Below are 137,072 nucleotides of genomic sequence, written 5' to 3'. Positions count from 1 at the left end.
GCGAATTCTCCCCATTCTTTGAATGAGGAAACTTATTCTTGGCGGTAGCATGATTTATGTTCCGCTCTCTGTCACGGAGCGGTCTCCAGATGTACATATAAACAGACATATAAGCACGTGGGTGTGTGTGTGCATACATGTATGCACACCCAAACAGGCGCTAGGGCACTGGGGCTCGTAGCACCGGCTGGGCCTCCCTCGATGTCAAATTTCTTTCGCTCTCTGTAACTTCTCCGCGCGGTTTCTCGCCTGCCCTCTGTGTTTGTTTTTCTGTCTGCCTACTTCTGCTCGCGTTTGTTTTGTTAGTGGTTGTCGTGTCTGTTCTTCACGGCTAGGCGCTCTCTCCTCGTCGTTGAAGCTACCTTCACCGGTGCCTGGACGCCCACACGCAAATACGTGTATGAGGCGGCTGTTGCCTACGCACGGCGTCTTGCGTGCTGTGCACCGGCTGCCAGTGTCCGTATTCCTGTATGCTTACGTGCCCTTGTGTACGTGTGTGCAAGTACAAGTGTAGATCTACGAGTGTAGCGTAGTATGTAGTCTGCCCCGGCAGCTGTACAGGTGCGTGCGGCGCCTGGAGTTTGTCACTGAGTGTCTGTTTGTCACTCTCGCAAAACCCCGGATCGCGGTATTTGAAGGCGGTTGGACACTCACATCCATGGGCGTGTAGAGGGCACCTGGCATAGTGCGGTCGCGGAATCAACGCCGACTACAAAACTGCACCAGCACCGTATCAGGGATCTGCGTCCTGTCTCTCCTAGACTAACGAGCAGTCTGCGCGCCAAACTAGGAGTGAAACTCAGTGATTAGATCTCTTGTTACACATCAACGAAAAACAAATGGACGTGACATCAAAACAAAACTAATGTTCCCCCGACTATAGCACATATGGAACCACGCTCGCGCATTTGGTCCCCGTCTAGTCCGGTGCTCTGCAAGCAACGCCGAATGCTTGAGGAGCAAGCGGCCGAACTAAAAAACCACTACGACGCCCTAGAGGCCGAGCCACATCTACACACACAAGGCGCTGGACCTCCATTTACACAAATGTGTAGCAGAGCGCGTCTGAAACGCCTTGCTTTTTAAGGCGCGGCGTACGCGCCTGAAAGGCTACCATCATAGAACGGACGTCAACGACTGTCAAGCCTCTGCGTGCGTCAGTCTCAACGCCCAGGCGGCAGCAGGGATGTCATCGGCAAGCCTTGGACAGCGAACACCACTGGCAACTGGGCGGCGGAACTTGACAAGATGATGTAACTGAGCTTCGTTCGGCAGTCTGAGGCATTCACTCGAGGTGCCCCTTTCGAAAAAACGAAAAAACTGCGGGGGTTCGGCACGGCAGCGTCAAAAGCATTTGCGCGCCACGTGCGAACGGTACGCCACTCGCTTGAGGCGATGCGAAAATGAAGAGGGAAAAGAGGCAGGTAGCAACAGAGAGCTAGGCGGGAAGCAACGGTGCGTGTGACTAGGTCGCCCCGCGCACCACGATGCGGATGAACGGGAAATGAGGGGACGAAGCCTGCCGTCGTCCCTCTATGCCCCATAAACGCAAAGAGGAAACTGTCCGAGCCCAGCTTGCATGAGGCCGAGAAACTCACCATGGTGAGGCCGCAGCAAACGCCGTAGAACGGCGAATGGAACGCATCCTGCTTGTGTCCCCTCGGCAGTGCTGCACAATAACCACGCTCTCTGGTCGGTGTTCCGGTGCCTCACCTCCGGCCGAACTCCCCGAGACTCTGCGGACCCGTGGGTCGGCGGAGGAGCGCCGCTTCTTCGCGCTGCTGCTGGGTCTCGGCCGCGCGCCGCAGCTGCTTCATGCCTCGTCTGACAGTCTGGAAAAACGGACAACAAGCGCGCAGCACGCACACTAACTGCAGGACCGCCATCCGTCGTACTCATCCTCAGCACGTGGCATCCATAGAGTGTACAACGCTGCCTGAATATGCACCTAGGTCACAGGGCGGAGTAGACTAGCTGGAGGCTCCTAACGTGCCAGTGTTATTTAGCAGAGTTCCCAGCCGACACTTCAGGGCGCCGTGTCGCACTGCGTCAAACAGTCAGAGTCGCTCCAGAATCGCTCACCCCCCGCATAAGATCGTCGAAGTTCTCGCGAGCTGTGAACAAGTTCATCTCGAGTGTTGCAGGCTGCTGTATGTCGAGCTGGGCCTGCATCTGCTCCTGTGCCGGCAAATCTGACGTCCGCGAGGCTGCCAACGTCGCCGCTTCCGCACTCGGGAACTCAAACTCTGGGTCACACAAGTGCTGTTCTTCTAGTCCACCTTTTCGCTTGTAGTTGCCGTCTTCAGGATGCAGGGCTGCGGACGGCACAGGGACTCTAAAGCGTAAATAAGTCCTGCCATTACTCAAGAGCCCCCGTAGAGCTCGTACGCGTTCTTTGAACACTTGCTGTGCATCCGCGTAACTTTCATAGTCAGCCGTCATGCGACGGAAAGAAAAACTGCGGAACACAGAGCACCCGATGTACTCGACATCAAAGGGTGCAAGATATGCCTGGGACTCGACGAAGGGTAATACTCCGGTCCTACGAAACGGAACATCTGTCACGGTCCCACAAGGCCTATGGAGTTCTGCAGCGGCGCGCGAAAGCGTCCAGTCGGGCGTCGAGAACCAGCGTCTGGCGACCGACACAGATGGTGCCAGTTCTGCGACTCGTGTGGGTCTGCTGCAACACTGATGCTCTGTGTGTGTGTGAAGTTCACTGGCTACCAAATCTCCATCATCGATCGCCTGGCGACTCACCTCGTTGCTCGTCCAAGAAACTGATGATGCGAAACGCAGTCTCTGTGTCAGTCTCGCGCAAGTCCACACGGCCGCTGGAAATATACGGAACCTGCGAAAGCGCGAGACGTCAAAAGCAGCGTGTAAACAGGCATTCAGCGTTCGCCAAAAAAAATGCGGGTACATAACGCGACAGCCCAAGGGATCGATGTCGAGGTCCGCTCGCGTGCAGGTATGGACCCTTTCGTTGCCTGTCAACGAGTACACTTCTCGGGCAGCTATCACTTTGATTCACAGCAACCACCCAGTACATCCGTATAGACACAGATATATATGAATGAAAACCTAAGCCAGTGTCTGTTTCCTAGACACGTCTCGGGCGCAGACGCCAAATGTATACATCGCCGTGAGACGCGTCGACTGCTGACGCACGCCGACGCACAGGCAGACCCCGCTCCTGCTACGCTACGTCAGCCAGGGGAAGCCCCTGACCCAATGCATGTCTAATATCAGATCAATGTGCAAAGCTTCTCATAATAGGGCGCCTCTTGATCGCACATGTCGCGGGGCACATACACACAACTGCCGCCAGGGGGCCTAGAGAGTAGATATCAACGAACCCCTTGAAAATTTACACATCTGGGCGGAAAGGGCGTGTCACCACACAGCCATCGAACGAAAATGTCAGACAGCGCACGGTGGCCTCACCAGGATGCGACTGAGCTTCTTCACCCATTCGTTAGGGTCGGTCTCGGCTTCCTTTAAAATTTCGCCTAAGATGTCTTTGCTTGACTCGCGCTGCAGATGCGGCAACGCACACAGGCAGAGAGGGACGCTCGAGGCAAGGGGTCGCAGTCCCGCGGGCGCACACAAAAAACCAGCAACGCATGTGCATGGCCACTGCCAACACCGAGAGGCGGATACACCGTGAGCTACAGGATCGAAGCAGAGGCAAAGGGACATGCACGTGCAAGTGGAGGCGGTCTTCCGCCTACATGTCAAAGCTCTACACCTTGTCGTCTGAGAGGCTGAACCGCGGGCACGAGCAGGAAACTGCCGCCTACCGCGCGGCGAAACAGGGGGCAGTAAGAGCATACCGTTAAATTCGATTATCTTATGTGTTCACTCAAATCGAATAAACAAAGACATTATAGTTCCTAGAATACCCTGACACAGAGGCCGAGACGAACCCCGCAGAGGCTGATGGTCACGAAACCCGAAATATGCGCGCGACATGCCAGATATCACGGCTCCGATCGTGATACACGCGGAGAAGCTCACACGGATGGCATTGGCGACCACAGTCTAGCACGAGCGTGGGGTGGGCTGCTTAGAAGCCGCCGAGCTAAGCACCGATACAGATGCTAGACCCTGATGGACGGTTCAGTGCTAATGAACGGGGCAGTCTGACAATGCGGGTGCAACGCGCCACACTGGGAAGCAGTCCCCCGGAATGGTCAGCCAGGTTGCCGGCACAGGGAGACAGAAAGGAGTAAAAAAACCGAACAAACAGACACTTTGGCGCCAGCCCAGCGTTGATCACGCAACGTCAACCGGCGCAAGTGCGAGGGAACGAGGAGTTGCCCAGCCGGGAGCGAGGCGAAGGAAACGCAGAAGCGACGAGACAGTGCAGTTGTTCACGGCGGACAGGAGTCCATCGCGGGCAAACAGCGCAGCCACGGGAAACAGCCAAGGTGTTGTAGTTGAGTATTCGCGAAAGTAGAGAGGAAACGCGATGCGTGTGTATGCAAAAAGCGAACCGTGGACTTCTCTGGTGTAGACGCTTACGAGTCTTGGTCGAAGGTAGAGAAACGAAGTCAGCACGCGGACTTTCAGCGGCGTCGACAACATAATAAACCTCTGGTGTATGTATACCAAAAGCTCTGGAGTTAGCAGTCGAGCTGCGTGGCAGGACGACCAATTGTCTTTGATGCTTCGGAGATAGGCGATATACCTGCTACTAAGGGCTTCATCGCGAACCAAACGCTTGGTTCCTGAATCATCCGTCCTGTGTCCTTCCTTCGCCTCCGACACAGACACCCCACCTCCGCTCAGTTTTCGCTCTTCTGCCTCCATTTGCAGGGAACGGGACGCACAAGGAGGAAGGTCGGACGGTCAGGCAGCGCACGCGCTCACTCAGGGCGTGCTGCGCAGCAGCGACGGTGAGGACAATGGCCAAGCGCGGGCTGACGCAGAAATGGGCACAATCCGTAAAGACACAAGAACGAAGGAAAACGGGCAGACACTGTGAATGACTGCCGCTCCCGCTATATGTATGCTGTGCAGAGACCTGTGGTATGAGCACGAGTTCGTTGCGCTCACGCTACGATGCTTCTGCCAGGTCCTGTTGCGTACCTTCGACGAAGCAGCAAACCCGCAACGACACCGTGAGGAAAGAAGACCAACGAAGAAAAGACAGGAAGCCAGATAATGTACCTTTTGTTCGCAGTGTCGTTGCGCTCAGCTCCCTACCTGGAGTGTGCCCTGGGCACACTGAACATCAGCTTGGTGCAAGCTATTCTCGCCTGGCGCACGGAATAGCAGCATGCCTCACAAGCTCCCCACATATTCTCAAGGAAAAACAGCAGCTTCTCAAGATGTGGCCAGAAGGCTCTTGCGTACCCTCATTCGCAATAAGACTGCTGCATGTTCAGTAATCGTATCGAGACACCGTGCTGACCTTGAGAGCCGAAGCGGCGCGCGCGTCCCTGTCTCGCTCTCGCAGGGCGGTCATCGCGGTGTAAGTGCCTGTCTCGATGTCTATATCACCCTGAATGTCAGTGCCAGGCATTTCCCTTCAAGTAAAAACAAGTTTGTTTCCCCTCGTAAGATTATTTTAAAGGAAAGCGCGAAAAGGCCGAGTCTGCTGCGGTGCTATCAACTCCATCTAGCGAGCGCTCGCTCCGGGAGGGCGCGCGCCCAGACTGTGGGTCTTGACGAGTTCTCCTGAGAAAGAGATGAGCTTGAGGGGTTCGGCTTATATGAGGAGGCTCCCGTATTGTTAAACGTGGGGCAAGCAACGGGCGACAGATAAAGGGGGTGTTTTCTTCGAGGGCATGCAGCAAAATTCAGACTGCTAGAGCCCATGCTGAGCCTTTTTCCGGGTGCGGGGCAGCTTGGAGCGAGTCTCCTCGCTTTCGCTTTCTCTCTTCCTCCCGGACGACCGTCTTTCGCTGCAGCAGACACTTCTCGAACAGTTTTCGCGGGGACCTCGGCCGGTTTTTACTCCCGTTTTCTGTCTTTTTGGCAGTATTCATCCTTTCTCGGCGGTCGATTCTTCCTCTCTCCCTCTCTCGTCCCGCCCCGTCGCCAAGATGAAGTCTGTGTATGCCTCTGAGACGATCTCTATCCCTGAGGGAGGTAAGTGTTCAGAACAAAGCGGATGAAATTTTTCCCGTGTCTCAATTTCTCTTGAAGAACTATACTGCTCGTGCGCTTCTGATTTGCCGTCGACATTGTGGCCCCCCGAATGTCGGGCACATCGTGAAAAAAGGGGTCGGTTTGGCCACGGGTCCCGAAGATTGATTTGTCTTACTTGCCTCTCTTGAGCAACTCAAAGCTGGGTTAACGAAGGTTTTTTCTGTCATGGCCGGACATAACGGTCAGGATCCCTGGTTTTTTTCAGTTTACTGTGATATTTGCCGTCGCCTTCCTCTGCGGGGTCGAAACGACTGCATGTGTTTTTTTTGGGGATCACACCTGAGCGACCGCTCGCCCCGTCCGCCTCGACTCTGTGTGTGTTTCCCATACGTTCTTCTGAGAGGGACTCGAAGGAAATTTTTTCTCGCGGGTTCGAAATTGTGTGTGTACACCAGCGTCGAGTGACCGGAAGCACGGAGGGGGAGGGGGGGGGCCGGAGCGGGGAGGCGGGTTTGCTCGACGAGGTCTTGGCTGGTCTCAGGGGGCTGCTCCCGCGCCGCCGTGGACGCGTCGCTGCAGTGTGTGTTTCTCTGCAACTGGTTGAAACAGTGTCCAGAGTCGCAGAGGGGGCAACTGAAAGACTAAACGGCCCTCTGGTTCTGACTTGCCTCGCTCCGGCTAAACCCCCGGCAACGAGGCAAGCGTTGCAAAGACCTTGGCAAGGCAGCGCTTCAACGGTGAAACGCGGAGGCGATTGTGCATGCCGTTTGGTGATCCGCGTTTCAAGTGCTGGGCGACGCGTCTGACATGAGTCGGGTTCTCGAGAAGGGACGGATATGATCTGTTTTCTGCCGGAGTACCGGGGAACGGGCGGGAACGATCAACTAACGCTGTCAGCTGTTCGCGCGCGTGCTCATCTTAGCTATCTGAAGAAACAGGTCTGGTTTCAATCGTGTGTCTTCGAGTTCGCGTTTCCGACTCATTCCCGTGGGCTTGCGAGTTTTCCTTCACTGAGCCGTGCGCGTCTGGTGTGTGTCTGCAGTGACGGTTGACGTCAAGTCGCGGATGGTCACTGTCAAGGGCAAGTATGGCGAAATCAGCCGCGCGTTCCGCCACCTGCCGGTGGACATCCAGAAGACCAAGTCTGGCAACCGCCTGAAGGTCGAGATGTGGTACGGAACTCGCACAGACCTCAGCTGCATCCGCACGCTGTGCTCGCACATCAAGAACATGTTCACTGGCGTGACGAAGAAGTTCCAGTACAAGATGCGCTTCGTGTATGCTCACTTTCCCATCAACGTGAACATCCAGAACAACGGAACTGTCGTCGAAATCCGTAACTTCTTGGGCGAGAAGCGCGTCCGCGTTGTCAAGATGCTCCCCGGCGTGAAGTGCGAAAAGGCCACCAATGTCAAGGACGAAATCGCGCTCACAGGCACTGACCTTGAACGCGTCTCCCGATCAGGTACGCGACGTACAGAGGAAATGTGAACCAGCCAGACGTGGGCTTTTCAAGTGACCAGGGGAGGCAAGGAAGCTCGAAATGGTGTGATGTGCGCATGTCGCCAGACGCGCGCGGGGTATTCTAGCACGTCTCTGCGGGCGTCCCGGGGGATAGCACAATGATCGCAGCGGCTGTGATTGTTTTTTCTTTGTGTGTTCAGCGGCCTTGATCCACCAGTCCACCTTGGTGCGAAGAAAGGATATTCGTAAATTCTTGGACGGTATCTACGTGTCCGAGACTAGCATCGTTGAGCAGGACGCTTAAATGCAAGAAAGCGAATTTTTCTTTCTTTTTCCCACCGACGGCTCTTCTTTTGTGTATCGTCTGGAGATGTAAACAACAAGAAGTGCTGGCGGTTGGTTCAGGAGAAAGCAAAAGGCCAGTCTGTTCGTTGAGAAGGGGAGAGAAGAAAGCGAAGCTGCTGCTTGCGCGTTTTTCACGTGCTTTATCCAGGGGTGCTTTTGTGTGGCAGATTTTCCGACCTCGGAAAGCCGCCGTTGCATGCTGGTATCTACATGTCTGTCGTTACAACGACCTCTATGCAACTGCCTGCTGGAATCAAACATCGCCTCAGTTGCGAAGCTAGCAGCACACGCCACACGGTGTGTGTTACTGTCAAACAAACGATATGTGCAGGGGCGTGAGAAGCAACCCAAGCCACTTCGGAAATTTTCTAGGTCGATGTCTAGAATACCGCTTCACCTATATCTATTAGCGCCCCGCACACCTTGCTTTACCTTTCACGCATCTCGGAAGCTGGGCATGAAGGGTCGCCAGAGCAGACATCATCCTTTGTCTCGCGGGAGCAGAAGTGCGTCGGCACGCAAGCTAGATGGCTACGATCCGCGAGTGCCTCAGCAGCAGTTTGGATTCTGTGCGGATTCGCCTTGACACCGCACCGCGTGGAGATGTAGCTGCAGTAGGTGCTGTCGTAGGTCAGACTGCGCCGTTCTAACCAACGGCTACCTGGACCGTTCTGCGACCAACCACGCATTTGACTGTAGGCTGTCGCGAGATCCAAGCCTTCTGCGGCGCGTATCAGAGAAAGGTCCGTTGAAACTGCCCTTAGTGGTATGCGGAAGTTATGTACGGGCGCACGTAGCCACTTTCCCAGTCGGCTGGCGGCGACAATTCGCTGAAGAAACTGGCTTCGGAAGTATGAGCAACCACGAAATGCGGCGGATGCTGGATGCCGCTGTTTTTTTCATCTGTCGCGAAGTCGTCAGTAGCACAGTCCATGGCCGTATTTGAACACTCCCGCATGGGCTATTTCAGTGGCACGGGAGAATACTATTTTATGGCCCTCGTTTAGCGCTTCCCATAGATGTTCTATCAGGCACACTGCAATGTAGATTACAGTAAAACGAGCAAGAATCTTGCAGAGAAGTCGGGTCGGAGCGATGACGCATCAACATCTATGCATGCGCCTACCAGAATTCCACACAGGCGAGCGTGCTCTGTGGCATTTACTCCAGCACAGGCTGGATCCAGTAAACAAAGACCTTCAAGATCCATACCAGTACCTCAACTTGTAGCATATTGTCCCCAGAGAAAGCCGATAAATAATCCTGTCTCAAAGATGGTCACTCCGAGTACGATGCTGATCATACTGACATCGGGGGGCGCTCTCGAATGCATCGGTCAAGCCCCGCTGTCACTTCCGGCGTCGATCATCTAGACCCCGTTCCGCTTAAAACGTTATGCCATACATCAGGCAGCCGACGTACGTTTGCCAACCCTTGTTCTGGCTTGCTCAGCTGTGGCGTCACCGATAACTATGCTACATCCGCGGATAACATTTTGCTTCGGGATGGCAGGAGGTGTCTGCCTGCACGGCCATGCATGCTTTGCGGTCGGCAAGTGAGCATTGCTGCGTCATGAGCTCACATTTGAGCCACGAAACTTGTCTGAAGTCTCTCGGTATGCATCAGACACAGCTGAGAACTGGTCCAGTCTCTGGGCATTTGCGGCGCGGCAGGTCTGATGAGACAGTTTGACAGAACAGAAACCCTAGGCTCAAAACACCGTCAAACTGAGCAACGTAATTCTTTGTTACCTTGTCAACCGGAAGCGTCGAAATAATCGATGTATGATCGGAGAAGGATAGAGCCTCGACAGTTTGCAGAACCGAACTGCACAGATCCGCCTTATTATTGACTGTTGGTGTATCCTGTTCCGTGTCGCCCTGTCCGTCAGCATCACATATCTACTGTGCTAATACGCGACATCGAGAGGCGACTCTGTTATGCTCTGTTTGGTGTGCGGCGATTGTCCGTTTAAAGGCATTTCTTTGGTGTCTCCCTGAAGCCTGTTGTCAATATGGGGGCATCCGCTGTCACACGGGACTCTTGCTTCCGGTTCTTGCATCATCTGGCGGGCCAGGAGGCAAAGGTATGGCGAGATGCACGTGCAGTGGATGTTGGCTAACCTACGTTCGTCTTCGTTGCGCGCAAGCACCAACAATTTTCGAGGGTGCACACCCATACCTTCGCAACTATCGCCTGCATCCCGAAAAGTCTCCGCACTAGCTTCTTTTGATCGGCTCCCCTTGCGCCTGCACCTGACAAACAGAATTTCGACATGCGGAAAGATTTCGGTACCACCCACCTACGCATACAATATTGCGCATCCAATCGCTGAAGTGTTGCCACAACCATGTGCCCACGGTGGCTGTCTTTCTTTCCGGTTTGAGAGTGTGCACATTGCGCACACCCAGCATCTGCATGGGATGCTAGAGGACGCCCAGTGCAGTGACGGCCAACCGGAGTGAAGAAGCTTGTGGATCCAAACGCATCCTGTGCTGTGCAAATGCAGCAAGAAAGCCTCCGTCGAGCGCTGGCCGGCGCCCCAGGGTTTGACCCCCACTTGGCGTATAACACTCTCAACTGCTTGCAAAAAGGATTTTTGTTTCGTGAGTGGCTTCAAATCATGGAAGGAATTTAAACTCTAGCGCCGGTCAGATGCACACGGCGACCGGTCTCATGAATTGAGTGGCAACTGCTTGTATGTGGTGCTGAGCCTGCTCGCAAGGCGTGCTTTTGGAACTGCCGAGGTACCGTTTCAACAGTGGACGCCGATGCCGGGAATCAGTTTTTCATGCATCACATACCACAAGCACATGGACAGTGAAAAGTACGACAATGCGGAACGAAAAATGTCCTCTACTGGCAACGCCGCAGTGTTATCATTTGTGCTCCACCACAGGGGAAGACCTCAGTGGTTTTCTCAAGGCGAACGGGCAGCACTACGGGCCCTCCGATCTCGGCAGCCTTCTGGAACGCTTAGATATGGATGGCGACGGACGCGTCAGCATTCACGAGTGCGTCGTCAGTATTCCGCAAAAGAAGCGAAGACTTCGAAGGCGGAGGGGAGAATGGAGGTCTCAGGAGCCGTCGTACTCCACCGTAGCAACGCTGGAGCGTCTGCCCAATATGCTGAGGAACTTTCCAACCGCAAGCGTCGGGTTATGGTCTGTTTTCCTGGTTCAGTCAGAGCCTCAGCATGCACTGCCCATAGTCTAGGGAAAACCTGACTGGAGGCTTTTCTCCTGCCTTGGATGCTTGCAGTTTCGTTGCTGCCATCATGCCGGTGGATAAGCGTCCCCGGCCGGCAGCGGAAAATCGAGGTGACGAGCGAAGTGGGCATCTTAAGACGGACGCTGCAGAGTGCCTCGCCCTCTTTTTAACGGGCGAAATCGAGCTCGAAGCAGATCGACATCGCCGGATTAACCTCCTCTTTGCACAACGAGACTTCAATATCCGTGAAGCCTTCGACGCATTTGATTTAGAATTCACTGGCTTCATTGTTCCCGGTGCGCGTGACGCGCGCTTGAATTAGTAGGCGCATCGTCTGCTTAGAATCCACTGAAGCGTAAAAGATCCCGTTCTGTATACATCATCGTGACGACAATATTCGAACGGCAACGCCGAAGATTTCGTGTATACACCTGTAGAGAAGACTCAATCTAGCGTTGCGGGGGCACCGTCAGCAACAGAGAAGGACTGTCAGTGGTCGGCACACTCGGTGGCCAGCCTTCACTTCAGGCCGGTGCCCCAGGAAAGTGCTGCACCACTAGACGAATGTACCAACCTGCGAAGGACTCTTGGCATTGCACAACAGCAGCACAAACCCAGCGATACAAAAATTGTCGACCCAACGAGAACGTCAGAGCGGTTCTAGACCGGACCGGCAGCCGTGGATAGCCCCTTGTAGCGGGCCACTTTCAACGGTATCAGCCGTTTTTCCTGTGAGCAGGCAACCTCGTGGAATCTTTCCAAGCCTATGGCTTGCCATGGACAGAAGAGGAAGCCAAAGCCTTTTTCTCGCGATACGACAGGTTAGAACTGACGCGTCTTTGCCGCGCAGTTGGTTGTGAGGGTCAGCGGCGCAGGATACAACTATCCATCTGCGTCGGCACTTAGAGGCTTCCACAGGGTTACGCAAACGATTCAGCACGTAAGGCACATTTTGCGTGTGCGATTCGCAACGCCTTACCTCCATCAGACTCTTCTTCATGCACACACTTGCCCGTCTCAGAAGTAAACCTCGGCCGCGGTTCTCGGTGATGTCTGCGCCGACCTAACACTGAGAGCTGTATAACGCAGAAGGCCATTATCTAACTGATGCTTTTTTGGCATATTTCTCCAGCCGTGCCGGATGGTAGACGTACGCTGGCGTTGTGATCATTTACGTCGCCACACAGGGATCGCGATGGTTTTCTCTCCTTTCCCGACTTCACCGGAATCTTCTTCACACAACGTCAGACGCGCGCGTTGAGGCTCTCGGACTTCCTCAAAATGACGCCGCCGCGACTGCCCTTTTCATCCGTCAACTTGGAAAAGGTTATCGGGCGAGGAGTTTTACATATTTCCGTCTGTCGGCTCTCTGAGGGGCAAGCTAACCGAGAGACTCCAAGGAGTTCGAGGGGACGCCTCGTCACGGAGGACCGGACATCGACAAATTCTTGTCCTGCGGGCGCATTCGTAAGTAAGCTATCACAATACACGGTGTTCGAATTGCTGTCAGGCGAAGCTCTGTCAAGCGATCTGTCGCTGCGGCCACTTCTGTTGCTGGTTCACACGTAGCCCCTCTATGTTCATCTTCGGTGTTTTTGTGCTTCAGCTTTTCATGGCAACATGGCGTTCCAGAACGCGTCGGAACTACGAACCAATAGACCTCTTGCACCGCCCTCTTGCCGCTCACCCTGTAAACCTGCGAGGCGCATATACTCGTCTCCTCGAGCTTCATGCACCTCGCCGAAGAAGACTACTATTCATTGGTGCAGCAACTCCGCAACCTCCTCTAAAGCGTTGGCTGTTGCATTCGAACAGGAGATTGCCATGGCCAGAGCCGTGGAGAAGTGTCGGAAAGAGCTTGCACTGCGGTATGTCACCTGCGAGGGGGTTGCAGGCAGCATCGAAAAAAGAACTGAACTTCCCATCCTTGACGTGGGATCGCTAGGCGGTACCAGGTGTGACATGGGTGTACGTGCAGGCGCGATTTTTCGTTGCCACAGCTCTGGAAGCTTTTCGACCCCAAAAACAAAGGAGTAACGACAAGCGCCGAACTCGGGAGGGCGTTTAGGTCCCTTGGAATTCAAGTCCCTATGCATGTCGTAGATCTGTTCCTGCGACGCTACGACTGTACCACCTTGGCGCCTGGCAAAAGGTACACGCGCGAGTGAATTTGTACTGCATGGCCTTCTTATTGCAGCCCTTGTGCACCTCACACTGTCTGCAGACGGATGAGATACAGACGGTCTAATGCGTTTTTCTGAAAGTGGTACACCTCGTACCAGAAAGGGTGCGAGGGGTACAGACGCAGCACCCCATCCTCTCCACCAGTACGCCTACTCCTAGATTCCTGAGGTAACGCATTCACCTTTGGGGTGCTTCAACATGATGCAACTCTGTAGCGGGGTTCCAAATGATTTGGGTCATTCTCTGTGTTCGATGTCCTCAGATTGACTTACGCTGCGATGTGTGCCGCTGTGGTACCTCAAGTAGCGCGCCGCGCGCCTCTGCGCAACGGAAGGCCTAAGACCAACACATCTGATTTTTCACGAGTTACGGTGCTCCTCATCGTGGAACTATTCAGAATGCTCTTGCAGGTAATCGCACTTGTCAATATCGTATCTGTTTTGACCACCGGCTTCGGGGACTTTTCGCTGAGCTGTCCCAGCTGATTGACCGGAGAAATATATTTGCCCAGCACGGGCGCTCTTGGTGGGTCACCTATCCTTTTTTTGCGTGTTGTGCTTGCGATTCGTAGGCTGAGGTTCAGACAGAGTTGATCCGCCGCCACTTCGCGTCTTCAACTATGTTCGGGTTATTCCGGGACGTTGACAAGTACGGGGTCTCCTTGCATCACCGCTATCTGTGGCCTTGAATTTCACAGTTGTCGTGGATTAGTCATTTGCACTTCATACCCCCACGCGGCGCCCCGATGGTCTGCCTCTGAACGGCACTCCCGATGCGTCAATAGGTTGGAATTCCTGAAGCGGGGAGACGCTACAGCGTTGCCATCGCCTCTGTCGCCTCTGTCAGGCGACTGAAAATGTGTGACACAAGGCTACTGCTACGGACATCTTTGAACATTCATCTTTTTGCCGTGGCACACACATTTCAATTTCGGTGTGTGAGGGTGAGCGAGACTGGTGCTCACATTGAAATGCGTCTTACTGTTTTCACGCTATCTACCTTATTGAGCTTTCTTTAGTAGCAATTTGCATACCTGTGCTCTCCGATATTTGGTTCTTAGTAGCTCACGGTCACTCCCACTTCGCTGTTTGTTTCGGCCAGCGATGCCACGCCTGGACATGGCTTTACAGTGGGCTTCGCACTGGGCCAGTAGATGAATTACAGTTTTAGAGTACTGTTGTGTCTCACAGATTCTTTGGCTCATCCGTCAAATGGTGGCACGTCAACTTCTTCAGAAACGGCAATTTCCTGCGAGGCGGGCGTTTGTTCAGGGACAGCGACGGAGTGATCTGCTCAAAGACACTCAATGCATTCCTGAAATCTATGCGCATCTTTGCAACTCAAGACGACGTGTCCAACCTTTTGGCGCGATACGATAAGGGGGGGACAGGTGTATTGTCATTCAGTCGGGTGGTCGCAGAAATATCTTCTCCTTCACTTCCTCAATATAGTTCATGACACAGCAGCCTCTATCCTCTGTCACTGTGGGCGTTTCCAGTGTTTCGGGTGTCTTTTCCGAACTGACGATTGCTTTCATTGCTTTCCTTGTTCCACTACCTAACCATAATCTATTGTTCCAGATATCACTCCATCAGTTCGTGTCAGACTGCGTCTCCCCCAGGTGTCCTCCTCGCAAGCTGTGGGGCATCATCATGTGGCATCAAAGCAGTCACGTTTCATTCCTCGACAGAGGGAAGTGACGCCGTTCGCGCAACCACGTCCGTGCTATAACGATACGTGGTGTCTACTGTGAATATGTAATGGAATACCAAGAATTAACTGTATCACTGTCTAGTTTCCAGTGAAACGGCTTAGCTCGCGTGGATTCCTGCGTGGATCCACTGTGCCTGCAACGCTGTCACCGAATCAAGCAGCTTTCCGTGTCATCCATCTTGAAGGATACAGACATATGCCGCTTCCACTTAAGCACTTGCACCCTGGTATCTCTGGAGCCTTGTGGACATACGTCCCTATAGCGTCAGTTTTGTTTGAACGGAAGTTCTTCGCTCCCACTGCGGCAGAATGCCCGTGAAGGGGCCTGCGGTGTCCACGCCTCGGTCGGCAGGTCGCGGAAGCCACCACTCCCGGCACCCTGCAGCGATGTGCCCTCTCGCGAACCGCAACACTCTAGCCTTCATCGAATGTTCTCTGAAATCTGCATGTGCTACTTCTCTTACGCACTCACGCCGCGCAAAAGACAAGTTCGCGTTTGGTGGTAGACATAGACTGGGGAACAGTTTGACTTATCTGCAACATACGCGACAAGGATTCTCTTCGTCCATAATAACGCAATCTCTTTACGCAGCATCTCCTCTCGCATGTAGATAATGTCGAATTGCGCTCCAAGGAAAGGTATGGCGGGTCTCGTTCTGCTGTATGCGGGCTTAGATAATTCTGAGCTATGTAGACGGAACATGCGCCGACTGTGAACTGCCCTTGCTCCAGCTCGTATTGACTCTGGCTTTGCAGCCACAGCTGCTCCCTCCCGCAGGAGTGCGGTGCCCCTGCAGCGGCGTAACAGGACCGCCGATGAGTGCTTAGGAACCATGTATCCGAACATGGGTATCCGGTTTTCGAAGCAGATATCTGCACGCCTGCGAGACTGTGCTAGGACATGGAGAGCTTCCCATGCAGCGTTTCTGCAATTGCAATAACATGTGAGCGCGTTACCGCTGGAGTCTGGCATGCTACATGGAAATGAGAAGTCGACAATAGCAACGTGCCGTCGGCGTGGTCGCAGATTCGCGGTTTCTATATTGTGTAGGGAGGGATACGGATGTCCACTGTATTCCCGCGTCGGCAAAGCCGCGTCCCGCTCGGAAACACCCTCCCCAAGTGGCTGACGTCTGGCAGCTGCGCAGGTCAACTAGTGATGGGCGTGTATGCTTGACCTGCACCTGGGTCACCGAGCTCCGAGGACGGCTCACCCACTCAGAATGCACATTAAATAAGGAAATATTCCTTGACAAACAAAACCCCACCATCAGAAGCGCCCCACGTCTGTAGGCCCCAGATACCAAGGTTCAGGGCTGAAGGGTCTATAGCAACAGTCACAAATTGTATCGCAAACACTTTGCTCACGCGTAGGCGAGAATAAGTTCCACAGGGGCAACATTTCTGCTTGCTCACCCTTGCTTTCAACGATCTGGCCGGTCCCATCGCGCGAGGGTACAGGGGGTGGTCGCCCGGTAGCCATCCCTACATCAGAGCAGGGGCCCGCTATGCAGCCGAGTATCGGAGTCCCGGTGACACGGGATGCCTCAGCATCGACACAGCGTTTGCTCTATCCCATCTTATATTCATAGGTGTTTCGTTGGAGGCGGTACCTGTATGCTGCGGGTTTGCTCTCGCAGCACACCGAATGAGTGGTTGTGAATTTCGTACTGACGGACACTAGTATCCCTTGTATCGCACGGCTGAAGTCAAGATGTCGTCACTATGTAGCGTCACCAAAACGCTCCTTATGCGTTTCTTCTGCTCTGTCGCGGAGCTCGAGCACCAGGTGAGTAATGCAGAATTGTGGGGATCTCGCGGTAGATAGCGATTGTGAGATGGATGTGCAGAGATACGCTTCCAGTTGCGACCCACATGTGGCCACCATACTCAGGGACATACTTCCCTCAAGTGAGTCTCTTCACGGGAAGTTCTTGGCCAACTCAGTTTCTGGAGGACTGCAAAAACACTGTGACCTTTTGGGTTGCATCACGAAAGATGTCGAGTATTCCGTGCGGAACTTGTGCCGCTTTACTTCGGCATCCCGACAGGTGCGAGCCAATGCCGTTTGCTGCTTTATCATTACCAGCTTCATTTCCCGGCGTATTCCTCGACTCGCTCGCCAACAAAGCGACCAATCTCAGTAGTGAACAGGCAGTCATGTGCTATGTGTGTCTGGACGGGGGGACCGGTGTTCCGTTAGCTCGATCGGCTGAGGCAGCGACTCTGCGAGTACGACTGCTTCAGCCCGCATGCGGCGTTTCGCGCCATGGACGGCTTTGGCAACGGATACTTGACAGGTGATTGCCAGCTTCCCACTATAATAGGCAGAGTCAGCTTGCGAGAGGCCGGGGTGATTCATGAGTTAGAGAGGACGATATCATCGAACTCCAGACGCCCTTCAGTTGAAAAGCAAGGTGTGACAAGCTCTGCGGATTCCCTAGTACCCACTCGTGTGCACTCGTGCACTTGTGTTTGGCGACATGCGTCTAGGACAAGACTTGCTGAACTTCCTTCGGCAGCGCAACGCCCTTGTCACAGAATCAGAAGTCTTCCATCTAGTGCGGCAACTTGACTTGAACGGCGACGGGCGGATATGCTACTCAGAGTACGGACGGGGTGCAGACCACAGAATGGAACCTAACGCGAACGTAGTCATTGTGCAGATTTATTGTTGTACGGCTATTGTATGGAATCGACGTGACGACAGAGAAATCCAGGGTATGCTGGTCTTCCGTAGCCCGCTGGAGTCGCGCAATGCAGGGGCAATATGCGCGTCAGGTGATTTCCACGTTAGCCCAAACCCGTGCTTTCGGACGAACGGCTTCACGGCATTGGCATATACAATATACTGTGAGCAACATTCAGTCTCAAGCGTGCTGCATAAGAGCGATGCAAATAATGCATCTCCGTCCACGCAAGTCCGACTACACGAATAGCTCTATGCAAAAATGGGTGGTGTGTCATTCCTTCAGGTTCCTCAACGCACTGTTGCCGGTAGATGCAGCAGTCCGATCCTCTCTAATGGCTCGGGTGGACTGCGGAACGCACGTGCACCTTCCACATGATTGCTGTTTCTTGCTTGCAAATCTCTTGATGAAAGAGGTGGAAGTTAACCGAGAACTGGAAGTCCGGCGCAAAGTCCTCTTCAGTCGCCCGGACTTCAAGCTCTTGCATGCATTCCGTTACCTGGAGGAACCATCAATCGGCCAAATAACACCTGCATCTCTGGCTGAAGTTTCTGAGGCACACAACCATCACATGACAGCCTGCGACCTCGAACTGATATTCCGGCGCATGGATCGGTGAGTATGCGTCCCTGGTCTTTGAGTTTCTTGCGCAGAACACGTGTTTCTCACTTCGCGAGATGCACAGTGATAACAATTGCAGGACGGCGACTTAGTGTATTCTGTTGTAAGCAGCGAGTAAGCCGCGCGCCTCTCACTAAACTCTTACAGAATGCCCATTACCGTTGATGCAAATGCCAGCCGCTTTCTGCAGGGATCGAGATGGAAAACTGTCCTACCTCGAGTTTGTTGAAGGACTACTAACGAATAGCTACAGTTCCACGCTACCTTCGTGCCCGCCGGCATCTGGAGCAAGCTGTGCGCCGGCGGCTGCCTGCTTTCCAGAGCCACATCACCATCATTCAGCCTCCCTCTGCATCTGTCGAGACCCTCTCTGCGCCCGTACCTGCCCTTTGGCACTACCACGTCCATGCTCTGGTAGCAACTGGCGTGGCTATTTGCAGGTACGTGATGTGCTGGCAGCATGAGGCGCCACAGATTTTTCTTTGCACCCATACACGCCGCGCAGCCAGGGCCGGGTACTTTGATGTAATGCGCTACAGGCATAATCTCCCTGTTCCTACCTCGCCACCCCTAGGATTATTTGCTTTGTCGGAGTAACAACACCTAAATGCCACTTTGTGAAGTGGCCTCCTAGCAAACGGCGCCTCGCATGCGTGCTAATATGCGTTGTATCAGTGACGACCAAGTGAAACACTTCTTACGCTTTCGTCTGCTTGCAGGGGGCCGGTGCACGAAGCCGCCCGTCTCCAAGCGCCTCGTATGAGACGTGTTGCAAAATCTGCGGCTGTCGCGCTTGCGTTTGCCCGAGTAACCATGGCTCACTGGCCCCGCCCTCATGCACCTTTTCGGGTTCAGACGAGTTTCTTCCCGACGTCTCACGTGTCCTCGCTAGAAGCCTAAGCCCGTCGTCATGCTCAGACCGCTCGTCCAGACCCCTTGGTGCCTATGCCCGAGCGTTGGCGCGGGGTAACTGTCCGGGGATGAAGAGTCCGCGCTGCAGCCCCACGCGAGAGGTGACCCACGTTTTCGAACACCAAATCGACATGGAACGGAAGCTCGACAGATACAGGAAAAGTCTGTCAATGCGCCCTGATTTCAACCTCCTTGATTTCTGGAGGCTGTTCGACACAACTAGCAAAGGATATTCGACCGCGAGAGAAGTTGTCGATGCCATGAATGCCCTTCACGTCCATGTCTCTCCCCACGAGGCGCACTTGTTCATCAAACACTACTCAAAAGCAGCAGACGGCAAAATCCGCTACGTCGACGTTTGTAACGCTTTCATGCCAAAGGACCAACGCTACGCTGACATCATGCAGAACCGGCTCCCTGACTACAGGCAGTACCAATGCATAAGCCCCCAGAAGCATATGTCAGCTGAAACGCGAGATCTTGTCGCCGAGGTCTTTCATCTCCTAGTTGTGGTTAGTTAGTTCACCGGCCAGTTCATGCGGCGGAAAACGGCTGCCCCGTCAACCCGAGTTTAGACCGTGATGCGGGGCCCTGCCGTGAGGATGAATTCCTTCTTGAAAACCGCTCCATACGGTCTTCCAGAAGATTTAAAATAATGCACTGTTCGTTTTTGGTGCGGTCCCGACTACTCAGATCCGGGACTGGCTGTTCCTCGCCACCAAACGTCAGCCCGCTCACGCACCAGCAAAGCATTACCAGTGGAATAGAGTCGGGGGCAGACGGACCCACGTACCCGGAGTGCTGCCCTTCCTGCAAAAAACGGCTTCGGTAGGGCACAGTCAATAGGTTTTCGCTTTCCAGCGTTGTGTCGTACTTTCCCTGCTGAACTGGCTTGCAGTCTGAGGTGCAGTCGGAGTCCATGAGGCATCAGTTCGCATCTCAGAATCTGTGGCAAACATTCAAGCTACTCGACAAGTAAGCCAATCGAAAGAATCCCCACATGGTACACAAATGGAACAGTTCTTTGCGGTTCCGGAGAGAAGCAGAAAAACTGTTATTCCTCTCAGTGCTATTATACTCCGCTTTGTTTCCCTGGGGCATCCAATCAGCCGATGACCTATGCGAAGACTTAGCGTTGCCTACAACTGTCGTTTTTTGGTGTACTTTGGATAACAGAGACAACGACGGCTATATCACTGTAGACGAGTTCAAGAGCGCCCTCAGGGACAACAACATCTATGCGTCTGAGAACGATGCTAAGGCCCTGCTTGCTCGCTATGACACGTCTATGGACGGGCGCGTTTCCTATGCCGAGTTCGTCAATGAGTTGGGCATCACTCGATGCCCGCGGAATCTTTGCAAATTTGCTTGTACCTGCCCCATTTAAAGCAGAGTGCCAGAAGTTACGGTTAACGAGTCGGTGAAGCTGAGCACAGGACGTGTCGTGGAAACCGACTCATACCAGTACATTCTACTGGTAATCGGACAGCGTCTTTTCGCATATCAATATGGAGTGTTACTCTCCGTGTACATGTCCCGCAGTGCACAACATTGGGGGTAGGGTTGTAGAGGGGCGACAAGAACGCTGATAACTTTGGAAAACCGGGAAGTCTACAGTTGAAAGGGCCCGGGCGCGATGGGGAGGCGGGGGGTAGGGGGGTGCCAGGGCAGTAAAGTAATGTTTATCGCAAATTATCCGACACAGTGTCAGCGACAACCATCTGCAGGCCCACACTGCACCCGAGTTCAGCTCAATGGACGAAGTTCTAGGGGAGTCTTGTTGGCTAGCCGCGGCTTTAGTGCCCCCTAGTGCACCCGGCCTTAAGCAGAAGCAACCGAGCCAGTCAAACCTCACAAGCGTGGTCTGAAAAAGCTCAACCTGCTTGGTGCCTTCGTGTCACGCGAATCCATGCCAAGAACACTAACACTTAGTGATTTAACGAAAGCAGCAGCTGAACCCAGCGTTCTGTCAACATGGTTGAACTCCTTTCTGCCACTAAGCCTGTTGCATGGTTTTTGGACGGACAGCTTGTCCTTCGTAATATGTGGGGTCGTTCACTGGCTCATTTGATCCGGACAGGCGGTGACGAGTGTCCTACGACACTCTGCCTCCGACGTCAAATTCATAGTTCACCACGCCACCACGGCCACTTCAAAATTGTCCGATATAATACGGAGCACAAACATACAGAAGTAAAGCCTTTCATCGCCCCACTGAGCATATTGGACAGCTTGGCGCTTGCTTTCTCTATATGGAGCGTCTCCTTAACATTGTCGAAGCGTGTATCCCTGCCGCTCACGCATGTCCCGAACCGACAAGTTCTATTCGCCAAACACATTTTGTCAGAACTGTATCCTCACAGAGGAGCCAGCGGCTGTGACTGCAAACGCTCAAGACGCGAAGCAACACTGAAGTCGAGGACGGTATTCTCACAGAGGAGCCAGCAGCTGTGACTGCAAACGCTCAAGACGCGAAGCAACACTGAAGTCGAGGACTTGCTCTCCCAGGCGCACAACCAGACCTCCCTGCAGCGGAAACAAATCAGCACAACAGAGGAAACACGGTGGCAACAGACACGGCAAAAATGGAACACTAGAAATGAACATCAGCACACTGCCGCCAGCAGAGGACGCATGTATCTTACTCCATATGCACCTTTATATACGTACATACACATACGCATGCACACTTATAACCCGATGGTATGCCGTCTTACTCTAAACAACGGACCAGCCACTACTCGCGACTAAATGGCTCACGGAATTACCGTCACCTTCAAGAATGCGCATGAAGACGACGGCGGAGACAGACGCAAAACAAGCTCCTCACGCGTGCCGCTACCCATCCGACTACACCGGCGACACTCGCCAACCACAACAGTGAGGATCGTCGGCCGCCGGGGGCTGACCGCCACTCGGACCATAGATTCAACCTGATGCAGCGACTCACAGACACGCCCAGGCATGCCCTACAGCACGCGCGGTAGCCGTGCTATCCATTATCGCAGCCAAGGTGTTCGCTTACCATAATCTGCGGGCTGACAACATAGTCCACGATGAGGCGTGCGTGGCTTCCGGCTCTCTTCTGCAGGGCCGCGACGACCTCCTTCTGCTGCTGCGGAGAGAGCGGCTGATTCACAAACGTTTGCAAAGACATCAACCACACAGAAAAGATTGTGATTTAAAGCAACACGCGAGCCGATTGGTGTGGCTCATACATCGAAACTGCGTAGATGGCGCGGCGTGGGAAACACTTTGGTTGCGCAGATTGGCAAGGAACGGCACCCGCCGACTCACGGAGATGGGTAGACACAGAGTGCCTCACAGCCACTCACGCTTCGACGTCTAAGACCACATTCAGCAGAAGCACGTGTTTGGCTAAACACCGCACACATAGCTCTAGGCGTCACCGTCGAAACAAGCGGTAAACCAAAACGAAAAAATATTGAAGAAAAGCCGGCCAAGAAACCGCGGAACAAACACAACTGTTGCTGTTTCGGGGGACCCCTTCCTCTTCCGTAGTTTGCTTTTCCTTTGCCCGCGCATGGGTTCGCGTTATCTGGTTCCCTGGTGTGAAATTAGCGCCTTCTCAGACGTCTTCCTTACCCCCGCACTGGTCACCGTGCATTTGACTTCGCCCTTCTCTTTTCTGTACATCGCGTCGAAGGCGTCGATGACGCGGACGAGCATGGGAAGCCTCCTGTTCTCGACCAGAGTGGCGAGGAGATTTGCAGTGAAGGCGTCAAATTTATAGCGGTTCGCAAGGTGCTTAAGGACGTCCAGCTTCTGCTGAACCGAAACGGCGGGACTGTCAACGAAGAGCCGGAATTCGCTGCTGTCCTTCAGCGCAGATTTCATGCTCTCCAAATCTCCGTACACCTTCTCCAGCTGATTCTTTTTCTTAACCACGCGAAACAAAGCAGACGCGTAGCGGCCCTCCAGAGTCTGGTTGGCGGCTTCCCCCGGCTGGTCTGCTTTCCCGCCGGAAGCCGTGCTGAAGGCGAGGCGGCTGCAGAGCAAAGGGGTCGCCGCAGGCGAGAGCGAAGGCGTGAGGCGGGGGGCGAACGCCAGAGAGGCTCGCTGTTGAGATGCAAACGCACTCCCAGAGGGGCAGTAAGACAAACTGGGAACGGCCAGCTGACCCCGAGGGATGAGAGACGAGAAGAGAAGACGTCGCGAAACAGGCGAGAGCGCCATTTTGTCTGCCTCGAAGGAACGATCACGGGCAAGAGGCGTTTGCCAAGTTTGGAAAACAATCAGGAAGGGCTTCACGCGTGTCAGAGTGTTCAGCCAGCAAGTGAACGCGATCCTCACACCCGAACGAACAGCAGTTTTGCGTGAGCATGCAGATGAGTGAACGGCGGATAGAGTAGTTCAGTGTGATATGCTATTCGGTCCCAGCCGCTGCAGTAACGGGCAGTAACTGCGAAAGCCTAACTGCGCCTCGGGATATATGCCACTAGGACAGAAAAAGTATTTATTCGCGTTTAGTCCATGCGAAGAAAATCTGACGACACGGAAGACGGAGAGAGTGGCAGAACGGGACCAGACGAAAAAGAGGGAAACGAGACAAAGCGGGTCGCTCCGTCGTAGGGGAGCAGACGAGGCCGAAGTGTCGACGCCAGCATTCGTGTGCGTAAGAATCCGGGAAAATTCGGAAAACAACAGTCAAACACAGTGTAGTTCTGAGCTCGCGTGTGCGCCGGAAGGGAAGATTTCGCTTGGGCACCGTGCAGTTTACGACGGTGTACGTGCACGCTGTCCGCTTTTCGAAAAGAAGGCACCACGGTGAGACGGGGAGACACTGCAACAATGAGAACGCCACCAACGCGGCAGAGAACGAGCGGCGCGTCCAGAACACTCGAGCCGGCTTCCGCCCGTCTATCTATGTCTATAGAAGTCGAGTCCCCCCCGAAGAAGGAGAACGAAGTGAACATGTATGAGAGCGACAACACAAAGCTCTAGCACTGCTGCGCCTTCACTTCGGATGCCACGCGCGGCGTAGCCGTTCGGACCCGGCTCTCTCAAAACGCCGTCTCCACGGCGTGAGCTTACCTATTGAAGACAAAGTGTGCGAGTCGTACACCCAAAAAAGGGCTTTTCGTAACGGATTCACCGTGTATCCGTCTCTACCTTAAAGGCAACCTTATGGACAACTCAATCATATCATCGTGGCCTGCGTTTTTTCTTGGATTATGTTTCACCTTAACTCACTACGTCGACTGTCAGCTGGGGTCCGGACGAGAGATCGAGGAGGGAACGCGAACGCCCGATGATGCCGTTGCGGTGCTTCAACCCCCACTAAGAATTTCTCGAGGCGATGTTGCCATTCCCTGCCCTACAGTTCGCAAGCGGTGGTTTTTTTTCTGCTTTTGATCCCTCTTTCGTCTCACAGATCAAAAACCTCTATACAGATGTCTAGTGCCTGCCAGCAGCACCTGTTTCCGTAGATGCCTCTGGCTGGTCGCTCGACTCTGGCACAAGGCTTCACTATTTGCTCGCGGCGTACGAGCATCTCTTTAGGCTGCCGCGCGCCTCAAGTCATTTCCTACCAAAGTCCACGTAAATCTGTCTTTTGCCCTGAAAATCGCCCTTTGCTGGGCTTGTTCGAAGTGTGCCAGCCCCGGGTCGTCCTCTTCCTGCCTCGCCTGCTCCATCGTTGCGTGCCTATCGGTAGACGGCACTGCTTTTTCTGCCTTTTCGATAGGCAAAAACCCGACGTGTTGGCGAGAAGGAGGGAGCGGTCTTTCTCACTCATGTTCCGGTTCACTTCACCACGTCCTGCCCTCGCTGCCACAAACCTGTGTGCTGGTGCGTACCTCGCGGTCTCGCGTTTCGCCTGGAGGGCCCCTTGCTCAGGGTCGCCCAGTGCAGGAATGGCGGACAAGTTGCCTCCCTCGTCTTCCTCCTCCTTTTCTTCGGTCTTGTCTGCTCCATCGTCGGCCGGCGCATGCACGGAGGCTGCAACGCCACGTGCGATTGCGTCTTCTCCAGCGAACGCGTGCTGTCGGCCTCCCATTCGTCGCCCTCGCGCAATTTCCTTTTCTGGTCAAGCCGAAGCGAGCGACGACCCTTCTCCTGACCCGCGCGGTCGGTCTAGCCCCTGGGAAGCAGCGAGCCCATGCGCGTCGTCTACGCCGATGTCGCACGCTAATGCCAGCCTAGAGCACGACGAGGGTGAGGCCCTCGTCTCTGCCGCCTCAGCGCCTGCGGACGTCCAAGTGGCCGCGCGGCGGGGACCGGCAGCAAGCGACGGACGGGCTCGACAGCGGATGCCTGCGTCATGTTCTGTACCCTCTGCGAGTGCGGAGGACACGGCAGAGGGGGGGCACGCGCGGCGCGGAGTGCCGCCGCCGAAGGCTGATGCCGGCAGTTCGTCGCGGACTGGGTCTCGGTCTTGCTCACACTGCGCCAGCAACGGCTCTGTGGGCGACTGGTGTGCGCAGTGCCCGCCCCAGTCAGGCCGCACGTTCGCTTCTCGCGTCGCGTCCGGGCGGGCGCCGCGGTCGCCGGGGCTTATCCACCTCGCGGATAACGCTTCACCCGTGCGGGCGTGCGCATGTGGCTCAGTCCTTCGAGCGCGAAGTCCTGCGCGAACTCTGAAAGAGGCGCCCGCAGAAACCCTTCATTTCGCCTCGTCGGTCGACGCGCTCTCGGATGTCTTGCCCGGGAATGACACAGTGGCGCGCCTCCCCGCGTGGAAGGGCGAGGGCTGCGCCTCGCCCATGCCCATGCCACATTCGTTTCCCTGCTCTGCACCGGACGCCGTCAAACGCCCCCCGGTGCACCCGCATAAATATTTTGTGTCCGGGGAGCGGCATCCGCAAGGCGCAGCTCAGCCACTCTTGCCGCCCGCCCCGCCACTTCTGCTTTCGGTCCAGAGTCAGGGAGTGGCGCGGAGACGATCCCTGGAAGATGCAGGGTCAGCAGACTGTCCGTGGGCTGCGGCGAACTGCTGCAGCTACAGTCAAGCGGCCAAGTCACCCGTCCAGCCCACGCATGCACGCCGCGTGGTCGTCCCGCACGAGTGCGCGCCCCCTGAACGACAGCGAAGCTTTCAGGCGTTCCTTGGCCCCAAGGGCACGTATAATGTTCTGCACAGGTGGCGATACACGCACGGGTATCTGGACCTAATTCTGAACGACAGATTCCACGCGATTCTTGCCATGAAGTGGGCGTACCTCGTCATCCTCGTCTTCGCTGTCGTCTTTGGATGGGCGGTCGTCTTAGCCGGTACGCCTGCAGTCACGCATACCCGAAACAGGTGTAGCGGTGGCAGCATCAAGCGCCTCCAGCGTTTGCTGCGGAGTCACACCTATGCATATATATATGTATATATATGTATATATGTGCGCAGGCTGTAAATGCACGCTACTCATTGCTGCCTGTTGTTGTGTACTGCAGTAGTACGATGAATGAGTTTTAACACGAAGTGTTCGTACAGATTCGTTGAGTAGATATGACCGCGGACCGTTCGATTCGTACGCGCATGTCGATGCATGTAGCTGATTCCATGCGGCGTCATGTGCACACCTGGATATACGCAGAGTAAGCCGCTCAGCTGGCGGTTTCTGCAGTCATCTTTTCCCTTTCTGCGTGCCTTTAGTTATCCTGGCCGTTATTACGGAAGGTGACGTTCAGAGGTGTCTGGGTCCCGATGCGCAAGATGTGCTTGACTTTTACTTTTTCGTTGTGGAAACGATGTTCGCGATCGGCTACGGCAGTCCCCGGTGAGTGTTCGAGAGCTGATAGGGTCCGCGGGTGCCAGCGTCTAAATGCCTTTGGATGACGCAGCTCCGTGCCGCGCGTGACTGCGCCATTTGATGTGCAGGCTTCGATTCTCATGTGGCTGTGATTTTAGGGTTTTCGCTTGGTCTCTTGTGGCGGAACTGTGTGCGGTGTTCGTGTTCGTGTTGCAGTGGCACGGCTGCTGTGTGCATTCAGCCTCGTGTGCACCGCTTCGCGGCTTTGCTGTCGCTGGCTGCGCTTTTTGAACCCACGACTCCACTGCTTTGTGAGAATTGTGTTCAGCATTGTGCCCGCCCGGCATGTTTTCTCGCGGCCACTGGAGCAGGCTGATGTCCATTTTTTCTTTGGCCGTTGTCCTTCAGGGCGCCAACCTGCCGAGCGAGCAGTTTCTTTGTCACTCCCACTGTCGTATCCGGCATTCTGCTCAACTCCGTCATCCTTGGAGTTGTTTTTCAGAAGTTCTCGGCGGCTTCAAAACGAAAATGGGCCCTCGCGTTTTCCAATTGTCTCGTTGGACGCATGAGGTGAGCAATGAATTCGGGTCCGGTACCTTTGTAGTATTGCACGGGGAACAAAGTCTGAACGAAGCCTGATTGGTGGCTTTGGCTGTCGTTTACATCTTGTGTGTATGTATTCGTGTTACGTACGTATGGATGCACGAATGTATGTATATGTATGTATGTATGTTTGTATGTATGTATGTCCTGCATGTGTATGTGTAAGTATGCGGGTGGCCCTTGCTCTCCTCCCGGCCTGCTTGTTTCTGCTATGGGGACATTGCCGCGCCTCATGTTTGTGTGGCTAACGGCTTCGTGTTTTCTGGCTTGCTGCTCTGTAGCCCGCTGCCGCACCAGCACGGACCCGCTTCTACGCTTGTCACGGACGACCGTCTCGCGAGTCGGGAGATTTTGTACGGCAGTTTCCACGGGTCGGCACTGCCGGCGGAGGGCGGAAAGGGAAGTGACACCGGCGGAGGAGACGAAGAAAGTGGACCCTCAAGGCGAGTAGACTCTCAAACGCAGGGTACAGCAATTGCCGTGAACGGGGAGCCTTGTGCGAGATCTCCGCGTTGCGGAAGGAACACGCGAGATCCTATTCTTGCCGGCGAGAGCGACGCTGACCAGCTTCGAGAGAAACAGCAACCAGAGGGTGCTAATGGAGGGAATAGCAGCTGCATTTCAGTGCCGTGTAGGCTAATCATGGAGACTGCGGGCCAGCAAGGTCGGCGAAACAGCACACAGAAAGAAGAGGCTGGCCGACGGCCTTGGACACTCTTGCGTGGAGCGCGGGGATCGGTGCAAGGCGAGGAAGACAGGATGCTAGCTGAGGGGCGCGCAGAAGCGGAACGGGAGGGCCCGAGTCTTGCGACACCGCTCCAAGATAGTCCGAAGCCAGAGGCGAACCCGAGCCGGGAAGCGAGTGAACAGTATGAGACAGAAGAACACGGTGAGTGCAGCAATGTTGGATTGTGGGAGAGGACGTTCATGTCGAGACAGTCTTAGGTTGTGCTAGCTTCCCACATCGGTCCGCTCCAGAACGCAAGTCTTGCACACTCTGGGAGGCGGCTTGCAGCTTATTGCATTCCTTCTATGCGAGCGAATGGTCTCGGCGACCAGGCGCGCTGCTGTGTAGGTTTTGATGGTGGACCCCACATATCAGAAGAATCGACGCTTCATCGAGGTGACGAAGCGGCACACGCCATGCTCGGTGTTTTGTGACCGCTGGGAACAGTTCCTCAAGGAATGCATGTGTTCGGGACGAGGAAACAACATCGTCTAGCGACGTACCAGATGTGGCGCGAGCGTACGCCCGTTGCCATGAACTTTGTCTCTCTCCTTGTGTTTGTCAGTGGCCTCAGAAGCACAGAGCACCAGCGACCAAAGTGAGGCTGTGCATACGTACACTCGTCACGAAACAGACCGCGACATGTCTCTCTCGGCGTCTGGTTGGGCGCGCCGACGAGCCAGTAGACATACGGCGCAACCAGCCCAGACTGCTAGTTTGGGAAGCAGGGCACCTGGCGGGCCGCGGGATGACAAGGCACATGCAGCGGCACGAGAAGGTACGAACAGTGTGATGGGAGAGCTCATAGACGTAGAAAGCCAACAGGAATCAAAGAGGGGAGCCGACTGTGAGACAACCACGTGTGGGAAGTCCGGGCGCATGTATACATGCCATCCGTAGCCTGCTAGAGACAGAGCGAATCGTAGGAAACGGCACAGAGAGCATTGCTTTCCGCTACACCACAGGAGGGGATTGTCATCTGGATACCGTCCGTGTGGTGTGGCGCAGTGTCTCACCCAGGCGCCCTGCTGGCTTATGAGGTGTTCGGCGTCCTCATATTTGCGCAGGAGAGCGGTTACCAACTTCTTCAAGCAGCAAGGCACTCGCGAAGGAGTGCTCACTGTCGGCTCGGCCGCTGTGTGTTTCCCTCGGTCGCCTCTTGTTCCCCGCATGGAAGCATTATCGCCTTTCTTTCCGAGTGATCAATGTAACGCATCACTCGTTCTTCAACCCGAAGCTGTGCCTCTACCTCTTGGTATGTCGCGCAGCTGGCTTGCAGACCATTCAAGGCTTGTCCAGGCCGTACTGGTGCCTGTCGGCAGGGCGACCACTTCGTGCTTATATATATATATATATATATATCGAAACGTGCGAATTGTGACACGTTGCACGATATCAGGCCGGCGTTGCATTACGATGGTCAGGGGGTGCTTCGACGAACGTCGCAGACACCTTTCCACCGGTTCTGTTCCGACCCAGTTTCGAGCACTTTGGTTGCCACGCATTCGGATCCCCCTTTTTCTGGGCCCTCCCGTGTATGTCCTGCATTGCGGCTAGTGCGGCCTCCTACCCGTGTTTGTTTGTGATACAGCCGTGGAGCGTGCCTAGCGATGTCCTGTAGGTTTCGGGGTGGCTGTATGTTCCCTGGTCACTGTGTGATTGAGAGCTATCACGGAGATACCACCGACTAGCCAGCAAGCCGTTCTTTGTGTGTGACGCCACACGTGGACTGGTTGTTGTTTTCTAAGCGCATTATGCACGCGACCTTCTTTCTGCACTGTCGTTGTGTGCTCCGTATCTTCCTTTTCAGAAGCACAGTGATCGCGGCCTCCGAATTCGCCAGTTTCCGACGTACCGCACAGACACGCCTCTGGAGTTTCTGGAAATGCCGATTACTGTCACGGTAACGCGATGAGATCCATCCGTAGATTCAGACTGTGTAGCTTGCATTGCGCCAAGGATATGGTATCCTCTGTAATAATATGCCTGAGAATTCTACAGCTCTTTTCCGAAGTACCTGTCTTTGACTTTCATTTTTCGGTCGATGCTTGGCGTTCAACTGTTTGCTGCATTCACCAGTTGGCGGGCACTTTGTAGTTGTGTAATCAGGACGCTTTGCATTTGTGTAATAAACTGCGTGCTAGTTCCTCGAGGGCATGCAGTATGCCAGTTCAGGTTTTTTGTATGGCTTTGTGATTTATACGTCTGTGTGCCTTGGCTCCGGCGACAGTACTCGCTTACGCCGGATAATATCTCTGGCATGAGAATGTAGACGGCGGAAGTAGGCTCGCGTTACTGCATTGAACCAAACGCACAGTAACACGTATTCCATCCCCTCCTATTACATTCTTTTTGGGCGAAATTCCGTTTCCGGCTCATCGTGTAAAAGGCAGCTGAGCACAAATACTGTTTCGTGCGCAGCGTTTGACATGCAGAGACGACGGCTATAGCCCGATGATTCGCCGTGAGTATCGCTGTCCTGTTTTCGCCTTTTGCTCAACCATCAGGTAGACACGCGAGATCGGGATTCGCCATTAAGGGAAGTGACGGCAGGCGAGCTCCAGACAGAAGGCGGTGCCTACGAGATCCTTTCCCTTCTGTCGTTTACGGACAACCACACGTCTCGGCCGGTTGAGATTCGTAAAAGGTGCGATGTGCCTGAAACGGCATATGCTGTCACAGAGAAAGCAGCGCTCAGGAATGACTGCCTTCGCCGAAGATGGATCTCTGTACCAGCAGCACGCGTTGCAGAGTTACATCGGCCGCATAGCCGGCTTCTATTTTATGTGGGGCTGCTCGGGGCTGCTCGGTGTGCTCGTTTGCGTGTTACGTAGTTCGTGCACTGCCAGTGGATGCGGCAGGCGGTTCCGCGGAATATGCGTCGTCGCACATGTGGGCTGTGGTGCACTTGCCACAACATGTTTGTCCACCAAGTTTTCGTGTTGTCTGCTTGGGTGCCTGCTCAGCTGGAGCCTTCAGTCCATCAACTGGGGAGAGGTGTTCTCACCTATCGTGCGGCCGCCGTACAGCACCATAACGTCCTCAGGTGAGCGCGGGCTCCGACGAACCACGGGCATTAAGGCGCTAGGTGCAATAGCTGATGTTACTTGCCTGTTGATGCATCCACACATGCATGCATCCACGCCTAGGAAAGTGTATACAACGGCGTAGGCAGCGGGGAGATAGCGTAGGGCTAGACGTCGGCGCGTAGGGGGCGCAATGTACGTCGAGCCTGCACGCGCCCAGGGTCCACCGGTGCGTCTGCAATACTCCTACAGCCTACATTGACATTGATGCTGACTCGAGGACGCCTGCACCGGTTTGGGGCCCGCCCGCATAATGCGTCGGGCGCAGCAAAGCTTCGCGCATCAGGGTTGTGAGTACATGCTTTAAGACCGTGATGAAGGGCTCTCTGCCATAAGATACGGCTCGTGTGCAACGTCTGTTACTCTGTGATATCTCTAGTGACGCTGAATAGTTCTAGGCGGCGGCGATGCATATGTAGGTGTTCTGGGGAGGTGTGTGACGATGTATGACGGTGCGGTCATGGCAGCGATTCCGTATGCCGTTATCGGGTGTCTTCAGGCGGATACGAAGTGTATGTGGACTCCCTGAGTTCAACCGAGGTGAGCGCCTTCGTTTTCATTTCCTATAGTGCACGTGAGACCGATCAAAAATTCTAGTGAATGAAGGTCGTAGATGTATGCCGGTGTAGTATACCCCGCGACCGAAGCCGTTATGACCCCGGTGATATTGCAGTGCTAGATGAGAAGAGCCCCTACGTGGTACACAGGTAGGTGCACCCGCTGATACGCTCGGTACGAGTCTGCTTGCTGAGGATGCGAGATGTTGCTGCGTAGAAAGAGGATGAGTTTCTCACATGTTGGGTTGCATTTCCCTTCACGTTTCAGCCCGAAGCCACAGTTTCCTCCTCAGCTGCTTTTCCAAACGCGTCGATGTACTAGCAGACCGAACATCGGACAGCGACAAGCCCGATCGAAGTACGAGCGATGAGGGCGGGGACGTTATCATCGATGGTTCTGGGATATCGTGTTACGTGATGGGTGTGGGGGGGCAACGAAATTGTGACGTGAAGAGGGTACCGTGACTAGACAGAGAGTCACATGGTGTCATCGAAAAACCGAGGGGTTGACGAAATCGCCATAAAGACGGCAAGTAATCAGTGATGCGCCGCACGCTTGCGTAATTCCATATCCAGCCAAAGCAGGTTTGTGTGCATGAGGTGGACGGATCGTCAAACCCATATAGACGAAGGGAGGGATGACAAGACGCATAGCAACTGCTCTCATTCCTATCTCAGTTTTACTACACACATACGTATAGCATTCGGCCAGAATTACGTGCCGACGAGCTGAGCGGAATTGGGCCCCTCCAACACTGCTTTGACCACATGGCGTTGGCATGCCTCGGAACTGAGAAGATGCACAAGCCGCATCTGCGAAATCACCCGCCTGCGCCAGCGAGTAGTTTTGAACTGCGGCTGTTCACGCGGGATTCGAACTCAACCGCAAGAAATGAAAGGTCCCATTCGCGGATCCATACCAAACGTGGATTCGCAGGTTCATTCATGCACTGCATCACGAGCAGCAATCCGCTGACCCTTGCCACGCCCTTGTCACACGAGTTCGGTGCCCCCGTAAGCTTGAGTAGAACACCTTCCCAAAAATTCATAAAGGCCTGTCTTATGGGCCGCGAACACTGTGGTTAATGTCACTATTGAACGCGTGGTAGCTCTTTGTGCGGCATGCTTCGGATTGTCGCCACCAGCATTCACGCATGCATGGCTCCCGGAGCGTTTCACCGCTTTTTGAGGCTCAATGCACAACCGATGCACAACATGAGCATTTATCTATACAGCGTATGACGTCGCGTCCTTCTGGGGAACATTATCTCCGCGGTGACCCACTGGTCCCCATACACCCAGGGCCGATTCACTCCATCAGCCGGAGTTTCAAGGCTGCGAGGGCTGCTCCCTGCGGAAAGAGGGCACTCCACCAGTGAGCAAATGCACCGCAGCTATATCTGGTTCACGCTGATGCTTGCCGTGTATGGTGTGCCCTGCGATCATGGTTTCGGAAGCCGAGCCGGGGAACACAGCACTGGACACATACGGCACGCCGGGTCTAGGCTGCGAAAAGAGGAAAGACGGAATAAGGCCCCCAGATGATTGGGAGGCAGAATGAATTCTTGCGTCGGTGTGAACGCACGGTTCTATCGGCGTGGTGGGGCATCTCTCTGCCTACAGCAGCGACATGCTCTACTGCCCGATCTCAAATCCTGAAGCTGGCTCGAAACCGCTGTGCTACGTGCGAGTTGCCTATGACTTCCGAGGTCTGCATCTGCCTCGTCTGGATTTACCACTTCAACTCCCTCATTCGGTAACATCCCGCCCCTGGGACTGCCCGCCATGAGCGGCCGTGCCGCACACTTGGGCGTACTGTTGGTATGGGCAGAGCCTCCTCGGTATGCGATGATACGCTCGGGCTCTCGGCGAACATGCCATGCTGGTGCCGCCACACGTGCTCCCTCAACACATGACTCCTGAGTTACCAAACAAGGAACGCGAAGACGATGCCTATCGACACATGCTACATCCGGAACAGGATCATGTGTACCTTTCGACAGGGGTAACTGTCTCTCCAGGTCTATCGGCCACCATGTTCCCAAATCGTCGTCGTCAGGACTGAACGTTGCGCCTCCAGCCAGACCTCCAAGCAGAAGATGTAGCGCACCTGTTCCTGCTGGTCCTTCTGTCCCCTCTCTGTTCTCTGGGTGTACCTCCCATATGGGCTGGAATGGCATGCTGGCAGTTGAGCTTTCCGCTCCAGGTGCGTCTGACGAAAGCTTAACTGACGGGCGCAGACTGCATGTGGTGTCCGGCGGTTGTGGGCAGGCTCTCTGCTGCTCCTTGGATTCAGGCGGGGGTTCCTTCTCAGCTTGATCCCCCGCAACACCTGGGTCGCGTGTCGTGTGAATCGTTTCCGTAGACGCAGTGCTTATGTTGCTCGGTGTCCCGGTGGTGTCCGCTTGTTGTTCAGCTGGCACTGAGACACGCACAGATTGCACAGATTGATAATGACGCGCAGCAAACGGGCGTACAGCGCAACACCAGAGATTACTCCAGCTACGCGACCAGAGCTACGAAAGCCAGCAGTTGCCTGTCCGATGAGGACCTAGCGGGTATCCCAGCGACTCCCACAGCTGAGGCGGTGATTGAAGGATCGGTTGCGAAACGATGCCAAGGTTCTTTCACACGTTTTATGTACTGAAGAACAATAGATGTCTGCACATGGCACGGCGGTGAACTGCAAACATGAGGGTCACAAATATGGGAGCGCATTTTGTGGCGATGGCACTGACGGAAAGCGGTGTCCGTCGGGCCTTGTCTTGTGGGCTGCCGGCCTAGGGGGACAGCAGGGGCGCTTCTGGACTGTTTCTGTGGTGATACGCACGGTAGACTGGGAAACGCAGGGAGAATGTTGCTGACTGACCACGTACTATGGACAAATCCCAATGGTAGAATGGTAACAGCCAAACGTGCTGGCGACGCGTGCCTTGCGGCCGCAACTTTCTCTCGGTATCGAAACCACCAGCATCGCTTTGAGAGGTGGGCCGGAGTCAGCCACGGTTCGGTATTGCCATTGCCGTCAACCATATCGACCGCATGTCCGCTCTAGTAGTCCCTACCGAGGCAACCAATCGATTACTAACGAAATCTGCGATAATACGACTCACACCGAGGCGCGAGAGTTAATCTCAGTATTCCCTAGTGTATGGCTGCACTTAGCCACATCATCTACATCCGCAGAAGTATGAGCAGCTTGGCAGGCGTACCACTCTGCAGAGATCTCGCGTTCGCTATCAACGCGCGCGCCCCGAAGGGGGCTGCGCTAGGAACGAACGACGCCATGTGCTGAGGGACGGAACCTGGAACCACCAGCGTCTGCGGAGTGATCCATATGGCAGAGCTGGGCGGCTCAGGAGATACATGCACAACCTTACCGGCGAGGGCGTTTGGTAGTATGGCAGTCGGCAGTCGTCCTGCACGAGCTCTGCCCGCTCCGCCTTTCTGAGTCCGCGCGTGGGCGTCCTCTTGGGTCAGCTCATTTGGGCGGGTTAGATGCACTAACTCTTTCGAGGCCAAGCAGTGAGTTCGGTTCTCTTCAACAACACGCCAAATGTTTCCATCGAAACCGGGCTCCCTCATCCGTCTCTCGGTATCACTGGAAGCGACATCCTGGCGCTGTACGTCCTCCAGATGGCGCAGGTGTTTGGGAAGCGGTGGTGCTGTTGTCTTCGTCTCTAGAGGCGCGCTCCTGTCCGGTTCAGTTCCCGTATGCCCTGCTGCGAGGTGCGTCTGGTACGCTGATGCCTTGAGCAATTTCATCTTTTCTCGTAGTTTATGTAAGCGATATCTCCGGCTCTGGATTCGGTGTTCAAGCTTTCTAGCATCACACTCGGCTCGGGCTATTCGCGTAGCATGGGTCTGTAACTGCATCTTTGACATAGCCCGGCCGGAACTTGTTGGGGGGGCGGATCCTTGAGTGTGGTGTATCTCAGCGGCTTTTGATTCCTTTGTCGCGATTAGCTTACGCCGTCGTGCAAGTGATGCTGTGTCGTTTTTTATGTTTCGCAGCAAGTGGCCAATGCATTTCTCCGTCGCTTCCACGGTTGCCGCTTGATCCTCTTCCGTAGCACTGGATGTCTCCGTCGAGCCACCCGGCGATTCGCTGTCGTGCTCCTCGTTGCTACTCTTTCTCAACCAGTCATACCTGCGGAAGTCGACTAGTGCAGCCAGGCTTGGGAACATTTCTGAAAGCGTTTTCATTCGCTTGTTCAGACGAAGTGTCTTGCCGCCCAGTAGTTTCAGCTCCAACTGCTTGCCCTCAATTATCTTTAGTTTTTCATCTTTCCCTGCCACGTACGTCTCCATGGCCCGAAGCAGGCCTTTGGCCTCCTAGAGCACACAGGCAGTGCAGCACCGTAAACGCGCCAAGTACGCCCCCAATGTGTGATTCGCACGCAGCTGCGGTGGGCACCAGACGGTACAGCAGCATTAATCATCTTGAGCACATGCGCTTCTGCGCACAAGCACTGCTCACCTGGGGACCCCGGCGTGCTATTCTGTCAGCAACAAAGGCGTCAAGTGTTGACCACCTGCGTTTCATACTTTTTACCGCTGCCGAAAGGTACAGGATGCGCGCCCTATTGTCTTTCCGCATCCGAATCAGCTTCCCCATGAGTTCGTATGCCTGCTCCTCTGTCTCTATTTTACCATCAGTATCGACATCGATCGTCTGTGCCTGGGATCCCGAGGCTGGCCCTTCGCTCGCAAGAACCGTAGCATGTCTGTGGTGACTGTCCGCTACATCCGGCTCCCCTTGAGTCGCCTCGGCATCATATGATTGTCCATCCGGCTCGCAAGCAGCCACGGCGTATAAGTAGTATGGCGAGCAGGGGTAGCGGCACGAATGCGTGATTCGTTGGGAATCTCGCATTGAGCCGCAGCCGCCCGAGAAGATATCCCTCCATGTAAGATGCGTCACGGCCGCCGGCAGCATACCCACCCACACCGCCAGTACCTTCCAAAACGGTCCACGCTCTTGCACCATGTTATACCAGCTCCTGATGTGCCCGACGGAGCTTGCACCGTACGCTACCGACCCATCAACACCGCCCCCGAAAGCCTGGAATCGCACCTAGGAAGTCAATCCACGAGGGCCGCGAACAAGTGCCCAGCGCTCTTGTTGGGAACTTCACCTCTGTCTTATACTTCAAAAAGAATGCGGCGTAAAGGTGGAACTCAGTCAGAAGAGCATATCAGGGCGAGCAGGTTCATCATGGCACGTGTGGTTCGAGTTCGCCAAATCGGGCACAAGCTGAAGGTCGAGGCCTGCGAGCACTCGTTCAACAGAGGATCGTGCGTATTCGGAGAGCCCCGCTACCATATACGTATCAAACGCTTCACGGAAACGTGTTCATGCACAGGGATGGCGAGGCTTAGGAGGCTCAAGACGACATTGCAGGTTGCATAAAGAATCAACCGGCTGCAGTAGTTCTACAGAAGGCTGCATTGCCAGTAGCCGGGCAGCCCCCTCTACATATCGCACAAATCATCATACGGCGACAGTCAGCATTTAAGCCCATGCGCACTCAAACGACAACCCCCAACTAGGTTGTCCCCTTCGCGTTCTCCTCTCGCCGTGTGTGTTAGGGCGGTGGCAGAATGGACCGGTATTCACGGAGCAGCTAGAGATTTTCTCGCTCAGGCCTTTTGGGGAGACGCCCCCGCGCTATGGTACGTACGAAAGGGCAAAAGTACAACTGGGTCCACCGTGCTGCACCCCGTCAGAAGAAGTCGTGCTTAGGCTTCTCGGGACAGCCGTTGTGATGGACTAATCGGTTTCCATCCCCGTAGCTCGCGAACCCGTTCAACCGCACTATGCAAGCAACGTCATTTCTGCTCGAAAGAAATTATTATTGTTGCCAATATGGTCACAAAAACCCGACTAATAGCATGCAGTGCTGTTCTGTTTTTGACTCATCCGCTCCTCTGAGGCTGAAGATGAAAGAGGCCTCTGCAAGTGCGCGAACAAGCGTATGCCTTTGAGCGCAGAAGCTGCACAGGGATAAGCTTCGCATCAAATGCGGCGGGAGTTCAGCTTCTCCCTGGCGTTCTCGAAAGGTGTGCACCTACTTGTCGAGAGGTGTATCCCTGCTCGCACGATACATCAAAACCCGTCTATGTGTGTTGTTAATCATTCTTGCGTTTCTCAGAAAATCCAACAGCGGCCGAAGTCAGCTGCGGTGCATGACATGTTCTGACAAGTGAAGAGAACCCGGGGAGTCTTCTGTCCACGGACTTCAATAGGATACCGCGCACTCACACGCTGAGCAAAGCATGAAGCCCTTTCAAAAAGCGCATTCCTGCATCGTGAAAAGAACGTCGCTCCAGGTCCATTAATCAAATACAAATTACGCATTCAACGACCGTAAAACAATGCAGTCAGCTGTATCCCAGCATATCAAGAGACGTGCAGCCTGAGCGTCATTGGACATGCCTGGCCCTGCGGCCACCAAAGCGGGCGACAGGGTACCACCGAACACACGCGCTGCGGAACGGCAATACAGCGTAACAATCCTTGTGTGCATCTCGATCGGCCAGCAGACATGCAGTGGACGCTCCCGAGCGTGAGGTTATGCCCATGCGGCGCGCGAATTGTTGCCTGCGGGAAGGGAAACTCTCATGTCCCACAGACACGGGTGATACGGCTTTATTCATGTCGTAATCGGAGTAGTGTCTTCAGCCCGTACAGTGTGTCTGTTGTCTGTCGGACTGGCAAACTTTTGGTTCATCAGGAGGGAGTTCCATGACAAAGTTCGTCTCTTCTTACCCGACCCAACCCAAGAGGGGAAGACTGTGAGATTTATTAGGGTCCTCGGGCACGTTACGGTCGTCCCGCGTGCAGTGTCAGGTCGAATCGTATCAGGGGCACTCAATCGCAGTGGAACCTGGACTGGAGACTACTCTCGAGTCCGTTGCTTGGTAGTAGGCGCGGCCTGCTCACTCGCGCCGCTGCCACCGCGCATGCACCAAAGCCCTAGCGGTACGAGAAAGATGGTGTTCAGTAGCTTGACCTACTCACGCTGCTGTTTCCAGCATCTCAGCTGTGACGGGTTGCTTCTTCGTTTGTGTGAAATTTTCCTGCCCCGGCGTTGATATCATTCGGCCATCAATGGCACGCCTGATCGGTAGGCGCAGTCTTCACACGATTGCACAGTTAGTTTGCCATCATCCATGTGCTGCCTGGACGCAGACGAGACACGCTGCCTGTGGCCTTCACACCTCCTGATGTTTATTTGCGCTGGCGGCTCTGATAACACTGGCGCTGCCCTGCCCGTGTGCCCCATCACAGTCTCAGAGCACCGCAGCTCCACACAACGCTGGATAAAGCCGATGTTCTAAGAATGATACAGGGGACAAACAGACCCCCCTGCTCAACTCGCACCTCCCACTTCCAAAACGGACTGTGTATGCTGTAGCAAAGTGTGGTGCGGCGGTTTTCGGTTGGCCATACATTTTACGCTCCGTACTGCATGGCACGTGAATCCAAGGTGACGATACGTTCAGAGCCTTTTTAATTGTTCTTCTCCCGTATCATGCTGCATTTCACCGTAGTTCACATACCTTGTGCAGTATGAGACGCAGTTGAATGCGCTAAGAGACCTCCACAGCTGAAACGCAAAACAATCTGTACCCCTGTGTGCCAAGCACGAGCTTGGTGTTCTCATGCAGTCTCCACTTCGAGGCCAACACACCAGGAGGTGCACAGCAACTCATAACATATGCCCGATAGGCTGCTCACATCTACTGCGAGCACGACTGGCCCTGCCCCTACCACCGAAACCGGTATGCGTTCCCACAGAACGGCGTGCATTTGAAGGAGCTGAGCGCCCTGAATGCTTCTGGCGCGTTGGCTCAGCGGGGGGCAGCTTGTCGCCCGGCCTCTGTTCATCCGACGACACAAGAGCACGCAGTCCGGCACTGAGCGTGTCGCCTGTGCCCTCTACGCTTCCGTGGAGCAGGAACCCAAAAGCGTCTTCGATAACTCGCTTCTGCATCAGATGCGACAGAGGCCCAGCGGCGACTCGATTTACCATTGTGAACGGGGAACACGCCCATGACCGGTGACGAGAACGCCGTCCGATGAGGGTCGCTCGGGACGCATTCCCTTCATTGACCCGGTCGTTCTGTGTGTGAGCCTCTTTCCCGGATGCTCGCCTCGCTTTCCTGTTATTGTCTCATCGACCGGTACACAGTGAAGGCCCCATGTGACTTGTAACCCATTCTGGTCTAACTTGTTGACATCATCGCTCGGTCCTTCAGTGCCATAACCGTGCTGACGAGCCGCACCAGCTCCAGCGTCCGCCCACGTTCCTCACGGGATTTAGCATATCCAACGGTGTAAGGCAGAGGAGCTTCATCATCACTGCCAACGCCCGAGGGAGGATGCTCTGCCTACCCACACGTCCTCTCCCGCCTCATCTGTGATAGGGAACGACTCACGATCAGATCCTCCTCTAACTTTGGTACCTCTGAGTGAGAGCCAGGGGTAATTCTCGAGGCTGCTAATTGCATTGCTTGGTCCTCCGGCGACCACGGCACGGTCTCTTGTTCGCCAGATCTGCATGCCCGTGCGTCGGCTACGCTACCAAGCAATGTATCGACTACTTCAGTCCTTGTCTTTGCGCCCCCCTCCGCGGACTGTTCTTCGTGTTGTGGCCGCGCATAACGACTCGATTGTCGGTCCTTCTCTAAAACGTTGCTGGCATCTTCCGCGGCCAGTGCATCCAACGGCGGGAGAGATGATACTGGACGTGGCGACAGCCTCTCAGAGCCAGGCCGTGTACGCCCGGGGTGCACGGGGCCAAAACAGGGGTAACCTGTTCCAGATGCTGTTAGTCCCTGGGTCGCTGCCATAGACAGGGGCGCGCCCAGCTGGGAGCTGCGCAAAAGCACCAGCACCTGCAAGGTCTTCCAGTCCCCTTTCCAGCTCTGTTGCCTGCTGTACCCCTACCCCGCCTTTGCAAAGACCAACGTCCGTCGCCCCGCCTTCGCCTTCACCAGCGTCTTTTGCCTCCTCCGAATCGCGAAGTAGTTTGACCACCGGTGGTTTGCCGGGGAGCTCGTTGTTCCTGGGCTTGATACATTTCTTGTCGTAGCCGCCCGCGATGTGTCCATGCGCCTACAGGGTGGGCTGAATCACGAGTGCATACACGGTCTGGTGGCTGAAGCGACACTGAATGAGATGGTTGATTACTAGCGCCTGACGGGAATTGACAATCCGCCGCACGTGTCACACACACACACACGTGCGACACCTGGCGCGGGTGCTGATCGACATTTTGAAACAAACACCGGATTGGCTGCAACCATGTCATCGGCTGCCCGGTGGCTCACTCGCCGCCGTGGTGCACTTGGTCCTTAGTCGAAACACGCAGACAGAAAAGCACCGACGAAATACAGGTAACGCCCTGTACTGAAAAATGCGTGCCTCGCGGCATGCGCTCCGTCGGCCTTGATGCCGATGCCACATCCACTTATCATACTCTCACGCAGAACAGAGCTGTTCTGTTCATCCTCAAGCCAGACCGCCGCATTGCCGACATCTGTCGCTTCCACATTATACGACGCTGTGTGTCGTCGACACGATCGGCGTGCCGCCTGCCTACACTGGTGATCCTGGGACAGGACTTATCGCACTCCTAGGAGATCCCCGGTTATCTGACGGGGTGGAGTCGTGACGGGTTAATATGGCATTTATCAATTCCGACTCAGAAACCTCTTGGGAAGCATATGCGCCACCCGAGGCCCATCATGTGCCCGCAATTGTCGCATCGCCTTTGCCCAGCAGGGTCGGTGCCGTCGTTTGAAGCCGACCACTCCGCGACCATTGTGGCCCAGTGTCTGACTCCACTGTTTGGATCTTCGTGCCAGCCACTGAAGAAGCGGTTGAATCCAATGCCCATGGACCGGTGAATGTGCCGGTAAAATATAAAAATGCTTCCGGCACATCAGGCAAAGCTTGTACGCCGCGAAACTGTCCCGACATCTGGCCGAAATGGGTTGAGCATGGTGCACCACCTTCAAACCTAGCGGCGGATATATTCCCGCTGATTGGCTTTCAACTCTACCTGTGGGCACGTCCAAGGTACGTCACACATTTCCACACTTACTACATAGTTAGACTTGTGGCTTCTGTGCGCCGCACAGATTCTTTCATGGTAAGTGTGTCTCCGGTTGCCATGGTCCGGGCGCATTTGTCTGACCAGCCTGCGCCGACCTACGCGACTGTATGCGTGTGACACTGCAGGTCCCCGGCAGTCGGTCTAGGCATGTAAGAATGTTTCGTTCTGACGTTTGTTAAACGACAGCACAAAAACATTCTTCGCACACGGTGGAATGATATCGGATGCCACCTCCGCGGCGTCCGCCCATTTTGGGGTCTCTCTGACTGCGTCGGCAACACTCTGTCCAGACGGATGTGTCTCTGCCCCCAGAGAAATGAGACAAAGAGGCGCCGCCGTCGCCTCTATGGTACCCAAGTGCACAGGTCTGCATGCTGCGATAAGCTCGCTTTGTTAGAGACTGTGCTGAAATGTCTTTCGAATCTCTGGCGCAGTGAGGCTCCCGAAGTGCCCGAGTCGCCACACCTAGGACACGGGACAGTGATAAAGCGTAACCGACTGTGCTCCGGCCTCTGCAGCACTTCTGGGGTCTTGTACACAGCGCTGGGCAGCCATCCCCGTACCTAAACGCTCAACGGCTTGGCTCCAGTCTTGCATCGGGGTCTTCACGAAACACGCGTCTACCTTACCTTGCATCAGCCGCTCGGTGTCGCGTTTGCCCGGAGATTCTGACCGACCGACAGGAAAAAATGGTCATCCGTCTCTACCAATAGAGCACTGTCGCATAGGTGACCGATCTCGGTCGGCGGCGGGCCCTTGGATCGGGGAGGGATCGCCGTGTTGAGCCACACTACGAACCTCGAACGCTAAACTGCTGCCGCTGGGTTCACTAGCGACTGTGCCTCCGGTACCTCGCCTCCCGCAGTCACTCGCCCTTGTTCTCTGAGGGGTTGGAAGTCCTCTCGATAGTGACACAGACGGCGTCGATACCGTTCAAGACGACATGTCACCTTTCGCGTCCCCTCGTCTGTGCTTTGACCCAGGTCAAAAAGAAAGTTATCCTCAACTCACAACAACTCCATTTGCTGAAGAAGCGAATGAAGCGGCATGAAGCGGATGGTGGATATAAGGGTCGAAGCCGAGGCAGAGCGCAGGTGAGACAAACTGCCCTCAATTCCCAACATGGTGACGAATCCGTATAGCATATATAGCGGCCGCCTTTCACAGCAGGAGAGTAAGTTTTCCTGTAGGAATCCGTCACAGGTGAATTTTTTTCGTTCGTCTGACGTGTGGTTGATGCAGAGCTACAGCAGTGTCGGGGCTATGGACCAGTACGAGGAGAAAGCAGGCGCAGGACGCATGATCTACATGGTGATCCGGAGAAATGTGACCGGAAGGACGAACGGGCCATCCAAGCCCGTGTACAACTACTTGGTGTCAAATATCCCATGGTTGGTCACCGCGTGGACTAACGAAGATATAATTGGTCGCGGAGGGGAAGAAACGGGTACCCCAAGACGAGCTACTTGGCAGCCCGGCAGAAACAGGCAATAGCAGTGACGAGGGTATCACTGACACGTAGACGCTAAACAAAACAATTTCGCTTTTCCAACACCAGTTGGACACGGTGACGATAGCGATTGGTCTACACCGAAGAAGGGTTGAAGACCGATGGAAGAACGACGACGCGCGCGGAGCGATCTAGGCGTGGCAGGCACTAACGCTGATATGAGCGCAGAATCGGGCAAACAACTTTTAGGCATCGTTCCCCGCCGCACGCACGCTGAAAAGCGACTAGAAGAGGTAGAACGTCAGCGTACCGCCGTGAAAAGCAAGGTAGCCCGCTACCGACAGCAGAGGAAAAAAAGAAGAGAAGTGCCGACGGCGGCTGCGAATGCATCACAGAAACCGGAGAACCTTCCACCCGTGTTGCCCAGACACACGGGGTCTGGTGGCTCTATCGGAGGCACGCAAGATACTGACAGGCGTCAGCTCGCGCTGCCAACGAGAAGAGAGGTGCCAAACGTAATAGGCCAGGTAGGGCTATTCGCCATTGTGGTTATATTCAGTCCCCCGTTCCAGCAGTATCGCTGATCCGGAGATCATTGCGAACAACTCCAGGCAGGGCCACAGACTGTCTGACTGTGGCACATTCGGTGGGTGCAGCATGCGGCCTCATCGGAGCAGTCCCCTTTGTGCGGAGGGCGCAGATAATTGTATTTGGATTGACTAAAGATATTGCCAAATAGGTAGCGATGAACGCTCCAGAGACTGGCGCAACGGTATCTCGTTCCTCAGTGGTTCAGCTTGTTATGCAGGCGTTGTCCTCCGGCTTTAGGCGGCGCACGGGGGGGGGATCATGTCCAGCGGCTTTGCACACGAGTCAAGAGGAATGTTGCTACGTGACTGTCCCCTGTTTCCAGTCGGGCTGGAGAGCCACGCACGGCGAGCGCATCCAGGTTTCGCCGCAGAGGATGAAAGGAGGTCCCCCACCCCCCGAGTTTGGAGGCGTGGAGGGTGGGGACCTGCAATGTCAGGGGAATAAGCTATTGGTGGCTGAACTGTAGATGGGCATCGCCAGAAAACTCCGTGATGCGTCTCTCGTGATGCATCACCTGCTCTACCAGGTCGGCATCCGCACAGACACATGGTGAAAAAAAAGTTGGTCATGTGGACTCATTCTTGGCTGCTGCGAGAAATGCGAGAATGGCCGACCATTAGTGACACTACGAGTCCTGTAGTGGCATGTCCAAATATGTCGCATACAAAATCCTGGTGATTCTCAAACCGTGCGCAACGTCGTGCAGGACTGGCGTTCTGGCCGTCTCAGCATCGAGGACCTTCCGCGCCTCACGGCGTACTCAGGAAAGTGACCTGGGTTTGGTGTGTGCGGCAGAATATGAGAAAAGCAAATCGGCATCAAGTCCGTGTGCTGGCCTCGGAGTCGGGTAGATCGCTAAGACGAATCCTGCAGAAACGCCTCAGCGCACAACCGTACCGGTGGTGAACGCGATCAGCGCCTTCCTTGCTTTCCTGGACGAGTCAAATGTTACGGGGGCGTATGGCGCGCAGCAGATTGTCGTTTCCGACGTGGCACTGTCGCTGCTCACATCAACGGGGCTGGTAACACAAGAGACCACTGACCGGAAAGGTACGTGTTCCACAATAGGCACGAAACCGACAGCGCATGATCAGCGAACGGAAAATCGTTCACGACGCGTAACCACCTGTCCAGGGGAGGGCGGCATGGAAAGGACAGTATGCCCCGGTTGCTGGCCGACACGCAAGTTTCGTGGACATTACAAAAGAGGAATCGCCTCCACGAAGCCGAAACACATCACCACAGGAGCGGTAATTCCGCAGTCGCACGCTTGTGAATGCGAGAGTGACCGTTTGGCTCTCAGTCGAATGACGGTCTCACACGTTCAGCCGAACACCCGTAAAGCCTGAAGACCTTGGATGTACACGGAGCGCACGAACACGATGGCGGATTCCTGTTGGAACCACACCCCACGGGGAATGTGGTCAGTGCGGATATTTCTTCAACGCTCTCAGCACCTGGTGGCGCGTCTGCTCACTGACCACTGCGTAGTGCCTTTGTCATACCAGATGAAGTTGCATGCGCGGACCTAAAGGGTCGTCTGTGCAACCCTATCGTAGTCCAGCCTAGAACGGGAGCGCGGTGATGGTTCGCAAGACAGCTGTTCTCTCCGTGCATTGCCATGGATGTCATGCCTTTCGGTGGCTGTGTAGAAGTGCATGTGGTTTTCAGACGATAGGCGAGAGCAAGTCTTAGAACGCCACCGTTCTGTCCGCGCTTGGACAGCGAACAGCCCAACTCGATATACAAGAGAAGACCAGACTGACGAGGCCAGGGCGCCCACCAACGGCGGCGTAGCTGCGGGTCATGAGCAGGAGAGCGCCGACACGCTGCCTGTGTTGAGACTGTCACCAGCGTCGTCCAGAGCCCATGGTGATAGGCAACATCACGCCGGTTCGAATCGCTCAGAGCTGGGAACACCCACCAACAGAGACATCCCAACAAGGCAGGTACCATCACCAGTAAATCCGACGTTACAGGAGCTACTTAGCGATATCGCTGGAGCCGCAGCATTTACTTACGACGACGGCGATACACCTTGGTGGCCTGTTGACCTTGAACGAAAATAGCACACGGGCAAAAAACACCGCCTTCCGGACGGGGTGGAGGAACCGGTTTTGGCGAGCCGTTGGATTCAAATCACAAAATCGTGTCAGCCGAGACAGCGCATCCTTGGGGGGAAACAGCCACGAACCGTGCGCATCGTGCTAGCACTCTAGGCCATCAAACCTCGCGAGGACAAGTCCTGGCGACAGCGCGCGAGGTGCGGCTCACGTCCCCTTGCAGGGTCCTCCCCATGCGCCGCAGATCCCTTGCAAGGATCACGAATAAGGAATTTCACAGGTTCAGGGCCTGCTTGTACTCGCAAGAAAATGCCGTAGGAGGTGACCTCTTCGTTGTCGCGCGACGTACGTGTGAATCCTCAATCTGTTGAAGACTGACGTGTCTAAAGGTCCCCGACGACAAAATGAGGGGTGTGGGTAACGCTGATGTTATAGAAGCTCCGTATGGCTAAATCCTAGCTCTCAACCCCGTCAAAGAGCCGCCAGCACTGTTCATTCGGACGGCTAGCTATGCGCACGGTTCTCCGTGAGTAGCCACCTATTCGAAATTGACTAGCATGCCCTATTGACGCGTTCGTACGATGGGAGCAGTTCTGGGGGACCTTGCAGAGCTGCTTAGCTGCCAGTGCAAAGACACATTTCTGTAGGGCATTTGCCGCCGGAGAGGAGCGCCCACGCGCGTACACACACGCAGCACACAACTGACAGTTGGCGCGGATGTCGTTGTCGGATCCGAGCCAGTGAATCGCCATATTGAAGCGGTACAGCACCGGTGTAGAATTCTCGACTAGTCGATGATGGGGGAGAGAGATACGTGCTCCGAAGCTGCAGGATCTGTTGCTCTTTTTCCACTCTCCGCCGTCCTGGCCGCCCCCCCCCCTTCCCTCGCCCTATCCAGCTTATCTCGTTCACTGAATGTCCATCGTGTGTCGGGGCAGCGAGACCCTCACATTGCACCTTCGCAGTGGATGTTCTACTCGTCGGTCGACGGGGTGCGAGAGCTGTTTCTTGCACACAGGATAAGCGATATATTGTTCGCACAGGTTAGGCATCCACGGGGCTATGGTTACGCTGAAAGGCAGGCTAGGACGTAGCACTTTAAGCCGCCCGCTCGCTACGCGTTACACGCATCGGTTCCCACCTCTAGCCAGCCTGCGTACAGGTGGGATGCGTCGCGTAGCCGCGGTTTTACCTCCGACGCAAAGGCGCCCATATTTCTACCGCAGCTGTTACGATAACAATAAACATCCCAATCGCTCCTCGGCGGGCAGCATTTTGCATAAATAGCCTTGGCGACAAGTAACTTAGAACCGGTACCCCACTTAGTATCACTTCTAAAATATCCTTGGGTGGAACATGGCAAAACAGCTGGAGGAGACCGAAGTTAGTATTCTAGAAACTAGGCCAAAGTGTGGTTGCACAGAACTAACGTAGAGCACGATAGTTATGGCCGTTATTCAGGTCGTCTGTGTGGTAGATGGGCACGGAAGCCACGGAGAGACGTACTGGAAGCCCGCCGTGCTTCACACGCCAGTATTGATACCTAAATCTCTGCTTCGACCTTACGTCTCTCATTGACAAGTGGCCTGAGCCTGACTTCCTTCTCTCGCGCTTCGGCTACGGCCGCAGCTCTCAAGCAGCAAGGCCCCTGTTCATGAAGTCGGCTTTGCTTCGTTAGCTGCACGTGCATTAACGCGTTCGGCGTCAAATGTCTCTTCTCCGCAGCTTGCTGCGGATCCGTGTGAACGCCAGAATTTGTAATAAAAATTGAAAATATTCTAGAACTTGACCACGTCGGGCCAAGACGTGAGTTTGACTAGTCCATTTAGAAACAGCGTCTACGTCAGGTTTGCCCGTTACCGTTGTTTTGACAGTGGAAGGAAAAAACCACACGTATATTGCGAGCTTGACACAAAACAAATGTTAACGAGCAGCTTCCTTTGCCGCAAGCGCATGCTACAGCTATCCTGAAACTATTCTATCACGATGTGACAGAATGTGATACTGAGGAGCGCACCGGCGGCCCAACTGACTAGAGTCATCGTCAAGGGGAATGCTACGGGTAGTTCGAGAACTTAGTGAAGAATCGGGAGCCCCAGGACTGACGACGCCCCCCGGGGAAGCCGACCCTGACTGAGACGAATGCACTCTGAAGAAGAAGCGAGTATCTCTACCACTTCGTAGTGACTCACCTCTCCTGGAGTCACTCCTCTACTTACACTTCACAAATAACACGTCATACGCGGTTGTACTTAGTATTGATTTCCGTCCCCCCTAAGAAAGGCTTCTGCGCCCTCTGTTGGCACTGGAGCTTCTTTTTTCTATTCGCGCCATGATCAGTCCCCCTGTTTCCTCCTCGGGGAGAGTTGATACCCCATGCGCGAAAGACGCCGTCCCAGTCGGTTGCGGTATCAGCCGGCGGTTCCGGCCGTGCGTTGCAGCCAGAGGGTTTTGACCTTCCAGAGCTGCACTAGGCGAGGTGAATCGGAGTTGGCTTACACGGCCGGACTGCGCGGCCGCAGTGGATGGTAGGTGCATGAATACTCCTTCGAGACGGCTACGCGTTTCCGGCTGCCTGGGACGGCTGGCACTTTCGCCTACAGTTGCATCTGGTTTCGCTCCGGCTTGAGCCGTCACTCCCCCCGGGCCCGATTTTGCAAAGGCTTCTTCAGCCCAAGGTATCTCGCCCAATGAGTCGTGACCCTTTCTCATGCTTTTTCGCGGCTCGGAAGCACTTTTCGCGGGCCCGATTCCACGCGTAGGCGCTCCTAAGTTCCTGGACGCCCATCGGCATTCTTGCATTCCAGCAATCATGAGGCTATTCGCGGCGACGGCGCGTCCTTCAGATGCGTGCGTGAGCATTCCGTTATACCAGTCTCCCAGTCGCGGGATATTACGAACGGTGTGCGCACACTCACTGCCCTGCGTCTCTGACAGCGTGGCACCGCTGCTCCACGCCGAAGCCCCAGGACTTACCCCCCACTGACGCAACTCACCCTCCGTCCCTCCAGCGGACCCCGAGCTGAGCAATCCGGAATCGCCTAAAACATTACGGAACCCGCCTAACAGGTCGTCGTTTCCGCCCCCATCTTGCATGCCACGCCGCTGACCTGCTGCGGCCAGGCCACCATGCCCGCAGTCACCCGCCGAGGTGGCACATGGCCGACCGCCGTCGGATGCCGCAGGCGGCGGCCAATGACCACGCAGCTGTTCGTGACCGTCTCCGCCAGCCTGCCTGCCGTGCTGCCCCACCGCCGGCTCCACAGCTGAGTGCCCAGGCAGCCCCATGTCTGTCGCCGCTTGGCTGTCTCGACTCGCAGTCGGTCCCCCCATCGGCGCCGGCACCGGCTGTCCCGCACCGTCCGCACCAGGCGCCCCCGCGCCTGGGCGGGGCACTGCGCTGCCTCCGCTACCGCCTCTCTCTGCAGCCGCGTTCGCGACGGCGTCAGCCGCGCCTGCGCCCGAGGCGTCTCGCGACGAGAGGCCGACACTGCCCGACTGGCTCAAATGGCTGACACTGCCCGACCGGCTGAAATGGCCGACACTGCCCGACTGGCTCAAATGGCCGACACTGCCCGACTGGCTGAAATGGCCAACACTGCCCGGAAACTGCTTGTCGAATTCCAGTTGGTCGGGCCACCACGGTGGCGACACGGCAAACTCGGATCCAGGTCTGGCCGCTCTGGAGTCGGCTAGGTCGTTGAGCAGCAGCTCTAAGGCGTTCGCAGATCCGTTTGCATCTGACGTGCCGCCCCACTGGTATGCCGAGGCCGGGGACGCATGCCCGCAGTCACCCGCCGAGGTGGCACATGGCCGACCGCCGTCGGATGGCGCAGGCGGCGGCCAATGACCACGCAGCTGTTCGCGACCGTCTCCGCCAGCCTGCCTGCCGTGCTGCCCCACCGCCGGCTCCACAGCTGAGTGCCCAGGCAGCCCCATGTCTGACGCCGCTTGGCTGTCTCGACTCGCAGTCGGTCCCACCATCGGCGCCGGCACCGGCTGACCCGCACCGTCCGCACCAGGCGCCCCCGCGCCTGGGCGGGGCATTGCGCTGCCTCCGCTACCGCCTCTCTCTGCAGCCACGTTCGCGACGGCGTCAGCCGCGCCTGCGCCCGAGGCATCTCGCGACGAGAGGCCGACACTGCCCGACTGGCTCAAATGGCCGACACTGCCCGACTGGCTGAAATGGCCGACACTGCCCGGAAACTGCTTGTCGAATTCCAGTTGGTCGGGCCACCACGGTGGCGACACGCCAAACCCGGATCCAGGTCTGGCCGCTCTGGAGTCGGCTAGGTCGTTGAGCAGCAGCTCTAAGGCGTTCGCGGATCCGTTTGCATCTGACGTGCCGCCCCACTGGTATGCCGAGGCCGGGGACGCATGCCCGCAGTCGCCCGCCGAGGTGGCACATGGCCGACCGCCGTCGGATGCCGCAGGCGGCGGCCAATGACCACGCAGCTGTTCGTGACCGTCTCCGCCAGCCTGCCTGCCGTGCTGCCCCACCGCCGGCTCCACAGCTGAGTGCCCAGGCAGCCCCATGTCTGTCGCCGCTTGGCTGTCTCGACTCGCAGTCGGTCCCCCCATCGGCGCCGGCACCGGCTGACCCGCACCGTCCGCACCAGGCGCCCCCGCGCCTGGGCGGGGCATTGTGCTGCCTCCGCTACCGCCTCTCTCTGCAGCCACGTTCGCGACGGCGTCAGCCGCGCCTGCGCCCGAGGCGTCTCGCGACGAGAGGCCGACACTGCCCGACTGGCTCAAATGGCCGACACTGCCCGACTGGCTGAAATGGCCGACACTGCCCGGAAACTGCTTGTCGAATTCCAGTTGGTCGGGCCACCACGGTGGCGACACGCCAAACCCGGATCCAGGTCTGGCCGCTCTGGAGTCGGCTAGGTCGTTGAGCAGCAGCTCTAAGGCGTTCGCGGATCCGTTTGCATCTGACGTGCCGCCCCACTGGTATGCCGAGGCCGGGGACGCATGCCCGCAGTCGCCCGCCGAGGTGGCACATGGCCGACCGCCGTCGGATGCCGCAGGCGGCGGCCAATGACCACGCAGCTGTTCGTGACCGTCTCCGCCAGCCTGCCTGCCGTGCTGCCCCACCGCCGGCTCCACAGCTGAGTGCCCAGGCAGCCCCATGTCTGTCGCCGCTTGGCTGTCTCGACTCGCAGTCGGTCCCCCCATCGGCGCCGGCACCGGCTGACCCGCACCGTCCGCACCAGGCGCCCCCGCGCCTGGGCGGGGCATTGTGCTGCCTCCGCTACCGCCTCTCTCTGCAGCCACGTTCGCGACGGCGTCAGCCGCGCCTGCGCCCGAGGCGTCTCGCGACGAGAGGCCGACACTGCCCGACTGGCTCAAATGGCCGACACTGCCCGACTGGCTCAAATGGCCGACACTGCCCGACTGGCTGAAATGGCCAACACTGCCCGGAAACTCCTTGTCGAATTCCAGTTGGTCGGGCCACCACGGTGGCGACACGCCAAACCCGGATCCAGGTCTGGCCGCTCTGGAGTCGGCTAGGTCGTTGAGCAGCAGCTCTAAGGCGTTCGCGGATCCGTTTGCATCTGACGTGCCGCCCCACTGGTATGCCGAGGCCGGGGACGCATGCCCGCAGTCACCCGCCGAGGTGGCACATGGCCGACCGCCGTCGGATGCCGCAGGCGGCGGCCAATGACCACGCAGCTGTTCGTGACCGTCTCCGCCAGCCTGCCTGCCGTGCTGCCCCACCGCCGGCTCCACAGCTGAGTGCCCAGGCAGCCCCATGTCTGTCGCCGCTTGGCTGTCTCGACTCGCAGTCGGTCCCCCCATCGGCGCCGGCACCGGCTGTCCCGCACCGTCCGCACCAGGCGCCCCCGCGCCTGGGCGGGGCATTGCGCTGCCTCCGCTACCGCCTCTCTCTGCAGCCACGTTCGCGACGGCGTCAGCCGCGCCTGCGCCCGAGGCGTCTCGCGACGAGAGGCCGACACTGCCCGACTGGCTCAAATGGCCGACACTGCCCGACTGGCTCAAATGGCCAACACTGCCCGGAAACTGCTTGTCGAATTCCAGTTGGTCGGGCCACCACGGTGGCGACACGGCAAACTCGGATCCAGGTCTGGCCGCTCTGGAGTCGGCTAGGTCGTTGAGCAGCAGCTCTAAGGCGTTCGCAGATCCGTTTGCATCTGACGTGCCGCCCCACTGGTATGCCGAGGCCGGGGACGCATGCCCGCAATCACCCGCCGAGGTGGCACATGGCCGACCGCCGTCGGATGCCGCAGGCGGCGGCCAATGACCACGCAGCTGTTCGTGACCGTCTCCGCCAGCCTGCCTGCCGTGCTGCCCCACCGCCGGCTCCACAGCTGAGTGCCCAGGCAGCCCCATGTCTGTCGCCGCTTGGCTGTCTCGACTCGCAGTCGGTCCCCCCATCGGCGCCGGCACCGGCTGTCCCGCACCGTCCGCACCAGGCACCCCCGCCCCTGGGCGGGGCATTGCGCTGCCTCCGCTACCGCCTCTCTCTGCAGCCACGTTCGCGACGGCGTCAGCCGCGCCTGCGCCCGAGGCGTCTCGCGACGAGAGGCCGACACTGCCCGACTGGCTCAAATGGCCGACACTGCCCGACTGGCTGAAATGGCCGACACTGCCCGGAAACTGCTTGTCGAATTCCAGTTGGTCGGGCCACCACGATGGCGACACGGCAAACTCGGATCCAGGTCTGGCCGCTCTGGAGTCGGCTAGGTCGTTGAGCAGCAGCTCTAAGGCGTTCGCGGATCCGTTTGCATCTGACGTGCCGCCCCACTGGTATGCCGAGGCCGGGGACGCATGCCCGCAGTCACCCGCCGAGGTGGCACATGGCCGACCGCCGTCGGATGCCGCAGGCGGCGGCCAATGACCACGCAGCTGTTCGTGACCGTCCCCGCCAGCCTGCCTGCCGTGCTGCCCCACCGCCGGCTCCACAGCTGAGTGCCCAGGCAGCCCCATGTCTGTCGCCGCTTGGCTGTCTCGACTCGCAGTCGGTCCCCCCATCGGCGCCGGCACCGGCTGACCCGCACCGTCCGCACCAGGCGCCCCCGCCCCTGGGCGGGGCATTGCGCTGCCTCCGCTACCGCCTCTCTCTGCAGCCACGTTCGCGACGGCGTCAGCCGCGCCTGCGCCCGAGGCGTCTCGCGACGAGAGGCCGACACTGCCCGACTGGCTCAAATGGCCGACACTGCCCGACTGGCTCAAATGGCCGACACTGCCCGACTGGCTGAAATGGCCAACACTGCCCGGAAACAGCTTGTCGAATTCCAGTTGGTCGGGCCACCACGGTGGCGACACGCCAAACTCGGATCCAGGTCTGGCCGCTCTGGAGTCGGCTAGGTCGTTGAGCAGCAGCTCTAAGGCGTTCGCGGATCCGTTTGCATCTGACGTGCCGCCCCACTGGTATGCCGAGGCCGGGGACGCATGCCCGCAGTCACCCGCCGAGGTGGCACATGGCCGACCGCCGTCGGATGGCGCAGGCGGCGGCCAATGACCACGCAGCTGTTCGCGACCGTCTCCGCCAGCCTGCCTGCCGTGCTGCCCCACCGCCGGCTCCACAGCTGAGTGCCCAGGCAGCCCCATGTCTGTCGCCGCTTGGCAGTCTCGACTCGCAGTCGGTCCCCCCATCGGCGCCGGCACCGGCTGTCCCGCACCGTCCGCACCAGGCGCCCCCGCGCCTGGGCGGGGCATTGCTCTGCCTCCGCTACCGCCTCTCTCTGCAGCCACGTTCGCGACGGCGTCAGCCGCGCCTGCGCCCGAGGCGTCTCGCGACGAGAGGCCGACACTGCCCGACTGGCTCAAATGGCCGACACTGCCCGACTGGCTGAAATGGCCGACACTGCCCGACTGACTGAAATGGCCGACACTGCCCGGAAACTGCTTGTCGAATTCCAGTTGGTCGGGCCACCACGATGGCGACACGGCAAACTCGGATCCAGGTCTGGCCGCTCTGGAGTCGGCTAGGTCGTTGAGCAGCAGCTCTAAGGCGTTCGCAGATCCGTTTGCATCTGACGTGCCGCCCCACTGATATGCCGAGGCCGGGGACGCATGCCCGCATTCACCCGCCGAGGTGGCACATGGCCGACCGCCGTCGGATGGCGCCGGCGGCGGCCAATGACCACGCAGCTGTTCGTGACCGTCCCCGCCAGCCTGCCTGCCGTGCTGCCCCACCGCCGGCTCCACAGCTGAGTGCCCAGGCAGCCCCATGCCTGTCGCCGCTTGGCTGTCTCGACTCGCAGTCTCTCTACCCGCCGGCTCCGTCTGACCAGTTGTGGCGGCGAACCCTCTCGGGAGATGCTGTTGTCGAGGATTTGGAGCATCCCGCGTGCCTTTGTCCGGAGCTGGCGAGTCTTCTGCTGGCTTTTTTAGGCTCGTTGGGTGATCGATGTGTGAGGCGCGTAAGCCAGGTACAGCCCGCTCCCCTGGCCTAGACGCTTCGGGCCCAGTGCGTGTGCACGGTTGCGTGTTTGTTTGTTGTTGAACAAGACGGCCTGGCACCGAAGGACTGATGTCCATTGTCATGCAGGATCTGTGGCTAAACACATTCTCGCGAGTGTCACCCCGACGGTAAGGCGAACTTCGGTTCTGCACGCATGCGCATCCTGCCGCCTGGCCTTGAATTGCAGGAGTATCTCCATGCATCGCGACACTTTCAGGAGACGTCAGGCCGGCACAAGGGCCGGATGTTGATATTGGCGCTATCCGCGGGCTTCGACTGTCTGAATATTCTAGATTCTGTCTCCCGGCGGGATCTGAGGGCAAGCAGCGGCGAACCGACCCGCCGCCGAAAGGATGTCACGCACGATGCAAGGCTTACCCAGTAACGCGCTGCCAATCAAATCACAGAGATGCACGACAATGTTCAGATGATATCCGGTTTGGCCATCACACAAGAATGGACTGATCATCACGCATCATGGCAGCATCAATTTCAAATGCAGTGCTTGCGGTTCCATCCATCCCAACAAGTCAGCACCTGAGCATCAAGGGACTGCCGGTGGCAACTGGATAAACTGTCAAAAAGCCGCCAAGATTTCGTCTGCAGCTCCAATGAGAAGGACAACCCGAGCCAGTCTTCCGGTCAACCGGTAGTTCCAATGCCAACACGCAGAGCCCACCTGTGGTGACGCGGCATGTCACCAGAAGACCCACTAAGCAGAACGGATGTTTTCCTGATGCGCGCTACGTGAGTTTTGTGCAGTGAGCGGTGTCTTCCCCACGGTCATTCCCACCCTCGGGGCAATTTGCCGAGCCGCTCTTGGATGTAGCGATAAGTTTGGAAGGCACGTTTACGGCACGGCAAAGGACAACGTGTTCCGGAGGCGTCTGCATCATAGCCGACTCGCACCGGGACTAGATGCATGTTTCACACGATCTTTCCAGCAATAGGAGTCGCAGCCAGCGGGGCGTCGGCGTCATGCCTGTTCGGCCTCCAACCTGCCACCTACAGCGCCGTTCCTACGTTCCATGTTAGGCACAAGTTTTCCTGTGACAATGGAATGCGGCTGCTAATTCGCGGCGACGACGGCTCCAGCGTACCTGTCAGAGACAGATCTTGCTGAGGGCTTAAAAGCACGCCTGGTGGTTTCCCGCAGGTATCGATGGTGGAAGCAAGATTATCTGTCGGGCTATCGTGGCGGTGGCTGCCACCGGCCTTGCCGTCCAATGGACTACGCCATACGACCGCCGGATGTACAGGAAAGAAGCAGGAGTGCAGTCCGTGTAAAGCTGGAGATTGTGCTTGCTTCCTTTCCTCCGCAACCGTGGCGCTCCTTTCTCCAATGGCGTCTCCTCCTTCCTGAAGGCCTTCTGTGATAACCTCAGAAGAAGATCTTCCTGACTTAACGTCACCCGGCTCCGCTGCGCTCGCGTGGCTCTCGAGAGGAAGTCGTAGTGAGGGCCGCTCTGCAATTTCCACCACTGGCAAAGCAGTGTTCGACAACGGCCTTGCCAATCCACCTGCAAAAGCAACATATACAGATGTGGGACCTGATATTAGATGACAAATATGTATGGATTCCGTAGACTCTGCAGGGTTGCGCGCGGGCAACAGCACTGGGTACGATATCTCACCTGGGTATCGGTCAGCATTCCCTGTTGTGTTCGCATATCTCCGGGGCGTATCGTTCAGGCTACTATTGTCAGCGCTGAAGAATCTCGAAACGCGTGCCCTTCCCGAGCTGTGTAACTGACACCGACGGTTAAGGCGTCTCCATGCGGCAACTGCAAGATGCCTGCGTAGCTGGCGCAGTGCTACCGGATGCAGTGTTGCATTTCTAGAAAATTCCTGTCAGCCTACCGCTACGGTGCTCCGGCCTTGCCAACTGATCTGCCCTAGTTTCCGTAGCTCTCGAGACACCTGTGGCCACCGTCCACTGCTCGTGCCACTCCGTGTCTCCACGCCGGGAATAGGCTTCCTCTGTTGATGCGCTCATGCTGTTGCCGTCGGGGATTGGCGACGTCCTCGTCGTAGTAACTGGAACTTCCACTTCTGCGTGTAGGTCAGCTACGCGCACTTGTGGGGAGGGGCCACCGCTCTCAGCGTTGCCGAGGTGGTGAGTCTTCGGGGCCGCCGGGAGTGTCCAGAGTGCTGCCGGCCTTTCTTCTGCCGCCGCAGCCCATTGCCTGCCAGAGGGGCTCGGAGCATTCTCTATCTGCTGCCGCGGTGTTCCTAGGAACTTCCGTAGTACCTTTGTACGCCACAGTCGATTCCTATATATTTCCCGCCGCCGCTCTACCTTTCTCAAACCTTCTTCGGATCGCTTTCGTCGGGCCCGAATGCCCTCCAGATCCACCTCCAGTCTACTCCAGGCTTCAAAGGAGCCTGCTACGGGCATGGTGCTCTGCTGGGCGCGAATCCAATTTTCTCTCTTCTTCTGATCCTCGACAGATTTCCGCCGCTGTGAGATAGAATTGTTTGCGCTCCTTATTTTACGTTCAAGGCGGCGCTGCTGTTCGAAGAGATCTTCACCACTAGTTGGCATGCCCTCTGCATCATGCTCAGCATCGCTCGTGCTGTCTGATGACGGGCTGATGCTCGCTACTACTACTTCAGACACGTTGCCAAGGCGCTCTGCTCGCTTTCGCTTGTAGGTTTTAGGGTGGCTCGAATCGTCTGCCAGTTTCTTCTCATCAGCTGTCTTCTGTTTTTTACTGATTTGAACTTCATTGTCAACCATGCCGCCTCTTCGGAGGTTCTGCTCCTGGTGCACACACAGGCATGCAGTGTCACGAGCGCCACCATCCCCGCGCAGCACTGCTGCAGGCGACTCAGGGCCATGATCAGGTCAGGAATGGTATCAGATACTGATGCGGGCAGGGTCGACAGCCTCTACGGAAGCCGATCGTACACTTCCAAAGACAGCTCACCTCGGTTTCGTTGCTGCATCGCCGTGTGTATCCACATTTAGGATCAGCAGTGTTGCGATGGCTAATGTCTGACCCCACCTGCGACGCTGAAGTGAAATGCCGTGAGTTCACAGCACTCGCTTCGTGCACAGGCTTCCCCACTGGCTCTTCTGCGTGTAGGTCGTGCTGCCGATCGCCGCCTCCAACGGATTCGAGCTGGGGTCCGACTGCTACTTCATTGGCAGCTGACGGGAGCGTATTTTGCCTGCCCGCGCGTGTAGGACCGGGTCCACCTGCGCGAGCCGCTAACGAGGCTGGATGCTCTTGTTCTAGAGCGCTGCCCTGCAAACCGGTACCATTTGTGTACGCCGCAATAGAGAAAGTGGGACAAACAGTCGGGATCGCGCAAGGAACTTCTGCGTCTCCACCCCACGAATTCCTACCTTGGCCGAGGCGATTCAGTCTGGTCTGTGGGCCTTTCTGCGCCACGAGACTCAGACACAGCGCCACCGCCGTCCATAATCTTCTGAGCCTCCGCATTCGGCACATACACGCTCTCATCCACGCTACAGAGAACGGCTACTCTAGCCGCTGCGGCCCCGCACTCGCCTTCCGCGAGGCCTTCTAACCTGGGCACCTGGGCCGCTGATGCTCGCAATGCGGTACAGATGAAGAGTGTTTTCCTTCTGGTCATAAGACTCTTTCTACGCGACGATGCAGATCACGTGTGGGAACGGAGGCCACCGGAGAGGTGAGGCACCTGGCAGTGAACGGACAATCCGTCCGTCAAATTACGTAGATGTCGGATTCGGATCCGTCGTCGGCTGATGCTGGCAAGCATCGCTATCGATCGTGCATTGCGTGGCCGAAAACACCAATGTCTCTAGCATCGTTGTGGCTCACGCTGTTCCACGCAGACCGATCGGGATTGATACTGGTTGAGTGAATCTACAGAGGACGGCATCACCGGTAATTTCCGTGTGCCGCCAATGCCGGAGGCGGCGTTTTTGCCCTCATGTTCTATGTGCCACCATCGGTAGCTGTCTTCCTGGGTCGGCGGCTGAACAAACAGCACACCTGAAAGGTTGCCGCCGCCTTGGCCGGAAACGACCAGCGGTCTATGTCCAGCTCATACAGAAGACGTTGCACGTACCTGGTTAACTAGGTAACCACCATTATACTGTGGGGACATGAGAAACAAGTGGTTCGTACAGAAAAATTATAGGTGTCTGCCACTGCAAACAAGGAGTAAAATCCTCATACACTTGCGCCATGAGAAATTCACCGCGGCACAAGTGGCAGTGCGGTTGCCTTTTACAGTCTCTGTCGGTGTAGTTTGAACCCGCCCTATGCCGCTTCCGTATGCGACGCCTCTGCACATCTCCCCTTGGGCAGCAAGTACTGGATGATACAGATGCCCGCAGCCAGTGCCCGTTCGGGACGCCTCAATAAGAGTAGAGGCAGCGGAAGACACTGAGTGGCGCTACTGTCGTCAGATTGCCCCCTCACGGCAACGGGTCCAATCCTGGTGCGTACCTGGCTCGCAAGTGCGAGTAAGCGGTGGTGAAAATTCCGGCTTGCTATAGTTCGCATCTAACCTTTCCCTGTGCAGCGCGACAAAGAATGCAGATGCGCGCCAGGGTACGACGTACCTCGCTACATGTTCCCCAGAGCGCAGAGTCTGCACAGGACGGTCCGGAAAGCATAAATAAAATATCTGACATATCGCGGTTCGATTCCACTTCTCTGCGAACGCAGGCGAAATGGGGTTGAGTACGTCACACGGCGGAGCTTCGCGTGGAGAGGCGTGCAGCGGCTGGGTGGAATTCGAGCAGGGATGCCTCGCATGCATCATCAAGGGAATTACAGCGCTGATTTCTCGTTCCAAAGTGAGAGTTTGTGTTTCTCTGTTTGCCGCTATACAGCACCCCCCAAAGCTTAGAGAGACGGAGCTCACCATAATACAAACAACCAGTGCTGGAACCAACTGGAGTGGTACGCCCTTTTACAGACCTCATGTCATAAACGAAGAAATAACTCCCGTATTCGGGTCGTGCCGCTATCGTTACTGTCTCCATAATTGACTGCAGTCACATTCGCCCGTGCCATCTGCTGCCACCACGTATTTCATCTTCTGCTACATCAACGCGCAGGCCCGCAAGACGTGAATATGTGAATGCATGGGCAGACAAGAAGGAATCAAAAACTGAGACATCGGTCTGCTTCACTCGCGCACGGGTCAACTTTCTACGATGGACCATTGCTCACGCGGGCGCCCCTTAGGGCGTGGCTGGAAATTTCTTCTGTTCAAAGATCGCACTCCGTATTCTTACAAGGTCTGTTACGTTATTTTTCGACTACAGTGCCCACACTTTGCCTGTGTACCTCCTTTGAACTCGGGTTGTTCGTTTTTCCTCTCTAGAGTCACTGTGGCAGTGGCTGCAAGCCAGGTGCTCTTCTTCCGTGTGGTCTCCGCTCGTTCGGCGACCCGACCACGGATGCAAGCATATATTTACATCAATATATTGCCACAATATGTGATATACAACCAGATACTTAGAGAATGGGAATCGACGGGTGGTTGAATTCAGACTGGCTTGAGCAGTAAATCGGCCATCCAGCCATGGTCCTCTCCATCTGTCATGCAAGCACTGGTATGGATAGCAGCGATTCATCTTGAGTGCGAAAAGGGTATAGCAAACTGAGAGAAACCCACCGCATCATCGGAGGCGCATGGGGCGCTTGCGGATTTCTGCGTTTTCAACAAGTGGACGGAAGGTGCAAGCGAACGCGCAGATTCACAATCTCCGTCGGACACAAGGTGACTGTTTCTTTAGCACCCAGGCCTTCTGCAAAGCTGCGCATGGAAGCAGACTTCTTTTCACTGATAACAGTCCGTCACGCACGCGAAGCAGAGGTGTACCAGAGAAAGTGCATCTAGTAGGAGGAACGGGAAGAGCAAAAGTTAAAATGGAAAAACAGGGTGTAGACAGATACCTGCAGGGGAAAAAAGTGGGAATAGCGAGGAGACGGGATTCGGACAACAGGGAAATGTCGGGAGCGCAGACGCAGAGTAGTTGAGACAGAGACTGCGAGCTCCCACAAAGGCGCTGCTAACTTGTCTCCGAGCAAGACAGAGCCGCGTCCGCTTCAAATATGCCCGTTGTCAATCAGACGACCCTTGATTTGCCTTTCCTCAAGCCGCCTGCGTTGATCGTCTAAGACAATACTGTGGCACAGAACGAAGTAAAACAAAATGTTGTCATACCTCCCGTCGTAGAGGCGCCCCCGATTTACATGTGGATTCTCCTGCAGCTTCTCGGTTTCCTCCATATCCTGCTTCGACGTTGGTCGGGGCCTGCTGTCTAGGCAGTCCGGTGCGCTGGAGGACTCTCTGCTGATCTCAGGCCTCGAGAACCCATGTGGATCACGGCAACCAGTTCGCGGGTGTGGACTCACACGCCTCGTCTTTTCCGGAGAAGATATGCACCGACGTGTACTAAAAGTAACACTATCTTCACTTTCGTCCTGCGAAGTTTCTGAGATTCGCAGCCCAGGGGATTTTGTCGAGCCTGGCTCCTCCACTACAGGGAATGCAGACTCATTGTGTATGGCGGTTTCTTGACCAGTCTTTATTCTCTTTGCGAGTGCCTGAGACGTGTCCCTCTCAGTAGCCTCGTGGCATGCAAGAAGAACGTAATACACGCACTCTGCGGTAGAGAGGTAGCAGGGCTCGTTGTGTTTATGCTGTCGCCAGAAGACTGAGCTGTGTGCGCCTAAGGAGATCTTCGGTAGCTGAGCCAGTGCGGGATGCCGGCGCATGCCAGGAACCTGGAACCACGTACAGTCGAGAAGTATGCAACCTTCCACCTCTTCCCAGTTTACCTGATCGATCGACGTCGCGTCGTCGTCCGGCAGGAGCACGTGAAGTCGCCTCCTCGCGCCCTGTCCATGTTCTCGCACGTCTCCTGCAGACACCGCTGCAGCATCGCCCTCAGTGAAAAGCGCCGGAGGGAGATCAGGAAACATGTGAATGTGGACTTGTCCGGGCGCCAGAATGGACAGGGGGACAGCTGATGATTTCGTTGCTTTCTCCTTGGGATGTCGAACTATGTGAAACGTTAGAGGCAACTCAAGACGGGGAATTCGCGCCAAAGCCTCCGGCGAGCCTACTGCCTGGTGGCAACTCCCACACCAGAACGCGCGACTATGTCCACAGCCTTCGCAAACGTGCCGGCGGCAAGTTTTCAAGGCGGCGCTGGATAGCGCTGGGTCGGCGGCGGCTGCGTCAGTCCGCGGCAGCCATGCGGTTTCACCGTCGGGTTCCCCCGAAGCGACGTCCACCGGAAACTGATCTGCCTTTGCCGAAGGCACCCTGTCTTCGCAAACAATCCGCAGAGCTTCACGATCGATGCGCAGTTCCCCGAGACGGAGAGACGGCAGAAGGCTGCAACTCTCACCGCGGCTCGCTGGATCAGCGAGCAGCAAGCGGCTCCTACCCATGAGTGGCAAAACTATATGAAACCGCAAATATCCTGAAGCAACACAGCTTCAGGTATAGCGCATCAGAAACCGTCCGAGTCGGTAAAAAGTGGCGGATATGCGGAGGCAAGCAAGTCGGGAACTCGCCTTCAAGTGGCTGACAGGAGAGCGACATAAATCGGCCCGGTTGCCAGTGCTCAGCTGAAGTGGAGCTACTGCAGCCCCACTTTCCTTGAAATGTAAAAATAATATGCATCCCTTCAGTTTGGTAGGGAACAAGACAGCTCAGCTATTCTCATTGAAAGTGTGCCTGCAAAAACCAAGTCTCATGCCTGCTCGCATGCAGAGCATAGACAAAACACCGTGTGCCACGTGGATGTGCAGCTGCCAGAAGATCCACTTTTGGAAGGCCCAGCAAGCAATATGCGGCCGAATAGAAAATGCCAGTGCATCTCAACGTGAGATTCTAGAGTGCTAAATCTCCTGAATCAGGGTAGAAACGGGGCGGACACTGTTACTGTACCAACTGCGGCAGCATGCATGGGGGGCGATGGCACCGTGATCCACAAGGTCCATTTAGAGCCAGATGTCGACTCATATATCTCATGTATCTGTTTATTACTGGGCTATGATTAGCTTCATCAGCTTCAACCACAGCTTCTGCTTGACGTGCAATAGTGCCGCTATCATTCTGGAAGTCAATTTTCTCCACTGGTAGTATTACGGAGAAGGAGAAGGCACCGCTCCTCGTCCGTGTGGTAACCCTACAGTGTAGCGTGGCTCTTGAACAATTACCCTAGTTCACAACCCCCCACAGCCACCAGACGGTAGGACCTCGGTATCGCTTCTGTCTCCACCTCCTTTCGACACGACACATTCTGCACAGGCTACTGGGATACGGCCTGGAATGCATCCAAGGCAGACGAGGTCCTGCTATTCCTTGTGACCAGGAGGACTCACGAATATGCTGGGTCACCAGGTTCCTTCCCGCACGTAGCCTAGCCCATCCTCAGGGCGCCTCATGACTCGCAGCTATAAAACGCGCATACTATCTATCAGGTTGCAGTCCTTCCTTCATAAAACGTATTCTCGGCAGTTTCTACGTGCATCTGGTTTAGACTCAAGGCGACTCGCTGCCGGGTGGGGGGCATCTCCCTGAGGATGGCGCGCATTACCGATCTGGGTTGCGTCGTGTTAGCTTCATTAGCGCGAGCATCCCACCCACATGAACAACTACCCTTATGTCCCTGCAGCAGCCGCCCCCCTATGCGTTACGACGAGCATCGAAATGCTTAGAGACGCGGTCGTTCCAGTCACATATTTAGAAAGCTGGCGGATCATAAACCTTAAAGTTTTCATCAACAGTTGAGGCGGGGGACTTCACTCCACACGCCGACAGCCCAAGCGTTACACAGTGTAGCATGATACGGTACTCAGGGAAATCTCTGTGCGCCTTCATTGCCCTCAGCTATTCGCACACGATTGCAAGTGGGCGACACAGACACAATTAAAAAAGTTCCACGGAGTGCGGGACTGCAGCTCGGAAGTTCATACCTGTCAGCCAATGGTGTTGCTCTCCATCTCCTCTAAAAACAGGTTGCTTACGTCCACTGACACTGCAGAACTTCCGCGTATTGGACGGCTAGCACGCTGACCCGAAACTGCGCGTAAGCAATTGATGTGCACAGTACCGCAGTGTGCACACTTCGCTGAGTGTGAAGAGTGTCGTAAGTCCTAGCTTTCAAGAGCACTTCATGTGTTTCTGGCACTACATTCACATCCTTGTCACAAATCGTGCTGACAAATCATACGCAAAATTGCGCTCCCGGCATTCATCGACTACGCTTCTCCCATGGGTCGTCTCATATCGTTCTCGCTATCCGAGGAAGAATCGACAGCTCCACCAGAGCGCTCTGGGTCATCCATTCCTCGGCCTGCTCTACCTTCGATCGCTGTTTCCACTTCATCATCATCACCGTGTTCGTATTCATCTCGAACAATTTTCGCCAGCGCAATTTGATCTTTCTCTGGAAAAAAAACGTGCGCAGTGTAAGGAGCAGAACCAGACAAATTTGATGATGGAGCGAATTCACAAGACTTGCCCAAGACGGAGATCATACCGCAGCGTGTAGACTACGCCTACACGAGAGCCCCGTATTCCTGACACGTGCGACAAAAAAGACAAGCACTGTCGTCGCTCGTATAATGGCGGGTGACGCACATCGTGGAGGCATGTGCGACAACGGAAACCAACAACGGAATCTGAATACGACAAAAATCATCGTGACAGCGTCCAACTCCTGCACGTTAGCGCCCGCTGCCTGGGCTCGCTTGTTCAGCCCTACGGACGACACGACCCGTAACGCGTCCCGCGTCCGCGGGCTACGACTACTCGTTACCGCCGCTCACCGTAAGTGAAGTGAAGCATGCCGTAAAGGAAGAACGAGATCGACCAGGGAATCACCGTAAGAAGAAAAAGAGACTTCGCAAGGGCCTCTGCATTGCCCAGTCTGAGGTGCGACGGCATGTCTTTGACGAGGAGTGACGTTCTCTCGTATCCAAAAGCGGATTCAGCCAAGAAGCCGACCAAAGGTGCGCCCAAGATGGCCGCGCTGCTACCTTCCAGGGCAACGGTCTGCACGGGGAAAAGAGACCCCATACAATATGCCATTCAAAAAGCGAAACGATCCTGAAAGGGCCGCAAATCAAATGGGACTGAAGTGCACGCTCAGGACAGCAATACCACAAGCCCTATTTGGCTCACGCTGCGCGCGCTACCACGGCTCCGCAGTCCGGGAATTCATCAGAGCTACCGATTGACGCGACTTACAATGGCAAAAACGGTTCCCTTGTGGTCGGGACGAACGACGTCTGAAAGGATTGGGCGATTGACTGCAACTCCACTCATGGACGTGAAGCCGACCAGAAGAGCGATAATGAAATACGCGTAGAAATAATCTTCCTCCTTCGGGACCACGACGTACGCGAGAACGAGAAGAGGAATTCGGCAAAGCATCGCGACTTGGCCTGTCCACCGAGCCACGAGCAGCACCAAACACTGGCAAGATCGCAATGCGTTGCACGCAACACTTCCTCCTGCTGAAATGACGTCTCAGCAGAACTGACAAAAACTCATGACACCTTCCCGTTGAGGCCAGCACACGTCTGCTTCCACACCGCTACACAAACGGTCCTGCGCTTCCTCACGGCGCGGCCGACCCAGAGAAGATGCAGTGTGGACTGCCCCTCACTGGATTCTCTAAAAAAGACCCAAGCACGTTTCCAGGTGGTTCGGTCGCACTGGTTGCGTCTCCATCACTCCCGCACGTCCTCTACACCTTCTCTGCGATATAGCTCTGCCCTGCCGCACTATACGACTATCCAAGTTTTCATCAAGACACACGCTGCGTCAGGCTGCTGCCACTGACACGCGTGTAACGACTCATGACGGCAGACACGCGCCGCGAGACCAAACACTTCATCAGGACGGCAGGCAACGAGAAGCATCCGTGCAGACGCTTTGAGCACTTGAGCGGCAGCCTCACCGACAAGGGGGCGGCCGTGCCCGCGGCTCCAGTGGAAAAGGTGGTCGCCGAGGAGTCCTCCCATGACACCGCCGGCGGCTGCACCAATGAGCAGTGACCCAGTGAGCACAGCAGCCTCGAGATCCGACATCGCGCAGTACTGGAAGTACATGGTGTTGAAACTGAAGGCCGACCACGGCACGGTACCCAACAGACCCTGTCGACAACACAGCACAATCCAAAACGAGGATGGTGGCGTTTAGGGGTCTGGGGCTAGGGTGGACAAGGCGCCTGTTCGCTGCGCCGCGCCCTTCTGCGCTCTCCGCGCGGCAGCAAATCGAGCTAACTAATGTATGCGTGCAACTTCCAGAAAGCTGCGGAGCCCGCGAAAAGTGTGGAGTTTGCCTGGAACAATCACGCAAACCAACGAACGAGACTGCCACAGGGCGGCGTCTACGTTGAACCTACCCAAGCCAGAGAATGTATGCTACGCAAAACAACTGATATGCTGCACACACCGACCAACCCCCTGACTAAGAGGAATCAAGCTCAACTTACTTCAGCAAGAATGATGACGATGGACGGGGTGGAGAGAGACTGGGAGAAAACATCCTTGAAAAAACTCAGCCAGTTTTGCTCCTCTTGAGGCTGGGGAGCCGGGCCTCCAGTGCCGCCGCTTTCATCGAGCAACTTAGCGCGTCGTCGTGACTTCTTTCGGGGAATTTCCTCAAGAAAAATGGCAATGAGGATGCCGAGGACGATGCTGGCGCCTCCGACACAGAAAAAGCACACCCTCCAGCCCTGAAGAACACAAACATCCGAAACCCAGTGCACATCCGAACGGCTGTGTTTGTGTGCGGGTGGGAGGGGAGGGGGGAGGAAGGGACGGTAGGCGGGGGAGGCATTGTCGGCACCCAGGAGGCATGCCTGTATCTTGAGATCGCTTTCCCGTTTAGCACGATTTCCGGCTACAACAGTGCTTCCCGTCCGAGTCACTCAACAGCAGATCTGAGAGGACGCCTTGGGCAAGCCATCATCTTGCCAGCTAGAGACGACAGGTGACAGTAGTCGTGGGCGCCTCTTACCCGAAGAACGCCAACGTCAAGCAGCGCTACGGACGTGGTGACGACGCCACCAACGAGACGGCCAATGCAAGAGCAGAGTTGGATCAAGCCAAAAGAGTATCCCAGGCTCTTGCTGGACGCTGTATCGGCTAAAATGCTTTGAGAAATGGGGCCCACACTTCCGAGAAAAACTCCATTCATCGCACGAAGCAATGTCACCTGAAAAAAAGCACACACGGGAGAGGTAACGGGCGCGCGTCTCAGATCCACGACGAGTCACAGGCAAAACGCCAAACGCTGCCACTTGCCCACGACCAGACGCAAACGCAACCTCCTCACGTGCACGGTTCGCTCAGTCAACATGAGTCGTCCGCGCTTTGTCAGCACTTGCAAAGAAACAGTTTACGATTTCAACAGCGTTCTTGGCAAAGCTTCCCGACTGCAATGGGTCAAACGCTCGCTTCCACGTCAGTGCCTACAGGCACTTTCCCTACTGAAGACGCGCGGCGGTCAAACGAGTCCGCAACACCGCTCACGACCCCCGGCTTGCTGCACGCACCGTCTAACGCGTGAAACCGCTTCAGGAAATCATTTGCACGAAATCCATAACGCTTCGAATCGTCGTTTTTACAGCCGAACTCACCTGCCAGAACTCTGAAACTAGGCCCAGGAGGGTCGTAGTCAGCCCCCAAGCGGAAGTTCCAAACGCGAGAAGCCACTTCCGAGAGTGCCGATCCGACAGATATCCCCACAGAGGACACAGAAGAGAAAGGCACATTGTCTGAGCCAAAGTAATGTAGCCTAGCAGCGAGGGGTGAAAGTTTAAGTCGCGTTCCAGGGCGCGAAATGTCGCGGGAAGAAGCTGGTCGTCACAGCCGTCCAAAGCCGCTGAGGAATTCACCATCATCAGCGACTTGGTTTTCATGACGTTCAAGCGATCCTTCTTGTCCTTCTTTTTCTCGCCCGACACGAGAGGCTCATCCTCCGCGCTGCTCTGCGACGGGGACGGCGGGATCGGCGGAAGCCCCGCCTTGGAAGGCTTGAAGTCGATAAACGGCTCACTCGCCATCTTGTTCACCGAGAAGGGAGAAACGAAGAGGGGAAAAAAAGAGAGTTACGATGCTCTGTAACGGCAGCGACCCCTGGAGCCACCGTCGAGGTCTCCACGAATGCTCGGGCGAATCCCGCCCCTGCACTCGAAGTCCTCGCAGGAACCTTTGCGTGAAAACCGCCTCCCGGCCTCCAGTACCAGGGGGAAAACCAGATTTGCTTCGTTGAGAGCGCACGCCAGGCTCTACAGAGCCACCAACACGAAGTTCAAAGAGAGGCCCGCGACTCAACCAACACCGCGGAAGCCATGGACGCGACCAGGAGTCTCGCTAGGGTGACGAACGGTAGTGCACGCGACAACCGACAAAGAAAGAGCAGGCAATCACACAGGAACGAACTGCTTGAAGCGGATGTAACGAAATGCAACGTGGGTGAAACGGTAGTTGTCTGTCACAACAACTAGCAGGTGCTGAGAGACGAGCGCGCGTGGGCTGCGATTCTCAAAGGGCGGAAATTAGCAGCAGGTGACGATATCCAGTCTCTCTGCAATTACCAGAGGAAGTGGCGCAAGATGAAGGAGGAAGAAAGACGGCTCACTTCCACACAACTGACGATGCGAGCTGCCTCGATGCTACGGAGGCGGGAAGTTCAGGGAAATCCCCGCCGATGCGTTTCCATCATTACGCGCAGATGACCAAGTCCGCGGACGAAGTCATTGGTAACAAATAATGAAAAAGAACGCAGGATAGGAAAATGTCCTCGGAAGATGGTTACCGCGCTTCCGTAAACCATCCCTGCACGATAATATGTAACGCATGTAGCTCAACTGCAGTTAGTTAGCCGCGGGCATTCTTGGAAGGGCAGGGTGCGAGAGACGGGAGAGCGTCGCCCCGTCACACCACCAAGGAGAGATCGCGGGCGAACGACCGCTTAGACGTTGAAATATCGCTATACCTGTAGAAACGGCTGCGTTGCGTTTGGTCTTCTTCTGCTGTCGAAAGCGTCTCATGAATTCTCCAACTGTATCGACAGAGACCGTCCAAACTCTACGACTTCCTTGGGGGTTGTATCGCGCCTGCGCGCAACCCGGATGCTTCCACAATCGACGGACTGGCAGGCGAGACGCTCAGCGGCTCACTGCGCTTGCAGCAGCTCGGCGCGGGCTTGCTGCCGCGTGGATCGATGCTCCCCAGCATGCATGCTCGCCCGCCGTCGTCCCGGAAGACTGTGTGGGCGCTCGGAGCGTGTGGCGCTTCCAATGTCCGCAAACAGGTCCACGGGGTCAGAGGAGACAGCAGGGCATTTCTAACACGCAACCTAAGTTCGACTTCTGGAGAGCAACAACAACCAGGGTGCCACGATGTCTCAGCGCGGCAATCGATACAAATGAAGCAGCTGGCGCCGCGCTGGACTGTGACCCAGTTGGCAGACACACCAAGTCAGGGGTTGCACGTTGCTGTTTTGTTCTCACCCGTCGGAATTCACCCTGGGGGACCGTCGTCTGAGTTAAAGTGAAGGGGATATAACGAAGCTCGATACGTTCGCCATTGTGCAGGGGCGCCGGTTTGAGGCGTTGAAGCCTGGCTGCGTCCGCCGAAAAGAAAGACGGACAGGGAGAATTTAACGAGGTATCTCCTTCACGGATTCACAACGCCAATTTACGTCAGCTATTGCATTTCGAAAGAAAAGAAGAGAAATGAGGGAGAGTAAAAAAGGTATCAAGCTCAGAGTCCCTGCGCTGCAACAGAACCACCACATCGCAGTGTGACCCGCAGTGAACCCGCGAGCTTTCTCAAATTTGGGACCTAGTGAATGTGGCGTCCAGTTTGCGCCGAAAATGCGGCACAGTTCGTGTAACGGGCCACAGTTGAGTGCGGCATGCGTGAAGAGCTCGCCCGTTCGCTCCACGTTTTCCGATCCAAGCAAGCGCAGGTCTGCCGTCTTTCGACGGGTTCTGGTCATGGCAGATCAGGCCGCTTGAGCAAACGCATATTGTGTAGGCGACCTGGCTACGGCTGAGTGAAAGCGCAGTATGCCAGCGTGGCGTGCAACGGCACACAGCACCTGGAACTGAAAGCAGCAAAAAGCGCCGCTAGCCACACTCAGTTTGGCCTCTCACGTTCATATAACGCGTGGGAGCCTCGTGAGTGCTATGTGTGGAGGGGGAGTGTCTCCCAAAGGCGACGGCGTCTGCGCCAATAAGCGACGCCCCAAAAGTATGCAACCATCATGACTCCCTCCAGTTGGGTGGTGGCGACTGTCCAATGTTCAGGCCGGACATGAGGAGTAAATCGCTGACCAGACAGGCACTATGAGTAAGAAGCTGGGGCTGCTTGCTCTGAAGCATGCTCATGCGTGATCTGTGGCATCCCCATCCCAGTCAAAAAGAATCCGCGGCGAAACACGGCTATTGCCATATTTTCCTTTCAACGGCTGGGACCTTTGTTTGAGGCTACCATGGGCGCAGAGACGGGTATGGTAGCATGCCGTTCTGGATCTAAACATGCACACAGTGGGCGTGACACACACAAACACCTAGACCGCACAGCAGGTAACGAGTTTTTCCCTAAGGCCATAATCCCACTGTAATACAGCCCGAGATGCAGGCAGTCTCTTTCTTCACTGTCCATGGAGGACTACGAAGGATCGAACTGTGCGCGGCGGAATTTCCGTCACCGCGACAGCTCGTGCACAACCCGCTCACGCTACCAGTTATAACTCATCGAAAGAAGTGACTTGAGAAGTAGAAAATGTGCGAGTATTTCCATCTTGCAAGTCGACCTTAGAAAAAATCGCAAATCATCAACACGACTCTTGCACTGTGAGGAGTAAAGGCACCAGCGCCTCAGGAGAGCGCGGCTGCCGCGCCCTCATCCCACGGGCGTTCCCAATACAAATCTCCGACGCGAGCGGCTTGCAGGCCGAGACGCGGACGTGCGCGTGTTTCCTCCCAGCGTCCTCTCAACGCTGTCTGTCTAGCCTATCCTCTGTATTCTCCAGTCCTCGTGGTTTTCCTCCCTCATGTGGACGCGGTCGATCCAGTCACGGTCCTCTTCAGGGACGTCTTCAGCATCCTGGTGGCCGCACTGCCGGTGATGTCTACACAGCCAGAGGCGCGCGAGATGTGACAAGTCCTTGATAGCCCGACTTGCGGGCGCGACTGGGGAGCACTCACTCATGACGGAGAATCCGTCGCCGCCGCACGCCAGGAACTTTGCCGTTGTCACGGAATAGACTCTGCCGTCTACAATCGGTTCCCACTCGTGCGTCTCGCGGCTCAGCACGCGGATCTGGTCTTCCAGCACGCGCGCGCCGGCCGCCTTCGACCCGTCAAACACGAAGCGCAAACCCGACACCTGTAAAAAACGGCCCTCCAACTGCGGCCACTTGCTCACACTCGTCTCAAGAATTCGCTTGAAGAGTCTGCCAGGAACCCCCACCACACACAAATGCCGCGTGCCGGACAATAGCGCATGCAGCGTCTCGTCGGTCACGACTTCGCCCTCGGCGAAGACGCAGTCCGAGCGAATGCCCCCCGAGTTGTAGAGCGCGACGTCTGCGTCGACGTGCTCCCGCATCAGGTCGGCAAGCCAGTTGCCGCTGTTGCACTCGCGTGTGCGGATTTCGCAAAAGCGGGTTTCCAGTCTGACGGGGAAGACGCCAATCACGCCGCCCTGCGGGTTGCTGTACTCTGTCTGGTACCGTGCGAGCATCTCCATGACTCCGTCGTCGGCCTCGAATCGGTCGCCGGAAACCTGCACCTTTTCACACGAAATCCACCAGCGCCCCGAGCTCCAGACCTTCGCAGGCTGACCCTCGGCTGTCTCTATGTTCTCAACGACTCCCGCCTCGGACTGCTCGGCTCGCACTGACCCCTTGGAGGACGCAATCGGCTTTCCACTGTCCAGCACACGCGCCATCAACGCGCCGCCCGCAGCCCCCCTGGGCGCGCGGCTCGGGGCGGCGCTCAAACCGCGCGCGGTCGGCTTGTGTTCTTCGCAGGGCCCCGTAGGGTGCGAGGTGCCTTGTTCGCGTATCTGCAGCTTCGGCGTCAGTGTGAGGGACGAGAACTCGCGGAAGTCGGAGCCGCTTTTGATCACAGCTTTTCCACTCACGATCTTGGTCAAGTAACCGTGGTCATGCCCCCCCAGAATGAGGTCGATGTCACTTACTTCGCGCGCGAGTCTTTCGTCGTTGTTCCACCGCATGTGCGTCAGCGCAATCACCAAGTCGCAGCCCCGGCGTCTGAACAGCGCGGCCATCTCACGCCCAGCCTCGACAAAGTCCTGGTAGATGATGTCGTCGCGGTCTGGTGCGTTCAGTGTGTCAATCCAGTCTTCCTCAATCAGGCCCATGATGCCCACAGTCAAGCGCGGCTTCGCTCCCCACTCAAAAATTCGGTACCTCTGCGCGTTGGCGAGAACTCCGCCTTGCCCCCCGCGGGACTTGGCGTTGCTCATGACCCATTTGCAGTCCGTGGAGCCCGCCAGAAGTTCCAGCCACTCCCAGCCAAAGTCCAAGTCGTGGTTGCCGTAGCACGCAGTGTGCACGCCGATGTGGTTAAGCAGCTCGACCATCTGGCGCCCCTTGCACGCCTCCGAGAGGGGTGCCGGGCTAAAAATGTCTCCGCTGAAAAGCACGAGGCCGTCGCGCCCGCCTCTCTTCTCCTGAACGCCCGTGCAAAAGGACGCGGCGCCGCCGCCGGCGCCCCCCGGAGTAGGGAACACGTTGTAGACGTCGTTGAAGTGGACGATGCGAAGCTTCAGTGGGGCTTCTTCGTCCGCCGGCGGCGCCTCTGCGCCCTGCTGGCTCACGTCGCCGCCGGTCTGCAGCCAGGTGGCGGGGTACCGCTCGGTGCCGCAGCCCTCTGTTTCCGAGGCTTCCCCGGCTCCACGGGTGCCGCCAGCGAGCGACTGATACGACGACTCCTTCGTGCTGAGAGCGCTGTTCTTCCCGCCCCAGTCGGCCGCCGCTTCCGCGACATTCCGCTTGCACCCGTCGCCGAAAACAAAAACACCGCCATCGCCATCTTTGCCCAGCCCCCGCCAGGTCGCTTCGCGGCCCCCGGAGGAGAGGTCTGCTGCCGCTGATGCCAACGGCATGCTGACGAAGCAGATAAAAACATATACGTTGTGTTGCGTTCCCCGCCCGACCCTCGCTCGCAGCCCTGGGCAGTCCCTACAGACGGCCACAACACGCGTAAGAAATGATCCTCTCTTTGGGTCCCTGCTGCTGAACAAAGCCTCCGCCCATACAACTACAGCAGTGACGGGTGGCTTTCCCCGAACAACAAAGGCACAAGCACGCCTGCAGAGCTGCTTCAGCGCCTTCGCCTCTTGAAATACGCTACATTCGGGACGGAGGTGTCCGGTACCCAGCCTTGAATGGAGGCGCCTTCAAAGAATGAAGACGGCTGCACCCAAAAAGCTTGCGTGTGTCGCAGTGATGAGAATACGGCGCTATCCCAGCAAACCATCCGCAGACTCACAGAAAAAGCAGGAGCACTAGGACGATCGGAGGCCGTTACCTAAGCCGCTGCCGCGATACACAGAGCGTAACACGGGGACGGCCGCTGAGAAAAGTCCGCCACTGGACCAGCAGACACCAAAATGCAATACACACGACGACGGCCTCCAAGTGAAAGACAAGAAAACATCGAAGAACAACGCCCGCAGTGAAAGCTCCCCAAAAGATGCTTAAGATTTGCAATGCGAGACGAGTGTGAAGTTTGCACTGTGACCTGCAACGGCGAGGCGGAGAGAGCCGGCCGGTGGCAACTACCGGCTAGCCTCTTCTCCGGCTCATGTGGTCGTAAATCACAAACTGAATGTATTCGTCGGTCTCAATTTCGTGACGCTTTGAGTTATCTCCAGGGTCTGCGTGAGGGTCAACATTAATCACCTTCCGATCGCGTTTATGCTTGAAGAGGAGGCCCAGATGCTGGTCGGGAATCACTTGAAAGTTCGCGCTGTCGTTCACGCAGCAGAAATGAGTATCCCAAATGCAGTAGGACAGGTCCGACGGCCTGGGCAACAATCTGTCAAAAAGGCAAGCGGCACATGTACATTAGAGACCGGTGACAGCAGGCTAGCTGTTTTCGAGGGCAATGCCGCAAAACAATACGAAAAAGTAACTACGATACACAAGAATTGACATGCAGTGACCGGAGCACACGAAGATCGGAAGGGGTCAATGTCTGCAGACTGCAAGAGCAAAAAAAATTCAGACACGCCGTGTCTCGCATCAGTCCGAGCAATTGTGCATAGATGACAGTGAATGGGAGTGGAGGAAAGGTCGAGGTCCGCCTCGCGCACTTCAAACTTTCCGAAAACAGAATAGGGCAGAAAAACGCCGCGCATGCAAGAAGAACTGGGCACACACAGCACGCCATCTATGATGATGGCGGGCTGCGTGTGTCACTGCTAACACCTACAGGAAGACATCCCGATCATTTGGTACTGGAGCTACCGTGACGGATATCCTCCCTGTTGCGAGATAGCAGGTGGCGTGACGGGTTGTGGTTCCCACAGCAAGACTGTCAGTTGTGTGCGAGGGCGCAAACAGACGAATGTCGGGTTGAAAATGTTCAGATATCAACCGCACACAATCTGCAAATCAAGGTACAGAATCCGTCGGGCAGCACTTCAAACTCCTGGGCGAAATAACAGAGACGCCAATGAGACTAGCAGACCACAGTGGATCCGCACAATGTCGTCACTATACTCGCAGGTATCTAGACGTGGGCGTCGGCGCCGCGTAATTGGTCATGTCTGTGGTGCCAGCTCCATGGTTGCTGAACGTCATCCACGGCTAACTGCGCGGTGTCGTACCGATGATCTGTTATTCGTGTCTTTCGTGGAAGAATTGCAAGTGCTAGACGTCTGCTCATTCTCTGCCCCGCAGCAGTGGCATGTATCTAGAAGTGTTACCTTTTCTTCCGATCAAAGTATTGCTCGAAATTCTCCTTTTTCAACCGGTCGCTGTAGTCGATGTAGCCACTCACTTCTTGACCACGACGGTTGACGTCTCGGATGAAGATAATCGTGGATAATTTTCCGCTCTTTACCAAGTCTTCCCTCGCTGCCAGATGCCGCAAGACGATACTTCCGCTTAGTTCTTTACCGCTGCTACAAAGAAGCTTCTGGGGGCTATGGTGTGTGGAGCGGCGAGAAGCCTCTAGCTGCTCCTTTCCCGCATAGAACGCTTCCCTTGACAACACTGCGCCTGAGGCACTCGAGAGGAGTCGGTTTGGCACAACTCCACCTAGAGTCTCTTGACCGGAGGCACACCTTGTCTCGAGAGCACGCGCGAGTGTCGCAGTGACAAGTCTTGTGCGTCGCACTTGCTGGCAGGGTCGTACATGCGCTATGTGGGTTCACGGTGACATAGTGACCAAGTAGTTGATGACAAGGTGCTTCGAGAAGGCGTGTATCGGGACCTGCCTAGGCTGTAACTGAGCCATCCGCGTAGTGACTGTATGGAGGTCACAAGAACGACACCATACAAATGGCATCGCGTAGATGCAAATAACGTATTCGTTGGACAGAGAGTGCCCCCGACGCAGAAGACATTGCGCGGCACGTGACTGCATACCGCGAAGACAGCCTATTTCGACGAGTTGCCGTGCGAGCTGCTCCTGAAAATGCGCGAAGCCATACACATACAAGTCCTTGTTTCCACACGCTGGCATGTGCGCGCGAGTGTATATGGCACGAAACATGCACGAAACATGGAACTGATCTAGCAGATTGTTCTCTCGTACAGCTCCATGGACAGTGGTTTTGACCGCGTCCATCATGAGAACTCAAGGCTCGATTCCTGTAGCGCATGGTTTCATGTTCCTGGAGCCTGGAGCCAAAATCTAGAGCAACTCGTGCCTGGTTCCATAGCCCCGGGCGCTGCCAATACATGGATGCGTAAGCTCCACGTTTTTCGCTCGGAGGAGCAATACACGCTTCACGTTACGACGCCTCCCTCGCCCACATTCCGTTCCCTTGTGTTGTCCGCCAGCTCTAAGTTTGAGAGGGTGCCGACTTCCTTACTTCCTCAAGATAAAATCTGTCAGTGTCAGTAATGTGCGAGTCCAGGTAGTCTTCATACGTCTCAAACTTCACCAGGGTATCCTCCATTGTGATGCGACTCTGCTCGTTTAGCCGTCGGAGTCTCCCTCGCTCTAGGTGAAAATGTCACTTATTTGGCTGCTAAAACCCGCGAAAGCTTGCGCAGCAACGAATCACCGCTGTGGCTACAGCATATGCGACACAGCGAGTGACTCGAAGGAGAGAAATGGGATGGTTTTGTACGCACTCAGACAACAGCAAAGAAGTCAGGAATCGTCCGTCATGAAAGGAGTACCAAAAGCGGAACTTAAGAAAGGCCTCAGGCGTCTGTCACGCGCGCTTCCATATCATATCTGGAGACTAGGAACTCGCCAAACGACTGAAAATATGCTTCGTCCCTTTACCTGAGGGCGCACTCCGTCCGTCGTTCGGTCTGGTGTATGGTGTCACCCGAAAGGGTGCATGCCACGTTTCGGAGGTGCAAATTGAATCACATTTTTTCCTTCGGGCAGCTGGCGCGCTCTTGTCATCAGTGACAGAGCCGCCGACGCCCATTCTGCGGTCTTGAAGCGGGGCACCGCGTCACACGGATGTAGATCCTTACAAGAACCCAACATGACTCGTGGGCTGGCTTCCCCACTGAATGTAGCGGGGCTGCGGAGCACGCGCTTTCCGCCAACGTTGATACTTCGATCTCGAGAACTGACGGTCGCTCTCTACCATCTCTTGGTAGCCATTCCCGGGCGACACTTCAAAAAAAATTGTAACCAAGTCACCGCGTCCACAAGCACGGGCAAATCCCGCGTTCTGAGAGCCCGTAGTCTCACTGAAAACTGTAGCTATACTCGAGAAAAAGGACCCCCGCCCCACACAAACCTTACCTCCCCCATCACAAATACCCGATTTTTGTCGGGTCGGTATCCCTTCCTTGGTTTTTTCCAACGCTATCTTCGTGACGTTTGGCGATGCTGACTTCACGCATTTATTAACGCCTAATGGAGAAATCTACAAACCACGCTTGTGATATCGGTCAGTCTGTACGCTTGTGCCGTCTGGCACATGCGTCTGGCGGACGGAGAACGCAAAGTCCACATGCGGGAATCCGTTGCTTGAATTTCACGGCACAAGTCCAACTGCAGTCAGTGGGTGTGTCACTGTGTGAGTATACAGTAGGATCGTCTTGATTATAAATGCTGTGCTACTCAACAAACGACGCCGACGCACATCTTAGGTGGTGCAATTGCTGAAGCCGGGCGAATAGGGCTGATGCAGACGCCGAGAACCATCAATTGCCGACCTTTACCTCGAACACCGGTAGTTTCCTTGATACGCTAGATGCTTAACGGGATTCGGTATCTTGTTCACGACTTAAGCACGATAGAAAATGAAACAAGGCTGGCTCGCCGCCACTAAATGACACATCGCATCGACTCCAGTTCAGAAGCTTCACGCCGTGGGCGGAGAGTCAGCGGCAACCACAACATGATGCCCGGGTAGCTTTGTAGGGGTACCCCTCGAGTCTCGCGAACATGTATGCAGATGTGAAGAACGGATAAATCCCTATACTCTCAACCAGCCTTATATTGCTCAACGACTCTTACCAAGCCTGACGGGCGTAAAGGCGAACGGATACTACCGTGGAACGCACCAGCAGCTTCATCCCGCAGCGTGGACAGATATTCAGCGCCTGCCAGGGGTGCCGAAAGGGCTTTTTCAGGAAATATCTAGCCGGCGTGCCGCCGTGCCTACCACGTGGCAACAAGGTTGGCGCCGAGAGCCGGCGGAGGGAGGGGGGGCGAAGGGGATGAGGGAGTTCTTCGGGGTGTGCTGAACTGACTACGAATGTGGTGCTTACACCTCATGTCCCTGAGGACATTGCGACCTGTTCTTCAAAGACAACACGAACTCAAGCGAAATACAAGCGTGTTTCTTCAAGAACCAGTTCTTGCCTGCGTTTTCACTGTGGAGCCACCGCAGCGCCTACGCTCTCAGGTTCCGCTGCTCTCACACCGACAGTACGGGGATGATGGTAGTGCTATTCCACAGGCGACTTATATCTTATATGGTAGATTAGCTACTATCGTATATCTTACTACCGGATTGGTTCTATGCTTATACTAAATCAAAAGTAATAATGTTGAGTACGTAAGAAAAAGGAAAGGTTAACCGCTATTTAAACATCCTCTCGCTCATTAACCTAGCTCTTTTATCTGAAATTCGAGCTTTGAATACCCGAATGTTGAGACGACAACATTTTATGACTCGAAATGTAGTCTCTGAGACAGGATTATTTATCAGCATTTTCTGGGGAGTATATACTAAGAGTTGGACTACTGGTTTAGATCTTGAAGGTCTTTGTTTACCGGATCCAAGTTCTCTTGTGCTTTTCATGACCAATACGATCTTTATGTTCTTAATGCCTGCTTTGTACGAAGCGCTTGATAGTACTACCGTAAGTACATAATATACAGTCCCGGCAGTAGCGGTTAAACTATAGAAGAGTCGAGTATTATCCATGCATACCAGGCGTAAAAAGCGTTCATCCAGTTACTAAACAGGTGGAAGCTGGAAGACGGAATCGTTATTAAGCCCCCTCGTGCAAATACCTTACAGCAAATGACAAAGGCTGAAACCTGTGGCCTGGCCTCTCCACCTGGTGAGCCTAGAAACGGCTCTCGAGGCCCGTGTTCTGACATCCCGCGCCACGGTGGCGTTTCCTCGCTGCGTTCGCCTCTAGCATTCACGCAACAACCCGAAGTAAATTCCGAAGCGTTCGATCGCCCGGTGAGCAGCGACTGTGTGCAAATGCCTCGCAACAGGAAATAGGCGCTGCCACAGTCGCAGAGGCTTCACGCGCAGAGTGAGCTCCGCCTATATCCCCCACCGTCGACGTAGAGCTGCATCCGTGAGGCAACCTTCCCCCCCCCCCCCCCCCCGCCCCCTTCGCTCCACCCAGGCGGCCGCCTTGGCCGAGACGGAAGAAGCGGAAAATCCGTTTTCACTCAGGCGTCGTCAAGCATGAAGTAATTGCCCAGCAACTTCTGTTCCTTGTCCTTCACACTCTCGAGCTTGTTGATGCGAGGGCGGAAGTTCGTCGGGTCTCGGCGGAAGGTAATCTGGAGAGACTTCAAAAAGCGGTTCATGCCGCTGACGAGGTTGTCGGGCGAGAGAGCCGTGCAATCCACACTGAAAAAGAACAGCGAACATGTGCAGATAGCAGAGTGAGAGGGCGGCCGGCAAACGCAGACGCAGCTCTCGACAATTCCTCATCACAAAGACCGCACAAGCCTAACTGCTCATGCTTCACCGCAACGACAAGCTCGAAAATAAAGGAGATTCCTCGGTGAAGCGTCCACCCCTATCCTAGCCGCAAACGCACTCATATGCAGCGGCTTCAGCTGCCGCCTGAGCGCCTGTTGGAGCGCGCGCCGCCTTCCGGCGGGACGATTTACGTGCCTTTGCGCAAGCAGACATTTTCCAGAGAGACAGGTTGCCACTGTTTTATAGTCTGCCCCTCCTCGACAAAATACACCTGCTTGAGACAGATTTTTGGTGCCTCCTTACCCGGGCTCTCCCTCGTATACGATGACGCGGTCCGCCAGGTAGGTAGCCATGATAAAATCGTGCTCAACGATAAACGCCGTCTTCTTTGCGTGCAAGATAAATCTGCAGCGAATCACACAGACAAAGGGAGTCACGAAATGTATACACAGACGCCTGAACACTCACACCCTGCAGACCGCCGCCACTCGCATTTCCTACCGTCCGCGCGCGGGCACACTGCGTCTCCAACAAATACACGCTTCTCCGCAAGTAGTCGTGGTTCCTCTCGACGCGCCAATCGCTGAGTGGTCCCCCCCCCCCCCCCCCCCCCCGCCCCCCAGCTACCATTCAGAGTCCCATGACGAACAAGAGGACAGTTGCGAATGAATCCCACAGCCACACGCCAGGCTGAGGAGGGTGACGAGAGCTCTCTTCAGTCCCCCCGCCTCCGCGCCTCCCCGGTTTCTCCCCCCCCTCAGCTTCGGCTCGCACCTCTTGATGACTCTGGCGGCCATGATACGCTGCTCGGAGTCCAGGTAGGCCGAGGGCTCATCGATGAGGTAGATGTCTGCCGGTTTTCCCAAGGCGACGATCAGGGCGACGCGCTGCAGTTCTCCTCCGGACAGATGCTGGACGTCTTGATCCATGATCGTCTCCAGCTGCAGCGGCTTCACCACGTCGGTCTGGAACTGCGGGTGATTAAACGACTCGCGGATCTTCGCGAAGAACAACTCCCTGAAGCCCAGCACGCCACGGGATTCGGCTACATGCACAGGCGGGCCTTCTTCGGCGCGGAACGAGCCACGAAAAGACGCCAGCGCATCCACAAGCAAGCACCACCGCTAGGGCACAAGAGGCCAGCAAATGGAATTTACAAACGCGGAGATGGCGCCGTCCTGTGAGGAATCCTCCGCAAAGTCTCCGTACCTGACAGTTCCCTGATACTTGGCAGTAATCGTCTGCGGCTTGTAGCTCACGTGCAAGTTGGGGAGCTCCACCTCCTCGTCGGGCTTCAACAGACCCGCCAGCATGCTGAAGAAGAGACACACGATCGCGCCAGCCAAAAAAGACTACTTGGCTCGCACCGCTGACGGACGCCGCCCACCGCGTCAAGCTCGAAGACGCCCACCCCCCGTCGACAGCGCCTCCCCCCTGCCCGTCAGAATGGAAAAACACCGGAAAAGAGTCGCCCTGCAGGAGCGAAGGGCCGCGTTGTGACTCTCTTGAGGCGGGTTGGACGATTAAACAGGAGGCTGGGAAGGCACTGCATCTCTCCCCGGTTCCGAAGTCGCGTTTTTCAGAAAGGCGTCAGCAGGACAGTGGGCTCACCGAATCAGTGTGCTCTTGCCGGTACCGTTCTGTCCCAGCATGACGAGGATTTCACTGTCGCTGAAGTGGCCGCTTTCGACGCGGAGTTTGAAAGTTCCCATTGTCTTGGTCATCGCCGGATACTCGTAGAAGTGCAGGCGCTGCAGACGGGACAGCGCGCAAGCCGAACAACCCAAAGGCGTGAATGCGCCGGAGCCGCGGAGAAAATCGAAGCAGAGACACCCCTCACACGCGACAGAAAAGTCAAACAGAAGCCCCGCCAGGTTTCGCCCCGCACCACCGCAGAATTAACATGGTACTCGATCCGGTGCTGGTCGCACACAAACCGGACCAGATGGCTCCAGGTGCTACGGCGCATATCAAACTCTAGCGAAAAATTTCAGTTCCCAGCTTTCCACGCAGGCCAGCCTGCATGCCTCCGAGACGGAAGGGAGGGGGAGACCGCACCTGGATCTCTTCGGGGAGGATATCTTGGTCGGCGGCGAGCTTGAAGTTGAGACTTTCGTCGCGGAACCGCAAGTTCTCAGTCGGCACGAAACCGTCCAAAAAAATGTTGATGCCTTCCCTCACGCTGAAGGGCATGGTCACCACTCCGTACGCGCCGGGCTTGCCCCAGAGGCAGCAAATGTAGTCCGACAGGTAGTCGAGGACAGACAAATCGTGCTCAACCTGCAGAGCCCCGAACGACCACAGATAATATGCACTCGAATTTCGCGTGCGCCCCCACCACGCAGAAGGCGTCGCAGAGAGCAGAGGCGACCGATCTACGGCCCAGAAGTCAAAGAACACGCCTCCTGCTCAGCCTTGCACGGCGACGGCAGCCCTTGAGTCTCCCGGAGAGAGTCGGACACTTAACGAAAACCGAACACCTTGCAGACCGGCTGCACCAGCTGTTGAGAGTTCTGTGCACAAAACATCCTCCACGTCTCGCCCGCGCCCAGGATCCAGAAGGCGCGCATGACAGACTTCGTCCCTCCTCCAGAGAAGAGGCACGCTTCCTTTACACCGCCAGCCCTGCATATATATTTATATGCTGAAATCTAGACGCGACGCGGACAGGTGTGTCTGGGTGGCTGTTCGCGAGAGAATCAAGCACTTACGACAATGATGAAGTTGTCGAACTTGAGGCACGATCGAATGACCAGGGCAGCCTTCAGCCTCTGCTTCACATCGAGGTAAGAGGACGGCTCATCGAACATGTAGACGTTGTTCTTTTGGATCGCCGTAACGCAGATGCAGAAGCGCTGGAGCTCTCCACCCGAGAGGTTCGCGATTTCGCGGTCAACCAGATGATCAAGCTCCATGTCCTTCATGAGCTCGTCGCCCCGCCCCGTCTCATCCTTGCGGCGCACTACGTCGCCGACCGTGCCCTTGACCTGTGCGCGAGGCGACAAAAACAAAAAGAAGCGCTCAAAGGGGGGGGGGAGGGGGGGGACACACACTCACGGGAGAGGAGCCGAGCGCATGAGAGCAGCCATGGGCGCGGAAAAATACACGGGCGAATCGACCCCGCGCGATGAAGACCCAGAGACGTAGAGAGCGCCGGGCGACCAACAGGCCCCACAAGGAAAAGGCACACGTGCGCGGAAACCCGAGCCTTAGAGAAGGGCGCCAAGGGCGCACATCGGCAAAAGCATGCCGAGAGCGTGTGAAGCAAGAACCCGCCACGGCAGAAGAGAGGGGAGAGAGAGGAACCGCCAACAGCAAAGACACGAGGAAATCCGACACTCGCCAACCCCTCGACAGTGTCACTTTAGAGAAAAGAGCGCCGCCCCCAGCGTGAGAACGCGGCACACACGCCCCTGCGTTGCGGCCGCCGCTTACCTGCTTGGGGACGTGATCCACGTACTGCGGCTTGATGCTGGCTTTGAGGTCTTCCTCGAGCATGCGTGTGAAAAAGTTTTGCAGTTCGCTGCCACGGAAGTAGGCGAGGATTTCTTGCCACTCGGGCGGGTTCTGGTAGTTGCCCAAGTTGGGCTTCAGCTTCGCCGACAAGATCTTCAGAGCAGTGGACTTGCCGATACCATTCGTTCCTACCAAACCCAGCACCTGAGAGCGAAAACACCCCACGCCGGCGCACGGCGGTGCGGTCGACAGCTCGTCTGCGTCGCCACTCAGCGCAGAAGACGCATGTTTGACTCAGCTCAGGCGAAGCTCCGTTCCCCCACGGCCGCAACCCACACGCACATACACACAAGTGTAGCCCTCTGTTTAATGGCGTGACGCGCGGCGAGGTTACACCCTAAACCCTCCTTTTCGCCGGTTCGGGGCTGGGGGTCGGCTGGGCGCTCACCTGCCCAGGTCGGGGGACGGGCAGTCTGTGGAGTTTGAAGGAGTTGGGACCGAAGCGGTGCGTAACGTCTTTTCCCAAGTCTTTGGGCAGGTTGATGATGGCGATGGCCTCGAACGGGCACTTCTTCACGCAGATACCGCACCCAATGCAGAGCGGCTCGGAGATGAAGGCGATCTTGGAGGTCGGCTCGACTTCGATGCAGAGCTTGCCCGTTCGAACCACGGGGCAGTTCCGCTTACACTCCTGGCGGCATTTCTTCGGCTTGCAGCGGTCTGCGTTCACGATGGCGATACGCAGACGCGCCTCGTCCACGACGTCAGAGTCCCCCTTCTTCTGCTTCGGCGCCATGTTCTCAGAGAGAGAGAGGAGAAGAGAAACAGAGAAAGACAGGGCAGCGCGACCAAGGCAAAAAGACAAGAAGCGAAAAGACGCGCGCAACGAGGCAGACGCCAACGAAACACGCGAAGAAGGCGAAGCGGAAAGCGCCGGCGTCCCCTCTGGGGGAGGAATTCAGGCAGGCAGACGACGGCAGATACCCGAGCGCGGCTGCAGAGAAGCAGCGGAGAGGTCAGGGTCAGCGAACCAGAGGCGTGCGCGAGGAAAAAAACCTTCGCAGAGGCGGAGGGCGACGACGATGCAAGATATCGTGCTCAGACACGGCTGTGACCCTCGAGGCTGCCCTAGCGGCGGCATACAGCACGCGCACATTTAAAGACTTGAGCGTGTTTCAAAGGCCACATCCGAGCCAGGCGCAGTTGAGCCTGTGGAGTCGTAATCCCGTCCTCGACAGTCCTTTCTCAGGTTACCGGAAACAACGGCTCTTCCGGTGCAATGCGTTGTCTCTTCTCTACTCCATTGCCGCGGCGCGAAAAACCCAAGGCGAGGCAGGGACGAACTGACAATTGCGAGAAGAAGGGAGCAGCGAGGCTGCAGAAAGAAAGCGAGGAGGAAGGAAGTGAGGTTAGGACGGAGACTACGTAAAGGCCACAAAAAGACGGCAGCTGTCGATCGACTGTGCGCGACGGCGGGGAAAAGCGGACGCGGAACGGTTGCCGACTGATCGGGCGGAAGCTGAGGAGGAACCCGCGGGGTTTGGGTGACGAAGAAACTCCAGAAGGGCGGCGGGCGCCTTCGGATAGTCAGCCAGAACACGAAGATAACGAATGGAGACAGGAAACAAGGACAAGTCAAGGCGTGGTGAAGAGTGCGGCTGTGGTCGTGGGAGGCGCGGGCGCTGTGAGGCGAAAGCAGAAGAAGAAGCCCCAGGGAAGTTCGACCGTCTCTCTACACCCAAAGCAAAACGCGTGGCCTTTCGAGAAGCGTCAGAGACTCAAAGTTGCAACTGCTGGTGGCCTTTTTGCAGGTTTCAACGCGCCTTTCCGCTGCGGGGCGGCGGCATAGCTGCCCAGGGAGATGCAACGTTTCCCGTTCCCCCGTCTTATCGAAGGACGCGTCGTCTTGCTGAGCGGCCGCCGCCGTCTCTCGGCGGGCGGCAAAGACTCCCTCGTCGACTCAAACAGAGAGAACGGCGCCGCAAACCTCCAGGTTTCGGCCTCCCACTTTGCATTTGGCTTCAGCCGTCGAAACCGAGTCTCATCCGTGCAACCCAAAGGCGGAATGACTGCTGAGACCGGTTGAATTAGCTGCTGCTGCCCTGTGACCCCAGCTCTCTGTCCCTGCTGTCCTGTCGTTGCATGTGGCGTGCGCACGAGGTGCCTCAAGGAGGTCTTCGAAACGAGGCAACGAGGCCTGCCCTGGGCGTCGATTTCCACTCCTCTCTCTGGCTTTGCCTGCTCCAAGCTCGCCGCGTGAGACGTGCGACGCAGAATCTGTTAATCTCGCTTCAATTTCGGCAGGCTGCGCTGGTGCTTCGTGGCTCCCAGTCCAGCCGATGCCTCACCGCGGCCAGACTCGTGTGCAGTCTGCCAGTTTTCTAAAATCCATCGCCTTCCGTGTCCATGCCTGTCTGCCCTACCGCCGCCAGCCTTCGGCCGGAACTTCTCAGTCTGCGATTTCGCGAAATAAGTAAAATAGAGGCACTAGCCTTGCTCTGGCGAATCCGCTTTCGGTCTCCTCTAGTGTCTGCCTTCATGTCTGGCGTTCGACGCGCTGTTTCCCTTCCCCAGAAGCCAGTGCACTTTTGTCTCTCTTCCAAGGGCCCGCGCATTCCTCTTGTCTCCGCCTCGGAGCGACTCCCAAAAAGGAAGCAACCGGTGTGCTTTCGCAGGAGAGCTGAAGAAGCGGCGCTCGTCCGCCGACGCGCGAGGCTGCTGGGCGCCTTCGCGTCCGCCTCTGGTGGCGTGCGGCGAAGGGCCTGAGACGATGAGCGAAAAACCTAATTTTTCCGCGCCGCTGCAGCCTCTAGTCTCTCTTTCTTTCCTCGAAAATGTGGCGCGACCTCTTCTCAGCCGCAAAGGCAAAGTACCACGAGCAGCAAAAACAGTTGCCAGGGCCCCAGAGCGAACGCGCCGGTACCCCGGGAGCCGGCTGGGGCGAAACTGCGCCCAGCCTGTCGAAGCCCACGGAGGACGCTCCAGGGGCGGCCTCTGCCCCAGACGCGGCCTCTGTCCCCTTTGCCATCGACTCTGCGCCGTCGTCTCTGCCGTGCTTCGGCCCCCAATCGTCTCCCGGCTCTTCGCCGTCCTCGTTGGCGCTGCCGCCTCCGGCGTCTGTCGCGGGCTTCTCGCCGCTCGGCGGGGCCTCTCAGGCCGTCCCGCCCCGTGCGCCCGCTGGCGAAGGCCTCGCGCCCGCTGGCGAAGGCCTCGCGCCCGCTGGCGAAGGCCTCGCGCCCACGAAGCCGTCCAGCCTGGCCTCGAAGCCTCGCAAGCCGCGGAGCGCCGCCTCTGGCGCCTCTGCTGCTGCTGTCGAGGGGGGCGCGTCGCAGGCGCCGAAGCCGAAGAAGCCGCGCACAGTGAAGAACAAGGCGCAGCAGGGTGCGCCGGCGTCTCAGGACGAAGGGACTGGTGCGACGGGGGACAAGAGCGCGGCCGAAAAAAGTGCGCCTGTGAAGAGGAGGGTCAACCGCAGTAAGGGCGCAGGCGCTGCATCTGCAAAGAAGGAAAAGGCCCCAGGAGGGCTCCCTACCCCGGGAGGGGGGGCGGGGCCCGAGGGGCTTCAGGCGACGCCCCCGCCTCCGCAGCAAGTGGCCTCGCAGTCGGTCTCCCTGCCTTATTCTCCATCGCCTTCTTCGCCTTCGTTTGTCTCGGCGCCTGAGCCGCCTGCCTCTGTGCCCAGCGGCGGAGCAGAGGATCCTCCGCTCCCTCCGAAGTCGCCGGCCGCGGCCTCCGCCCCGAGTGTACCCACGTCGCCTCTTCGTCCCTCGGCGCCTGCCGCCTCCTCTGCCGCCTCCTCTGTCTCCTCTTCTGGCTCCGCCCCCGCGGCTGGGCTCTCGTCCTCAGGCCGCGGCGCTGCTTCGGAGAAACCCAGTCGCGGGCGGTCAGCGGCGGCTGCGACGGCCTGCGAAGCTCCAGCCGCAGGCCGCAAAGAAGGCGCCGGCGCTCAGCGGGTGTCGGCGATGACGACGAAGGGCGCGGCGTCTCCCGCGCGGCCATCGGGCTTGGGCGACACGCTGGGGAAATTCGCCGCAATCCTCGCGACTTCGCAGCGCGCTCGGGAGAAGAAGAAGCTCCTGACTGAGGGCGACGCGAAAGTCGCACAAGACGCGAACGCGGGAGACGCGCTTTCTGCGGCTGATCGCCGAGGGGAGGTCCCGCAAGCGGAGATCGACGCGGCAGCGGGCGACGACAGCTCGACTTTCACGCACAGTGGAGACGCTGGGACTTCAGACAGACGGGGGGCGGGTTCGCTTCCCGCTCTTGCACGAGTGCCGTCTGCTGCGCCGGCAGGTTCTGGCCCGTTCGGCCATGCAGAGGTGTCCCTCGGCGCATGCAGCGAGCCGTTCGGCAGCAACGAGGCCGCGAGGAGACACGAAGGGGGGGCGAGTCTGCGGAGCGAGTCTGCATGGGGCGCTGCGCCGGGGGCGGAAGACGGGGACGGGCGGTGGCACGATCCCGCCAGTCCCTTGCGGCTTCGCGGGCAGGAGAGACAGGACGCCACCGCTTCGCCGCAACACGCCAAGCACCACGAGTCTCGTCTTCCCTTAGCGGTCGACTCGCTCGCCGCGCATGTGCCGATTGCCTTCTCCTCTCCGTCGTCGACAGCCTCGCCGCGCGCCGGTGCCGAGGCGGGGGGGGACGACGCGCAGGCGCGCGAGGCCTTTGGAGCTGCGACAGCCGCGTGGCCTCCAGGGTTCCCCTCGAGCGCGTTCAGCGAGAATCGCTGCGTCGGAGGCTTGCAGTCGCGAGCGGGCGAAGAGATGCAGACGTCGCGAGACGCGTATGGCACGCCCGCTGCGTCGCCTCCGCGGCCGGCTGCTGTGCCGCCGTTCGGCGCGGCGCCGGGGGGGGCCGTTTCTGCGAGCCCCGTGGAGGTCGTGGACATCGACGACGAGGAGTCGCTGGGATCCGAGGACGACGAGGCCGACGGCCTCGCGGGCGACGGCGGCGAGGACGGCGACAGTGAGGGAGAAGAGGAAGATGGAGGCAAGCGCTATGTGCCGTTCCGCTTCATCCGCGGACTCTGGGTCGACGTTGAAAGCGAAGGCCTAGAGGGTCCGGAGGAGGAGGACGACGAAGAGAGCGACGACGACGCCCTACTCAAGGCGGGGGGCGAGGACGAGGAGACGCGTGGAACGGCGGCGAAGGCTGACGGCGCGGTTGGCAAGCCGCAGACGACTCAGGCCACAAAGCGAAAGCGAGAAAGGTGCGGGAGAGACTCAGGCTCTGCGGTGCTGGCGCAGACAGCACGGAGAAACGGGGCGAGAGATGAGCAGTGCATGCGCCTGTGCGATTGACACCGGGTGATGCATTGCGAATCCTTCCATGCAAGCCGAAAGGCACTCCACCCCCCCCCCCTCCCTCGCTATAGCGCGCGGTGCATAGTGGGAGACCGCCTTGCATATCGGTCATGCACACACGAAGCTGGAGGAGACACCTTGTGCGTTACGCGTTCTGTCTGCGCGTCTTGCAGGCCCGCGCCTCCCCCGGAGCTCCGCGCGAAGTCGTCCGCGGCGTTGCCATCCGCTCCGATTCCGTTTTCTTTCCCGTTTTTCCTGGATTTCCGCGCGTCGGTGGAGGCCGTCTACGGCGGCGAGTCCGCAGTGCGAGATCCGCGGACGCTCGAGGCCGCCATTTTCCAAGCTGCGCCGCAGCCCCTCACTGCAGCCTCCGCGTCCTCCGCCCTTGCCACGTCGCTCTCTCCGAGTGGCTCGTTTGAAGAATCCGCGCTTCCCGAGTTCGGGCTGAGCGGCCGCAACGCCTTCGCTGGAGACCTCGGCGGCGGCAACCTGGTAGGCGCACACAGGAGGGGGGGGGGGGGGCGGCGCTGCCTGGCGCATGGCTGAGTCGAGTGCCAGCGGTGACAACTCAGCAAGAGTCTCTTCAGTAGAGTCTGGAGGCGTCGCAGCGGATCTGCCGTGTTCCACACGCTCGCCAGTCGCAAGCTCCTGCGAACGCCACGCCCGCCAGGGGCCGCAACGCGTATCTAACTATCTATCGAGAGAGATGTCTCTATGTCTATAGCTATCTAAGTCTCTCTCTCTACATATATATCTACTCGTTTATATTTGACTCCATGCGACTGGTTATGGCGCTCTGTCCTGCGCTCTAAGGACCGTTCAAAAATCTACGTATATCTATATATATAATATATATATGTATATTATGTTGTTAGTGAGCCCTGTGTGCGTCAGCTAGCAGTGGGGTGCCTGGTGTTTGGTTTCGCAGCAGTATCGGCCGAGTCAACTGGAGCTGTGCGTGGCGAGCATCGAGCAGCGGCTGGCGCGACAGCGGCTGGTGGCGAATCCGCGCGACATCCTGCGCGGCGGCGGCGGGGCTGGCGGCGTCTACTACGACAAAGACGACGCGTTTCTCGACGACAGCGAAATGGTGAGCCCGCCTAAAGCGCGGAATTGGAGGAGGGTGCTTTTCGGTGCGGAGCAGCAGGCGGCGTCGAGGCCGGGCGGCGGGCACCACAGGGGAAGACCGCGGCCGCGAAGGCGGGCGCGACACATGTTGACTCTGGGGTTTCCTGTGTGTCTGCGCTGCTGCAGTTTCGGGAGTTTGGCATGGATCCTGCAGCGGACTTCGAAGACCAGCAGACTGAGTCCGGCGCGGCCACCGAGAGCGTAGTCGACGAGGACGATCTCTACGAGGGCGTCGACGAGTTCATCTGCGACAACGACCCCACCATGGAGGACTCCGAGCCGTGAGTGCTGTTCGAGAGCGCCATATGGCAGCTGCAGCCCTACACAGATATTCTTCAAATATATAGATTTGTGCAAAGAGGGGGAGAGGGAGGGAGTTGTTAGTGGAGACGCGTGTCCGCAAAGTCTGTCAATACATTCAAGCGGCGGATCGCAGGCATGCCTGGCGGTGGCAGAGGCGGCCATCGCCTTACATGGGCGTGCCTTGCGTAGCTGCAGCTGCGTATATGCACATGTATGCATATATTCATAATCGTATGTAGGTGTAGGTATGAAATGAAGATGTGCCAGGGCTCGCGGCGCGAGTCGATAAGCCTCCGCCGTCTGCAGAGGCGCATCGGCAGGGCGTGCCGCCAGTGCCGGGGGGGAGAGGAGGGGAGGGGTCTGGTAGTCTACCCCCTTCCGTTTTGCCCAGCCTGCCTGGCTATCGGTGCATCAGACCTGGGATTCGCCGGAATTAAATGTGTGGCATTTGGGATATCTGCGTCTCCGTCATCGCAGGGAGGAGGTCGAGTGCGGCCAGAAGAAGAACCGGAAGGTGATGCAGGACGAAGAGCGCTTCAATCCCTTCGCGTGGCGGCGGTATCGAAACTCAGTAGGTGTCTTTGGGGTGGCACCACACAGTCTGGAATGCGCCTACAAGCCTTCGCAGTGCGGACTCACTACACATAGCGTGAAGAGGTACATCGCGTGGGGGTAGGGGATCCTAGAGAGCGCTCCTTCAGGCGCTCGTGGCCCCGCACTCAGCATCTCTGCAGGCCTCACTTAAGACTGTGGTACGCGCGTGTTTCCGAAGATAGGCGCGCTCAGTGGAACAAAGTCGTGCTGGCTTGGGAGGTATCCCGGTGAAGGCTACGGAGAGGGCGCAGTCATTCAACGCGGCGAGCTGGAGCTTAACACACGGCAGCGGCGCCTCTGCGCAGGAGTCTATGCGCACCAGCGGCTGGCCTGTGTTTGCGGCTTTTCAGTTGAAACAAAACATGAACGACGACGCGTTCAACGTCCTCCTCGATATGGAAGAAGAGCTCAAGGCGCTCCACGGTAAGCTCTAGAATGGACGCGATGACCGACGAACTGTACTGATTAGGATACGAGATGCCGTTGGCAATTCACAGCTGGTGCGCGCGGGGTTGCCAGGGCTTCGTGCCTGAGGCAGTCTTCTGTTTCCGGCTTCATCCTGGCTCTGCTCGCCTGTCGATGCTTCGAGACGCGACGACCCCTTCAGACTGTTTTCTTCTGGCGGGCCGCGCGCGCGCCGCACCTTCGGCGGCGAGCCTCCGCTGCGTAGTGGGGAGTGCTAGCCGTTTCTTCGCGTCTTCTGCATTTCGTCATCCGATTTGCGAGTGAATGCAGTTGGCCGGCAGTGGTGCGTCCTGCCTGGAGGCATGTCGCCGCTGAGTCAAAGGGAGCAAGAGGTGGCGCTGCAGGCGAACGGTGCTTCTCCTGGCTCTTTCTCACCGCAGGGGCGCGTGAGCGTGTGGTGGTGGCTGCTCTGTGCAGAGGCCTACGGCGAAGACGCGGCGCCGCAAGCAATCGAGAAAATCATGGTCAAGCACGTACGTGAAGTCGCCGCCATGATCGGGCGCAAGACCGCACTGAGTCAGCCATGTAAAGCGGCTGTTTCCTGTCTTCGACGGGATGGAACCTCGTGGCTCCCAGCGCATACCAGGGTGTGCATGCACATGCATGTTGGCTTGCCTGGATCGCTCCTCAGCTGCGTCCACACGCCCGCATGCTCAGAAGCAGGGAAGCCTTTCGGCATGCCGCGGCGACGTTGTCGCCGGTGTCGCTCGCCAGGGTCTGTCGAGCTTTGCGGGTTCACACGGGCTCTCGGCTGAACCTCCTTGGCCTCGCGAGGAGCTCCTCCCTCCTCCGCTTCCGGCCGAGGGCGCCGGCCGCCGGGTGACGGGCCCAGCGAGTTCCAGGCCTGCGCCGTCCGCGCAGAGAAAATGGCGGGGCGCGGGACTGCTCTGTCGCAGTCGATGGCGTCCGCATGCAGCGGGACATTTGGGGCGCGTGTGGAGTGCTGCGCGTCTGGCTGTGCAGCTGCGAAAGGCCTACAACGAGCAGCAAGGCACGCGAAACGGCCCCGGGAGCCTCGTAGAGCTGGTACGTGAAGCCTCGCCAGTCGCAAGAGAGCCTCGGGTTGGGCGGTTCGCGAGCGAAGGCCCGCGCAGCACTGTGGATGTTGCAGCGCTCCAGTCGGCGCGAGGCTCGCGTCGCAGGGACAGCGTTGGGGGTCGCCTGTGGCGCCCGCGTCGCGCGATGTCGCCATGGTGTGCGGCGGTGGACTGTCGTCGCTGACGTGCGATCCCGCGCCTTGTCGGCTGCCCTGGGTGTTTCTCAGAACTGGCCGCTGGTCAACAAGTTGGGAGGCGCTCTCCACGCCATCGCTCGCGGCTTCGGCGTCTTCCTCGTCCACGTAAGACGCGAATGAACACCTTGCCGTAATTCAGCTTGGAGTCGTCGCGCCCTCCGCTGGGGCGCTGTCGCCTCCTTGTCTCGATTCGTGTGCGCGGTGGCCTCATGCCGACTTCCGCAGACTCGCCCAAGCTTCCGTGCTCCTGAACGCCCAGGGCTGACCTAGGCGACTGGAGAGTTGCAGGCGGAGTCATGAGTTCCTTTTCTCGCCTCGCGTGCCTCGTCGTGGCGCGCCGCCGACAGATAGAAGGCAGGAGGAAAGAAGCACCAGAGATAAGAGGGACTCAACGGGGGAAAACGCGGCGAGAGACATCGAGAAGGCGCAGGCGATCTGAGCCGCACCATGCCGCGCAGTCGGAACCAGCGATGTGCCTCGACCTTCGCGGCGGCTGGCTGGGGTCTGCTGCGGCTTGGGAGCTTCGCCGCGGCTCAGCGGTGCACCACAGGGGTGGATGCTCGGGTGTGCGTTGGCCTGCAGAAAACCTGGGTGAGGCGCACACTAGTGCACAACAGCACAGTCTACGAGTATCTCCTCCTTCAGCTCTTCGAGATGATCAAGAAGTCGCCGCTCTTCAAAAAAGACGACCCCGCGGTCATCAACAAAGTCCAGGAGGTGGGCAGCGCCGCCTCACACAACTGAGCTGGGGCTCTACTGCCTCGACAGGCTACCGTCCGTGGCATCCGAATGGTGTTTTTCTATCGAGCCGTCGTCGTATGCATGTGGCGTAGCACAGAAATTGATATTTTTTAATGCAAGCGCAAAAGTGTTGGCTCTGTGCACGAACCCATGGCGCGGCATCCGCCACAACTTCCTCTGAGGCACGCACGTTCCACCCGGCGTGCAGCGTATTTCTTCTTGCTGTGAGATCCTAGCTCCGACTCTTCTGCAGGCTCTGCGGGTCTGAATTTCTCCCACCTCTAAATGCTTTTTCTGCGTTAGTTCGCGTTAAGCGCTTGGTTCTGGCTGCTGCGGGAGTCGCAGCTGTAGGAGGCTTTCAAAGCGCCTCGCACGTCTTCTGTTGCAGTGCGCTCCCACGCGCCTCCGCCGACCTCTGTCCACCCTCTTTGCAGGCTTTCGAAGCGTGGCAGCGCGTCAGCGACGACTCCAAGAACGGCAACGCGTTCCTTGCCGTCCCGTTCGCGCCGCTGCTGTTTGGCGGGGACCGGACTCAGCACCTGAAGGAGGTCGAGCTCACCAAGTCGCCGCTTCTCCGCGTCGGCGCCATCATCATTGACATGGCGGTCATTTTCCACCTGCGTCGCAATGGCCTGTACGTCGCCTGCACCGAAGCGGCGCCCCGCTGGGGAGGGTTGGGGGGGGGGGTGGGGGGGGCACTGGGGTCGTGATACGATGCGCGCCCGTGGAGGGGGCAGTTCAGGTTTGTCGCATGCTCGCTGCTGTGCACATTTGCGAGTAACCTCAAGCTATGTATGTATGCATGTATGTGTGCACATATGTTGGTACATCTATACGTATGTATGTGTATATATGTATTTAAAGACTGGTAGGTAGCGAGTATGTGTCGCGGCCCTGTGTCAGGCACCGTGCCTTGAGATTTGCGTGAGGCACGGAATCTGCATTGAGGCCTTGCGGGCGGGAGTTTTCCTGCAGTCGTGAGTACGTAGAACTCGGCCTGGGAGCAGAGAGCGATCTTCAGCCCGACAAGGAACAGCATTTCCCCCAGTTTCTTAGAGGACTGTTGAAGCAGGCTGTTGTGCGCCGCTTCGGGTCTGGCGTTCGCCTCACAGTCAGCGCCGCGTACCTGAAGGCCCTCGTCGCGCACCTCAAGTGAGTAATTTTGACAGTTTTTTCACAGGCCCCTCTGGGCCGCGTGGATTTCGCTACCGGCGGACTCGGGAACTTTGCCATTCACATGCGGAACAGAGAATCACGGCGGGCGTGAGCCTCTGCGCAAATCAGTTTTGAGTACTCGATTCGATGCCATGTCCTTAGTTCTGACAGTACTGGTCCTCCAGAGGCCTTCGGTTGCTGCCGCGCTAGTGCCAGCGACTTGTTCCCTGTCGTCTGCGCTCAAGCTGCGCCTCTACGTCTGTTTAGTTGCATAGTTGCATATGTATGTAGTTGCGAACACACTGTGCGAATAGTTTATAGGGATCGATACTGCCTATGTGAATCTGTAAAGGCCGACCCGCTGCCGTGCATTCCGAGATCTACAGATCACGTGGATCTGTTTCTCACCAGCCGCAGTCTGTGTTGGCCGCCAGTATGCTCATGCGCTCGACTTCGGGTACAAGCCTCCCTGGCGCTTCGCTGTTTTCTTTCTTACCCTCCATATCGTGCGCGAGTTCGCTGGTGTGAGACATCTTTCAATTCCTGCCCGGTGATGTGTTTTGCCCTGCAGGGCTCGCTACAATGTAAATCTCTACGAGAGGCGTGCGCGCCGGTTTCGCGAGCTCCAGTTTCAGACGGTGGTCTGTCGAGCTGCTGTCGAGTCGCCAGGCCCCGCTCCGTCGGGCGCAGCGCCGCCCGGGGGCGGAGCTGGGGGCGGGGTTTCCGCAGGGAAAGGCGGTCGGCAGCTGTAGGCGGACCCTTTTCGAGGTCTGACGTCGAATCTGGGAGGAACGCAAGAACGCGCTAAGCCCTGAAGCTGAACCCACGGGCGTGTAGGGTGCTGCGCGTGCTTGAGAAACGCGCGCTAGGCGTCGATAGTCTTGGTTTTCTGACGCCTAATCTCCCAGGAGAGGCTCTCTCTCTTTCTTCGTACCGTCTTCTGGGTCGCGCCCCCCTGCCTGTCTCTGATGTCGCTGTGGCGATTCGCGATGTGGTCCTGTGCATGTACGCTGTCGTCGTGCGGCTGCCTCGATCTGCTTCGTCTTTATGGCGGATTTTCATCGTGACCGCGAGTGTGTGGATTCGAAAGGAGCAGAGCAGGATGCGCACGAGGCAGCGGGGTTGTGGATTAGAGGCAAAAACAGTCAGGTTGTGGGAAGCGACGTCGGGTAGAGTCTCATCTGCGGCGCATCGTAGGAATGCTTGATGGCAGAAAAGGCGGAAGACGACGGAGCCGCGTACGGAGCCACGCGGTCTTGTGAAGAACGCCGAGTGAGGCCGGCGATGCGTTTGGTAAGGGAGCAGCAATTCTACGCGCGCAGGGGACGTTTTTAAGGAGCGGACTATATGTCGGTCAATTCCGACTGGTGAGTCTCGCCTTGTGCCAAATGAAAGACTTCCGCTCGCAAGAGTCCCTCTTGTCCGTCAGGGTGTCTTCCGGCACAATCACACACAACTGCGGACAACTCGCATACACTACACGCGCGAACAGAAATTATTATCCGCTACGCAGCATGCTAATTGCTTCTCAGTGCAGAGGCCGCTTACGGCGGGCGTGGAGCATCATAGTCCAGCACTTGCCGTTGGAGCCCCTACCAAAGACAGGCGTTGATCGGTTGTTGGGAGGTGTAACAGGGAAGTCTGTGCTGAGTGCACCGTCTGCAGTCCGCAACCAGCTCCTCTGCTTCGCACTCGGCCCTACCCCGAAGCCCAAAACTCGTCTGCACACGCCGTTCGATTTTGTGGAGATTGTAGCCCGTTCAGGCGACTTCTCCACGGTCGTCGGAAACTGGTGTTTGGTTTCGCCGTTGTATAGCCCTGCCGTCGGAGTGAACCGTCTGTCCTAGCTCATCCACGTGTTCGATGTTGGAACGCGTGTCAACTACAGCGCAAGCCCCGAATCGGAACTTTCAGTCGCGCTGTGCTACGCGCAAGAATCCTGTAAAGGCACCACGCATTCCTGTGTGCAACTGTAGAAGGTAGAAGCGGCGGGATTTGAATGGATAGGCAGGGGGGCGAGGCGTCGGAAAGCCAGTGGTGTTTCGAGAAAAGCTGAGTGACTTGAGATACTCCAGCAACGCATCTGCATTTTACGATTACTTTCCAGGCCTTCCCCGCGGCTCCATGTCGAAGCCCACGTCGGCGTGAGCGCGTTCGCTCCTTTTTCGGTGGTAGACATAGCACATCTAATCGCGCTTTTGCGCCGCAAACAAAGCAGACTGTCGAAGCCAGCGTGGTGACCCGCGACTGCAATCCCCTGTCACAGGAATGAAGGTCTGAGTCCGAATATCTCTGCGATAGGTAATGGGTGTATCAAAGTTCACAGATTTCGAGTGAACGGGCGCAGGATCGTCCGGACAGCTACATCGTAGTCCACAGGCGTCCCGGGTTGTTCGCATGTCTTTCCGCATTCTTGAGCTGTTTTGCCGCCGGCATATAACCAAGAACTGTATAGCAACCAGGTAGAAGACAGTGTAGGCCCAGTGACTGACAAATGGCAAGCGACCGAGCCGCTGATGGAACTCCGTACCCTGGACGCTTGCATCCGGGAGCACATCCGGCATACCCCGGCGCGAGACAGTCCCCATTCGGCGCTCCGTAGCTTCTTACGCCGAGCCTTTGGTCTACCCGGGGGCGCGTCGCATGTCGCTCGAGAGTTAGCTCGCTGGGAACGATTCCACGCTGCGTTGAAACTCCTGATTTTGCACTATCCGATTGGCGGTTGCCGCTGGTGTTCCGCGCGTGAGGACGCATCAACCAGCGAAGAAGCGGTACCGTCTCGTCTCTGACGCCAAGCTGCGTGGCGTACTAGCGGGTCCGGAAGGGTATCGGCTGCAGCGGCGTTCCAGACTAGTGGACACCAACACGAAGCAAAACCTGAACGTCGACACGTCGGACCGCAGTCGTCGTATACTGCAGCGAAATCCTTCCAGATGCTTTTTTGCGACCCTCGCCAGTCTTGTCTCGGAGATTCAGTGTCGTCTCTGTCGCCATTTATTGGGGGACAGTGTACCTGTTCCTCCGTCAAAGGCTGGCCCCACTTCTATTCAAAATGGGTGCTTCCGGACACATCCCGTGTTTCCTCTGCATTGGCTACTTACTCATTTGTGGATTCTTCAGCCTCGGGTCGTGGGGTTCCGAGGAGCCACAGAATCCTCCAGACGAGAGCGCATTGCCTCTAAACGATCGGTTGGCGCAAATCCAAATGCTCCTCGAGGAGCAGGGGCGAACGCTAGCGAATATGCAGAACCTGGCGCGCGGAAAACCCTCGGAACCTCGGGCACCCATGCGACCAGGGTTAAAGCGTGGCTTGTTTGCTTCCGCATTGTCCCTGGGTTCCGCTCGTTTCGCAGTAAGAGGTACAGGATGGAACCGAGCTCTACATGCCTTCGTCTGTCTCTCCCTAGGGCTTGTGGCTTACTCATATTTGAAGCCGTACTTTAGCGGTAAACCCAGGCCTTCAGCGAAAACGCGTCGCGTAGGGGGACTTGAGGACGACGAGGTACAGGAGAAGGAAGTTGACGCAACTGAGACAGAACCAGAGAATAAGCAAGAGAAAGAGCAGTGAAACAGCCGGGAGAACCCCTCTTCGCGGAATTCGCTGGAATGTGGTTCACAAGCCAAGAAATGCGCCGTCAAGCCGTGCGCAGGCAGACGGTTAATTCGCTGACGCCCCTGTATAGGTGGCGGAAACTCAGGGAAACATGTTTCTGGCGGCATGGGCAGAGCCGCCCGCAGACAGCGCCACGACCAGGCGTTACACTCAGGGTGTAACAGCATACCCAGGAGAGAATGTGAGGTTCACACATGTGACGGGAAAAGTTTTGAAGCCAACAGCTGCGAGTGATAGCGGGGACCCAGGCCGGGCACCTGAGAATATTGAAAGCGTTTCCAGGCGGTGGCAGTCGGCGCGCGTTCGTGGCTGATACAGCGGGCGTCCCGCCAGAATACCTTATTCAGTGACAGTGCCGCTCTGTTTAATGTCGTCTTGCTCAGTGTTATACGGTGACATGTACTTGCGGTCGAATTTCAAGATTCTCAGCAGCGCGATAGCGGCTCTCAGAAGCACGTGTCTGGTTTATCGCCATTCCTACCAAATACCGGAGACGCACGACATGGAACGAACGCTTGTCTTAGCTAGTTGTTTCATTCGCAGGCTCTGGGAGAGACTCACCCGGGCCGCTGCCCATTCAATCAGGGGATAGGGCGCCAGGCCAAACAGTGGCTCCCCGTATATCGCACTTTTCAGGCTGGCAGTTGCGAGCAGCCAGACACTTGACGGAGTGCTGCCTGTTTTTTATTCGCGGGTTCGTCCCGTTGTAAGCGACATTCCTGCTAGGAATATGTAGAGCAGAGGATGCTCAAGGCGAAAGGGGACTAATAGCCGGTCAGACCCAGCGGCTCAGTCGACAAGAAACAACCCGGTGACGCGCCAGCAGGTGCGGCGTGCGAGTTCGCCTAACTTTCATCGTGTCCCTTCACCGAACTAGCTGAACATCTCGCCCGAACCCGTCGTAGCACGCGGTACGGCTCCGCCGCCACCAATCACCCTTCTTCGTTTTACGTGGGATTTATTAGCAGTTGCTCGGAGTCGCTCGTGCTGTAGAAAACCACTCAGTATCGACCGGTGGGGAGGCGACCACCGCGATACGGAGGGACCGCTACCGGTTGTGGACATTTTTGTGCTTATCCGCCAAATACTTCGAACAAAGTAATACAAGAGTGTTTCTTATGTGAGGGTATAACGAGATAGAGGAGGCTTGGAGGCTTCAGTTGTGCGTAGGGTCGCAGGTTTCGGCAAACCGGTGGCATGCGGAATGGACGCACTACTGAACAGCATTTAACACAACCGCCGACAACTGTCGAAAAGACCTCTCTGCTTTCATGCGTCTTTTACATGAAAAGAGTATATGTGTATTGGCTGTGCCTGAGCACCCATTCGGCAGTCGTCTCTTGCGACATCCCACGAGAGCTAGCGATACCAACGCTCTCATACGACGGTGCCAAGCAAAACGGTATTTTTGAGCACGCAACAAAGTACAACAAAAACAGTTGAAGCAGTCTATGTCTTTACTCTGCAGTGGTGCCATTCTCGTGTTTAAGTGTTAACCTGTCAAGCAGTCGTTTTACTTGCTTGGTGTCCGCGCATCCTTACAAGCCCTCCACCAAATGCACGCATTCATCTCGCCTTGCTCATCCACACAAGAGGAATACCGCTGCCAACATTACCTTGTGACAGTGGGGTTCTGGAGACCGGGAAACATGAGGTCGTATCCTTCCGCAATGGTTAGCCAGGCGATTGTCTCTTCAGCGGGACCGCATGCGTAGCCTTGCAGGCGCATGCACACCCTCTGTGGACACTCGAAACTCCTCTGTCTCCTCGTGTTTGCTCTGAATGTATAGACCAAAGAAGAGCGCATGGTCGAATAGATTTCCGGAATTTCATGCGTCGTCTTCGCTCTCCGTTTCCTCTCAGTAGGTCCTCTTCGTTTCAGTGTCTCAAACCTCCGTCTGCATGACAGAGTCGAAGCTAGCCGGTCTATTCATGACTTGTGTGGAGAAAAGAAACGGCTTCCCGTGCTACCAGACAAAACCTCGGAAGGACAGGCTTCACATCAGCCTACTCTCCTGAAGGCCAACAGTCTGCCCTTTCCTCCGCAGCACGGTCGTTCACACCCGCCTTAGATTCAGTTGCGAAAAAAACCCGAATACGTCACGCGCTTTCCAAACTCCAAGTGACGATCTTTCTGCGGTTCCTCGTTGAATGGTTGATATCCGTGCTTTCTCAGCCTGCGAGCGGACCACATCGGCACTCACGCCTGCGGAGGGGCGTCGGCGGTGTGCGGAAAAGAGCCGACGCCGCACGAACTTACTCGCTAGTCCGTCGCCGCCGGTTCCTGGCATGCTACGATGTTTCTGGTCTTTTCCTCGCACTGAGGCGGCGTCGCCCCGGGCACATGGAGGTCGACTCGGTAGCGGCACACCGGCTGGGGTAAATGGGGTGGCAGACAGAAGGCAACTTCCTCAGTTTCTCAGTCAAGGCAAAGAGAAGGGCGGCCGCACACACCATGCATCGGGCAGCCCGACAAAGCGGAGAGGCTGTGTTGCTAGACCTCAACTCAGCCGCATTCACAGCTCGCTTCCTCGCCATAGGTGCATGCGTCCTGAAGCTGGAGGGCCCTACCAGCCATGGACAGGCGCTCAGCCAGAAGGCGTTCGCCACAAGCGCGTTTACCCGCCACGTGGGAGGAAGCACGCCCGGCCGCCGCCAGCGATCAAGGCGGCTAGGGCTTCCACGTCAGCTCTGGACCGCAGCCCCTGGTGGCTCCAGACTCCTCTGTGGGACCGGCGCCGCCTCCAGGCTCTCTGTGTCGAGCCCCTCCAGCCGCTCGCTCGCTGCCGGCTTCCGCCGAGCCGCTCTTCGCATGCGACTCGCCGGCAAGAAGAGTGACGAAGGAGTCGTTCAGCCGCCCCTAGCGGCACGCGCCCACACAGGGAGCGGCGCAGAGATGCATGAAACGGAGGGACAGCGCCGCGAAAGAGATACCAGCTCCCCGGAGGCCCAAACCGATGAGCGCCGAGCCGCAGAGACGGCAGTTCTGGGTACGCGCATTCTGGGGCTGGTCGAATTCTTTGGCGTCGTGAGCGACGACGATTTCTGCGGTTCAGGTGGCTTTAGGTCTTCTCGTGAGACGCCGTTCGTTCTTGAACACCGCGGCTTCCCCTTTCGGCTCTCCTGTTGTCGTTTTCAGTCCGGCATACGCTGCAGTTCTTCCTCCTTGTTCCTCTTCCTCGCGTCCTGCTGCAGTCGAACGCAGGCCTCCTTCCTCCTTCCCGCTGCATTTCTGAGTCTTACTGGTCTCTCTGGGCTGCGGCTGTGCTCCTTTGGGTTCGTCTGTGTTGGGCGTCACGCGACCATCCATCGCCCCTCTTTTCTGCGGCGTGCCTCTGCGTCTGCGCCTGTCTGTCGCTCTCGTCGCTCAGCCCGTCGTCCTCGATTGCCCGACTCTTTGTCAGGTCTCTTCGCAAAGTGCCCACCCGGCAGCCAGGCGCGAACGCGGCTGCCGGCATCCCGCTTCCGCGCTGTCGCAGGACGCTTCCGCGCTGTCGCAGGACGCTTCCGCGCTGGCGCAGGACGCTTGGCGCCCTTCGCGGGTCGTCAGTCCGACGTGTGTGTGAGGTCGAAATACTTCAGGGCGCGCGAAGTCCGTTTGTCGCTTCTCTGGCTTTCGTTCGTTCTCAGAAGAGCTCGCGAGTACGCGTCGTCTGAGTTTCAAGCGGGTGGAGGAGGCACAGAGCGGCCTGCGCGCCGGCGCGTTCGCGCTGCGCCACATCGTGGGCTCTTGGCCTGCCCTGGCGCAGCTGCTGCACACGAAGGAGCTTTTCGTCGTCCCTCGCGACACGTACGCAATCAGCACGCAGCGGGCAGAGGCCAGTACAGCTCGCCGTTCGCTGCGAAACAACAGCGGAGCCTCTCTGTGAAGGAAGGCGCAACGTGACACGCTCTGCTGAGGGTGCGTTCGTCGGCCGCAGTGTCTCGTTCCAGGGGCGATCAGCGGGGCGAGGCAAGGAGTCCCGGGTGTTCAGGCAGGCAAAGCGCAGACGGATCTTGCGGAAAGACTCAGCCACACATATAGATATAAGTGACTGACCATATATATATCTATATATGACTCAGCCGGCCATATAGATATACGTGACTTGCTCAGGAAGGCGCCGATTCGCTATTCGCCTTTCATCGCGTGTTTGTCTCTCTTCTGCACATCGTGCAGGAGCTTCGCGCACCACGTGAAACTCATACAGAGCCAGGTCAGCCAACAAAGAAGGCGGTAGCTGCCTTTTGTGAGGCGTCCTCTTGAGAACGGTGCCCACGCGACAGCGTACAGCGGACGTCGGCTTGGGCACGTGGGCGTCTTTGCAGGCCCAGAGCGTGGAAGCCTCTCGAACTGAAGGCTGAACGACACGCTGCTTGCGAATGCCCGACCGCACGCGGGTCGACGTGGCGCTTGCATCTGAAAATTTAGGTGCTGCCGCGTCACTGCGTGTCCATGGCGATTCATGCAGGAGGGCAGCGGCGCTAGGCAGCGGCGTGTGTCGCCGCAGGTCGCCTCTTGATGCGTCTGGCCGCAGACCGGGCGACCTCTGCGTGGCTGGGCGGCCTTTTCTGGAATCTCCGCCGCTGCCGGCGTGCTTATGCGTGCGCACTTGGTTTGAACGGCTGTGTGCGTTTTGCAGAGAGAGCGACGAGACGGATGCAAAGACGTTCTCCTCCGTGCGGGAGATCTCGTTTACTTCCCACGCGGCGCAGATATTCTGCACCACACGAAAGAAATCGCCCGACCTGCTGCTGGTCTCGACCTCAAAGCGAGGTGCGTGGAGCATTGCATGCGTGTGTCCGCGCGAAATCAGAGACACATTTATTCGGATGTTTTTGTATGGGGCTGCGCGTGGGGATCACTCAGGATGGTGACCTCTGACGCTGAGTTCGCCTTCGCGCGCGTATGTATGCGGCCATCCATTCGTTCGCTCACTCGCGGCTAAATATATATATATATATATATATATATATATATATATATATATATATATATATATATATATATATATACACCTAGGACATTTGGCATGCATCTTGCAGGACCGTTCTATTTTTGCGCGGCTTAGATTGATGTGCAGAGCGTTGGCGGTGCCTGTCTGGCGCCGCCGGCTCCCCCAAGTGGTAGCACGTGGCCTGTGCGTTATAACAAGATGTATTTGAAAACCTCGGACTGTACGTTCATGCGTGGACTTGGGGACAAGGAAGCAGAAGATGCAGTTTTCCGCAGCGACAGCCGAATTTTGTCAGGCGCGGAGACGTACGACCAGTCTGTCGCGACGAGGTGAGGCGTGGTCTCTCCTACACGTTTACTCCGATTCAGGCTTTTGTTCAAAGACACCGATTTCCTGGCGATAGACAAGCCCTTCGGCCTCGCCACGAGACAGTCCCGCCCGCGCAGCTCGGGCCGCGGTCAACAGAAGGTACGCGCTGAGGAAGCGGCTTCAGGGTCGATCGCGGTCTCGCGTTGCAGATGGCAGATAGGGAGAGGCGCGAGCTTCAGAAAGGGGCCGCGGGCAAACATACGGCCAAGAGTTGTGAAAGGAGAACAGTTTTCAGCGTGGCTTGTCGAGGCGACGCTCTGTCTGTGTGCCTGCTACAGGATACTGAGGGATCTTCGGTTTTCTCGCTTCTGCACCAGCTCCGGTTCTCCATGGACGAGGTAATTTGGGGGGAGTTGGAGAGAGGCGGCCGTACTCGTGGACGCCGCAAGCGGGACTGAAAGGGTCCTCTTGCACCCGCTTTTTTGCCTCTCTGCCTCAGTTGTTGTGCCGCCTAAAAGACACTGGAGCGCCGGGCTGCGGGCAGGCGTGCCTGTTGTCTTTTCACACTGTTTCTGCCCTCGGTGGCCTCTTGCGGATTCGCTTTCGTTATGGCCTCCCGTCGAGGACACAGCTCGGACCGAGGGGCGTGAGGACGGTGCGGTCTGCATGCGCCTCGTGGAACTGAACGAGCGTGCTTTTTCTCTTTGCCAGACCCCGAAACTCCTGCACAGGCTGGGCGACGAGGTCACCGGCGTGTTGCTGCTCGGGCGATCGAGGCAGACTGCTCAGCTGGCCCTGGATCGATTTCGGAGGTGAGACCCGCGAGGCCAAAGGGGATGGATGAGGGTCGCAGCTGGCGGGCGTGCATGTCCAAGTGCTTCTGAGGCTGCAGCGGCCGTCGGTGCGTAGATGCGCTGCAGGCCACGCATCTGCGCACGTCGCGTCGCCTGTTCATGGCATCTGAATCGGCTTTCATGAGCGTGTCGCCGGTGCTGATTTTCTCGCCTTTCTTTTAGCCTGTGAGGTTCACACACACGGGGTGCGGCGTCTCTCACGAGCCACTCTGGGCGATTGGTGTGCATGCGTCGTCTGGCCCAGAAAGAGACCTCATGAATGCGTACGAGGTGTCTTGGATTGCTCGTTCCGCTAGCAGGATCGCGCGATCACATTTGCACAATAATCCGTCAGTCGAGTCTGTCCACATCTTTCCAGCGGGAGTTTCGGGGTAGTCACGTTCTACGCGCTCGTCCACGGGCACCCCCCAGGCGGCCACCGCGAAGGCATCATTCGAATCCCGCTTGCAGAGAACGAGGTACCGCTGTGGGTTTTGCGCAGGCGAGCTCCGCGTTGGGTGCGCCATTGTTTGTGTGGACGGAGTGTGCGAAGCAGCGCAGGCCAGCTGCGCCTGAACCATGCCTCCTTTCGATGCTCACCTATCTCGTGAGGAGTCGTCACCCCCCGGACAGTTGTCTCGCGGGTTAGAGCGGCGCCTCTGTGGTGGCCGCATGCGGCAAGGACGTCGGAAGATCTTTTTAGCGTTTCAGGCTCTCTCAGTGTGCCGCCTGCTGAGTCAGCCCCTTCCGCTGAAGCGAAAAAGTAAACTCTACAAAATAAAGGAATCCAAAGATGCATCTGTCGCGGAGTCTGCACTCTGTTCTGCCTTGCGCAGGCGGGCCTCATGGTCCCGAAGGCCAGCCAACGCGGCGGGGCGGTCGCCGTCACGCACTGGCGGCTGCTCAAAACGACTTCGGCGCGGAGTGTGGCGGGCGAGAGGGCGGACGACGGCAGCGCGACGGGACTGGGCTTCTCGCTGCTCGAGCTCGAGATCCACCAGCAGCAGTGCCGCCACCAGGCGCGCGCGCATTGCCTATACGGTACGCGGCGGGAAGCGTGAGGGTCCCCGTCAGCCGACCTGCTGCGTAGCGCATGCACCCTCCGGATTACTCTCTGTGTGTCTTTTTGAGCGAGACAGTTCACAGCTGCGTATGAACAGCCGCTCTCCCCACCCCTGTATCTATTCGTTGCGACTACCTGTGGGGAATGCTCTGTGCGGAGAACGGTGTCGTGTCTGCCCGCCGTCGAGCTGTCTGAGAAGTGGCGGCGGCGGACGATAGTCTGCGTCGGCCTGCGGGTGTGAGCGCACCGCCGTAGACATGCCGCGTGTCCGCGCATGCAGGCGACGCGCGCGTCGTGGTGGTGCGTGGTGGCGGGGGACTTCACAGTCTTCTGTACGCCTGTCTGCGCCTCCTCAGGCCTTTCCTGCCCGATCGTGGGCGACCGCGTCTACGGGCCTCTGGCGTCGCGCTGGCGACAGCTGGCCTCGACGGGTGCGTCGTCGCTGGGGGGCGAGGGGGCGGCTCTGCTGGGGCCCAGAGCGGGCAGATGCGTGGAGAAGGCCGACTGGGCTGGCGAGGCGCGCGATTCAGACTCCGAAACGCGAGAGCGCGGCACCCAATCTGGCTCCCAGCAGGGCGGAGGCGCCAGGCGCCTGGGCGCCGCGGAGCGTGACGAGGAGAAGTTGCGGACGGCGGAAGTCCGACGGGCGCTCGGCTTGACGGCGCCTTCGATGTTGCATCTGCACTCGCGGGCAATTCGATTCAAGACTTTCGCAGGTAAGGACGCCGAGAAGGCAGGCGGCTCCAGCGGACAGAGGCGCTCAATGAGAAGGTCGTCGACCTCACTAGCTTCTTACACGTAGCTGGCAGTGCACCCTCTGGAGTCGAAATTTTGACGCACTGCTCAAGATACATTTAGCAGCTCATTCACTCGAAACCCACCCGTCCGCGGCCGCCACGTGAAACGAGAGCGCGTGCGCACGCGCGTCTAAGCGCGTCAAAGCAACCGCGCGCCAGAGTGGAATAAGTCACCGCCTTCATCCGACGGGCTGAAAACTGCTTTCGCGGAGACTTCAAGAGTTTCCTTTTTGCCCGGCGCGATATCTGCAGGCCGGCCTGTGCGGATCGAAGCTCCCTTTCCGCCGCACCTGCGGCAGGCTGCGGCGCGCCTGGGGTGGAGTTTCTTTGTCGAGCGAGCCGACGCCCACCTCGCTGCGTGGCACGTTGAAGCCGAGGAGCCCGCAGCCGAGTTCGCTGGAAAAGACGTGGGCGGCGATGCCGAGGCTGCCGAGGGGAAGGGAGCCTCTATCAGACGGCAGAGACAGTCGACAGCAGCCCAGCGGATGAGGCCCAAAGGCGCGGGCGGGGCGCGAGACCGCGAGCCGAGCGTGTGGGATATACTGGGCTCCGAGGCGGAAGGTGACGCGGACTACGAAGAAGAAGACGAGCTGTGGAACGAGGCGAGCGAGACCCCGGGGTGGCAGATGAAGGCGTATGACGACTCTTGCGGCAGTCCCGCTGGCAAGATCCACTCCGGAAGACGAGTCAGTCACGCGCTCTCGGCGACGCCGGAGAAGCACTGGATCGCGCGCTTTTTTGAGGAGAAGGCCAAGCAAAGCGAGCGGCAGATCAAGGCAGCCGCGCGACGGCCTGCCCCGCTCCCGCCAGTGATGACAAAGCTCCACCGCTGACGTGGGGAGGGTTTGTTTTTTGAGTGATTCTTCCCGGTGAATGCGTCACCGTGGGCGTTAACGCGTTTCAGACCGTCCCATGGTTTTCGCGTGCACATGCTGTTCTGTTTCGCTTGCACAAGTATGTTTGTATGCGTCGCCGTGTCTGCGTTCGTCTCCACGCTATGCGCGGCAACTCAAAATCTGTGCGAAGAGACTTATTAAGTAGAAAGGATGTCGGGCGTGACCAGGCTCCGCTGCGTCTCTCTGAATTCGCCCCGCAGCAATGGGTAATAGTGCCTGAGCACCACGAGAGATTCTTTGAAGCAACATTGAACCGCGCGGTCGGGGTTTGGCAGGTCGCCTAAACCCGCACTTGTCTCTTTACAGTGGAGCGAGGCCACTCTACGCACTTGGCTGCGAGTGCACGAGGGCGGGGTCCGGGAGTAGATGGCGGCTGCTCGCTTCCCCGGTAGCCTCTCTTACTGCGGGAAGCTGTAGTGAAGCGTTTCAGTTTAGACGCGCTATATAGAGGACGCGAAAACCAGTCTGTCTACGTGTCTACGCTGACACGCCCTCCGGCGCTGCGGCTGCCTTAGGCGCTCGTTGTCCTGCAGCCCGCTTGCGCAGGCGCTCATGCGTTCGCTGCGCGCAGTGGCGTGATGTCTACAATTTGTGTATTTTATCGCAGTTGCGCTGCCCGCTCTGTGCTGGCCGAGGCAACAGGGGTCTCTGTAGATGATCTACCGCCCGCGCTGCGCGACATCCTCCGGCGCGGGCGTTTACTGGGGGCAGACCCTGTCCCAGCAAGGCTATAGAGTGCCTCTTCCGCGGACAATGTCTCATGTCCGTGACAAACAATTGCGAGTTTTTCGAATTGATCCTGTAGAAGCTGTAGAGAGCACGTCTTCACAAGAAGGATAGCCAGACAGTAGCGGCCAACGGGCGACGTGGAAAGAAAACTGGCAAGAAATGCAAAGCGTAAACTAGCAGCGAGGCGAGGGTCCGCAGGGACGGCACGAAGTCCATACAGGTCTGAAAACGAAAACGGAAAAGGAAACGAGGTGATAAGCAGACAGCAAGAAAAGCCGAAACTAAGAAACTCTTCTGAAGGCGCCTACAGCCTGGGCTCTACTTGTAGCGCTTCTGTCGCTTGTACTGCTCCTTTATCTTCGCTAAAGAGCTCCCTGAACCAACACAGAGAAAGAGGACAGAAAACAATCTACCTGACCCGCTTCACTCTCGAAGAAACGCTCTGCAGGATGGGGCATTCCGCGACGCTGCAAAATTCAAAAATAAGGCGATCTGCCGCGGCATCGTCCCGTGGCTCGTCTGCCCGTGGAGTGTGCAGGAACGGCCGGCAAACAGGCGTGCGTCTGCTGCCCCCCCCCCCCCCCCCCCCTCGTCTCCCAGAAGAGTGGAAACAATGCCTCAAATGAGAGGCCCGAAAACGATGAGCATACCAGCGTGAATACATTCCTGTCCCCCCAGGCCTGCTCACCGTCTTCTTCGTCTCTCTCCTTCTGCTCGTCGGGGTGTTCATCTTCATCGCTGTCCGCCTCCAAGAAATGGCGCGTCAGCCCGCGCTCTGCGCCGCGCGCGGCCTCCGCCTGTCGGCGCCGCAGGCGAGCCGCCACGTCGCGCCTCTCCACAGTCTGCAGAAGAAAACGAACGAGACCAAAGCCTCATCAGTCACTTACTACAATTATTATTATTAATCGCGCGTGCGACACCTTCAACGGGACTCAACTCGCCGCGCATCTAAACACAGCTCCCCCTCCACCTTCCCGCCGCTCCCCGCGAAGGCAAAGCACGAGTACGAAACTGCGGCGAGTCGAGAGAGGCGATCTTCCTTCAAAGTCTCGAGGCTCGAAAAACCAGAGGGAAACCGTCCGCAACCTCACCTTCCGCGTGGCTTGTTCCGCGTGCTCAATCTGCTCCTGCGTGGTGAGCGCCGCCCGCCTCTTCTTTCCGTAGCGCATGTTTCTCTGCGTGAAGAACTCGCGGAAGTTCAGCAGCTCGCCAAGCCGAACTTGGAAGCGCGCGTCCGCCCTGCAGTGGTACGTCTTGACCCCGTCCGCCTGAGAACGCCGCGCGAGCACGCAACAGAAAACGACTAAGTATTTCAAATTGCGAGTTTTCATTTAAGCCTACACGCGGGCCGTACCAATAAAGCTACTAGATAGTTCGACAAACGTTATAAACGTTTTCTAAAAAACAAACTGGCCAGGGTCAAAGCGCCACCAGGGCAATTCGCATTCATCTGTCAACGCGCGGCCCGCGTGTGTGCGCATCCAAACCGAAAGACAGGTGGTCGCGGTGCAGATACATACACATATACATATATATGTATATATGTTCATATATACATATATGTAGGCTGTCTAAATTGCTTGCGCATTCGTGAGATCGCTTCTAGTTCCCCTATCCGCGAGCGGCAGAACGACGTAGTGCCGCGGCTGCCGTGCTTGGGAGGAAGAGACAGAAGCGGCATGACAGCCAGTGCGAGACTCCTCGAAGTCTGAGAGGACAGCGAGGCGCACATGGACGTACACTGGAGTTCTCGAAGAAAAACGTCGGGTCGTGTTTGACCTGAAGGCAGGAAAGAAGAGATCGGAAAGGCGGATACATGCGAGGCCGGGCCTGGCCAACCAGACACGTACAGCACTCCCCATAACAGCGTGCACCAACCTCAGCAGCTGCTGGCGTGGTATGTGATGCGGCTGCCTCGCGAACGACGCGGACTACCCAATCCCAGTAGGGGCCGAGGCACGCGAGAAGAGCTAACGAACCGCGGAAACGTGCTGACATGGAGAACGACACCGAGCCCCTGGAAGAGGCAGCACAATCGCGCCAGGGGACGTGGCGCTCAACAGGACCTTTCTGCGCTCCCTTGACCGTAACTGCCCGCGGAAACTGAGTGCAGAGCCCGCTTGTCATCCGCGGTCGCCATCTGACATCCAAAATGCTTGCGGTGCATTCTCTTGAAGTCAACGCTAGACCGGCGAAGGCGAGAGAGAGGATGCCCCGCGAATCTCCCTACCTGGACATCGAACATCTGAGAGCCCACGAAGAGCGAGTAGCTCCCGTTGTCCCACTCGACAAGTCGGCAGTTCGAGGGGAGCTCGCCTGACTCCTCTTCGCATCCCGCCGCAGTCTGAAGGCAGAGCGAAAAACAGGAAAACGCTCGCACGCGACTCAGCGCCGACAGCCCGTGTTTCCTCGCACCAAGCTCTCTTGGTGTCTGGCGCCTCATCGCTCTCCTCTGCCTGTGCGCTTGGCTCGCAGCATCGCCAGCAGCTTCGTCCTCTCCCTCCCGCTTACCGGCTCATCCTCGCCCTTCTTCGCGGGCGGCAGCCCCCACCTGAGCGGCGACAGAAGAGTCCCGCAAAAAACAGTGGCACGAGGAGATTCGAGAGACTCTGGACCGACGCGCGGTGTGTGAAGGAGTTAGCTTTCTTCGCATATCTAATATGAACACATGTAATTATATATTTGGAGGAATACCGTTTTTAATCCAAGGTGTGTCGGAGCAAGCAAAGATCGTCTCAAGCGATTTTCTGGCGGCGCACAACCGCGGATACCGAAGGCAGATAGACACTACAGAACACGCATTTCTGTGAAGGCAATAGGCAGCACGCCGGCGACGCTCTCAAGTTCTCACTCAATCGTGAATTTGTCGTCGGCGTTGATGCTGCCCAGGCGCGACGACCGGCGGGACGAGGACGGTCCCGCGCCCGAGGGCGCGCCATGCACCTTCACAGAGACGGTCGGCGGCAGGCGAAGAACGACAACCTGAAAAAGAACGCATTTGCCGCACAGAGATGCGCGGCTGTGGAGGGGACAGACGCGCGACAAAGCGATCTGACAAATCTGAGGACGCGGCAACGCAGTCAACCCGCGTGCGCGAGAGGAGTGACCTCGTTACAGGGTGCGCGAGAGAACCGGCACGAAGAAGATGCAGCCCCAGGAGCGCTCTTGGCTAAAGAGTTGCGGAAAAGCGCAAGGGGGGCGCAGCGTTTGAAGCGTGCCCCGGATGAGATCCCTCGGGTCGTTTCCACGTTACCTTGGCGTCCTTGCTGAGTGTCGGGAGGTCCTGGTACGGCATCTGGAGCTCTTGGTCTTCCTCCATCTCCTCGCGGTTCTCGCTGTCTCCGCGGTCGTCTTGCATTCTGTCCTCGTCGTCGCGCCCTCCATCAAAGTACGAATAGGCCGCGTCCTCCTCTCTGCGGGGCTGCTCGTAGCCGTCGTCGCTCCGCTCGGCCGCTCGGCAGCCTTCACCCACCTCCTCCTCCGTCTTGTGCGGCTGGCCGCGGGCCTCCGCCTCGTCGTCGTCCTTGTCGCCGAAGAGGTCATCCTCCTGCTCCCCGAATAAATCGTCGTCTGCAGCGACGTCTTCCTGCCGCCCCGCCGGGGGCGAGACCTCGCCCAAGTCGCCCTCTTCTCGCTCGCCTTCGGACTCAGAGAGTGCGCCGGCGCCTGGGTCACTCGCGTCTTGGGGTGTCTCGTGGAATCCAGCGGCGGCCGATTCCTGGGGCGCGGACTCCTCGTCTGCGGTCGCAACTGGCGAGTCGCCGCCCGCCCCTAGCATCTCTGCGGAGCTCCCCTCCTCGGTGTCCATTCCCTGCATGCTCTTCCTGAGCGTGGTTGAAAGGATTAGTCGAAAACAGCAGCGGAAAATTGCGCAGCGACTCTCGGTGGGCCCGGTGTACGTACGGGGCCTCCGTGGCTCGCGTTCGCTCACCTGTGCCTCCCGCGAAGAAAGTTCCAGTTTAGGCCACGAGTAAGAAGCTGAACCGCCCGCTGCCTCAGGTGCGTGTGTTTAGTCGTGCACCTGTAGATACAGAAGAACGATGCGAGCAGAGAGTGAAGCTCTCGACGAGTGAGTTAGACGGACCCCGAGGACAGCGCGTGCTACCGCATGCAGCTTCTAGAACCTAAGACCGGCCTGCAAAAGGCGGACCTTGGAATCAACGGGGTAAAAGAGAAGGTCTCTCTTGTTCCCATGAATAAGACACGGTGCTCTTGGGGACAAAACCCACTTGAGAGCCTAAGTTGTGAAGAGTTAAGAGACGAGGAGGATCCGGCGGCCCTGAGGGTCGCCAAAAACACGCATACGAATGGAGGTGGTAAAACAGCAGTCGAGAGGCACGTAATAGACTCTGTCAGACCGGTGGCAATCCGAGGTTTTATCTCAGAAGGACACTAACTTGTGTTGTTTCCTCTGCTCGACTCTGCGCATACTGCCTCCTTTCGCATGCACATGCAGTCTACATAGTCGCGCGCGTCAAGCGGTATCGATCGAGCCACGGTGTCATGACGTGATGGTCGCGTGTTTTCGTTTCTCCTCTGAGTAGAATGGAAACACGTCGCCAGCGAGCAACACAAGCGATCACCAGGTGGAAGCTACCCGTGCGGCTGGTGCGCTGCAGTTGCTTCGTGCGTTCGCGGCGTAGAACCATGGCGTCCAGCGGACACGGTCTTCGTCCCGACAAGCACGCGTGGCGACTGGCTATGCTGTCCCGTGGCACACGTGCTACACAGGGGAAACTGAGAGCTCCCCCAAGCTAGGTGCGTTTCCTGTAGCTGGAGCTTTCAGCCAAGAGACGAAGGAGACGTCCGGACTCGTTGAGAACGCGCGATGTCAGCTTTGTCAGCTCGTCACGAAGCACAACTCGTGACGGGCGCTGGAAAGCGCAGCAAACCTGTGGTCGGCTCCCTATCGTAGCATGTCTGGTTGGACAGGGAATGAATGGAGAAGCCGTGCTCATCCCTCTAACTGGCGTCAGAGACGACATGAATACAGACGACACTCGCAGCATTAACATGAGTGTGATGAAACGCTGCACGCTTTGAAAATTTAGACTGAGTCGGGGAGGGGCGGCGCGCGCGTACACAAAAACTGTAGAGGGCAGTGGTGATCCAGGAGGAACAAGCCGGAGCGAAACGCGGGGTCACCTGAATGCCCACGTTCTACTCTCAGAGCAGAAGGGCTTGCGGCGCCATGAGCTCGGGTGGAAATTGTGGTGGAGTCCACATGTGAAACGCACGCACGCAACTGCTGCACACGCGGTTTTGGGGTTACGTTCTTGAGATTTGTCGCCGTAAAAGCATAGAGTGGGTTTGATTTGGAGGAGAGCGCTCTCCGCGACCTCTCTTAACTAACGTAGACTAGTTGTGCGCGGCAATAGGCTTGGAAACGCCTCCACGCGTCGCTGAGGCCGTCAGTGGCTGAGGCGCAGACGCGTACACTATTTAAGAGAGATCCAAACCTCGGTATCACCAGAATTTTCTTCGTCTCTTTGTTTTTTACGAGCCGGCGTCTCTCGAAACGAGCCGACTTCTTGGGGCGCGGGCGTGCCGTGGCGACTACGGACTCGCATGCCCCTGGCGAGCCTCGTCCGCTCGCGCCCTCCCCGCCCAAGCCGCGATATCCTTTGATGTAAACTCAAACCTATTAAAGTGATCTCCCTCCTGTCGATGGCGGGGAACAGAAGAATCCGGTGAAGGGTTCGCCAGACAGAACCTCGGAGGCGGTACCCCGCTGACAATGCCCTTGCGCATTGGCTGTGCCTGAGATGCGGAAAAAGCAAGTGACGCAGATCTGTTCCCGCCCCACGTGGCTTCCGGAGGACGGAAATGCAACAGCAATACTGTCAGACGAGTCCATGTTATTATCTTATGTTTTCGGAGGTTACCACCCTGCGTGCAGAATCCTTTGATGACGAGAAGCCGCGCTGAAGTAACACGAGATCTATCACCAGAAGAAAAACGTGCCCAGGACCCCCTCCTTTGTCCGATACTCATAGACCACCGGGGCAGAAAGGCACCCAGTTCATCTGCGGGTGCGTTGTGCGGCTACGAAGGAGGTCTAAAGGAGCTCTGAGTCTTCCACCTGTAGCTCCACGACGTTACTCAAAAGTCAACGGCCAGGTAGCCTGATCAACAGGCACGAATTACGAAAGCCCGTGTCGCCACTCACGAGTGCGTCAGCAGTTAGCGGGGTTGTAAAAATGCCTTCGTCGGGTGCCCCTGGCTCTGATTGGCGCTCCGTCAGAGAGCCAGACGACGGGGGACCGCATGCAGCGCTAGAGACGACGAGACGTGCGAAAGGCGCGCAGACGTCGAGAGTCGCGGGAGCGAAAAAAGCGGTTCTTGAAAGGAAAATTGGTGTGAGTGCTCAAGAGGGCAGCTGAGTTCTGGCGCGTCTCAAAAACTCGGATACTTCCATCAGAAACTTGTCCACATGCTCGACGACTCACGCTGAGTTGGGGCTGGCGCCTTGACACTCGCGGCGACGGAAGGCAGCAACAGCGTGTGCGCCTTTAAGCTTCCTCACTGCACATTCGCGCACCTTTTCCTCCCTGTCCTTTCGTTTATATCTTAACTAAGACACGGGTGCCTGGTTCAGACGCAGCGCCAGTGGAGGCAGGGCGAGCCTTCGCGTGTCGGCTGCATTCTCTCTCGCAGCGTCGTCGTCTGTCTCGCCGTGCTGTCTCTTCCCGGTTGAGTCATGGACATCGACAGTTAGTGTCCTACATATTTTTCCCTTTTCTCCGGCGCGGGAGCCGCGTCTTAATTCGTTTCTGGGCAACTGCGTAGGCGTCTGTGTGCTCTGTCGGTGCCGCGAAAAGTCGAGGGCGGCTACACAGAGTCCATAACGAATCGATGGCGCAGTTCCCGCACGCGGACTCCGCGGGGCGGGCGGAGGATTATCACCGATGCGCTCCCTCAGTGGCGGCCCAAAGCAAAGTTCCGCCGTCCTTGATTCTTCTCATCGAGGCTGATGCACTCGTCCTCGATTGGGGCAGTTTGCTGCAGTGCATTCTCCAGGGCTTTCTGGAGCGCAAGCTCATCCCCGACGAGAACTCGAGAATTCTGGTCCCCGGTCGCTCGCTCGTGGACGCGGGTGAGCGTATCTTGGCGAAACATAAAGGCAGCCGAACCTCAGAAAACGGCGGCGCACCCGCTTCGCCTGAAGGCGAAGCTTCTGTGGACGCGCTGTGCGGCCGCGTCCTCACTTCCTACTCCCCTGCTTACGAGCTAAAGGGCGGAGCCTGCCCCCGCGGACGCGCTCAGCGAAGCTCATGGTTGAGCTCTCCCTGCCTTCCTCTCACTAACCCGCAGCCTTCAGCGGTCTCCGCGCCTTCGCAGAAAGACGCCTTCGTGCGCCTGCTCAACGCGCTGAAGGCTGCAGTGAAGCCGCACATCGGCGCATGTCGGTTTCTGAGAATTCTTGAGCTGCACGCTCTCGCTGAGGGCTCGCGTAGTGCAGGCGAGGGGGACGGAAAAGCGGAGACAGCTGCAGGCGGTCACGTCGACCGTAACGGGGCTGTGGCAGCCGACCGCCACGCAGACGCGGAGGCCGTCCCCCTCCACCTCGTCCTTTGCACCAGCAACCAGTCGCTCTGGCAGGACCATCTCGCTCGTCTGCAAAGCCTCCCGCGAGGCGAATCCGACGGCCTTGAGTCGCCGTTGCATCCGGACTCTGAGGGGCTTCTTCTGCGGCTGCTGAACGCAGGCGTCGCGTCCTTCTTTTCGCTGCAGAGCGGCGCCGCGGCTCTCAAACGGGCCGTGGAAGATCTGCAGCGCGACGGAGGGGCTGTCGGAAGTCGCGCAGCTAGGGCAGACGGCGCTCGATCGAATTTATCATCTGCTTCGCCACAGACGGAGGGGACGCGCAGACAAGCGCCGCAGAAACCTCCAGAGGCTGAGGGCGGGGGAGCAGGCGGCCCCGAAAGCGACGCCCGCGTTGCGGTAGCTGCTCAGACAATACATTTCGCGCGCTTCGCAGCTGCCGCAGGTGAGGCCTCCACGCTCCTGCGCCGTGCCGTACGAGCACTCGCCCAGAAGTTTCGAGTGCACTGGACGCTACATGTGTATACGTGTATACAGTGCACTATAGTAGCTGTGTCTCAGTGCCTTTCGCGGAGTCCAAGGTAGCGCTCCAACCTCGAATATCATTTCACTCTCGAGTTTCATTCTCTCTATGCGGAAATATCTAGGTGTGCGCGTGTGTCGGACCCACTAGTGGACTGCTTCGGAACTGGGTGCCTCTGGCTGCACACAGTCACTGCTTTGAGTTGTGAGAGCATGACGCGCGGGTGCTGAGGTATCCCGCCAGAGGCCGAATTGGAGCCGCGTCCAGGCGTGAGCAGAGCTTGCGTTTTGGAGCTCCCGCTTCTGTTCTTCATAGAGAGCCGCTTGTGGCAGACTCTGGAGCACGCGCTCAGATGTCTGTCGCGCCGCCTAATTCTGGCTCTCTCGCGGTGCCTGTCTTTCGGTTCCAGGCTTCACATACGCCGCGTCGTCGCTGGGCGCGCCCCTGCGGTGCGAGGAGCGCGTTAACCCTTCGAAGACTCCCAACGCCGCGCCTGACTCCACAACCGAAGCGACGCTCAAGGCTCCGTCACCTGCGTCGCCCGCGGACCCGCCTTCGCCTGTCGCCGGCAGCGGGAAAACGCTGAGCTGCAGCAAGAATGCCGACGCAGTTTGCTCCCTGTGCGGCGGCGAAGCTGCTGCATGTACGCCAGAGAGCGACTTCACCGACGCCCCTTGTTGGCTGTGTGCGAGCTGCGACCACGCGCTGGAGGCCAGGCTTCTCAAGAGCATTGATGACGTCGATCTTTTTCGTCTGCTCCATGCCCAGCGCGCGGCAGTCTCTGCAGGTTCCGCTCCCTCGCCAGCTTGTGTTCGGGGGCCTGCACCAGACTCGGGGGTCGAGGGGGGTATGTCGCCGCCCTCAAGAGAGCGGCCTTCTTTCCTTCAGCCACCTGCCTATCCGTACAAGGTCTCTCCCCTGGGCTTCGCGTCTCCGCAGCCTGTGGAGCCGCGTTCATGTGAGGCCTTGGCGTCGCGCACAGAAGCAGGTGCTGCCTCTGTTTCCGATAGGGCGACACAATCTTGTCTCCATGTGGCGGCCTCGTGTGCGGCCTGTCGTTTTCTCCTCATGGAAGAGCGGGCTCTCTTCTGGCGACAGAAGCCTGCTTCAAACGGCGTCGCAGGTCGCGAGGACGTCAACGCAGCGGTGGGTTCCAATCCCGCCCCGGGGGACGCCTGGCACGCGGCTGCAACGGGCATAGAGGCGTGGGGGCGATCTATCGTTCTAGCATCGCCCATTCTGGTCACTGGGACAGTAGTCAAGGGCTTCGGGAGAGGCAGCAAAATGCTTGGCATTCCAACCGCCAACGTCCGCGAAGCCGCGCAGCCCGTCTGCGTTGCCCCTGACCCTCTCGAATCCGAGCTTTGTGAGGTGGGCTGCAACGGTGCCTCGCCTCTGCGCTGCGATTCCCAGCATTCGCGCCCTGTCACACTCGTGCCAGGTACGACGAAACGGCGCCGATTTCGACAGTGGGCTGAAGGCGACGGCGACGACCCGATCTGCACTGACGCGAGGTCACGTGTGGACCGCGGGATTCTATTGGTTCACAAAGAGAGGCCCCGGCCGATTGGCGGGGTGGGGGAAATGGGGGGCGGCTAGCGGCGAGTTTGTATTTCATCTCTCGTGCTCTGATCTTCTTGTGCTGAATACCTCCAGGTGTATACTACGGCTGGGCGGCCTTGCTCCCAGTTCGCGACGGAGCGGGTCTGGGCCCCGACAGGACAAAAGACGTCAACGAAGGCTCGCGGGATCAGACAGACGGAGCGGCAGCGCCTCCGGTGAAGGTGTATAAGACTGCGATGTCTATTGGATACAATCCTTACTTTGACAACACGTCTGTCACAATTGTACGTTTTGCAGCGACTCACCTTGTCTTGGTTCCCATGACAGGGCTTTGTTTCTCGTGTTTTCTAGTCTCCGTCTGGCCGTATAAAACCAGTTTTTTCTGTCAGCGAGCATCTGTCTTCTATTGCATTTCTCACCTTCGTGCCGCGTGCGCTGCTTCCAGGAACCCTACATCTACCACGAGTTCGACGACGACTTTGTGGGAAGCCCCATCACCGTTATCATCACCGGCTTCTTGCGAAGTGAGGCGGCGTTTTCGTCTTTTGGTAAGCAGCCCAGCGGCATCGAGAGGGCGGCAAGCGTCCGCAGACGAGTCTTCGCTCGACGCTTCCTGCGAACCGAAGGGCGTTCCCCATCGCGCGTTAGATGTGTTCATTCTGAAGTGCAGTCTTGTTGAAGCGGAGCTTGTGCGGTTGGAGCGCGCGAGTGGATTTTCGCTTGCGTGTTTCATTTCACTGCATGCACACAACTGCTATACGGCGTTCCCTAAGCTGACCAGGGCGTCAGCATGTATGACTCGTAAGGTGTGAGCAGAGGAATCCTTGTGTCACGCTAACCGCATACCGGCGTCGGACGCTTGAACCGATTATTGCGTGCAGGCCACCTGATTCAAGCCATCCAGAACGACTGCGAAATATGTCGAAACGCCTTAAACCATCCGGTTCACCTCCCCTCAAAGCGTCTTCTGGAGCGTGTCTGCGAAGGCGCTAGCTGACTAGGAGGAAGCACGCGACCCCAGCGCTTTGCCAGAGGTTGTCTCTGCAACTTGGGCTGGGGGACGTTAAGCGGAGTCGGGGCGATGGCATAGATTTAGCGGATGGTCTAAGTATTGATCGCGTTGTCGCACTGAAGCAGACTGAGCTTCTTTAGACTGTTCGCTGGGGGGCCTCTGAGTGCGGGACGGGAGTACCGCAACGCGTGTGTCTTTAGCAGAGCGCCTGCCAATTCTGATAATCAACCAAGGACAGCGACTATGGTGCATGTCCATGCGCAGAGCCTCTAGGCAGTGTCGTTTCTTCGCGGACCAGGTGTCCCTTATGAAAAACAAGATTGACGAGAAAGACTACAGATCCTTGCAAAATGGAATTCGGCCGTCGAGGCGGTCGTGACATTGTTTTTCTGTAATATGTCTGTGCAGACGCCGCAGCGATTTAGTTGTTGTGTAATATCGTACACGTGCGGCAGTGTCAGATGGCGTGTGCGAATGTTTTTTGTGCTCGTCATGGCGTGCGCTGGGTGAATTGAGAAACGCGGTTTGAGGGCAGCACTGTATAGGTTTTGTCCGGCTGCGCTTAACCACGATTAACATACGTCTGTCTCGGTGCTAAGAATGATATGGGACAATATATTCGGATGACACAATTGACTGTGGCCATGCTCCCCTAATGAGCCTCTGTCCGCGCCGCCTGATAGTGCGGTATGTGCGCCCGAAGCGAGTGAGAAAGAGCCTTCAGATCCATGGAAAGCGGATACCACTGTGCATCGGCTCTCTATGGACTTGGTTGGGCTGCCGCACGTTGCATCTGTCTTCCTCTGGCATGTCAGTTGGCCAAGAGTCGTTCGCACGTGGTGCGCATCATGGGCTGTTGTCTGATTACTACGCGGGCATTGCCTGGGTGCGGAATAGCCCCTTCAGCACTACCGTTTCGGAACACGCAGTGATTGTACGTCTCTGATCTTTGCGTGATTCACTAGCCACGATGCCATCGGTCATATTCCTTTTTGCGCAAAGATTAGGGGCTTACTGTAGAGAGGGCACCACGGCAGCAACGTAGTCAGGTGATGATCGTTTTGTTTGTTGCATTACAGCCCGCCAGAACCGGAAGTTTACTTCGATTATCTAACAGAGTACGTTCAAGTCCGGACAGCAGCATCAGCGACAGCAGCGTTTCTTTCACTGCGCGAAAAGACCACCCTTTTTTCTCTTGCACCAACGTGAAAAGGCAGTCACTTAACACAAGGGGGAAATCCGCATTATTCGGTTTCAGTTGCATTAAGGCGGTTCATATAGTCTCCGCCATTCTGGCACGCCGCTGCTCTATAGAAGGCTGTACGAGCTCGCCGGATTCCATTGGCTGTTAGAAACATTTTTGATATCTCAATAGTTCAGCAAGCCCTCAGGTGCCGACCCATGATGGGTCTGCCAGAAGCGGAGTTGCTGCCACGTGTCACTGTGAGTATTTCGTGCTGTAGATTCAATACCTCAAACCGTCAATGTAACATTTGCTCAATGCTAGGTCCTGCGTCATTCGTGGAGATGAGAGCAACTGATCGGATTAATGCTAATCCAAAAACTCGTGCGCTTCACCTGCATCGCCCCGGACTGCGAGACTGGCCGGCTGGAAAAGTGTGGCAATTTGATTCTAAGGTGCAAGTACTTTAATTACAAACAGTAAACCTTGTGAACTAGACAGATGAAGCAAACCCTCACGTCTTCAGGAGATACAAGTATACAATGTAGACTGGGCATTGTCACACACGCGAATGCTGTGGTTCTCCCTCAGTGCGTTTTGTACGGGTCACGAGCTCGATTCCGAATACCATTCCCAAAGATCCCACAGCGTACCGAAAAAGAGTGCTCTAACTGCGCTGCGGATAAACCCACCCATGGGGAGGTGTCCCCCTTGCTTCAACTCGCCGTCACGACAAAAGGTCATTCACACAAGCATCGCAGGCTGGCGGCCTTCATCCATGTGGCATATTCTACCGTCTCGATACGCCCGGAAGAACTCTCGTACGTCGGATGGTAGCACAGCTTGATACCCATGCACCTCCTGTTCCGTCGCCGTATGACTTGAAATAGAGATGTGCCTCTCAGAAACAGACCGGTAATTCCTTCAAAACGCCAAATGGAGCTCGCAAGACTCGTCCTATTGCTTTCAAAGCCGGGCAAAAAGGGAACCCGCCCTCACTGTCTCGCTCCACCCCACTGGGCGTCTGATACAAAGTATCGCTTCGTTTCGCCAAAATCGCGGGTGGCGAACATCTCTATTTCGCCGAGGCATACAACACCAGTACGACACAAAAAGACTTCATCTGTGAGCGAGAGGTAGTCTTTGACATAGAAAAGAGGTCCTCGAGCTGGTCGCCGTCGCGCATACACTCGCGCTTTAGCATTCGTAGACGCGTGAGCCGTGGAACCTGCACGTAGACAGGCTCAACTAGCTCAGCCTTGACAATCTTGCAGGGTCACCCAGATCCGCAACAACAGTGCTGGGCTGACCCCCCTTTCACCTCTACGCTTGCTGTGATCGAGAAGTTTCGAACTAGACTCCGAACAGCCGCTAGCAGGTGTATGTCTACTGCGCTACAGCACGCTGCCTGCGTTCCCTTATATGACCTCATCTCCCGTTTGCGAGTTGGATCCAACTGCAGGAGGGTCCAGAACGTATGCGTCTGACGTGGCTAAACTACGAAAGTGCGCCATGCTTACAAGAGAGGGGCAGAATCCCTGCTGTCAAGCTCGACGAGTTCTTGACGCAGTTCCTCCTCTGAGAATCCAGTCATTCCAGCTGCCTTCGCCTTCTCCGCCACCTGCGCGAGACCAGCAAACACCCGCCGGTGCTGATTGTGTCTCGAGCGACGGGTGACAGACCGCTCTACAGCGAGTGAACCTAGCCTTAACCCTTTGAAAACCCCTACCCGAATTGCCCCTTTTGTGGGACGCGACCTTGTTCAACTGCCTCTCTAGAACGGAAACACTCCGTTGCGTGGCTGAAATCTGTATATATCGCCGCTCAGCTGCACTGTCTTTAACGCTTGGCGGACATGCACGAGAGGCCTATTCCTACTTCACCCTGGCGCGCACGAGAGTTTCCACACGGCCGCCAGCGCGAGACGACGGTAGAGCGCTGCGCTTCTTCGCTGCCGCCGTTCGTGCGCAAAGCCGGTGCACAAAACTCGCCGATCTGCCTCTAGGCTGTCTCTTACCAAGGCGAAGAGCTGGCTAACTTCCACGCCGCTGCCGTCCTCGCTGGCTTGCAAGGAGGAAATGATCCACTGGTGAATGGAGTCCTTCCTGACAGCACACGCGCACAGACTCCATCGGGGACCCAGTGAGAGGTCCTGAGAACCCATCCGCCGCAACTCAGAGTTCCCCGCTGACATAAGCGAAGTTCCGCGGGTGCCTCTCGAGCCGCTGTCACTGTAGGGCTGCTTGCAGTCCTGCAAGTGCCTCTCGCTCTGCTGATGCTTTCTGTGAGGCCTCGCTGCCGCCTGAAGTCCCTTCGCAGGCACGCCCGCTGCGCTCACCTCTTGGCCAAGTCGTGAACCGCCTCCAGTCGTCCCACGGCACCTGCGGCCGCAGTGGCCTTCTTGCCCGCGCCCTGTGCGCGCGTGCGGCGCTTCTTCTTTGAGGCGTCTGTCGAGAGCTCCAAGTTCTGCATCTGGTCAGCAATCTCGGCACCTGCAAGAAAAACCCGGAACGCTCAGTAGGTCGGTGAGCGAAAATCCACCACGACAGGGAAGAAGCGGCAGACGACGGGTGTGCGGTTCAGTGAAGCCCGCGACGGCGCGAGAGGCGTGAGCCATGCATAGTTATTTAGATAGGTATGTGACCTTATACGCTGACATATTACATATATATGTATACAGACACTGTAGATGCATTCACGGACGCAGGTATCCGCGTCTCAAACACGCGACCGCGTCGTCGGCGGCCGCAGTCGCGGTTCTAAAATGAAACCGTGAATTCCACGCATCACGATGCATACCACCGTGGTCGTAATCCATGCACAAATGCACACCTTCGTCATCATCGTTGTCCTGGCCAGAAGAGCTGTGGTCTGCGCCGCCGCGTTGTCTGTCGCGCATATCGAAACACCGCAACACACCACGTCGAGGGCATGCGTGAAAACGCAACTAAAAATACGGCAAATTTCTTCTCAAAAGCCGTGTCGAGTCTTCTGCAAGAACAGCTGCTGCACGGAGAACAAAGCGGCGACTATCCGAGCCCAAGCGTGCGAAACCCAGTGCACGCCGAGGCCTGCAGCACCAAGTGGACAAAGCTGCCTCTCTCAGTCCTGCAGCGAGGAAAGGAGAACGCGGCGCCTTTGTTACCCACCTCTATGAGAATGATTTCTATCCAACGCTCACCTCTTGCTGCGCGTCCGGCTTGCCCGTTTCTGTGTCGCGTCTTCGCCGCCCGCGTCCGCGCGCTTGCTCGCCCGCCGGAGGCCGCGCGGCGCCACGAACTCCTCGTCGTCTTCACTTTCGTCCTCGTCGCTGTCGAGGTCGCTGTCTTCTTCCTCGTCTTCGGGTTCCTCGCCAAACAACGTGTATAGCATCATCCCCTTGGCGACTCTCACGTCGTCCTGAGAGAGCCACGCGGCGACGCCACACACACCCTCCCCCGCATGTTCACTCAGAAAACCAAGTTTCTGGTGATTCACAGCAAGCCCCAGCTTAGCACTGTGAGACGCATCGCGGCCGCTGGGCTTCCCGCGGCCCAGCACCTTCGCCCTAGAATCTCTCAGCTGAACAAGGAGACTACTCCCCCGTATATCGGAGCTTTCGACTGCCGGACATTCCGGCACATACCCGCACGCAGACGCCCGCAGTGCCCGGGCTTCTTGTCCGTGTGCGCTCACGGCTCTCAAATGTGCCCGCGTTCCTCCATCCCCCCGCCGCCCCCTCCATCGCCGGTGAGCGCCCTACACAGCCGAGCCCCCTAGCGCAGTCCACACCGTCGCCGCAGCCTTTGAGCGGCAGGTCGACTCACCGGCGTCACCCATCTTTGCATCTTCAGTTTCGCGTGGGCGGTGGCGAGTCGGACGACGGCCTCGAGCGATCGTGCGGTGACTGGGCGCAGCATGGCGCCTCCGTTGAAGCCCGCCTTTTCGCTCTCCTTGGCGCCAGTGCCGACGCCGCGCCCGAAGCAGCGGTCGCGGATGTCGGAGTAGAACTTGATGATGGCCTGCGCCGCGTCATCCGACAACTGCGGGCCCTTCGCATCGCCCTTCGTCTCGTCGAATCCCGCCGGCAGCGCCGGCGCCGCGTCCTCCTCGTCTTCGAGCTCGTAGCGACAGCGTCGCACGTACTGGATGTACTTCTTCAAGAAGTCCGTGGTCAGCACCTCGTGCTCGCGACTGACGAAAAAAACAACACACGCAAAGCAGAAGGGCAATGCACGCCGTCACGCGCCACCAGGAAGGAAAAGGCGAGAGGTCGCGGCCGCACCCGAGGCGGCAGCCCGGAAACAGGGGGTGTGCGCCCGACGACTCCCGACTAGTAGTACACAGCCGCACTTCACAGACGGCTTGCCGTGTCGCAGGCGCATGCGCGGATCCTGAGGCGGCCTCAGAGCAAACCGGAGCGTGCGCAGTGAACACGCTTCCCAAGTCCATTCCCGAGACACGCAGTCACACGAAGAAGAGAGCCAGAAGGCAGCAGAAGCTCCCTGTCGCCGACGGAGGACGCCAGAAGAGTGGCGCGCTCTGCTTCCGTACCCGGCTTTGTCCAGATACGCCATTTCGTTTCGCTGGCAGAAGACTTTGGTCGCGCCTTCTTCCTCGTCCTCGGCGCGCTCCGCGGACTCCTGCGCCATGTCTCTGTGGGGCTGCACCTGGAAGTTCCCCGCCGCGCGTCTCTCCAAGCCGCCGCTGCAGACGGGCTTCGCCTTCTCAGTGACGTTGCGCAGAACTGCCGTCGCCAGCCGCTCGTCCTCCGCTGTAGTTGCGCTGTCTCTGAGAGACCACAGGGAAAACGGTCACCACAGAAACGACGCAAAGCTCAACAGAAAAAAAAAAACACCACCCCTCACCCCGCGCGGACCCCGCCGGCCACCCAAGCGTCAACCCCTCCACCTCCGGCAGCACGCATGCACTCAGGCACAGACGGCATGTATATATGCCTGCATGCACGCTCTGCCCACGAGACGCATACATGCGCGTCCATTTCGCGCGTGCACACCGCAGTCTCCACCACGGCTCTCGAGCCTTCCCCCCCCCCCCCCCCCCCCTCCCCCCTCCTTCCCCTCTTTCGTGGGCCTCTGTCTCTGTCCTGTCACCCGCGCGTGCCGCACCTGACGATGAAGATGAGGTCGAATCGACTCATGAGGGAGTCTTCGAAGGTGAGTTGTTGTTTATAGTCCATGTCGTCTGCCCAGCATCCGTAGAGCGGGTTCGCGGCGGCGAGGACCGAGCAGCGGGCGTTGAGCGTCGTGTGGATGCCGGCCTTCGCCACGGTGACAGTTTGCTGTTCCATGACTTCGTGGATGGCGACGCGGTCGCCCGCGAGCATTTTGTCGAATTCATCGATGCAGACGAGGCTGCGATCCGCCATGACCATGGCGCCACCCTCGACGCGCCGCTCGCCAGTCTCTGCGTCTGTGACAATCGCGGCCGTCAGACCGACGCCGGAGGAGCCCCGGCCGGTGGCGCTGACACTGCCGGGGATGAGGTTTAAGACGAAGCGCAGCAGCTGCGACTTGCCCGCACTCGGGTCGCCGACCAGGAGCACGTGGATGTCGCCGCGAATGCGATGGGCGCTCGAGACTCGCTCGACGCCTCCAGCCAACTGCAGCAGCAGCCCGCGCTTGACGAGCTCGTGCCCGCAAATCGACGGCGCAAACGACCGCGTCAGCACCGAGAGCAGATCCGGCCGACGCGAAAACATTCTCAGATTCTCCAAATCCGAAGGCAAGTTCCGCATCAGCGTCGCGCGAGCCGCCACCGTCAGAATCTGCAAAACGGCGCACGCAGGACCGCAGACGCACCGAGAAGACAATTCACGCCAGCCCAGTCCGTCGATAGAAGCTGCAGCTCTAGGCTGAAGTGCGGGCCTGAAGTGCGAGACGAGGGAGAGCTCGAGCGCGCAACTCCGCGCGAGAAAAGAGATTAGCGACGCGCGTCGCGATCTGCAGGCAAAGCCGCACCCTGACGCAGACACAGAAACCAAGCCGGCCACCGGAGAAAACTGCCGAAATCATCGCAGACGCGGGGTGCTGCCTCGGCACGCGGCGCGACAGTCGTCGGCGAGACACACTGTCGTGGGCGCGGACGCACCTGGAGGTTGTTGGCGATGAGGAAGGGCTTGACAAGGCCACTGCTGGTGCCGTTGATCGTGCCCATGCCCGGGCGGTAGACGCCCCAGACGCGAACGCGGTCGCCGCATTTGACCTTGTCGCAGAGATCCTCCTCCACGAGCACCTCGACGTAGCGCGGCAGCTGGCCCGTCGGCGCAGTCTCCGGCGCTTCTTGCACGAGGAAGCGCTGGACGTTCTTGAAGTAGGAGTAGCCCAACTCTTGGCGGTTCACGCGCACGCCAGTCGGATCTGCAGACGCTCAACGCCACACACTCCGGCTCTCGCATGCCCGCAGAGGGAAAACAAGACGTACGTCGCGGCAGCGCCTCAAGAACCCTCAAGGCAACTCGCACACAGCGACAACACCATCTGTTCGCATTCCTGTGCGGCTGTCCCGCGATCTACCTGAGTGACTGCATTCGCCTTGCGTCTTCCCCCTCCTCCGTCCCCCCCCTTTCGCGCGTCTTGGCGCGCGATGTGTACGAAACCACGATCGCGTGCGGAGAGAGAGATATCTGCGGCACGCCGGACTGGGCGTTCAGGTGAGTCGGGTGGTTCCCCACCTCTCTCAGGGGGCGGCTGCGTGTCTCGAATGTCTTTGTCGAGGTTGGAGACGTCGTAGAACGCGCGGACGTAGACCTGCCGCTCCTGGCCGTCGCCGCCGTCGAGCGCCTCCTCCTGACCAGGAAACGCCTGTCCGCCCTGGATTTCGCTGACGTAGACCGCCCGGCAGAGCTTCGGCTGGACGGCTGTGCAGCGATTCACCACGCCCTCAACGCAGACCAGGCGGTTGACTTTCACGCTGTTCAGCCCCCGCGGTGTCACGTGGTCGTGCCCCAGCCAGCCGAGAATCCCTACGCGGGGCGCCGGTCCCTGCGCAAACAGAAAAGGAGTTCATCGGCCACGACGCGTGAGGAAAGGCCCGAGACGCACGGAGAGACTGAGGGAGACAGAAAGCAGGTGAACGCCTCACAGAGCCTCGACGACGCGGAAACGCCGCTTGGCAGGCAGAGCGGGAGCGACAAGAGAAAAGGAACGCAGGAGGCAAGCCTGGAGGGGCTGAGCGGCACAACCACAACATACGACGTCTCTCTACGGAGGGGCACCCCCCTGCCTTCCTTTTCCCCCCCCCCCCCCCCTTCCCCCCCTCCTTTCCTCCCTTGATCCCGACGTTTTTCGAGCGAGATCGTCCATGCTTACCAGGGCGCCGCGCTCTCTCCAGACTTCTTGGACGGCGGTCTCAAGGGCAGGGAGAGCCAGGCAAGGATTCCGGATGAGCGGGTGATCGTAGAAAGAGGCCACGTCGCCCATCTGAACCAGAAGCGAAATCGAGAGCTGCAGCCGCTGGTTGCAGCTCTCCGCAGATCCGGTGAGCGCAGGGTCTTCGTCGCCGCCCGCCTGCGGGCGCGCCACTGAAGAAGACTCGAGACCCGATACGATGGCCGCTGCGCGATTCTGAAGCGCGTCAAGTTGCTGCCGCACAGCCTGCAGCAGGGCGCACACACGCGACACCGGGGGCCGCAGAGATGAAGTTCTAAATACATATATATACATATATACACATATATATACATATACGTGCGCGCGCAGGAGGTTCTGCCTGCAGCGTACAATCGGGCAATTGTTGTCGCTCGTGGGAAGTTGTCGCTTCCAGGACATGCATGCAGCGTGAGACGGAATCCACAGACCTCGCGGACAGTCCACTGACTATCGATGCACACAAGAATAGATACGAAAGACTCCACGAACGGTGTTCCTGTGGGAATTCTCGACATATCGATGGCCTCTGAGCCGCAGACCTGCGGTGCGAGTCCTGCGCGCCGCTTGTTGACGTGGGAACCTCCCTTTCGCGGCACGCACGACGACTCACGGGTATGGTTTCAAGGTCGCGTTTGAAGGCGTTGCTGAGGTCCTTCATGCGCCGGCCGCGCTCCAGGTTGCTCTCTTCGCCGAGCTGTCGCTGAAGCTTGACTTCTTCCTCGTAGTTGACGATGGCACCCTCGGCAGTCTCCAGTCCGCCCTCAGACATGGTCGAGATGACCCGCGAGCGGAGACCTCGCTGCTTGCCCGCCAAGCCCTGGTTGCGCCGCCGGATGCTGCTCGCGTGAAACTCGAGCGTCTCCCCCATCATCCCGTGTTGACCAGACATGGTTCCAGTCATGTCCTCCTCTCCTCCTTCTGTCGCGTCCGCGCCGACCGCGCCGTCCCCGCCCGGGCGGTCAAAGTCGTCTGTCACATACGACGCCATCGTGCCGTTTCCTCAGCAGAAAAGCAGCCAAACAGCCCGCAGGAGACGAGCGGCCGATCAGAAGGAGAGGCGAAATAACAGCGGGCGTCAGCGAAACAGTTGGCAAAGACAAACGCCAGAACGCTATCCCACGAGCCAGACCTCGACGGATAACAGGCTTGCTGACGCAAGAAAAGAAGAGCTGCAGCGAACTTGGTGGCCGCAGACGCCTGGCGGGCAGGGAGGAGGGACCGGGGGCGTGTCCAGACACAAAACAAGGAGTCCCACAAAAATGCGCGATATGCGTTGTCGCAACAATAATATGAGAGGCAAGTCAGGAATCCTTGTTGCGTGTGTGGGTGTGGACTAAGGAAACGGGGTGTGGAGGGTTCGCAGGATTGCGGTGAATGCTCACAACCACCGTGGGATTGAGACTTGCACACGGAGGTACGGGACCGCGAAAACTCCGTGCACGCCAGAAGACGGCTTCGCTGACGGACAGACGTTGAGAAAGAAATCGAATAACTGGAAGACGTCGTCCACAGCGCCGCTACGAGTTATACTACATCAGGACAAGTGGAGAAAAGCTGGCAGGCGCTGAAGATCCCTTCGGCCGTTTGCCAACGTCATGGGTGTTGCAGAATCTGGTGTAGATACAGGCTCAGCGTCTGAAGCTACCCGTTACCGTGGAAGGACGGCGAAAGACGGAAAGAATTTCTGTCGATCGAGCCAGATTTGTGTTGCGAGAAGGCTTCACCAAACTGGCCGAAGCACTCGGACAGATCAGCAAACCCGGGACGCACACGCGAGGAAAATGAGCGTTCCGCGAAAAGCCGGTCAACTGCCCAGAAATCCGAAACGGCACACAGACTAAACGGCCTGCTGACACAAAAAGAAAACTCCCGGCTGCTCTAGTGAACAGGCGGTTTCGAAGCCTTGAACGAGGAGAACTCCAGTGCGCCCCAAGAGTACTGAGAAAAAGGGGGAGGAAGAAGGGGGGTGGTCGCCGCCGGAAGCACGCCTGATTTCGTGGCCGCGCGACGGGGAGAGATGCAACAACAAGATGCGCAACTGTGCGATGCGGCAAGCGAGTGATGTTCAGATACACGTTTCGGCTGGAAGTCGTCCGCCATCGCCTTCAGACAATGCGCACAGCAGGCAAACAGAAGAAATCTTGGAATATGCGAGTTTTCCATGTGTCCGGACACAGCCTAGGTCTCTCACGTACTCAGACGTATTCTCGCGCATCGCGCCGTGTGCACTGCGGCAGGCGTGTACCCGATACAGAGCCCGATGTATGGACAAACTCCTCAGCTCTCGCGCACGAGAGCGGCTCTGCTATCAGCTATACGTGTACGACGGCGAAATCCGGCGTCCGGTACAACCGATTGGTAGATAAAGGACGAAGTGACAAGCGAAAAGACCGGTTTTTCAGTGTAAAGTTGTCGTCTGTCCTTCCAACCTGCCGCCCCCTGCTGCCGGGTGCGCAACGGGGCCCCAGAGGCCATGCCGACCGGCGTGACGTTGTTGCCTATCCTAGTTCGTCGCTTTTTATAAGGGAAGAGCACATCATTTTCACAGCCGAGTCGCAGTCGAGGGATGAAACGAAGAGACTCGGCACGGAATAAGGAAAAAGGTGTAGATGGTGTCACAGCAGCCAACCCACTGAGGGGGGGGTTGAGCCTGCCTCCTAGGTCACGCCGCGTCTCCGTCCAGTACAGTCTCGACAGGGTGTCTCGTTGTGTCATGCCAGAGGCGGTGCTACTTGCGTTCTACGCTAAGAGAAGAATTGAGGCCGTATGAAACAGAGACAAGCTTCACGTTGTAGTCCGAGGACGTTGTAGTCCGAGGCATCGTTCTGCAGCGTTCGCCAACAAGTGTTGCTGCGTTGTAGCGCCCAGGGGTTGTAACGACATCGTCGAGTCAACCTCGCGCAGAATAAGTAGAGACGCGTTGAACCGCTCAGACGGGAGTTGCGGAGCTCCCTGTGAAACCTTGTGCTGATTGACTGTATTCATTTTGCGCATTCTCTCAATCCGCCGGCCCGCAACTGTTTTGGTCGTCCGCATCGTCAACAGCTCGCAGGCGCTCCGCTGCGGAGCGCAGTGCCTCGCGGACGCCGCGTTCAATTCCGGTGATTAACCCAGCAGGAAGTTTTGTTGAGAGGGGGCAGTATCGAAGGATGGCGGGGGGCACGCGATTTCGCCGGTACTCCGTGACGTTTCTTCTTGTGATTGCAGGCGTTTGTTTCGTCGTGCAAACACTGGCTGAGGACAACCTGGGTCATACCCGAAAAAATGTCCCCCGCTCGCCTCGGCCTCCAGCGGAAACAGGGAACGCCCCCGTAAAATTACGTAACAGGGGTACTGATGCGAGGGACCCTCCAGAGGATGAGGCCGACGCGAGCGATATTCAGGATGGAAGAGCCGCTCTCGTCGAAAGCGCGCGGACTTCAGAAACGTCTGCCGACTCGACGGAGAACAAGAAGCGCATACCGAGCCGCGAACCGCCCGTCCCATTCTTCCAGCCATACATAGTGGGGTCTCTTCTATTATCAACCATGTTAATAAAGAAGTTTCCGGTGTTTCATTTTGTGCCATTCTTTGCTTTGCCATTCGCCTACCTTTACCTTCTCTCCCTGAGGGAAACCTCTCGAGAGAGAGAGCATGAAAATGTTAGATATCTCGAGTGGCTCACCTCTCACGATCGGGCGGCGGCGCGAAGGCGCGGGCTGCAAGAACTCATGGAAGGCAAAATGAGACCAAAAAGACGGCCTCTGCGGTCATCGTCGCAAGACGGTGCACGTCGCCGTCCTCGCCCGAAGTCGAGTCACACGGAATCCACGTGACGCTCGGTGTGGACTAGAGGTGTGTAGGCAATTCAGCAGTGATTCTTTGTGGATGATATTTGGATTCCTACCGTAGATCTCTTCGAGTGCGACGCGTGTGCCGCAAGCGGAGGATCGGTTGTGACCCTGTTCAAGCCCGCTGATGTGGACCGGGTGCTCCACTCGCCGAAGATATCGTTTCTACCACTGACCTGGACAACAGCTCTGTGGATACAGCTTTATTTGTCTGGACGCTGTTCGCATCCAGTGTATTTGACGGGCCTCTGGAATAACAAGCACTAGGGCGGTGTAAGCTCTAAGTTGTGGAAGAGACTAGTCAAACGTGGGTGGCGGTGAAGCATTCGTCCGCAGATACACGTCGTGACGTGGGGGGCGTCAACGAGGCTTTTCAGTGCTCACTAGCGAACAATCACGCATCTCCGCCAGTGGCTCCGGCGAGTGGAAAATACAAGCAACGTCTTTCAGGAACTTCGCTCAGCCTGGCACACTGGTAGCAACCTTGTGCATTACCACGTGGGTGTTGGTGACTGTTCTATCGTCCGCTTCGCTTTTGTTCGCTTGTGAGAGTTTTCAGCACTTGAAACTTGCATTGTTCTTGCTCGGCGTGCAGGGCCAACCGCGAAAAGTCGGGCCCGTTCCACTACCGGTATTTTTTTCATTGTTGTTCTCCGTCTCACGTGAGCAAGGATTCCCACTCGCATGAGCAATAGGCTTTCGCGATTCGGGAGCGCTATCAACCTGGAGGTGTAATTATCGGGTTAGCAAGTTACTCAGAGTAACAGTGCTTTTCGCGATGTCAACTCGAGTTGATATGTCCATCGGTGCCTGTGGTTTCATCAGAAGCGGAGCGAACTGCACCAGGAGTCCACCATCACGCGGCAGGATAGCCTGCAACGGATGAACGGCATCCAAGTGCCATTTATGCTGCCTCAGCAGGGAGCCAAGGCAGTTTCAGATAAGGCATGCGCTCTTTCCCAATATTCATAGCGGCTATGTAAGAGATGATTGCGTAGCACTGTATTCTGTGACGTTCAAACCTCCAGTCTCCTCTCCGTGCTGGCGTCACAACGTGGGGTAGGCTGGCAAGTAGGGCCGCGCTGTGAGGGGCTTTTTTCAGCGCTGTGCGGACACGCAAGTGCTTCCAGCATCGCTCTCTCACACTGGAGGCTGAAATGAGCGTCACCGCTTGGCAGCCCACGGAAATGCAACAGTTGTTCTCGAGCTGATTGGGGTCACATTGCAATGCAAACCGCGTCTGCGGGGGCGTAGCTGGGAGAAGTATGAAAACCAATCAAACGGGCTCGGGGTATGCCGGGAACCGCTGGGAGTTTCTCTGAGGCCCTGGGCCATAGTCAGGCTGCCATCCGGGTCACTTATTAATCGTTCTGACGACAGCCCTCGGTTTTGAGCCGGCGCATTACGGAATCGTATGTGACACTTACTCTACCATCGGTAATCATCGTCGACCCGTACATTCTTACAGGCGGTCTTAGCGCCGAAATTCGCAGCACGGTCTTCCATAATAAAGCTCAAGCGGAGGCACTGCTTGCCCAGTTCCGGACAGTCCTTGCCCGGTACGTCACGGGCATCAGAGAGGTGGAGGCGGTGACGCAGGAAGCAGCGGAGCTTCAAGATCCAGCACTCCAGAAGAACGTCGCCGCATACATGGAGCGAATCAACGAAATGCAATATGAAGCCACCGAAGTAAGAACGCGGTGCAGGGTTCCACGCTCGAAAGGTGTAACACATGCGCATTTGAGAGTGCACACCATAGTCGAGGACACATATCTGGCAGCGTTCCCGCTACGAATTGTTGATAGACAGCACATGAACTGATTTCGCTAAGTTAAACTAAATTTCTGCTAGAAGCCGTCCTCTCCCTCCTCGCAGAATGCTGTGACATTTTTTCGGGGACACAGAAAGACAGGAAACGGACTAGGCTCTCTGGAAAGTCGTACAGAGGCCCGTAGGTACAATTCTTTCCGTTAAGCTGTTTCCCGTGAAGACACAGAATGTCCGCGCGCCTGCGTGAAGATGCGTTTACATGCTGCGTATCTTGATATGTGTATGCCAGGTTCGTGCTGAAGTGGAGCAAATTGTGAAGACGATGGAGGCAGAACAGCTGCAACTTGAGGCGGAAGCAACCGTTTTTGAGGGAGTTGCAGTACGGCGACAAACGCTTGCGTTGCGTTCCTTGACGAGAAAGAGAACCGTCTGCGAGCTATATCACGAGAGATTTTAGAACGAGCGGTTCATGTCGTCGCAGCTCTTCAAAACGTCATTGAAAAGGCGGAGCTGCTTAGAGGTAAGCAGGACTATGCTAATCTACACGCTGTTCAACAACGCCATTCTCGCCCGCTCGGTTTGCGTGAGTCAACCATCGGAATCACTGTTGCCGCGAACGGCTCAACCGAGGAGAACGAAGAAGATTCTGCAGGCGCCGCCGAGGTGAACAAGCTGACAAAGGAACTTTCAGGGCTCGCGACTGAGGTGGACAAGCTTATGCTGGGTGCAGTAAGCGCCGCACATGATGTGGCTAGAGTGAAGGGCGGAGTATCTGCCTTTTCCGCTTCGCGTCAGCTGGCTGCAGGTCTCCCGAGCTTGCTAGAGATTGAAGAGTCTCTTAACCAGGTGCAGCACGCGCTGGCTGCCGCGTTTGCCCGTGCGCAGACCCAGGTTTCTGTGGTAGCTGCCAGGACTCGCCGAAGTCGTGAGGATGCTGCGCTCCGTGAGAGCTACATGTATACTCAGGCGGGACTGCCAGATGGACCGGGTACAGCTACGGACAACGAGGAGGAAGTGCTTGGACAGTTTGGCCCCAGGAAAGCGACGAACCAGTCGCCTCTGCGCTCTGGCAGCAGTACGACAGGGAAAAGTGCCCCTGGTCACTCCTTGAGTAGTTCGTGGCCGTCAGCCTCGTTGCTCGGGGACGAATAGAGAGGCCCGATAAAGGATCTATAGCTGATAGGGTTGTACGGCCTTCGCACATCAGGAGGTCCCCACCTCAAAGGGGCTGAGGAGGTGGTGAAGAGGCTGTTACAAGGTGGGCGACCACCACTGCAGCGAAAGGGCGTGGGTCGTTAGTTGCCCATTACAATTGGCGTGCTGACGCCTTTTGCCCAGTGGTGCGGCTGCTGTCGTTGGCGGCAGCGTCTGGTGCTTACCGCAACCGGCCTTGAAGGCAAGGGATTCTGTGTGATACCGAATACTCTACAGAAGCAGGATCTCTCTAGCGCAGCACAGGATGTGAGGCGGAGAACTAGATCTCCACGACACCTATAAGGGGAATGAGGAGCAGGGTTGCCTAGTACGAGGGGGAATGCCCACAGACAGGGGGCACGTACGAATTTGCTTAGAGGCTATTTTGTGGAAAACGTGTACGCGACCCCCTTGTGAAAGGGGGGGGGGGAGAGGGCGAATCCATCTCCGCCGGTCCTCTGTTATGACGGGAAATGAATCCATTTCGATCCACCTTTGAGAACGCACTGTACACCATTGTGGACATGCCTCGTGCGTTTGTGTCACTGTGAGACTTGCACGACCGAGGCAACACGGTCAACATTAATTACGTTCTACACTGGCAGTGGTCGCGTTCACTGTCTCCGCTAGAGGTGCTGGTGGACCTTTTGTTCCTCGAAAGAAATTCATGCGAATGTTCGTCCTTCCGAGTGAGGAAGTTGTTGCCCATATAGGGTTGGGAGAGCCGTCCGAGAGAAACTGGAGATGCTCGCCCCTCTATGCGGCCTCGGAGGACCGCGCGACAACAACAGTGAAAACATCTAGTACAATATCGCGTAGAACTATTCAGACTGCAAAATTAGTCTGCGCCCGCATGTGTACGGCCAATACCTGCGTTCCGAGAGGTTACATGGCTACGCTTCGTGAAGCATTGCGCACTGTTCTGCGGATCAAGACTCTCTGCCGCGATCAGCGCACTTGGGAACGAAGAACAAGCCCCAAACTATCACAACGGGAATGTCTTCCTTCCACTTGTGGTGCAGTGCATTACGCCGGTCACTTCAGGTGATTCTAGAGTTTGCAGACCCAGTGAAGCAGCGAGGGGGACACCACGAGCTTGCCGCTCTTCTAAATGCTTCGAGGACCTTTCAGATTCAAATCACCGATACAGACTAATACCACAGCTCGACCTCTATTCCTTGCTCTGAGTGATGGATATGGTGCAGCGCGTGACTCAGGGAAGGTTGAGAAGCGTTCACACATGAAATGGAGCAATGCTGTAAGGGGGGGCAGGAAATGGATTCCTCGCGGCGCTCACTGCCACTGAGTAGACCACAACGCGATCCACAGAAACAAAGCCTAAATACATTTGGCTGCTGGGCGCCTCTCGCCCGTATGCCGACTGCGAACGCAATAACAGCTCTCACGCAAATAACTCTGGAAGCTCAGTGGTAACAGTGCGCACACGGGTGACATAGCATTGGAGGTTGACGAAGACGGCCTTGCTGGCGGAGACGGCATCAGGCCTGCGTCCAGTTATTACGCGTTCTACCCATGCACTCTTCTTCGATGTCAAACCAGCAGTGGACGCCGTATCGGACGTCTATGCGCCGCGCTCCTTTGAAACGCGCGCGACTCAGTTCTTGTCCACTACAGAGGCTCGCGCGACTATTGCACACACTGTACAAGTGCGGATGAAACCATTAGAAAGGAAAGTAACAGCGTAGGGTGCAAATGGCGTAAATATGCCAGATAAGAGCCTCAGTTTCCTCCCATCGCCCCATGTTTCTCAGCATGTCACAGACATCCCATTTAGGGTAAGTGATGACCCTCCGCTGAGAAGGAAGAACCATTTTCCGTAGGCGCCCCGACCCGCGCTAATCTTACCTCCTATTTATAAAAATTCTTTGGGGAGTGGGAGAAGGCGAACGGTTCTCTCCCGTTTTGCTTGGGTCCTTAAAGATAGTAAACCCGCTGCACTTGAGTTTCACAGTGTCGCCTCTGTCTATCCACGAAGCAGGGTCCAAACCTTGCCACTAAACCCCAGAGAGACCGGCGTCACGCAGCAGCAACCAATGCATGCGCACAAAAGCCACACAGATATCAGAATCACCCACACAACGAGATAGTGCTTGTCCTGGATCGAGCATGCTGTTGCCATGGTGTACAACATGCATTCCTGCTGTTCATCGGGGGATATGGATTTCAGGTGCTCTATGAAGCTCTGCAGGCGATGCACATCTGTAGGATCTGATGACGAAAGCGAGTGACCCGCACTCAGATACTTGTAGCCACATGTATGCCAACAATTCACAGGCCATTTGCGGAAGTTCATAATTTCGGCTTTCGAATACGCGCACAGCCAGCCACGCGTACTGAGCGCTTCAAGAACCATGCCTGTATCTGTGGAAAAGTCAGGCTGCTTCGCTGCGCCGTCCACACAAACCTGAAGCAAGGCTTGCGCGTCTTCCCCCGCTGTTACAGAGTGTGACGGCGGAAATAACGACGCCTCTATACCATTCGTACCACTCATCGGTGGCTCCTGGTTGTCCTTCATCGTGAATAAGGTTGAACCTTCGTGATCCGGAAAAGCGGTCCTCATCCACCCCGGCGGAGAATGGTCCTCGGTGTGGCTTTCGGGGAAGCCAAAGCGGTCGTGCCAGTCGGGCCGTATGTAACCAACCTCCCACGTGTAGCCGAGGGAGGCACCCAAGACGTCAACGGCGTTGACCAATACGTATACATTGTATACCCACATCGCTATGAGTAAAATAAGCATGATGGTTCCCCATATCAGGTAAGCGAGGAGAAAACCCCGTTTCGACATGTACACACCTGCTAGACCCAGAGCCGGGATCACGATGCCACCAACGATGAGGATACACGAAAATGCCACATTTGCATACGAGATGCAAAATATGGCGAGTATGCCCAGTAGTACAAACCAGCTCATGCTAGTCCATAGGCAGGCCGTGGCCTGATGCGCGATGGCCTCCGTCCGCTTGCGTTGGGCTTCATCCTCAAATGCTGCTGCGGTCAGTGGATTCACCAGAGGCGCTATCCCCGCAGTGGCAGGGGCTTGCGACACCGCGACAGTACCTCGGTTCGACACGGCTCCCCGCTGTGGCGTAGATACCCCCTCTGACGCGGCTACCCCCCCCAGAGAGGACGGAGCAACTTTATCCGCCATTTCCCAGATTCAGCAGCGGATCAGTCAATAAGAACACCGAACGAGCCACTCGCTGAAAGAGCGGCACCCTAGCACGATGCAAACGTTAAAAATTCTGGGCGGAACCAGGGTATCGCGGATTCACGCAGCTGCAAATAATTCCTGTCCCGCCAGAAAAAACAGTGCCACTCACAGGGAAGCATTCCGCAAACCATGCAGGAAGTCCTCCTTCGCGGGAAATACCCGACATCGCTATCTTTGAAGGACCGCTCACGAGACGCAAAGCATCGCACATTCAACGTGTAGTCAGTCAGGTACTTGTTCTCCGGCGGCACCATGCAGCTCCCATGTAGTGGGTATGCATCCGAACATCTGCCTGGAGGGCAGGCACCTAAAGAGACGCGCGACAGCTCACAAATCTGCAATACCGCCGGCGAATGAGCATGAGCCGTTCCACGTGATTCGACTTACTTTCATCGCCTCTGTTTCACCCTTCTTTGGTAAGACGTGCGATACACGTCCGTCCCACGGGCGCTTCCACACATTCAGTTGCTCGAACAACACCGAAGGCAAACGCGACGCCTCCCCCTCAAATTTTGGAGCGGAGTGGTGAAGGATGCTACAACTCCCCCATCCCACTACTCTAACGAGAGAAACTTCCACTCGTGCTACACGCGGGGTCCAGAACGCAAGGGCAATCTGCGTACAGGAGACACACACAACACCTGCTACAGAAAACCTGAGACGAACGAGCGCGTTTCCGCAACAACGTCGGGTTTCCACTGCGTCCATGTAATGAGCCATGAAGTGGCGGCCGTTGACCATTCTGTTCATGTTATAATTATGTAGTGTTTTATCTTGAGGCTGTACCTATTGTTTCTCCGGGCAGAAAAGCAGACGCACGAGGATTACCGCCTCAAGGGTACTGCCACCCGCTCGCCGTGAGCTATTCTGAGGGCCTTCGTGGTGGTTGCGTGTGTCCACTGGCCGTTAGCGAAACTCTTTCAAACTGAAGCAGAGTGAGCCGTCGACCGTTGGTTGCAGGCACAACCACGTGCTTGGCAGTCGAAGCTGCACCAGAGGGTATCGAGTGTTGTGACCACAGAGACAAGCGAGTTATTGACGTCCCCCCTACGTGCTGCTGTGCCCCGTTCGATTCAGAGCGTGGCGGTGTGACCACCTGATGCGCCTCGAGAAACGCCTTACGTCTCGTGAAGCACATCATGGCCAGCGATCACGAACTGCGCCACCACACGCGAAAACAAAAATCCTCCTCTCCTCGGATGATGGTCGTGAGACGCGGGCGTCTAAAGACTCGACACATTTCAGAAAAATGGTCCCTTCCCACATCAACTGTCAATAGATAAACATACGTCGAGCTAGCTGCTCACCTCGCCGAGGGCATGATGCCAGCCTCCTCGTGTGCTCATCTCCAGAGTAGGCTCTTCCGCC

The 137,072-nt window shown here is 57.2% G+C and overlaps 20 protein-coding genes across 20 annotated transcripts; 8 read left to right on the top strand and 12 right to left on the bottom strand.

Moving 5' to 3' along the window:
• Nucleotides 1-919: 919 nt before the first annotated feature.
• On the bottom strand, nucleotides 920-4,815 carry BESB_068290 (uncharacterized protein; the record flags this gene model as incomplete). The annotated part of the gene is made up of 6 exons (XM_029365222.1): nucleotides 920-932; nucleotides 1,714-1,832; nucleotides 2,083-2,315; nucleotides 2,761-2,851; nucleotides 3,448-3,537; nucleotides 4,528-4,815. The coding sequence occupies 6 exons, from the start codon at nucleotides 4,813-4,815 to the stop codon at nucleotides 920-922; spliced, it is 834 nt and encodes a 277-aa protein (XP_029218805.1).
• A 1,238-nt stretch (nucleotides 4,816-6,053) lies between these two features.
• Nucleotides 6,054-7,867, top strand: BESB_068280 (ribosomal protein RPL9; the record flags this gene model as incomplete). The annotated part of the gene is made up of 3 exons (XM_029365221.1): nucleotides 6,054-6,099; nucleotides 7,142-7,564; nucleotides 7,764-7,867. 3 exons carry the CDS (start codon nucleotides 6,054-6,056, stop codon nucleotides 7,865-7,867), a joined length of 573 nt encoding a protein of 190 aa, XP_029218804.1.
• Nucleotides 7,868-16,729: 8,862 nt separating this feature from the next.
• On the top strand, nucleotides 16,730-18,324 carry BESB_068270 (uncharacterized protein; the record flags this gene model as incomplete). Its single annotated transcript, XM_029365220.1, has 3 exons — nucleotides 16,730-16,804; nucleotides 17,460-17,623; nucleotides 17,991-18,324. 3 exons carry the CDS (start codon nucleotides 16,730-16,732, stop codon nucleotides 18,322-18,324), a joined length of 573 nt encoding a protein of 190 aa, XP_029218803.1.
• Nucleotides 18,325-19,306: 982 nt separating this feature from the next.
• On the top strand, nucleotides 19,307-20,625 carry BESB_068260 (EF hand domain-containing protein; the record flags this gene model as incomplete). The annotated part of the gene is made up of 3 exons (XM_029365219.1): nucleotides 19,307-19,750; nucleotides 20,137-20,213; nucleotides 20,415-20,625. The coding sequence occupies 3 exons, from the start codon at nucleotides 19,307-19,309 to the stop codon at nucleotides 20,623-20,625; spliced, it is 732 nt and encodes a 243-aa protein (XP_029218802.1).
• A 1,043-nt stretch (nucleotides 20,626-21,668) lies between these two features.
• On the bottom strand, nucleotides 21,669-23,435 carry BESB_068250 (ATP synthase F1, delta subunit protein; the record flags this gene model as incomplete). The annotated part of the gene is made up of 3 exons (XM_029365218.1): nucleotides 21,669-21,764; nucleotides 22,264-22,368; nucleotides 22,845-23,435. The coding sequence occupies 3 exons, from the start codon at nucleotides 23,433-23,435 to the stop codon at nucleotides 21,669-21,671; spliced, it is 792 nt and encodes a 263-aa protein (XP_029218801.1).
• A 1,559-nt stretch (nucleotides 23,436-24,994) lies between these two features.
• BESB_068240 (uncharacterized protein) lies at nucleotides 24,995-31,954 on the top strand (the record flags this gene model as incomplete). The annotated part of the gene is made up of 10 exons (XM_029365217.1): nucleotides 24,995-26,471; nucleotides 26,845-26,968; nucleotides 27,350-27,511; nucleotides 27,826-28,433; nucleotides 28,837-29,049; nucleotides 29,339-29,526; nucleotides 30,082-30,174; nucleotides 30,779-30,918; nucleotides 31,238-31,317; nucleotides 31,857-31,954. The coding sequence occupies 10 exons, from the start codon at nucleotides 24,995-24,997 to the stop codon at nucleotides 31,952-31,954; spliced, it is 3,183 nt and encodes a 1,060-aa protein (XP_029218800.1).
• Nucleotides 31,955-35,088: 3,134 nt separating this feature from the next.
• On the bottom strand, nucleotides 35,089-36,790 carry BESB_068230 (uncharacterized protein; the record flags this gene model as incomplete). Its single annotated transcript, XM_029365216.1, has 2 exons — nucleotides 35,089-36,249; nucleotides 36,470-36,790. The coding sequence occupies 2 exons, from the start codon at nucleotides 36,788-36,790 to the stop codon at nucleotides 35,089-35,091; spliced, it is 1,482 nt and encodes a 493-aa protein (XP_029218799.1).
• Nucleotides 36,791-48,419: 11,629 nt separating this feature from the next.
• BESB_068220 (uncharacterized protein) lies at nucleotides 48,420-55,045 on the bottom strand (the record flags this gene model as incomplete). The annotated part of the gene is made up of 2 exons (XM_029365215.1): nucleotides 48,420-54,889; nucleotides 54,955-55,045. The coding sequence occupies 2 exons, from the start codon at nucleotides 55,043-55,045 to the stop codon at nucleotides 48,420-48,422; spliced, it is 6,561 nt and encodes a 2,186-aa protein (XP_029218798.1).
• A 5,590-nt stretch (nucleotides 55,046-60,635) lies between these two features.
• On the bottom strand, nucleotides 60,636-61,988 carry BESB_068210 (DTW domain-containing protein; the record flags this gene model as incomplete). The annotated part of the gene is made up of 1 exon (XM_029365214.1): nucleotides 60,636-61,988. The coding sequence occupies one exon, from the start codon at nucleotides 61,986-61,988 to the stop codon at nucleotides 60,636-60,638; it is 1,353 nt and encodes a 450-aa protein (XP_029218797.1).
• Nucleotides 61,989-63,806: 1,818 nt separating this feature from the next.
• On the bottom strand, nucleotides 63,807-67,624 carry BESB_068200 (transporter, major facilitator family protein; the record flags this gene model as incomplete). Its single annotated transcript, XM_029365213.1, has 7 exons — nucleotides 63,807-63,994; nucleotides 64,377-64,602; nucleotides 64,798-64,994; nucleotides 65,513-65,708; nucleotides 66,050-66,292; nucleotides 66,577-66,774; nucleotides 67,199-67,624. The coding sequence occupies 7 exons, from the start codon at nucleotides 67,622-67,624 to the stop codon at nucleotides 63,807-63,809; spliced, it is 1,674 nt and encodes a 557-aa protein (XP_029218796.1).
• A 2,956-nt stretch (nucleotides 67,625-70,580) lies between these two features.
• On the bottom strand, nucleotides 70,581-72,707 carry BESB_068190 (5'-nucleotidase, C-terminal domain-containing protein; the record flags this gene model as incomplete). Its single annotated transcript, XM_029365212.1, has 1 exon — nucleotides 70,581-72,707. One exon carries the CDS (start codon nucleotides 72,705-72,707, stop codon nucleotides 70,581-70,583), a length of 2,127 nt encoding a protein of 708 aa, XP_029218795.1.
• A 682-nt stretch (nucleotides 72,708-73,389) lies between these two features.
• Nucleotides 73,390-75,734, bottom strand: BESB_068180 (flagellar/basal body protein; the record flags this gene model as incomplete). The annotated part of the gene is made up of 4 exons (XM_029365211.1): nucleotides 73,390-73,642; nucleotides 74,535-74,829; nucleotides 75,199-75,241; nucleotides 75,648-75,734. The coding sequence occupies 4 exons, from the start codon at nucleotides 75,732-75,734 to the stop codon at nucleotides 73,390-73,392; spliced, it is 678 nt and encodes a 225-aa protein (XP_029218794.1).
• A 2,933-nt stretch (nucleotides 75,735-78,667) lies between these two features.
• Nucleotides 78,668-83,178, bottom strand: BESB_068170 (putative ATP-binding cassette sub-family E member 1; the record flags this gene model as incomplete). The annotated part of the gene is made up of 9 exons (XM_029365210.1): nucleotides 78,668-78,851; nucleotides 79,230-79,331; nucleotides 79,701-79,943; nucleotides 80,136-80,240; nucleotides 80,538-80,677; nucleotides 80,985-81,206; nucleotides 81,638-81,913; nucleotides 82,362-82,586; nucleotides 82,831-83,178. 9 exons carry the CDS (start codon nucleotides 83,176-83,178, stop codon nucleotides 78,668-78,670), a joined length of 1,845 nt encoding a protein of 614 aa, XP_029218793.1.
• Nucleotides 83,179-85,216: 2,038 nt separating this feature from the next.
• On the top strand, nucleotides 85,217-94,057 carry BESB_068160 (uncharacterized protein; the record flags this gene model as incomplete). Its single annotated transcript, XM_029365209.1, has 13 exons — nucleotides 85,217-87,591; nucleotides 87,859-88,177; nucleotides 88,614-88,775; nucleotides 88,940-89,094; nucleotides 89,594-89,687; nucleotides 90,061-90,133; nucleotides 90,593-90,648; nucleotides 91,139-91,201; nucleotides 91,440-91,514; nucleotides 91,992-92,126; nucleotides 92,585-92,784; nucleotides 93,126-93,302; nucleotides 93,877-94,057. 13 exons carry the CDS (start codon nucleotides 85,217-85,219, stop codon nucleotides 94,055-94,057), a joined length of 4,065 nt encoding a protein of 1,354 aa, XP_029218792.1.
• A 5,316-nt stretch (nucleotides 94,058-99,373) lies between these two features.
• Nucleotides 99,374-105,690, top strand: BESB_068150 (RNA pseudouridine synthase superfamily protein; the record flags this gene model as incomplete). The annotated part of the gene is made up of 11 exons (XM_029365208.1): nucleotides 99,374-99,992; nucleotides 100,549-100,708; nucleotides 101,078-101,114; nucleotides 101,541-101,674; nucleotides 102,224-102,323; nucleotides 102,503-102,562; nucleotides 102,876-102,976; nucleotides 103,377-103,476; nucleotides 103,834-104,038; nucleotides 104,417-104,776; nucleotides 105,110-105,690. 11 exons carry the CDS (start codon nucleotides 99,374-99,376, stop codon nucleotides 105,688-105,690), a joined length of 2,457 nt encoding a protein of 818 aa, XP_029218791.1.
• A 1,110-nt stretch (nucleotides 105,691-106,800) lies between these two features.
• Nucleotides 106,801-110,299, bottom strand: BESB_068140 (Paf1/RNA polymerase II complex component LEO1; the record flags this gene model as incomplete). Its single annotated transcript, XM_029365207.1, has 8 exons — nucleotides 106,801-106,856; nucleotides 107,171-107,324; nucleotides 107,574-107,750; nucleotides 108,223-108,261; nucleotides 108,713-108,826; nucleotides 108,994-109,033; nucleotides 109,334-109,464; nucleotides 109,736-110,299. The coding sequence occupies 8 exons, from the start codon at nucleotides 110,297-110,299 to the stop codon at nucleotides 106,801-106,803; spliced, it is 1,275 nt and encodes a 424-aa protein (XP_029218790.1).
• A 3,038-nt stretch (nucleotides 110,300-113,337) lies between these two features.
• On the top strand, nucleotides 113,338-117,110 carry BESB_068130 (uncharacterized protein; the record flags this gene model as incomplete). The annotated part of the gene is made up of 5 exons (XM_029365206.1): nucleotides 113,338-114,472; nucleotides 114,960-115,991; nucleotides 116,207-116,397; nucleotides 116,559-116,661; nucleotides 116,995-117,110. The coding sequence occupies 5 exons, from the start codon at nucleotides 113,338-113,340 to the stop codon at nucleotides 117,108-117,110; spliced, it is 2,577 nt and encodes an 858-aa protein (XP_029218789.1).
• Nucleotides 117,111-119,505: 2,395 nt separating this feature from the next.
• BESB_068120 (MCM2/3/5 family protein) lies at nucleotides 119,506-126,666 on the bottom strand (the record flags this gene model as incomplete). Its single annotated transcript, XM_029365205.1, has 11 exons — nucleotides 119,506-119,536; nucleotides 119,829-119,929; nucleotides 120,326-120,413; nucleotides 121,490-121,707; nucleotides 122,115-122,481; nucleotides 122,842-123,078; nucleotides 123,417-124,075; nucleotides 124,399-124,667; nucleotides 124,982-125,291; nucleotides 125,619-125,903; nucleotides 126,289-126,666. 11 exons carry the CDS (start codon nucleotides 126,664-126,666, stop codon nucleotides 119,506-119,508), a joined length of 2,943 nt encoding a protein of 980 aa, XP_029218788.1.
• Nucleotides 126,667-130,801: 4,135 nt separating this feature from the next.
• Nucleotides 130,802-132,430, top strand: BESB_068110 (uncharacterized protein; the record flags this gene model as incomplete). The annotated part of the gene is made up of 4 exons (XM_029365204.1): nucleotides 130,802-130,844; nucleotides 130,977-131,197; nucleotides 131,568-131,657; nucleotides 131,867-132,430. The coding sequence occupies 4 exons, from the start codon at nucleotides 130,802-130,804 to the stop codon at nucleotides 132,428-132,430; spliced, it is 918 nt and encodes a 305-aa protein (XP_029218787.1).
• A 2,026-nt stretch (nucleotides 132,431-134,456) lies between these two features.
• Nucleotides 134,457-135,641, bottom strand: BESB_068100 (uncharacterized protein; the record flags this gene model as incomplete). Its single annotated transcript, XM_029365203.1, has 1 exon — nucleotides 134,457-135,641. One exon carries the CDS (start codon nucleotides 135,639-135,641, stop codon nucleotides 134,457-134,459), a length of 1,185 nt encoding a protein of 394 aa, XP_029218786.1.
• Between the last annotated feature and the right edge of the window lie 1,431 nt (nucleotides 135,642-137,072).

The sequence above is a fragment of the Besnoitia besnoiti genome, chromosome VI (assembly GCF_002563875.1).
Source record: "Besnoitia besnoiti strain Bb-Ger1 chromosome VI, whole genome shotgun sequence".
NCBI lineage: Eukaryota > Apicomplexa > Conoidasida > Eucoccidiorida > Sarcocystidae > Besnoitia > Besnoitia besnoiti.
The sequence above is the reverse complement of the archived record's forward strand: the minus strand, read 5'-3'. Positions and strand labels throughout refer to the sequence as shown.